The sequence below is a fragment of the Vidua chalybeata genome, chromosome 6 (assembly GCF_026979565.1).
Source record: "Vidua chalybeata isolate OUT-0048 chromosome 6, bVidCha1 merged haplotype, whole genome shotgun sequence".
NCBI classification, from domain to species: domain Eukaryota; kingdom Metazoa; phylum Chordata; class Aves; order Passeriformes; family Viduidae; genus Vidua; species Vidua chalybeata.
The window spans coordinates 2,666,193-2,773,978 of record NC_071535.1 but is presented as its reverse complement, the minus strand read 5'-3'; the positions used below and the strand labels follow the sequence as shown (position 1 = coordinate 2,773,978).

The window sequence follows — 107,786 nt, the reverse complement described above, 5'->3', positions numbered from 1 at the left end:
AGCCTAAACTTCAGTTAAAATAGCAAAAAAAGCTCGGGCTGTGGTGTTGGTGAATCGTTGTGTTCTCAGTGTAAACAGATGTGGCAACATCAGCCCTGAACAGCGGCTGGAGCTCTGGAAACCCCTGAGTTCCCTGCCTGGGGGGGAGAGGGTGGCTTTTCTCCCAAATCATATTTATTTGGGCTGCTCCTTCTGTGAAAGAATTGGAGTTTGGATTCTCTGGGAATCCAGGGATTTAGGTATAATTCTGAAGGGGGAAAAACAAAGAAAAAGGGAAGGGAGGATGGAGGGGAATGGGAAGACGACACAAACAGCACTGCAGTGAACCAATATCCAACATTCAGATGGTGGAAAGGGCCTTGCTTCGGTGTGGATCTGTGAAAAATTCCATCTGGCCTCAGAGAATTGGAGCTCTCCTGCCTGACCTGTTTACCCTGGTGGATGAGCAATCCCAGGAAAGGAAAATAACCCCCTGAGAGAAGGAAGCCTCTGCTCCAGCAAACAGCCTTGTGTTTACAGGACTGGGCTCTCCAGATAAGTTGTTTAATCAGCTCCTCCTAATGAGGACAACTTAAACACAAAAAGGAGAATCTCCTTTTATATTTAGAACGTGCAAAACGTTTCCAAATGTGCATGGTTGGTGTTTTCAGGGCTTTGAGCTGGGTTGTGGTGCTGCTGCCTTCTCCCTTTCCACCACTGGACCCACCCTGGATCCTTTTTTAAGGGCTGTAAACAAAAGGGGTTAATTCCTGCAATTCTTGTGGTCTGTGGAAACCCTGCTGTAGTCCAGGACATGTTTCAGATTTATGGAATAGCTGTTCCCCTGGCCTCAGAACGTGCTGGTACTTGCAGGCTGCTCTCCATATAAGGGAGGAGATCCGACTTTGAGGTGCGTGCCCCTTGGAAAATCGGGGAGAAGGCAGAGCTGAGGAGTAAATCATACTGCTGGGAGGAGAAGGGATGATGAGAGCCAATACCTGATCATCCCTTTGTGTTTTTCCTGAGTTGATGGGTGTGTTTATTTGTGATTCTGTCCTAATTAGCAACTTCCTGGACCACCAGCTAATCTCCCGAGCTAAATTCCGAATATGAAACACACCTTGAAAGAATCAATGGAGATTCATTCTAAATGGTATGCAGAGATGGTAAACAGCCTTTCATCTTTTTAATCCTCAAAAAACACCCCTCATCCTGCTGCAGAGGTGAAATCCTCTTTGCAAAGCAGATGCTGAAGGTGGTGGAAGGGTTGCCCCATTTCTGTTGCGTGGTGCAGCCCACAATTCAAGTAGGGTCATGTCTGCTGCTTCAAACTTTCTGGTCAGATGCTCTGTGTCATAATATGGAGCTGGAATGTCCTGGCTCCCAATTACTGACTTGTTTTCTTCTGCAAGGACAATGTTGAGCTTTCCAAGCTGTGTTGACTGGTGGTTTTTCTTGAGAAACCAAGATAAGGGGAATGTTCCTCACTCTGTCAGTCTTCTGCCTGATACCGACCTGTTTTCCAAACTTGGCCTTGAGGTCTTTGTCCAGCTTTGTTGCTCACAATGGTTTTGCTACAAGGTCATTTTTGCAGATAATGAGCATGAATTTTATTATTTTTCTTAATTCTGTCCCTTTGCTCCTAATTATTCTGTCCTGGTTCTGCTGCAGCTTCCTCTCCATTTGCATTCACTCCCTCCCTGCTTCAGTGCCAGAGTTTCTGGAGTCAGACACCCTTTGCTTTATTTCACCGTGGACAGTCTGGCTGGCCAACTTCAATCATTTTATCTCCTTTCCTAATTAGTATTATCAGGCTGAGCTGAAACATATTTCACGTTCCCATACTTATATTTTGCCTGCTTGCCACCTGTTTTTCCCTGGTTTTCTGCTGTCCTGGTGCTCCTTTCCCACGTGCTTGGCTCTTGAGCTGACTCTGCTGTACCTGAATCGTTGGGAATTGATTTTTTTTTTCCAAGCTGAGTTCATCAATCACTGTGTCAACTGTTTGCACTGAGTTAGTTAATGTATATTTGTGTGCCCTCTGCCAGGCGAGTTCATTTGGGATTCCTTGTTCCCCATTTTTCTGTTATTAGCTTGGAGATGAGAGTTCTGCTTCCACACATCTTTTTTCTGCTGAATTGGGACTGCAGGTGATTGACCTGTACAGGGTCACCTCCCCAGGCTCTGCCAAACCTCTTCAGTCACCATCAGAAAGCTTTTACACACCAAGGCCCAGTTTGAGCTGTGTTTAATAGTAATGTTCCTCCAAAAAAAAAAAAAAATCCCCACCATTTCTCTTGGTTTGGCTTCTCCCTCCCTCTTCCACAGGTGGTTTTCGTGCTTTTGTCTCTTCCCCAGTGCACTCCAACATGTTCTCAAGTGCTGGGATTTCATTCCTGCTGGATTCCTGCCTGCTGGAATCACCATTTGTTTCGTGCTTGTCTGAGCATCCTCAAGACTTTTAGGGGGAATCTTGGAACCCGCTTGAACCCCAAGAGACATGTCCTGCTGTTGTGATCCCCAAGAGTTCTGCTGAAAGCTCAGCAGCAGCAGATCCCATCTGGATGTGTTCAGCTCCCAGGATGGCTTTGCAATGCTCTCTCTCGCTGCGTTTGTGCCGCTCTGGCTGCTGCTGTCGGCTCAACCCCGGCACTGACAAAGCACTTCTGTCCTTGTCAATGAATTTTGGCACTTCAGCCAGCACTGGGGCTGGGCTGGGCTCTCCCAAGGCTGATTCCTTGCTCCTCGTGTTTCTCCTGCATCCCTGGGGACCCATTTGACCCCCACTTTGCTATAGAAATCCAAAGTTTTGTGTTTCCCTGCGTGCCTTTGCAGAAGCTCCAAAACTGCCAGCACAGCTCAGAGCGTGTCAACACTTCTCCTCTTCCAAGAGAAGTCCCGAACCAGGGAGAGAAATACCTGGAAAAGTTTCAGGTCACCCTGGGGGTCACTGGGAAGCAAATTCCAGCATCAGCCTTTTCCCCTCTCTCCCTCTGCAGCTCTCCAGCAAACCTTGGCCACTCTTTCCCCTTTGGGAGTGAGAAGCTCCCTGCAAAAACGAGCTGTCCCAGGAGCCACCTCTGGTGGTTTTGAAATCCTCGATGATTTATCCAGAAAGAGAGGGGTTTCATTTGATGATTCTGCGAGCATCTGCCACGGATTAACTCCTCTCTTTGTTTCCTAAATAAAATACCAGTTTTTGCAGCTTCGCTGCCCATTCCCTGGGGCCTCACTGATTGTGGGCATGGACAGAGAATCCCAGAATGGTTTGGGAAGGGACCTTAAAGATGATCTGATTGCAACCCCCAGTGAGGCTGAGATGGGAGAGGGGAAGTCCAAACTTCTCCAGCTCATTCGAGCTCCAAGGACCCCACATCCATTTGTTGTTCTTGCTCATTTTATGGCTCTTCCAGTATCTCCAGAAAGTCAGGATCTCATCTCAGACCGGTCCCAGACTGTGCTCTCAGAGGGCAGCTCTGTCTCACCATTTCACTGCTCCATTCTGGTTTTCTGTTCCTATTCCTCTGCCTGCAAAGCTCAGACTGGTTGGAAACCAAAGCTATGGGAAGAGGGAAAGGAAAGCAACTCTGCTGACCTTGGATTTGGGGTCTCTTTCACCTGCTGGTGTCTCTCAGACCTTCCCAAAGCTAAAAATGAGGTTGTGCTGCCACCAGAGAATCCCAGAATGGATTGGGTTGGAAAGAACCTTAAAGCTCATCTCATTCCACCTCTGCCATGAGCAGGGACACTTTCCACTGTCCCAGGCTGCTCCAAGCTCTGTCCAACCTGGCCTTGGGCACTTCCAGAGATCCAGGGGCAGCCACAGCTGCTCTGGGCACCCTGTGCCAGTGCCTCACCACCCTCACAGCTGAGAATTCCTCCCCAATATCTAAACTAAACCTTCTCTTGTGGTTTAGAGCGGGGCTGCCCCAATCCCTGCCCTCTGTCACTGTGAGTCCAGCTGGGCAGGAACAGCCCCCCCTGCTCCCGGGACAGGGGTTTCCTGTTGGAAATGCAAAATGGCAAAAAACCTCTGAAAGATGAGAAGAGGCAAAACATGCACAGATGTTTTATCTTCCCACCTTTCCATCCCACTCCTGCTGTGCTGTGCTGAAAGTCCACATGAGGAACCTCCATACTTCGAGTCTTACATTGCCAATGTCCTGCTCTGATGACTTTCCAGGATGTTTATGACTGGATTGTCATAAATTTAGATTTGGATTTGTCAGAAATTCTCACATTTGTAATGACTTTTAAGTGACCAGTACTGAAGTTGAAAAATAACTTTGATGTACTTTCAGCTTTGCTAGAAGCACTTTCAGTATGGAAATTTAAGTTAGAGTAATTTGCAAAGAGGGACAGACCACTTCCAAAACAAACTCCACTTTCTAGGACAAAGGGGAAGGGTTTTACATTAAAAGAGGAGAGATTTATATTGTATATTTGGAAGGAATTCCTGGCTGGGAGGGTGGGGAGGCCCTGGCACAGGGTGCCCAGAGAAGCTGTGGCTGCCTCTGGATCCCTGGAAGTGTCCAAGGCCAGGTTGGAGCCACCTGGGACAGTGGAAGGTGTCCCTGCCATGGCTGGAGTGGGACTGGATGGTTTTTAGGTTCCCTTCCAACTCAGACCATTCTGCAATTCTATGATTCCATCTTCCAGTTGCTTCTTTACAGCCGTTTGTTCCAGCAGTCCCACCACCAGTATTTTCCCAAATGGTTTCACAGCTTCTGGGCTCTGTGCTTTGGACAAGGTGAGATCCTGTTGGAAAAGCAATCCTTAAGGAGCTGGACGTGGCCCTGGTGTGTAGCCCTCTGTGCTCTGCAGGGAGGGCTCACACTGAGACAGCAGCTGAATATTTTGTGTTTCCAAAGCCTGTACAGATGGGCTGGTTCTGTCTCTTGGCAAACTCCTTGGGAATTCTCCTTTATGCCTTCCAGGCTGCCCCTCCTCGCATGCAACTGAGTGTGGGGAGTTTATTTTTGTATAAAACTGAGGTATTAAAAACCAGCAGGAGCTAGGGAGGGAGGTGAGGCTGCTTTGTGGTGGCTGCAGGAAAGGGAAGAGGGCAGAAATGTTCCTCCCAGCGCTGCGTGCTGCGCTGTCACGGATCCACCTTCGCCTTGGAGACACCACATCTGCCCGGGGAGGGGAGGAGGGGGAGAGGGGGAGGCAGCCCAGGCTGGAGAGGAGCTGATTAAATCAAGGAGAAGTTTGGCAGCACTGGGGAACAGCCTGATGTGGATCAGCCAGCACGTGTGCAGCACATGTCGGAGCTTGATGTTCCCCAGCCGGAGCCGTGGGCACGCGCGGAGGGCTGGGAGCAGGATGGGAGCTCAGTTCTGCCCCCAGCACCCTCTTACTCACAGAATTCCTGAGTGGTTTGCTTGGAAGGGAGCTCAAAGCCCATCTTGTACCACCCCCTGCCATGGCAGGAACACCTTCCACTATCCCAGGTTGCTCCAAGCCCTGTCCAGCCTGGCCTTGGACACTGCCAGGGATGCAGGGGCAGCCACAGCTGCTCTGGGCACCCTGTGCCAGGGCCTCACTGCCCTCACAGGGAAGAATCTCTTCTCAATATCCCATCTAAACCACTCTCTTTTTGTTCAAAACCATCAACCTTTATCCCACCAATTATTCTTCTATTATTCTACTCACTCTGAGCACACCTCCTATTATTCTACTCACTCACCCAAATCGTGGCGATCCCAAGGCTTGTCCTGGTGGGATTTAACTCCTCCAGTGACCACACTCGGCCCAGGCACAGTTCTGCAAGGCAGCTCCTGTGCTGTGTGCTCAGATGGGATCTCCCAGAGCACAATCTGTGTCCAGGGAACTGCTGGGCTCTGCTCCCAGGGAACAGGGACAGGACAGGAGGAAACAGCCTCAGGTTGCACCAGGGAAGGTTTAAATTGGATATTAGGGAAAATTTCTCCATGGAAAGGTTTGTCCAGCCCTGGTACAACTGCCCAGGGCAGTGGTGGGGTCACCATCCCTGGAGGGATTTAAAAGCTGGGTGGATGTGGCACTTGGGGACATGGGACAGTGGTGGCCTTGGCAGTGCTGGGGGAATGGTTGCACTTGACCTTAGAGGGGTTTTCCAACCTAAACAATTCCATGATTCTGAGCCTGTCCCAGCCCTGCTGCACCATCTCTAGTGCATTTTCAGTGGACAGCCTCTAAGGAGCAGCTGATTCCTGTCCCAGAGCCACCAAAACCCAGGCACTGATGGATGGCTGAGGTCAGGAGGGGCTGATGTGGCAGCTCCCACCCAGCATCCCCAGGCTGCTTTCTAGGGATTATTCACTTCCCTTCCCAAGTCCTGGGGCTCCCTGGGAGTTACAGCTTTGACATCTGCAGCCACAGGGGAAAAAATAAATAAAATTTTAAAAATCGAGGTTTCAGTGCTTCTTCCTGCAGTGAATTTCAATTCTGAGTGACCTCAGCCTGGGAATGCCTGGGAAATCTGCAGCCCCTGTCAGCCCCGAGCCCTGCAATGCGTCCCCAAAGGAAAGCAGAGTCACACGGATTTTGCAGCAAACGTTTTGCCAGTTTCTAGCTCTCCTTCATAATCCTGATGGCATTCTTGGCCTCCTTGGGTTCAGGATTTATGGGGACATGTTCCCAGCCTCGTGGGGGAAGCGGGGGCTCTGGCTGCAAGCTGTTCCTGGGTCTGGATCAGGCTGCTCCTGGGTTTATCCTGTGCACTCAGGAGGAGCTGTGTGTGGAATCTGAGCAGGGATGGATTTATTTCGTGCATCAGTTACATCTGCAGCACTCACTTGTTACTCCACAGCCAAAGCTGTGTTTAAATCGGGCCTTATAAAGCCTAAAGCCTGCTGCAAAATGCCCCCCCTCCAAACAATCCAGTTAATTAACCAGCTAACTCAGCTCTGGCTGGCTCTCCCTGCAAATACCCCATCCTCAACGAGATTTTTCCTTAGATTTGGATGAAATGCAATAATTGAGTCATGATTTTTTTCCCTGGCTCAGTTGCTGGAGCAGGGAATGTTGTTCACAATACTGGCTGTTGCCATATGCTTTTTTCATCAAGTTAAAGGGTGCAACTTTCTTTTTTGCTTCCCCCTCCACTGACTCACTCCCCAAATATGTTTCTGGTTAGGATGCCTTGTGACTTCTTCCTGACATAAGGTTTTCTAGTTTGCAGGCAGCTTTGGGAATCGCCTCTGTGAGTTCTAAAACATCCCAGCTCCCGGGAGAAGTGTCCTGGAGAGAAGGAGCAGCAGGATGCTTACCTGGAGTTTGGGTGCCTGCAGTCTTTGGGAGCTCTCCTGCCACAGAAATGGTTTTCCAGAAGCCTGGAAGTCCCACTCGGATGCATTTTCTGTGAGGATTGCTGTGCCTGGGAAATGCCTGAGGGAATTTTGAAGAGATCTCTCTTCTGGATGCTGTGCAGAGCCAGGAGTTGGACTGGATGATCCTTGTGAGTCCCTTCCAGCTCAGGATATTCTGTGATTCTGTGATTAGGTGAACTTGGCCTTTTATCTGTTTGCTTTCAGGAATGCTGGGAGTGAAGGACAGGAGATGCTGCCTGTGAAGGATCTTGGAGGGACAGACACACAGACTTGTCCCTCCTGGACTTCCTTTAAGGCCACCTTGTGCTGACCCCCAGACCTTCCCCACTGAAGCCAAATTCCCTTGGAAAAGGTGAGTGAGGAGCCCATCCCAGTGGGCAGCTCCCAGCAAGGAGCTGGGAAGGGAAGGAAGCAGCTCCCCAAAACCAGCAGATCATTCCAGTGGCACTTCCTGCACCTGTGAGCACGGGAGTGACTGCCTGAACACCAGAGTCCCCCCACGCTCGTGGATGTGCATCCCAAAGTCCTCACAGCCCAGGAGAGGCTGGGAAGGAATCCCTGCTTCTCTTCCAGCTGCAGGAACTGAGATGCTGAGAGTTAAGTGACTGGCCTGAAGCCAGGGTGCCTGGAAACGAGCCCAAATCTTCCCTGTATTAGCTGGGATCTGACCCTGCAGTGTTCCTTGCCCTGCTGGAAATGTCACCCATGATCTCTGCAGCAGCTATCCTGCAAAGAACATCTCCTGCCTTTTTTTTTTTTCCCCCTCATGAAATTGCTTTTCCTCACAGGACACCCCCATCTGTTTGATCTTGTGGGATGCAGGATGGCAGGAACACGCCAGCCTCTCTCTTGTAGCACTTCCCATTTCCTACAGCCTTGCCTGGAAAGTTGACTCCAGGCTTCTCCACACTGGGAATGTTCCAGAGAAAGTGGTTCCAGCTGAGTGACTCTCCAGCAGCACATCCCTGGGTGGTGGGTTGGTGGCAGAAGACATGTGAGGACACAGCAGGGTGGCCCTGCCTCATCCTGGCACCTCTCCCAGGGAAAAGAAATTGGGATTCTCATTCTCCCTGCACCTCCCCAAAACATGGAATCTGCTCTTCCCTGTGCCACCTGGGATGTCACCTGCCATGACCACAAGCAGGTTGGGTATGGAAGGTGGCAGCTGTGGTGTCACCTGCCAAAGCCACCTGAGATGTCAGTGCTGCTCCCAGGATTTGGGTTCTCCTAAGGAGGGGCCTGTTCTGCTGGACAGCAGGTGCCACCTTTCCCCTGGGGTCTCTTCCAGGAAAGACAGGTCATTTATGACCAGCCCTCCACATGGGGACCTCTCCTTGGAGATCCAGGAGTGACTCCTGCAAGATTCACTGCCTAATTTCCATTGTGATTTGATGGAACTTTGGGGGTTTTTACTGTGCGTTTTTTCCCTTATTCTTTCCAGTGCTGCTGTCACTGTTTTTTCTTGTCCTGGCTCTGTCACCATCCGGTGTCATCGCTTGGGAGATGGAGGAGGAGGAGGCAGAGGTGTTTCCTTGCAAGGAGCAAATGTTGGAATAACCCATCCTTGTTCAGCTGGCAGCATCTCCAGTGTCCCAAACACTGGAAGCAAAGCCTGGCCACTCCACAGCCCTGCAAGGAAGGACAGGGGACCAGAGGCTTGGAAAAAAACACCCTGGCAGCACAACCTCGTGGATTTTCCTTTAAGGAAAAAAAAAAAAAAAATCTGGATGTGTCAGGATTTTGGTTGTTGGATGGGGATGGGGTGTCCCTAAAGCAGCCAGTGCTTGGTGCAGAGAGCTTTGGGAGCCAAGCAAGGTGATAAACCCCTGACTGTTCCTCACTTGACATCCCAAGGTGGGAGAGCAGCAGGGGCCTGGGCTGGGATGCCAAATCTGCCCAGTGCCCCTGTCCGTCCCTGAGAAGGTGGCACTGAACTTCCCACCCACTGTTCCTTCAGTCCCTGGTCCCCAGGGCTCTCACTTGCAGATCCCAGCTGAAGGCAGGACATCCATCATGGGGAATAACCACCCTCCATTCTGATGGGTCTGCACTGCCACAGGACAGGGATGGATGGGATTTTGGGAAGGAATTTTTCCCTGTGAGGGTGGGCAGGCCCTGGCACAGGGTGCCCAGAGAAACTGTGGCTGCCCCTGGATCCCTGGAAGTGTTCCACACCATGGTGGTCATGGCTTGGAGCAACCAGGGACAGTGGGAGATGTCACCCATGACAGGCGTGGAACAAGATGGGATTTAAGGACCCTTCCAACCCAAACCATTCCAGGATCCTACAATTCCATCTCTGCCACCAGAGAATTGCAGAATGGATTGGGTTGGAAAGAACCTTGAAGCCCATCTCATTCCACCCCCTGCCATGGCAGGGACACCTTCCACTGTCCCAGGCTGCTCCAAGCCCCATCCAGCCTGGCCTTGGGCACTTCCAGGGATCCAGGGGCAGCCACAGCTGCTCTGGGAACCCTGTGCCAGGGCCTCCCCACCCTCCCAGCTGAGAATTTCTCATCAGTATCTAAATTAAACCTCCCCTTGTGAAACCTCGCCGTGGTTTGGAGTGGGGCTGCCCCAGTCCCTCGGTGGGGTCCCCAGTCCCTCGGTGACCTCTTCTCACCTGAACCAATTCCCCTCTCTGTGCCATTCCCCTTCCCAAGAGCTTCCTGATGGCCTTTTAAGCCACTTCAGAGCATTGACCTGATTTTCTCCTTGTCTCCAGGATGTTTCCTATCCTGCTGCCATGGGCCTTGGCTTCTCCTCCCACCCTCCCACGGCTGCACGGCCGCGTCTCGCAGCGCATTCCTCCGCGTCGGAATCTCCGCCTTGCTATCTAAGGAGCTGAAGGATATTTCCAACCCAGCCCTGCCAGAAAATCCTGGCATCCACCTCCATCTCCCATCCTCCTGCACACACATCCAGCTCCTCGAGCACTCTGATTCTCTGCCATGTTTAAACAACCATCACTGACAGGCAGCTCTCGATCCAGCAGGTTATTTTCTTTCCTGGCTGGAGGGGTTTTTTCCCCCTTTTCCAAGCCCCAGCTGGTTCCTGCAGTTTCCTCTCCTAGTGACTGGATGGGACTCTTCCTGCTGAGTGTCCATGCTGAGATTTACCTGCAAGTGGGACTGGAGCAAGGCTGTGCCTGGCATTAACTTCAACCCAGCTTTGGAGAGAATCGCAGAATCACAGAATGGTTTAGAAGGGACCTTAAAGATCACCTGGTTCCAACCCTGCTGCCATGGACAGAAGCTGGAATGAACCTGTTGCAGCTCCTGCATCCTCCAGTTCAAACAATGAGCTGTCAAAATGTTTTTCTGGCCAGAGAAGGTGGGAGAGCCCTGCTGGCACAGAGTGGGCACAGTGACCACCCAGGACTCCTTTTTCTGGCTTTTAAAACCCTCTGATGGTGGGGTGACTCCTTCATTCCCTCACATCTGAACAGCCTCCCCAAAGAGCCAGTCTGAGTCTTTCTCCAGGTGATCTGTCCATTGTTTTTTGCCCATCCCTTGTGGAAAGGCAGAACAGGACATTTCTTCCCTTTTCCATCCCTCCCTCCCTCCCTAGACAAACCCTCTTTTATCTACCTGAAGATGTTATCATCATTCTTTCTTTCTCTAGGGTAAACAGCCTGAATTCTTTGAACCTTTCCTCACTGGTCACTCTCCTGCCCCACCAGGATCTGCTGAGGAACTGGGACAGGTGGTGCTCAGTGGGGCCCTCCATCAGCCCACCTGACCCTTATTTTGCAGGGAACGTGGGGGCTGCACCAGGAGCACCACAGGACCCTTGGCTGCAGATACCGTGTGTCTTCCAGGAACTCACAAATCCCCCCCCATTTCATGGGATCTGGGGGATTCCCAACACCATTGCCCATCCCCAGCCAGCTGAGAGCCCACCTCCCTTTCCTAGGGGAGCTGCTGATCGCTTCAGAGCGCTCTGCTCGGAGACGAAGTTCATCCCACCCAGCTGATTCAATAACATCGACCTGATTAAACCACTCTGCCCTGCTCTGTCTCTATTTTTCCAGCACTAACTGCATTACCATCCCGCTCTTTCCGGTGAAGGCTGGAGCTGGAAAAGCACAAAGCCATGCAGCTGTCTGGGCATCATCCATCTCCCCCTTTGCCCAGAACAACTGGTTCCTGAACGTGCTGCAGCTTCTCGGGGCATCTCAGGTGTCTGAGGGGCAAATAAAAGGTGTCAACCCCTTCAATAGATGGATTTTTCTGATTATGTTCCCCAAATCCCCTTTTTTCAGCTCAGAACAACTCTCTGAGAGCTGCAGCGATCCATGGTGGAGAGATGTGGATGTGTCCAGGAAATCTGAGCTCCGTGTCCAACCCCCCTGCAGCCCCCCAGTGTTAATTTCCCTTCAAAAGGAAGCAATTTGAGGTTATTTTTTAACCAATGCTGCTTTTCCACCCCTGGATCTGCATCCTCAGGGGTTGTAAGTCACTGCTATGTGTCCAGCCTGGACTTCTCCATCTGGAAAATGGGGAGAAAATTGCTGTGATTCCCTTGGATGCAGCTGTTCATCGCAGGATATGATCAGGGAATTTGGGTGACCTGTGCTCACACACCCCCAACAGCAAGAAGAGCCAAGATATAGAATCCCAAAATCCCAGAATGGTTTGGGCTGGAATGGAACCTTGAAGATCATCTCAGTCCAACCCCCCTGCTATGGGCAGATATCATTGATTTCGGTTAAAAACAAGACAGCAAAGATTTGGGGGGGCTGGAGAGCCCCATGGACACCCCAGTGAAGAGATTGTAGGGGACGATGCTGAGTCACTCCCCTGGACCTGTGACTCGGGGTCTGGAGCAAATTTGGGTGCCTCACACAGGGTGAAAGTGTCCTTCTCCATCAGGGCAGTGCCCCCAAATACCCCACAGAGCCCTGTGGTGTCGGTGCTTTGCTCAGGGACCTGTTATCAGCCAGCTCTCACAGAGCTCTGATGTGGGAATCGATAAAAACTCTCCTTGGGTGCTTTTCCATCTCTGGCAGTGCACGAGCAAAGGCAGCAAAGCCCAGCGGCTCCAGCCTTCCTCCTCCTCTTTCTCTCCTCCTCCTCTTTCTCTCCTCCTCCTCTTTCTCTCCTCCTCCTCTTTCTCTCCTCCTCCTCTTTCTCTCCTCTCCTCTCCTCTCCTCTCCTCTCCTCTCCTCTCCTCTCCTCTCCTCTCCTCTCCTCTCCTCTCCTCTCCTCTCCTCTCCTCTCCTCTCCTCTCCTCTCCTCTCCTCTCCTCTCCTCTCCTCTCCTCTCCTCTCCTCTCCTCTCCTCTCCTCTCCTCTCCTCTCCTCTCCTCTCCTCTCCTCTCCTCTCCTCTCCTCTCCTCTCCTCTCCTCTCCTCTCCTCTCCTCTCCTCTCCTCTCCTCTCCTCTCCTCTCCTCTCCTCTCCTCCTCCAGCTTTGCAGTTTCCCGCAGCAGGGGTGGGATTTATCCCAAGGGTGTGATTTATAGGACAGGTGTGATTTATGGGGCAGCTGCTATACTCGGGGTAGGCTTTGCAGCCCTGGAGAGCTCCCTGCACTTTGCTTCAAGGTCCCTTATGCCCGAGGTTTTGGATGCTTTTGGGATCAGGCAATGGGAACAAGAGGTGGTGTTTCTGCTGCCAGCCTCTCCTTCCCTCTGGCTGGGCTTGGGGGCAGTGAACCCCATCCTTAGGGAGCTCAAGGCCACGTGGGTGCTTCTCAGGACGCCACATGAAAGGGAGGTGTGGGATTTTGGGGGATAATTGGTCCACGAGTGTGTCCCAACTGCTCTCCCCATCTGGGTGTTCCCATTCCCCTCCCTGAGCTGCTGCTGTCAATACCCCTGGTCATGGGGATGAAGAATAAACCCAACTCAGAGCATTTTGGGGGGGGGCTGTGGGGTGGGGATAAGACTCTGGAACCAAGTGGGTTGGTGGTGGAGCCAGCATGGAGCATCCCAGTGCCATCCAGAGGGGATGGGTGGCCCAGGCTGGGGATTCTGGGGGTTGCACAGTAGGAAAATCCATCCCCATCCTCACGCCCCTTCTCCATTCCACAATTTGGGGATTTTTGCCAAGCTCCAGAGCAACACCAGAGCTCATCCATAGAGTGGGAGTTGTCCAGCGCGTCTCAGGGATGCCCCAGGCCCCTGTTCCTTAAAAAAGCCTGTCAGACCAGCTTCACCTCCCCCTCAGAGAGGGAAAACTGATGGGCTGGGAGCCAATTTCCCGAGCCGTTGGGGAGGGAAGAGCTGGGGCAGGGGAGATAACGGGATGTGCCAGGGCTGGGCTGATGCTGCAGCCCTCGTGGGTGTGGGGCTGCCCCTCTGGAACCACACAGGGTGCTGGGGGCAGTTTTCCTCCCCTCCTTCACCACCTGGGAGGGTGCCAGCACAGGGTGAGTTCCCACAGCTCCACTTCCCGTCAAGTGGCTTCCCCCAAAAGGGCCTGAAGAGCAGCTGTGAATAATGGATGGTGGAATTTGGAGATTTTTTTTTTTTTCCCTCCCCAGTTTATTCCCAAATAGATGTTTCCCACTCTCTGGCCAGAGAAATGTCAGATCCATCAGATGAATTATTTGGGATTTTTGGTGTTTCTTCTTGCTGACTAACAGTGGATAAATGGTTCAGGGTGTTACTTCTGACACCCCAGAGTCACCAGCCCCAGGGATGGGGATTGAGTGTTGCCTGACATTTGGAATTCTTTGAGCCCCAGCTCCATGGGATAAATCCAGCCTGGACTTGGTATTTGTAAAGGCAGAAGAATAGGAGGCCTTCTGGAGGTGGAGAAAAGCCAGAATGGGAGTGGCAAAGGCTCAAAAAATCTGATGGACAATAGAAAGTGGTTTAATATGTTGCATATTGTGGGAGAAGAGGGGGTGAGGGAGATGTTTGAGCCTTTGGGCTGGATGGAGGCGATGATCCAACATTCCTGAGGGCTCTGGAGATGTCTGAAAGATGGATGTGGACAGCAGCACCTGAAAGGGACAAATTCCTGCATCCCTGTGCAGCATTTACCACGGGAAGTCACAAGCTGAGGATGATGAGTAGTCCCAAAACCATCAGTCAGGCACAGGTGATGCAGAGGAAGATCAGCAATGGGAGGGATTCCTGGGCATGGCTCTTGGGAGACACTCAGGCACCAGGCTGGAAGGTGCTGGGATATTTTGCAGCCCTGGAGATGAATCAGCTTTTAGGAGAATTTACCTGGGATTTATCCAAATTCTCCATCACATGGATTCAAGTGTTCAGCTAACAACCCCCTTTGGCTCAAAGTGGTGCTTTAGGATGCTCTAGAACCTGCCAGCCCTTCCAAAAGAACACAAAATTCAAGGACACTCCTGACACTGGGGACAACCGACCAGAAATTGATTTGGGGCACATTGTGTGGGCCAAAGCAAGAGTCACACTCAGTGGAGCTCATTCCTGGCAGCTGGAAACATCAAAAGGACACAGAAAAAAGCTAAAAGATAAATGACAGCACGGGAATTAATGTCAGTAGGACATCACTGGCTGCCACAGGCCCAGCCAGAGAACCAGCGGAGTGCTGTGTTATGAAGAGCTGACTGCAGAGGAGAAAACTTCCCAGCCTGAGGCTTCAAGAGCTTAATTGACCCAAATGCCTGGAAAGAAGGTGAAGAGGGGACAGAGAAGAGCCCTGCAGGGAGGTTTTTCCCGCAGCACAAGCCTGGCAGGCTCCAGTGCACCGTGGCTGATTTCAGGAACTAGAGGCAGGAAAATGAGAGGGGAATTTGTAGCTGTAGGGCCTCGAAACCTCAGCTTGACTTGCCAAGGAGGAGGCACATCAATTCAGCTTCGTGCCTCTTATCTCAGCATAGCTGTCTCTTGCAGCCTAGGATTTATTCCAGATGCTGCCAGGAGAAGCTGTGGATGTCCTGAAAGTGCTCCAGGCCAGGCTGGATGGGACTTGGAGTGACCTGGTCTATGGAAGGTGTCCCTGCCCATGGCAGGGGATGATAGAGATTATTTTTAATCTCAACTATTCCAGGATTCTATTCTATGATTTTATAACCTTTGGGCATGAAGGGCCAGGCTGGATGGTTGTGACAGTGTTGAATCTTGGTCTCTGGCTTCATGCCATGTGGCCTTGGCTATCAGAAAAGGGACATGGACAAGGGATGGAGGGACAGGACACAGGGAATGGCTTCCCACTGCCAGAGGGCAGCATTAGATGGGATATTGGGAAGAAATTCTTCCCTGGGAGAGTGCCCAGAGGGTGCCCAGAGAAGCTGTGGCTGTTCCTGGATCCCTGGAAGTGTCCCTGGCCAGGCTGGACAGGGCTTGGAGTGACCAAATCAGAATCACAACCTAGAAAGACTAAACCTCCCCATCTCCTGTGCCTCTTCAAGATCCTCATCACAAATATCCTTCATCCTTTCATGATGGGAATACTGGATCAACTCCATGCACCACCCAGGTGGTGGCACATTTCTAGGACACGTAGCCACGACAGCATCGTTGCTCTGCTTTTACATCCAGAAAAACAGAAGAGCTACGTCACCTGGATGTTTCTGAAATGACAAAATCAGGGAAGAACGAATGTGGCCAGGAATAAACAAGGAAGCAGAGTTACCCAGCATGTTTCCTTTGCCAGGAGTGTGACCTTGTCCCTGCTGGGAAATGGTCACTTGTGAAAAGGGAGCCTTGGCTGCATCCAAAAGACGCTTGGAGGCGGAAGAGGATGAAGAAGTGGGGGATTGGAATGAGACGGTCTTTAAGGTCTCTTCCAACCCAAACTCTTCTGTGATTCCATGAAGTAAAGAGCTTGCAAACCCCACATGAACAGTGGTACCAGTGGCAGCGGTTTGTAAGGGAGAATATGGGCTGGGAAGTGTTGGGGACACAAAAAGTGGAGGGAATAACAAGCATCTGTATTTCTCCTTTTTGGATTTTTTTTTTTTCCTGAAACTTCATCCTTTTTAAGAAAAAAGCTGCAGAAAGGGAATATGAAGACCCAGGTGAAGCAGAGAGGTGACAGATGCCTGCTCACCACCAGGTCAGAGCATGTTGTGCTCAGAGCATTTAAGGGAACAGAGCCTTTTATTACACAGAGATTTGGGGGATTTCTCTGTCTCTGTGTATGGAGACAGGCAGGGCACTCAGTCCTCTTGCTTTCCCAGCTCCAGCCACCCAGCAAAGGCACTGAGCAGCAGAGTTCCATGGCTGGTGACCCTGGGAAGAGCCAGTCTGACCGGCTTGCCCGGAGCAGCCAAGCAGGAACACAGGCAGGAACGCCAGCTGCCTCCAACAACTGCCCCTAACACTTTAAAAACAAAAACAGAGGTCACAGGCTAAACAAAAAAAAAAAAAGTGACAAAACAAAGTGGGGACAGGGAAATTGTCACTCAGCTTCACCGCTGGCTCCCCGAGGATGCCCATGGAGCCATTTCACTGGAAAAGTATCCTGGTTTCCACGAAGAAGGAGCAGATGGGTTGGGAGCCGCGGCACGGGCAGGTCTGGTAGGTATCATCCCAATCCCAATGAGAGCAGCCATGCATTTCGGCACCTTATTTGGCATTGCTGCTCGCAGGGAGTGAGGACTTGTTGCAAACAGTGGGAAGAGCCCTGGGGATGCTTGGCTGGCTCTGACGCAAGAGCTGCGCCGGTGCATTTTTGACCTTGCTTTGCCTCTCCGCCGAGCACTGCAGCTCAGGGAGCCTCTCCCTCCACATAGGAAAGGAGCCCCTGGGATGGAGAGGGCAGGGAGAGGGGCTTCCTCAGGGAAGGAAACTCTTCCTCAGGGAAAGGGAAACTCTGCCAGTGGGTTTAGGAGCAGAAGGAGCCGGCAGCCTTTCCTCAGCGTGCAGCCAGCTGTACTAAAAGGTTACCAGCTCCGCGGGGCCGTATCCAATTGCATCAGCTGGGAACCTCGTCCAACACGCCCGGGCCAAGAGTAACCCTTTCTATTTATTGCCCTATTGTTTGAGGCTGGAGGAACATGGAGATACCATCTGGGAAAGCTTTGTTGTTACAGAGCGGCTTTCGCCTGCGCTCCAGAGTCACCCTCTAAATCACGCTCCGGCTTCCACATTTCGGGGGATGGAATGGGGGCTCCTCTGAGCAGGGATTGAGGCCCCAGGAGGGTTTGAGGGGGGAGGTCACCTGCTGCAGCATCACCCAATTTCCCTCTGGCAGCATCAGCCACGTTAGCAAAAACCCTTGGATAAAACCTGGCTAAGCCTGCCCAGAGCGACCTCAGGAAAGGTTGTGTTAGTATTAAAGGTATTAAAGGTATATTAGGTATTAAAGGTATATTAGGTATTAAAGCAGAGGAACAGCCTTTATAAATATCTGCATTATAACGGCAAAGTGAAAATGAGAAAAAATTTACCATCCTGTTAAGAGGTTTTGCTGCCTGTGTGGTGCCAAAGCAACCTGGTCTAGTGGAAGTTGTCCCTGCCCATGGCAGGGGGCTGGAACCGGATGGTCTTTAAGGTCCCTTCCAACCCAAACCATGCCATGATTCCACAGTCCTAAAGCTCCCACTGCCATTCACCAGGAATGTGGGAATGGTGTTCGTGGAGACAGAGCTGGGCTGGCAGAGCCATCCCCGAGGTTGCCAGGGCGGGCACAGCTTTGCTGGGATGTGACTTCCCATCACCTGGCATGGGGCAGGATACATCCACAGCGCTGCTCCTCAAACCACAGCCCCTTCCGCGTGTTGGATTTTCAGGAAGCGCGGTCGCTTGGCGGGATGTGTGCATCACTGGGTGGAGGAGCTACAGGAAGCGGATAATATTTTTTTTTCCTCCATTTGTGCCGGTTCAGACCCTTTTATTTAAAGACAGTTCCCATTTCCCATATTCACACAGATTATGAGGATGGAGGGAACCAGCCCATCTCCCAGCCTCAACGGGGGCACGGGCTACTATGCCAAGGTAGGGTTTTGCAGAACGGGAAGGATTTTTCCTATGAATTTGGGGGCAGTGCTAAAAAACACCCCAAAGGGTGCAGAGTGGGCATGGCTGCCATGGAACCCACGCGTGTTTGGGGTGCCAAGGTTCCACCAGCCCTAATGGATGCTCTCCGGGCTGGCTCCCGAATTTCCCCCTCTGGATGCCCTGGGACCAGCAGCCACGAGCCGAGGCGGGCAGGGCTGAGCAAAGCCGGGCACAGCCAGGCCGGGATGAGATAAACTGGGACGAGCTGAGGCGGGCTGGGCTGGGCAGAGCCAAGCCGGGATAAGCCGAGCTGGGATAAACTGGGCCGAGCCGGGGTGGACAGAGCCAAGCCAGGATAAGCCGAGCTGGGATAAACTGGGCCGAGCCGGGGTGGACAGAGCCCAGCCGGGATGAGCCGAGCTGGGCTGAGCCAGGCAGAGCTGAGCTGGGATGAGCAGAACCCAGCCGGGATGAGCCGAGCTGGGCTGAGCCAGGCAGAGCTGAGCCGGGATGAGCAGAACCCAGCCGGGATGAGCCGAGCTGGGCTGAGCCAGGCAGAGCTGAGCCGGGATGAGCCGAGCTGGGCTGAGCCGAGCTGTGTTGAGCCGAGCTGGGCTGAGCCGAGCTGCGTTGAGCCGGACCGAGCCAGGACGGGCACAGCCGAGCTGGGCTGGGCCGGGCCGAACCGGGACGATCCCAAGCCGGGCCGGACCGATCCCGGCCGGGCCGCCCCCCGGCGATCCCCGGATGTTGGAGCGTCCCCCACTCGCTCCGTCCTTCGCTTCCATAAAAGGCCAAGGGGCCCGGCAGCCACAGGCGCGTTTTTCCTTTAATTATTATCCCCCTCCTCCTCCCTCCCTCCCACCCTGCCTCTCTTCCCTCCCTCCTCCGCGGCTCTGCCCGCCCGTGTTGCTCCTCCCGCGGCGGCCCCTCAGGAGCGGCGGCGGGGCAGCGCTGCGGCCTCGATCCCGCCCCACCGCGCCCCCAGCCCTGCTCCGGGGCGCGGAGCGGGCTCAGCCGGGCCCATACCGCTGCTGATCCCGCTCCCGCTCCGTGCCGCGGTGCAGGAGGCCGGGGTCATGGCGCTGGACGGGATCCGCATGCCGGACGGCTGCTACGCCGACGGGACGTGGGAGCTGAGCGTCCATGTCACCGACCTGGGCCGCGACGTCACCCTGCGGGTCACCGGCGAGATCCACATCGGCGGCGTCATGCTGCGCCTCGTCGAGAAGCTCGGTGAGTGCCCCGGGACCTCCCGGCCAGCCCGGCATCCTCGCAGTGCTCAGCGCCCTGCTCCAGTGCTGTGCTTTAACTCCCAGCACCGTGCCCAGTGCAGTGCCCAGCTCCCAGCACCCTGCCCAGTGCAGTGCCAGAGTACCCCAGTTTAGCCCCCAGGATTGTGCTCCAGTTCCCAGCACCGTGCCCAGTGCAGTGCCCAGCTCCCAGTACCCTGCTCCATTTCCCAGCACCCTGCCCAGTGCAGTGCCCATTTCCCAGCGCCCTGCTCCAGTGCTGTGCTTTAACTCCCAGCACTGTGCCCAGTGCAGTGCCCAGCTCCCAGCACTCTGCTCCAGGACTGTGCTCCAGTTCCCAGCGCCCTGCCCAGTGCAGTGCCAGAGTACCCTAGTTTAGCCCCCAGGACTGTGCTCCAGTTCCCAGCCCCCTGCCCAGTGCAGTGCCCAGCTCCCAGCACCCTGCCCAGTGCAGTGCCCAGCTCCCAGCACTCTGCTCCGGTGCTGTGCTTTAACTCCCAGCCCCCTGCCCAGTGCAGTGCCGGAGTACCCCACTTTAACCCCCAGCACTCTGCTCCTGTGCCTCCTTCAGCTCGCAGCACCCTGACCCAGTACCCTGCTTTATCTCCCAGCACCCCTGCTCCAGTACAGTGCTCCAGCACCCTGCTCCAGGACTGTACTTTTGTCTCCCAGCACCCTGCTCCATCTCCCAGCACTCTCTCCCAGTACTGGGCTTTAGCTCCCAGCATCTTGCCCCAGCGCAGTGCCTGAGCACCCAGTGCTGTGCTCCAGCACCCAGCACCCTGCTCCTGTATTGCAGTTTAGCTCCTAGCACTGTGTTCCAGAGAGGCTCCCAGCACCCTGCCCCAAGTCCCAGCATCCTGCCCCAGTACTGTGTTTCAGCTCCAGCACCCTCTCCCAGTACTCTGCCTTAGCTCCCTGCACCAGGGAGCACCCCAGGTCCCCACACCCTGCCCTAGCCCCCCCCCCATACCTTTCCAGGCTCCCCCTCTCATCTCCTCCACCAGCCAGACTTCACCACCCCGGGGCCTCGGGCCCATCCACCGGCTGCTGCACTCCCGGGATCTTACACAGAGTGAGGAAACTGCTCCGTTTCTCGGCTTGGGGGTGGGGGTTTGTGGGCGCTCCACGGTTCACACCAAAACTCCATCCTGAAGTTCCGTGCGAGCAAAGCGCTCCCGAGAGCCCGTGGGGCGATCGGGGGGGTGATGTGGGCGAGGGGACCGCGGGGACACGGCGGTGTGCGGTGGCTTTGGGAGCACACCTGGACAAAAGAGCCCGCTTGTCCGGGACGCGTGGGAACGCGGGTCCCCGCCGAAAGCGGGGAGCCCGGCCCCGCCAAACCTGCTCCCCCTTGTCTTTTTATCGGCTCTTTATGGCTCGGCTGTGTTTACTCAGCGGTGCAGCCCGGGCTGATGGCTGTAATTGCTCAAATAAAATATTAATTGCGAGGTCCCGCGCGTGCCTGCGGCTGTGGGAGTAGCGGAGCTGTCAGCTGCAGGTCCCGCTCCGCTGCGGAGCCCGCGTGTGGCTTTCAAAAGCCCATCTCTTCCCCCGTGCTTAGGTTTTGATTTATTAATTATCTTGGAGTCGCAGGAAGGAAGAGATGGATATAAATACGCTGGCTTTCCAAAGGAAGCGAGCGCTCACATCAAAGGGTCTGGAGGTAGCCTGAACTCCCCGAAAACTTTATTTTATTCTGGTGTTGTTTTTTTGTTTTTTTTTTTTTTTACTTCAACGCTGGAAGTGCAGAAAGTTTTGCTGAAAGCACAGCAGCTTTCTAGAGGTGATAAAAAAAAAATCCACCCGTGAGTGAAGGAGAGATGCTCCCCAGGGCCGAAGCGTGTGTGGAAAGCCAGGCATGTGCGCGGGGCCGGAGCCCAGCGAGGACCTAAATTAGCTCCTGACGTAATCCATCCCCCCCGAAATGTTTGCCCGGATCCTGTCCACTTGTTAAATTAGGGATTGTATGAGAGGGAAGGAATGCGGCGGCCGCAGCGGCGTGGGGAGAGGGGATGGAGCTCCCCGGGGGGCTCAGCCCCAGTGCCTGCCTTCCCGGGATGGTCACATCCATGGATATCTCCAGCTGCTGCCTTCCCTTTCCCCTTGGCTTTCGTCGGCCAGCCAAGCTATACGTATTTAGTTCCTTTTAATCTTCCTGCGTGTCAGCTCTTCCAGCCCTCTCATTATTTTTATGGCTCTTCTTTGAGCTGCTGCCAGTTGAGCGGGGTCGGGTGGGACAGGGCTCATTCCTCATCCTCCCGTGCTCCTCAATGCCTCCCTTCATCCAGCCTCTGCATCAATTCATTTTGCAATTTTTCCACATCGAAACCCTTTCCCTGCATTTTTAACCTTTTCCTGCCTGTCATTCCTCTGTTTAATTCCTTAATTCAGCAACTTTCAATGTTAAAAAAAAAATTATTCTTCTCCTGCCAAGCATATTTTCTGCTGTGAGCTTTAAGGAAATTTCCTAAAAATAAAGTTTCCTTGCAGTTCTGTGTTTCCCTGTGGGATCCCCCATGGGCTGTTCTACTTGCACACTGTGGGGGGAGGAAGGAAGGTGGGTCAGTGCCTTTGGCTGGGGTTTGCCTGCTCCATCCTTTGGGTCAAATCCTGCAGGCTTTGGAAAGGAGATTTCTGTACTGAAGTTTAGGACATCAGTGAGAATCTGCAGCAGATCAGCCACACTGTGGTTGTAGGGTGCTGGAAGGAGCTCTTCACCATCAGTGAACAGGGGAGAAAAATGCCTTCCCCCCTCCCAGCAGCAGGGAGAGCTTGGAAAAGGGAAAAAAAATCTTGATTTACATCAGCATTTATCGATGTTTCTAGGAGGAAGAGTGCAGTAAATACCCTGTTGGGATGAAGCAGGAGCCCAGCAAAGTTTTTCCTCCTTAACTTCAGTGCTGCAGATATCCATAAATCCCATGGCCTCGGTCCCTGCCTGCACAGAGCTGCAGTTGGGCTCTTTGGGAGCAGGCAGTTAAAATCTGTGGCTGATGCAGGCAGGGATTGGAGGAAGCCCAAGCAGCAGATAGGGATTCTGGTAACTCAAGTGAATTGCAATGACCTGTTGGCTCCCCTGTTATTCATCACCCGCTGGATTAAGCCACTCCATTAATTGAGCCGTGCCAAGTTCTTGGCAAAGTCATCCCTGAAAAATAAGCAAAAAAACTGCTGAGGTTTTAAGAGCAGCAGCATTTAGTTGCTCTGTGAGGGCTGGGGTCTGTACTGGAAACTCCTGGTGCTCTCTCAAGGTTTTTTAGGAATTTTGCCACTATTGACTTACAAACAAAAAAAAATAAAGCGAGGTTTAAAATCACTGGGAGCAGAGGAAGGAAGGAAGTGAGCACAGGTTATTGTTGTTGTCAACTTGAGGCTGTTTTAAACACATGGAATTAAAAAAAATCCTGCTTTTTTTGAAACACGCTTGGGAGGAGCTCTGTGGAGTGTATGGAATTCTGTGGGATATATGGGGGATGCTCTGTCTGGCCATGGGAATAAAGGAATAGCTGACAGAAACAGGGCAGGGGGGACAAATGGTGTCTGGCAGAGGCACAGCCTAAGACAGATGACCTAAATGTGCACTGAGCAGATTCAGAACGTCCGTGGATAGAAGTTTTGTGATGGAAATGTGGATTTCTCTCGGGGATTCTTTCACAGGCAGGATATGGGTGGCAGGCCACTCCAGCTCCCAGGGTTTGCTGGGAGCACTGAGCACCTTTTTGGGCTTGTACCTGAGGAAAATAGATAAGTGGCTGGAAAAAAAAAAAAAAAAACAGCGAGATTTGGAATTATAGATGTCCTTCTGGATCAAAAGGGGTTAAGGATGTGGTGGTGGCATCTCTATTTTGGTGACCTGGGATGGGCAGGAGAGCTGACAGGGATAAATGTCAGAGCAAACCCTCTGCCCTCAGACAGGCTGATAATGGCAGGCACTGATGACATCTCCTGAAGCCTTGGGGTTTTTTTTTGTGAATTGAAGCTGGGATAAGGGTTTGTGCAACTGATTTAACCTTCATTGTTCCCTTTGGCAGCTCTTCCACTATCTCCTTTGTGTCACCTGGGAGAGGGTGGGATGTCACCTGAGGACTGGCACAGGAGTTGTCCCATGCAGTTTTGGTTGTAGCACTTCAAGCCCTTTTTAAAAGTGGTTTCAGTCTGCAGATGTGTCTGGGATTCACCCCAGGGGCTCTTTTCACCATCAAATAGACTTTGCTGTGGTATCTTCCAAGGATTTCAGCTCCACTCCTTGCAAGATCAATTCTAAATATTAGTGTTATTCTGCCTGTGAAGTCTCCTCTCCTTAATGGACCCCTGAAAGGTTTATGAATAAAACACCAGCAGAGTGCAGTGTCATTGATTTGCCCAGGTTTGTGTTTGAGGTTTTGCAGTGCTTATAAACACTCCAGGCCCTTGTGAGACTGGCTGGGGAAATTTTTTGCCTTGCAACTGGAATGAACTCTTAGAAACAGCTTAAGGCTATGGGAGAGAAATGCAGAGTCCTTGTCCCAGCCCATTCCTGTTGTAAACACAAGGCAGGAGGAGGCTGCAGGGCTTCTCTTGTAGGTGGCTTGCTCCTTGTGCTTTGGATTTTGCTGGAATGCTGCATCCAGATCTGGGAACCTCATAGGAAGGACATGGAGCTGCTGGAGCAAATCCAGAGGAGGCCACGGAGATGCTCCAAGTGCTGGAGCCAGGCTGGGAGAGCTGGGGGTGCTCACCTGGAGAGGAGAAGCTCCAGGGAGAGCTCAGAGCCCCTTGCAGGGCCTGAAGGGGCTCCAGGAGAGCTGGAGAGGGACTGGGGACAAGGGATGGAGGGACAGGAGCCAGGGAATGGCTCCCACTGCCAGAGGGCAGGGATGGAGGGGAGATTGGGAAGGAATTCTTTTCCATGTGGGGCTGGCACAGGTTTCCCAGAGAAGCTGTGGCTGCCCCTGGATCCCTGGAAGTGTCCCAGGCCCAGTTGGACAGGGCTTGGAGCAGCCTGGGATAGTGGAAGGTGTTCCTGCCCATGGCAGGGGGTGGAATGAGATGGATTTTAAGTTCCATTCCAGTCCAAACCATTCTGGGATTCTCTGATTGTAGGCACACTTCCCAGAATTAGGTGTCTGAGCATCACTGCTTGGTGCCAGGCCTGAGCTCGGGGTGTGCCTCCAATCTGTGCCCACAGTGTCACCTGGGCACCTTCACCTGGGACATCCACAGCTGCTCATCTGTCCCTCAGTTGCCTCCTGAGATGGGAAGGATTTTTCCCTTCAAAATCAGTGCTGGTCACTCCTCAGTGTTGCTTTCCAAGTGCGTGGCAGCCATGAGAGGACTCCAAGTGCCATTAAATCCTTGGGGATCTGTTTGTGTCCCCTCTGGGGCTGGTGCTGAGAGCTTGTCCCAAATGTTACAAATGGGGGTGGTGTTTGGGGCAGGCACTGACCCCGCTCCAGATTTCCCTGGAAAATTTCTTCCCAAGCTTTTAAACAGCAAAACCTGCCCAGCTGGCAGTGGGATGGTGAGCACAGAGGGGATCTGGCACCTGCTGAGCACCAAAGTTGCCCTGCTCCAGATCCAGGCAGGACTTTGGGATTTTCTGGGTTGGAATTGGTACCTCTCTGGATGCTTCCACTTCAAGGGCATCCTCAAGGAGCCCAGCAGAGCTGCTCCCATTCCAATTTCAAATTTCCATACTGCCACTTGATGAATCCCCTCACGTGTGGCCTGTGCTGATCCTCACCCTCCAAACAGCACATTTTTGGTGACAGTAAATGACAACATGCCAGTGCTGTGATCACACCCCCCCCAGCCATGCACACTGACCTCTGAGGGGCTGGCTCATTCCTTTACATCCAGCTTTGGACTCCAGGAAGCTCCTACATGGGCTCAGCTTGATGGTGGCTCAAATAAAGTCCCCTTTGTGAGCCTGAGTGGAATATTCAGCTGAGCTGCCAATGACCAGAGGAATTCAGGGTGGGGGGAGGTAAAAGCCACATAGAGGCAGCTCTGAGCTGCAGTCACAGCAATTAATGTCTGTACTCAGAGTGGTGATGATTCTTTAGGGGCAAAAACAATTAGGATTTTATTTTAATTTATTTGTTTATTTTAATTCTGTCGCTGTGAGCCATCTGATTTGGCTGGAAAGAGCCTGGCCGAGCTCACAGCTCCCAGTGGGAGGGGAAGGAGCTTGGGGTGGGAGGTGGTGTTGGTGCTCCTGCCGATCCCAGAGCCTGGGTTTGTCACACCACAGACAGGAAATTGTTGGGGTTGCTGCTCCCACCCAGCCCAAATCAGTAGTTTCCTCTTCCAGCTCCCTCAGGTTTCGATTTGACATAAGGCACGTGGGGAAGCTGGTGTGGGGAGCTGAAAAATCATAGAAATCATCACATTCACACACTTCCCCTTTTTTTTAATCCTTTTTTATTTTCCTTTCCCTTTTTCTTCCATCTTCCTCTCCATCAGGGCTTGTGTTTCACCCAGGCATCTGTTGAGTCTGTCTAAACCATACAAAAATTCAAAGAAATTGTACTCAGGATAGAATCCCTGGAAATGTTCAAGGCCATGTTGGACTTGGAGCACTCTGGTCCACTGGAAGGTGTCTCTTGGGGTGGAATTAAATGGTTTTTAAGGTCCCTTCCAACCACTCTGTGATTCCATGATTCAGCAAACCAAGCACCTGGATTTTAACCCTTGGTCTTTGATGTGATTAAAAAAAAAAAAAAAAAAAAAAAGGATTGTGGATAACTGCCTGAAATTGTGGATGTGGGGAGTGTTTACTGGGTTGGGAAAGATGAGGGATTATTTGCTCTGCAAACTTCAGTTGTTTCAACATCACCAGCAGCACCAACACCGCCGGCTCTTGGTTTGGGTGTTGGGGGAGTTTTTTTAGTGGTGGTTTTTCTGACAGATGAGGGGAAGGAAGGAGATTTACAGCCCTTGTGGAGCTCACTGACTTCAGCCCAGCATCCAGCCCTGGGTGTGCTTGAGGGGGAAAAGTCTCGTGGTGTGAAAACATCTTGGGGAAGCTGCATTTCTTCTTTCTCGTTGTGAAATGTGAATTATCTGGTTGCTTAGAAAGGGGCAAAGAAACAAAACTGAGCAAAATTCAGCTGGCAGGATTCAGTTCTGAATGTTCCAGTGGCTTTCAGAGGCTTATGGTGTGTAATTTGGAAAAATGCTGAGACCCCCAAATTCCTGTTGGATGGAATTTTAGCAGAGTTGCTGTAATTTAGTTTTCTTGCCCAGGTTTGCTTTTGACACATTGCTCTCATCCAGGCTGAAGCCTTCTACCAGGTAGAACTGTTAGGACAGACCATGAGAAGTGCTCAGAAAACCAGAGGAAAGCTTTATTTATTTATTATTTCTGGAGAAGTGATCTTGGTTTTTCTTCCATTCACCCATTTTCCAGCGAGGATGCAGCTCTCACTCTGTGGCCATCCAGATGTGAACCTCAGCTGGGAGCTGTGTGCATGGCATGGCCCTGTGCCAGCATTGATCCCACTCTTCCAGACCAGCTGGGATCTTGGGACACCTCCACTTTTTGATAAAATGTGGCTGAATTTGGCCAGCAGGTTGAGAACAGCTCTGGGAGGGGATGCACATAAAAAATCAGCCACACCAGCAGCTGCAGAAACCTTCCCCTTTACAACCTCAGCTGATTTTTAGCTTGCACAACATCCTGACAGCACCCAAAAAATCCATCTTCCAATGGATTTTAAATCTCTTCCCAGCCCATTACACCTGCTTGGCTGGTGGTTGTTTTCTTTCTTTTCCCCTGCTCCCTGCAGGCACATGTACTTTGGGAAGGGTTAATTGCTGAAACTGCAGTTCAGTTAGAAAGTCAAATTTTATGAAATTGCCTGGAAGAAGCTCTGTCCCTGTCTTGCTCAGCTTCCCATCCTGGCTGATGCTCCACAGAGCTTTGTCCAGCTCCAGAGCTTCTGCAGCAGGAATTGTCCCCATCCCTCATGTCCTGCCCCAGGCTGTAGTGCCAGGACTTGGGCTTGTGATGGGTGAGGCAGATGCAGGCTCAAGGCTGGGGGTGTTAAAGTCATTTAAAAGTGTTTGGTGTTCATTAATGAGCTTTGGGGAGCAGGCAGGACCAAAAAGAAATCATGGAATGGTTTGGGTGGGAAGGGACCATCTCATTCCACCCCTGCCATGGGCATGGACACTTTCCACTATCCCAGGTTGCTCCAAACCTTGTCCAGCCTGGCCTTGGACACTTCCAGGGATCCAGAGGCAGCCACAGCTTCTCTGGGCACCCTGTGCCAGTGCCCTGTTCTTCCAGCCATGATCCCACATGGATCTGTAAGAGAAGGACCAACACTTAGAGTTATGGAATGGGGTGAGGCTGCCTGAGGTATCCTCAGGGCTCCAGAGGTCACTTTCCAGGGATCTAAGCTTTAACCATCACTAAAGCACTTGGGGAATTGCCTGGTGAGAGGTTGGGAATTCAAGGTTGGGAATTCAGGTTGCCCATCATTCTCTTTTCCCTGCCTGATGCATTATCCCTCCCAGTACACATCCTCTGGCTCCCTTGCTGGGTGTGATGCCTTTTTGGCAGCAGCAGCTCCTCTGGCTTGCACATTTCTTGGGGATGAGTCAGGACTGCAGGCTGCTGTCACCCTGGGACACTTGTCCTTTTTGGAGAGGGAAGGGAGCATGATCCCCAGCTGGAAGGTGAGGGAGGCTGGGCTGCTCCTCAGGACAGCTCCAGGCTGGAGAAGTGTCCTTCCTTTCCTTCCTTTCCTTCCCTTCCTTCCTATGATTCCATGGAGGCAGGAGCAGCCAGTGAAAGCCTCCTCTGGAGGGCAGTTGGCAAAATCAGGTTGTGAAGATCCTGTTTAAAAAAAAAAAAAATCCAATTAAAAAAAAATACTAATCCACCCTTGCTTTCCTTTGTTCCGTGCCATAGAAAAATGAGCAATCCACATTTCTCTGGGTTGCTGGTGCAAGGATTTAAAGGAATTCTGCGCAGGACAGGCAAAGACCATCCTGAGCCCATCAGTGCTGGGGATGTTGGGGAGCTGAGGTGACCTCTGGAGAGTTCCCAATATTCCAGCTGGGTTCAGCATCATTGGAAAATTTCTCTCCCTGCTCAGGGGTTTAGACAGGATTGGGTATGGCTGTGCAAGCATTTAATTGGAGCATAAAGCTTCCAAAAAGCTAAAAATTACAGGGAAAATTTTGCAGGAGAATGTGATGCCACATCCATGGAAGTGTTCAAGGCCAGGCTGGATGGGCCTTGGAGCAACCAGGGATAATGGGAGGTGTCCCTGCCCATGGCAGGGGAGTGGAGCGAGATACAATCCAAGTTAATAAACTTTCAAGTAAGCTAATTGAGCAATCCTGTTAACACTGGAAAGAGCTTCCTTCCTTGAGTTTACTTTAGAAAAAGAGTGGCTTTCAGGCTTGTTAGGATTTGCTCTTCTCCCTGCATCCCATGGGCCGAGCATCTTGAGCCCTGCACTGCCAGGAGCAGCGTTTTGGGACACTTGGGGTTGATGTATCAGCTCTTCAGGCCTCCAGTTACCACCCCTGCCTCGTCAAGACACGGACTTTCCATTGCAAAGCTCACTTAGAATCCCAATAAAAGCCAAGAAAAGAATCCCACTCCTTTTTCCAGCAGCGCCGTAGCGCGTTCCCTCGTTAGCAGCAGACGCTCCGTAATTTCCCTGAGCAAGGACAGACACATGGAACATCCACATGCAGCATTGCATCCCAATGTGCTCAGTCTCCTCCACTGGGCTTTTTTTTTTTTTTTTCCCCCTCCCTCCTCCTTTTTTCCTCGCTCTTGAATCACTCTGTGCCCCTACACGGGGGCTTTGACGTCAGGACTTTGCCGTGAGCGTGTGGCCTGGCACGCCGGGATAAGAGGGAGGTCTCCTGAGCTGGGTCCTGCTCAAGGAATCACAGAGTTGGGAACAAGGCTCCTTTTGTCCGTGTTTGTTTGGTGGTTGGTTTTTACTTTATTAAGTCAAACTGTTTTTCATGCAAGAAATATTCTTGTCAGACTGAAATTCCAGCACAGGTCCACCCTTTTTTGGGCACCTCCGTGAGTGGGTGTGGATCTTCTCCTGAACATTTGTTTTCCTGAAAATGAAATAGCATGAAATTTTTGCAGGGGCAGACAGTGACAGGACAAGGGAGAATGGTTTTGAAGAGAGGAGATTTTTAGTCCCAGCTCATTCCTGTTGTAATCACAAGGCAGGAGGAGGCTGCAGTTGTCTTGTTGCTTGTATTTGGGACTTTGCTGCATCCAGATTTGAGATCCTTGTAGGAAGGACATGGAGCAAATCCAGAGGAGATGTTCCAAGGGCTGCAGCCAGCCTGAGAGAGCTGGGGGTGCTCACCTGGAGGGGAGAAGGCTCCAGGGAGAGCTCAGAGCCCCTTGCAGGGCCTGAAGGGGCTCCAGGAGAGCTGGAGAGGAACTGGGGACAAGGGATGGAGGGACAGGACCCAGGGAATGGCTCCCAGTGCCAGAGGGCAGGGATGGATGGGAGATTGGGAAGAAATTAAGGAATTCTTCCCTGTGAGGGTGGGCAGGCCCTGGCACAGGGTGCCCAGAGAAGCTGTGGATCCCTGGCAGTGCCCAAGGCCAGGTTGGACAGGGCTTGGAGCACCTGGGACAGTGGGAGGTGTCCCTGCCCATGTGGGGCTGGATGAGCTTCAATGTCCCTTCCCACCCAAACCATTGTGGGATTCCATGAAAACAGTGGTGAGAGTTGCCCATGGTGGCAGATCCAGGGGAATTTCAGGTACCATTCCGTGTTATCCCTGGATGAAATCCCTCCCACAGGTGGTGGCTGCTGTACAGGCTGTTTTCCACTGCATGTGTCAAATACATGTGGGAGATGTGATTAAAACCCCTCTCAAGTCCCATTAGCTCTGGGAGCATCAGCTTGTCCTGGCTGCAGCTTTATCACATCAATCTGATGATAATTTCATGGGCTGTTTATCTCCCCGTTTCAAAGTATAATTTTTCAAGTGTTGTGACCAGAAGCTGGAGGGATTTTTGTTCCATTTTGAACTTTGCTCTGCAATTAAATCCCCGTTGGGGGATGGAGGGGACTCTACTCCAGTGCACTCCAGAAAGACTCGTGTTTTCCTGAAATTACAGCTTTTGCCCCAGGACAGTGACTGTGTCACCCAGCAAACACACCAGCATTTCTGCTGGACTCGTGATAAATGAAAATAGCTCTGTTTTTAAATTTTTTTTTGCTCCATAATTATCCTGGAAGGAGTGGCTTTGGCATGTTTAAAGGAATCTGGGTTTCCAGAGGTCAGTGGGAGCAGTGAGGAGGTTGGAGGGAGGGAGCACTGGGTTCAGCTACACAGATGTATGAGTGTTACACTTTATATATATATATATATATATATATATATATAAAATAACCAATATGAATATATATATATGTATATTTAAGAAAAATCTTCAGCATCTGTGGACCTTCAGTAACTCTCTTGGCTATTGGGGTGTCAGGACCAGGATTTTCCTTTCCTTTCCTTTCCTTTCCTTTCCTTTCCTTTCCTTTCCTTTCCTTTCCTTTCCTTCCTTTCCTTTCCTTTCCTTTCCTTTCCTTTCCTTTCCTTTCCTTTCCTTTCCTTTCCTTTCCTTTCCTTTCCTTTCCTTTCCTTTCCTTTCCTTTCCTTTCCTTTCCTTTCCTTTCCTTTCCTTTCCTTTCCTTTCCTTTCCTTTCCTTTCCTTTCCTTTCCTTCCTTTCCTTTCCTTTCCTTTCCTTTCCTTTCCTTTCCTTTCCTTTCCTTTCCTTTCCTTTCCTTTCCTTTCCTTTCCTTTCCTTTCCTTTCCTTTCCTTTCCTTTCCTTTCCTTTCCTTTCCTTTCCTTTCCTTTCCTTTCCTTTCCTTTCCTTTCCTTTCCTTTCCTTTCCTTTCCTTTCCTTTCCTTTCCTTTCCTTTCCTTTCCTTTCCTTTCCTCATGCCAAAAGGCACCAAATTATTCTTTTTTTTTTTAGTATTTCTGGATGTTTTAGGAATATTTGCCCTCTTCCCTGGTTTTGCTTGTCCTCTGAGGCTGTGCCTTCCCCTCTCCTGGACACACAGAAAACAAAAACCCACCAGAGCAACCACACAAGGTTCTGTGCAATTAATTTTGATGGTTGGTTGTGATGGTTTTTTTTTTTCTTTTTTTCACTTTCAGCCTTAAATTTCTCTCCTTTCCAAGTTTTTTAATACTTCCACCTTGTTTTCCATGCTCAGTGAGCATGGATTGCATCCCGAGGGAGCAGGAGAAGGGTATCCCCCATCCCTGAGCTCACCCAGGGCATTCCCAGCTATTTATTGCTGGAAGTCTTTTTTCCTCTCAAGGACTTTTTCTCCTCCTCCAGCTTCCCAAGAGGGGTGTGGATACAGCCAACACCCAGCCCGGGGTTTGGAGAGCCCCTTGGAGCTGTGAGGGCTGGATTAAGGTGTTATCAGCAGGAATTTGTGTTTAAAAGTGCTTTAATCAGCTGCCTGCACTCAGTGTTTTTTTGTCCACATCTGTATTTTTTCAATTCAGTGTGAAGTGTGTATTAATTTTTAAATCCAGAAATCAACAAACAAAAAAAAAAAGAAAGTGACCACTTTCATTTTAATTTTCTTATAAAAATCCTTGAGGAGTTTCAGCCCATCTGCACCAAACTCAGTGAAAAGGTGGAAGACTTGGGGGTTGGTTTTGTGTAGATTATCAAATACAAAAATGACATTTTGCAAGAGGAAATACTTGGCTTGTGAGTTGGTTTCAGTCCTTGCACTGTATCTTGGAGATATATATATGTGTGTGTGTGTATCTGTGTGTGTGTGTGGCATTTATATATGTATATATGTGGATATATTTTATATGCATTTATTTAGTGTGCTTATCTATAATTATATATGTATTTAATTCAGTTTTGTCTCTATTTTATATATGCATATATATATATATGGGGTAGAAGTTTATGTGTATGTTTATATGCATAATATATCTTATATCTTTTATATATAAATATATGTTTAAGCATATCTATTTGGTTTTTTAATTATTTTTATATAGATAAATTAGAGATAATGGAAAGGCATTTTGCCACCTCAGCTTCCCAAGTGTGCCTAGACCAGAGCAGGGATAATCTGATTAAACCCACCCCTGGGAAAGAGCCAGGGAAAGCTGTGGAGCTCATTCTGCTCCTGTGGAAAACCCCCTCAGTGGGATGGATGGGCTTTGGCTCTGGCATTTTTTGCTCCAGAGGGGGATGGTCCTCTTGGAGTGTTCCTGTGGGAATGCTGAAGGCTTGAATCCATTGCTCTAAAAGCCATCATTTTTAATTAAGGAATGAGCTGCAGCCTCTGCCCTGGCTGCTTCTGCTGCTTCTCTGAAGGTGGAGAGAATTCCAGGGAAACCAAAAATCTGTGATCCAACCCAAGCAGCTTGCAGAATTCCTCATGAGGCTTATGCAGGAGCTTTTTAAATTTTTTTATTAACCTCCAATGTTAAGGTGATGGAGGCATTTGCAGGGTCTTGGCTGCCCTATGGATTTAATCCTTGATGTGGGTGTGAAAGGGAATCTGTTGATTCCCAGGAAAGCCTCTCCCAGAGGTGGGAGCTACCCCTGCCTTCCAAATACCCATCCAGTGGGATTTAACCATGCACTGGGAAGGGGGGGGAAAAAGAGATTTATTAGGTCATATCAGGGCTCTGTTGTCCTGAGCAGTGCATGGAAGGAGAGCCCATCTGCAACAGGGGATATCCCAAAATAACAAGGAAAATACAGTGTTTACACAGTGCTGGAGACTTGTATCCTACTGCCTGAGAGTCCTAAGCTGGCCCAGAGGAGCTGCCAAGTGACGGCAGAGCTTCTGCAGGAAGGAGCTTCAGTGGCTGCTGCAGCAGGAAAGGGACTGAAAAAAACCATGGATTGGCAGAGGGAGAGTGTTTGGGAGCAGCCAAGTCCTGGGATAAATGGGATTGTTGGGTTATGCCCTTTTCTGACCCAGACGTGGGGCAGCTGAGAGGTGTTTTAAAACTTTTATTCCGTTTTCAGTCTCATGTGAAGGGTGAGACAATACAGCTGTTCTAATTCACACCATCACAATCAAAAGACAACTATTTCCTAATTACAATGCACTATAAGCCTTTCTTGGCCTATCAGCCTTTGCCACACCATGCTGCAAGTGCCTTTAAAGCCAATAATCTAAAATTACCCCTCATGAGTCTTACTACAATACATCTTTCATAATTCTAGTTCTCCAAAATACCTAATCTTATTTACAAAACCATTCCTTCTAGTTCCATTTCTCAGCCGTGTCTATCCTATTCCACAACATTTCTAAATCAACATTTCTTATCTCAAAGTTTACATACTATGTGAGCCTTCTACCAAACTTTAAAAATTTTCTATAAATTAATTTCCCACATGGGATAAATGGGCCACCAGGCAGGGCTGCCTCGATTTCCTTTGCCCTTCACCCAGATTTGGCCTTGCTGCTGGAATTCTGATTGTGTTTGTGGGCGACAGCGAGCCCAGAATTAAAGCACACCCTGTGTGCATCTCAATTCAGACTTATTGCTGCTGGGATTCTAGGTTTTAGGGAATTTAGTGGCTGTGGGAATTAAAATCTGCAGTTGTAATTCACACTGGACAAGCTGGCGCGATGTGACTGCGGCCAGCGCCGGCGTGGATTGAAAGCTGAGGATGTTTCAGGTTTAAAAGACTTTATAGAGCAGCCCTTCACTCCTTTTCTCGCTGTTCAGCCCTCACAGAGGTCTCTGCAGCCATTTGTGTGATTTAAGATGCCTCTCACATTCCCAGGACTGTCTGAATGGCTTTCCGAGGGGAACAGCTCCGTGGGTTTTGCTGTGCAAAACATCCTGAACGTCCCTCCTCGCTGCCTCTTGGCACAGTTCTGGGAGGCAAAGGCAACACCAGGCTCTGCCTGGGGGGAAAAAAAAAAATCACAGCTGGGTTTGAGGTTCAAAAAAAAATCACAGGCTCCAGAGGTTTGGGTTCAGGCTGCAGGGGAAGGTGGGGGAAGCAGGGAGCAGGGTTTATTTTGGAGGCCGGGAAGGAAGTGCCGTGCTTCCCTTTCCCGAGGGTGTTGCTGCTGGGCTTGGGCTCCTGGAGCTCCCTGAGCTCCAGCTGATGCTGACAGCTCCAGCTTCCACATCCCTGCTGCCTTCACCTGGGGGGTTCCTTGTCTGGAAGGGTGGCGGTGATTTCTTGTCACCCTTACACGTGTGCAGCTCGTTTAATGGAATCCTGGAAGGGTTTGGCTTGGAAGGGAGCTCAAAGCCCATCCAGTTCCACCCCTCAAGGGCAGGGACTCCTTCCACTATCCCAGGTGACTCCCAGCCCTGTCCAACCTGGCCTTGGACACTGCCAGGGATCCAGGGGCAGCCACAGCTTCTCTGGGCACCCTGTGCCAGGGCCTGCCCACCCTCACAGGGAAGAATTCCTTCCTAATCTCCCATCCATCCCTGCCCTCTGGCAGTGGGAAGCCATTCCCTGTGTCCTGTCACTCCATCCCCTGTAAATAGTCTCTCTCCATCTTTCTTGTAGCTTCCTCAGGCACTGGAAGGCCACAGTTAGATCAACTCAAAGCTGCTTTTCCTCAGGCTGAGCAATCCCAGCTGTCCCAGCTTTTCCTCACAGCAGAGCTGCTCCATCCCTCTGATCATCTTGGTGACCTTCCTCTGGTGACCTTCCTCCAGCAGCTCCAGCTCCATCACATTCAGCAGCTCAGAGGAGCTGCTGGATCTACCAACATCTCTGAGATCTGCAACCAGTAGTAAACTTCTAAATTCCAGGTCTGGGATCTCTAAGGGGAATTTGCAGTACTGAGAGACTTACCTGAGCTCTGATGAATGAATGGCCAGCTGATAAATTGATAATAGTTGATAAATATGAATAAGTTGATGGATATGATAGGTAGATAAATATGAAGAGGCCAGTGACTGATGGTAGTAGATGGGAAGAGCCTGAGCTGAAATATTCAGCCTTGCTGTGAAGCTGTAACCCCAACAAATCAGTAACTGGTGAATTGGGACTCTGGTGAAGGTTTGTGAACCTTTGATCAGATTTAACCAGGCTGCTGGCATTCCCTGGCCTGCAGGGATTGCTCCAAGCAGTCCTGGATCCCTTGCAAAGCACCCAAGGCTCTTGTCAGTGTGTAAAACTCAACTCCACAAAGCAGCTGCTAAACATTTGCCAGCCTCTTTTATATATAACTACCCCGTGGGACAGGCACAGACCTTCCCCTTCCTGCTAGAACCAACATCTCACTGTTAATTGAAAGTGTTAATTACTCTCAGGCCCAGAGAGTTGTTTTTGTGCCGTGGCCTGAATGGTTAATCAGCAGTGTAAACCCAAATCCCCTTCTGTTAGGCATAAATGTTACTGATTCCAAATGCCTTTGGTTTTTTCCTCCCCCTGATTTTTGGTGCCAACTCGTTCAGCTTTCAGTAGGGCAGAAGTTGGACTTCATTACCAGAGTCCATTGTAATGATTTCTTGGATTTTTTTCTGTGTAGACAAGGCTTGTGCAAGTTTGCATGCTTTTCTATATTTGGTTTTGTTTAATTTGATTGTACAAAGCTGTTGAAAAGTCCAGCTGAATGTTTCCACTTTCTGCAGAGCTGATTGTGCCATTAAACCAGGAGTTCAGAGGAAAAATCCAGCTCCTGCTGGGTTTTCTCAGTAACCCCGAGCTCCAGATCCTGGTTTGAGATAGGGACAGACAAAAGTTCATTTGTCACATTGTTCTCATCTCAGCTTAATTCAGATGTGGCTCGTGGGGATAATCTTCACTATCTCAGGATCACGGAATATCCTGAGCTGGGAGGAACCACGAGGTCATCCAGGCCAACTCCTGTACAGGACATCAAGAATCCCAGCGTGATGTTGGTGCTGGATTGTGTTCCTTCAGTCCCTTTGGCATTGTGTCTGCTGGGACTTTTCCTAATCCTGGAAATTCTCCAATCCTCTGGAATTGCTCCTGCCTTTCTGGCTGGTGCCCTGTGGTGCTGAAGGATGGAGACAGGAGCTGTTGGAATAAATGTCAGCTGGTGGTTTTAATTGGGGTTAAGCTGGTGTTTCATGATGGAAATCCAGCATCACAGGGGGATCTGGAGCTGAAAACTGAATTATTCTATTACTAAATCAATTATTACATTGCATATCATTCCATTCTCTTTTCCCTGTGTGGTGGAAGGACATGGCACTGTTACTGGTTGTCAGAGTGGAAAGTGCTCTGCAGGAATGGCAGGGCCAGGTGTTAGTGAAAAATATTCCAGGTGTTAGGGAAAATATTGCACAGGGTTTGTCTTTTGGAGTTATCACCATACTTTGGTTCCCCAAATGCTTCCCAATCTGAAGGTGACCTCCAAAAACCCTGTGGTTACATCCCTGCTGGAAGGAGATGTGGCTGTTGAGTTTTCTTGGTCATTTGGGAGGCAACTTTTTGTTTCAGTTGGGAATTTTCAGGGTTTTTTTTTGTGGAAACTGAAAGTTCTGTTGAATTCCCCTTGCAAAACTCCTCCTGGTTCTGTTTTCCATGTGTGCCGAGGTGGTTGGGCTCACCTTTGGATAGCACAGGATGGTGGGGAAAACCCCAAGAATTGATAGTTAACCCCAAAAACTGTGCAAAATCCCTGCTGGGGGAGGTGTTGGGTCACTCATGACCCCTTGGCTCCGTGTTCCAGGCGGGATCACTGCCGGGCTGGTGATCCACGGGACACGTTGAGTCTCATCTTTATTCCCTTGAATTCTTCCCTGTTTTTACATCCCATCAAAACAGTGTTGAATACAAGCAGTTACTTGTATCCAGAAAGGGCTGCTGGAGTTTTTTGGATGGATAGCTCCTTCCCAGCTAAGCACATTTTAAACCTTCTTTTGTCCTCCGAAGGCTCGTTCTGGTGCCGCTTTTAACCGGGGGGAAAATGGGTTCTTTGTTGCAGACGTCAAGAAGGACTGGTCGGATCACGCGCTGTGGTGGGAAAAGAAGAAAACTTGGCTCCTTAAAACTCACTGGACGTTGGATAAATACGGGATCCAGGCGGATGCCAAGCTCCAGTTCACCCCTCAGCACAAGCTGCTGCGCCTGCAGCTGCCCAACATGAAGTACGTCAAGGTCAAAGTCAACTTCTCCGACAGGGTCTTCAAGGCTGTTTCTGACATCTGCAAAACCTTCAGTAAGTGCTGAAAAACCTCCCCCTGGGGAGCTCCCTGGTCGGTTTGGCTCCTGCCTCTCCTCTGCTGCACGTGCTTGTCCTGTAAATTTGATAAATCCTTGGTGTCTTCTGGCTTTGAACACCCAGGAGTCACTTGGACATCAGACACCCCAGATGTCCTTTCTTTTTCCCCTTCCAGATCTACTCTTTTGTGTGTAAATACATCAATAACAGGACCAATTGGGGTGAAAATCAGAGAATTCAGCATTTTTTGTGCTGAATTCTCATCCATAGCAGAGCTGTCCTCAGGTCTGTCACAGGCGAGGCGGTACCAGCCCTGCTTGATATTTAGACTGGTTGTGATTTTCTTTTTCCCCCTGCAAATTTATGTGCTGGATGAAAAGCAAACCCTGAAATGGGAAATCTGCCAGCCCTGTGGGTTGTCTTCTAGTGGAAAATCATATTAGAGATTAAGTGGTGATGCTCCACTGTAAAACTGTCTGGTGGAGGGAAGGAACCGAGTCTTGCTGTCTCCTCTTCACCCTCATTTCCTGGTGGAGGAGAAGCCCATGAGAAAGGAGGAATCATTCCCTAGCAGGTATAATTTTTTACCCATCTTCACGAATTCCTCACCCCAAAACTCAATGTTTCTCCCTGCCCACCAAAAAAAACCCCAATGAGGAGATGGCAACTCCACCCCGAGGAACTCCAGGAAGCACTCCATGTTGGAATTCTCCCCTCCCAAAAGAGCCTGCAACCCATCCTCAGCTGTAGCAAAGCTATTCCTGCTCTCAGAAGGCAGCTGAGGTTACTCTTGGCTGACCCAGTTGTTTGGGGAGGCAGGAAGAGCTCATCCCTACGTGCCGTGTCCGGCGCATCCGTGGTTTGGTTGGTATTTTTAGCTGGTTGCAGATCATTGCTGCTGCTTTCCTGTTTTGTTGGGGTTTTTTAAAAACGTAAATATTGGGCAATTTCTCCTTAAAATAGAAAAGGCTTAGCCAGCGTTATTTCTGAGTGGATTTTGCTCCCCCACCCCTGTGTCCTGCTGGCATTTGGGATGTCGTGCTAGACAGGGAGGTCCCAGCCTTGGACGCTGATGAGTGTCTCCAGCAGTGACTCACGTCAGGAAGTTCTGATATGGTTCATCACGGGACAGGAGATCTGCCACTGATGCTGTCAGAATCTTACGTGGGCCTGAAGCAGCCTTTTCTTCCAACTTCAGAGCTTTTGGTGTATTTATGACCAAGCCAGCAGAATAATCCTGATATTTAAGGGTTTGGCAGAGGGGGAAAGCCTGTGGGACAGCAGAGGTTGGAGCTGTGTGCAGGCAGCAGGGACACATCCATCAAGGGTGGTGCTGACTTCCCTTCTGCAGCATCTGAAGTACTGAAATGAAGTTCCTGGTTTTGGGGGAAGCAGGGCTTTTACTGGAGATTTCACTTTCCTTTGAGTGCCTCTCAGCAGTCTGAGCTGTTTGAGGACAGACACAAACTGCAGTGATTAAGTTGTTTAGCCCTCCCAGTTGTGTTTACTGGGAGCCAGATGTTCAGCAGAGCTACTGGGAAGATGATACATGAGCTTGGCATCAGCTTGAGGGAAGAGGGATTGGGATGTGGGGGTGCAAAAGGGCTGGAGTTGGAGGGGCTGGGATGCTCTTCCCAGAACCACAGAGGTGTAAATACAAATGATGTACAAATGCATTTTATCAAGTGTTTAAATGCCCCTATAGATGTTGAAATACCACTGTTTATAGATGTCATATCTAATGTATTTTAATATTTATATACTTTATATATATATATAATACAAAAGTATGTATTATACATTAATGTAAAAACCCATTTTATTTATTTATTTATTTATTACATATTAGGATTAAAATCTTGGCTCTGAGGGTGGCCCAGAGAAGATGTGGCTGTCCCATCCTTGGAAGTGTCCAAGGCCAGGCTGAACAGACCTTGGAGCACCCTGGAATAGTGGAAAGTGTTGGATCTTTAAGGTTCCTTCCTTCCCCAACTATTCTGTGATTTTGTGATTCTATGATTCTCCTTTTTCCCTCCCCATTTTTGTTTTCCTGCCCCATTTTTCTCCATTGCCTTTCCCTGCCCTCCTCAGCATCCCTGCACAGGGTGGCTGCAGAGAGCTCTCATATCCCATCTTAATCAAGCTAATTGTCTCTGCAAGGAAAACTGAGCAGATAATTCAAGGTGGAAGGGAAAGTGATCCCAGCATAGTCCTTGTCTCTGAAATCCCTTGATTTCTGAGCTCCACGGAACTTAGGACAGAGCTGTGCCTGGGAGTTGCTCGTATTTTGGCTGTACCTGTTTGCTGTTGTTGCCCCTGGATCATTTAATTGCACACCTCAGTAATTGAAGTAATTCCTGATGTTCTCAGGACTCTGGCTGGTTGCATTTATAAAATCCTCGCTACACAAGCAGGAACACCCGTGGATGAATTAATTAGGGCCATCCTTTGCTTCTGTTCCCTTTAAATGGTTACCCAGAGGTGTGACCCTTGCAGAGTGTGGTTGATTATTTTAAAGAGAAGTCTCTGTACTTGTGCAGAGAGAAGTTATTCCAAAGGGCAGTTCCCCAGGGCTCCCAGGAGGTGCCTGTGGGAAGATGCTGGAGCCACTCACACATCCCTCACTTTCCTGGAGGTCATGTGAAGCCGGAAAAAACCCCAATCTCATTCCCAGTGGCTGGACTGCAGCCCCTTGATTCCCACAGCAGCCACTCAGGAGGGTTAAAGGCAGGGATTGACCCCGGCAGGCACGGGGAGAGGAGCAGGCAGTGCATGGGATGGGCAGCCCTCATCCAAAGGGTGGCCTGGAATCCTGCCCGGGAGCAGCTGCTGGCAGGCAGCTCCAGCCTGAAGGGCCAGCTTTGATCTGCAATTAAAGACCAGAGAAAGAGAAAGTAAAACTTCACTTTTTTTTTTTTTTTTTTTTTTTTTTTTTTTTTTTTCTTTTTTTTTTTTTCCCTGAGCAGCAGGGATTTGTGCTTCCCTGCCTGGCTGGCAGTGGGACACGGGGCTGGGGATGGAATGCTCTCATCAACCCACTGGGAGATAATTCCACCCAGAAAACTGCCCATCAAATATCCAACTGCAAATTTGATGGGCTGTGATGCCTTGTGAAAGCTGCCCTAGAGCAGAGGCTGGATGGAGTCACAGAATAAAGCAGGGATTTATTCAAAGGATCTCCTCCATGGATCCACCTTGGGCAGCACCAGAGCCCAGCCAGGGCTGCAGCCAAGAGGAACCAAAATGGTCCCAAAATGCACGAGCGCTCCCGGGGGCTCTCACTGGGATCAGCTCTGCTCCATTTGCACCTTGCAGTTCATTGTCCCATTCCAACTTTAGCCCAGGCACTCCCATCCTGCTTGTTTTTCTCTCTCCAGCCCACGCTGTTTGTGCTCCTGGGCCTGAGCTTTGGATCATTTGTCCTTGGTGCCCAACTGGAGAAGGAATTGTTTTGTCTCCCTGCTCTGTGCAGAGAGCTCACCATCCCATAATATGGAGCCCAGACCCACACGCTAAAACAGCACAGAATGGGAAAAATAGAAAAGCTCAAACCTGAGGTGTCAGCTGCACTCAACATTTTATTGGTGTGAGTGGGAATATCCTCATTGAAAGTGGGATTTGGGGAGGTAGGAGATGCTCACCCATCATCCAGCATAACAAATGGAAAAATCCTCTTTTCCTACGTGAACAGGAAGGAATTCTCAACTGTGAGGGCAGTGAGGCACAGGGTACTCAGAGCAGCTGGGGCTGCCCCTGGATCCCTGGAAGTGTCCAAGGCCAGGCTGGACAGGGCTTGGAGCTCCCTGGGATAGTGGAAGTTATCCCTGCCATGGCAGGGAACTGGATCATCTTTAAGGTCTCTTCCTACCCAAACTGTTCTGGGATTCTGGGATGGCTTCACTTGACTCCAGCCCAGTGGATGCCTTGCAGCTGTTTCCTTCCAGCATTCTGCCTGTATTTTTTTTCCATGCATCCCAGGAGCTCCAAGGGACTCCAGGCAGGCTCTGCTGCTGCTCTGTGGGCACGTGGGACAGGAAAAGCAAACAGCAAGATGAAACAGTGAGAGTTTTTTCCCAGGCCTCGGCGTTTCCTGCCCCAGCAATGCTCCTTCTCCTGGGGACACGACTTATGTTGGAGCTGCAGGGTGAGGGGAGATGCTGTGACAGCAGAAAAGCTCCCATCCTTCTCCTCTTCTCCTGGCTGTGAAGATCTGCTGCCCTCCAGCCTGAAAAGAGGAGCAGGGAAAATTCTGGTTGATGTTCATGGGAGCACAGAGAAAACAACTCAGTGCCAGAGCTGGGAGGAGGAAGCTCTGGGAGGAAACACTCCAAAATTCATGAGCAATCCCTTCCTACCCACCCTGAGGCTGTGTAAGACAGAGAAATTCCCTTCAGGCTCTTTCATTTCCCCAGAGTCTGGTGGAGCCTCACACCCAGCTCCTGCCTCGTAATCCATGTGAATTAATCACCTGTTTTGGAAAACAGTCTGGGGAGCATCCTGTGCCCAGCTGTGGCACTTCCATGCCCACATTCCATCTTGCTCTGGTCTCCAGCTCCCTTTCTTGCACAGGGTGAGGGTGGTCTGATCCTGAGGAGCTTGTGGAGCTGGGGGTGCAGAGAGTCCCAGGAGGGTGATGAGCTGCTTCCCATCGTCCCAAAAATAAGGAGGTTCCCAAGACTGAGCAAATGGTGGGAAGGTGCCAGCCAGCCTTCCCTGCCTCAGCCTCCAGCCACCAAATGCAACCTGAGCCGAGGTGGCAGTGGCATTTGGGAGTGGCAGGATGCCAGCCCAGGGAAGGTGACACCATCCCAGTGCCAAATGTGACCTTACGTTTTTTTTTTTCCCTTTCCAAACGCTCCCCGCTCCAGGACAGAACGTCCTCTGACTCCTGAAGTATTTGCAATATTTCCACGCCCTCTGTTGCCAAAAAGACTTCTATAAAAAGCCACTGTTTGTTGTTCTTTGGGGTTTTTTTTGTTGTTTTTGGGTTTTTTTGCAAAACTGAAACCCTTTGGTGGACGACATGCAGCGTTCCAAGGGCTCTGTGACAGCTACGTGGAGCTGCATCCTGGCCCAGTTGCTTTCCAGGAGGCACAGCTGCCTGGAGTTTGTGGAATCACAGAATATCCTGATTGGAAGGGACCCACAAGGATCATCAAGTCCAACTCCTGGCCCTGCAGAGGACAAGAACCCCACCATCCCTGGCCACTGCCAACCTCCTAAACTTTCTTTTCTTCCTTCACACCCTGCTGGTAAATAAAGGAGTGTTTTCCCTAAAATCATGGACTCCTGGTAGATGCACATGAGCATCTCAGGGGGAATTTGGGGAGCAACACCAGCATTCAGGAGGAATTTCTTCATGGAAAGGTTGGTCAGGCCTTGGAAGGGGCTGCCCAGGGACGTGGTGGTGGATTCCCCATCCCTGGAGGTGTCCAGGGAAGAACTGGACATGGCACTCAGTGCTCTGGGCTGGGTGACAAGGTGGGGATGATTCACAGGTTGGACTCGATGATCCTGGCTGTCTTTTCCAGCCTCAGTGACTCTGGGATCTGGGGATGCAGGCTGTGGATGCTCAGGAGCAGCAGGAGGATGCTCGGGGATGACGTTCATGGGGAGACGGAGGCGGTGAAACCCCAAGGATGGATCTGCCTTTCCCTGCCACGAGCAGAGAGCTTTTGGCAGTGGCACAGCTATTTCTAAATATGTCCAGGGAATGGGTGTGGAAGGAAATCTTCCCATTTCGAGAGCTGGCCAAATTGCAACGTCCTCAGCTTTTTCAACTGCAGGGCCCAAGTGTTCGCTGCCAACGGCGGCGTTTTCCCCTTTTATTGCCTGCCTGTGCTCAGCTGTCAGACCAACCCCAGGAACTGGGGTCAGGGAAGTAACCAGATTTAATTACAGAGTGTCTGAGATGGGAAAAAAAAAAAAAAAAATCCTTTCCACTCTTCCCCCCCTGTCCCCACCCCAGTGGTGTTCTGCGTGTGTAGGAGCATCAGGTTTTATGTCACCGTGTGAGTCAGTGAATTTTTTCATCCTTACTCTGCTGTTGACAGAGACCCTTTAAATAGAATTCCACCCTGAAGACATTAGGACATGCTGGCCAAGCCTTCCTTGGAATTAGTTGGATTGCTCTTTATGGGCCAATGCAGAGGGAAAGGTGTAAGTGGATTGTTTTTCTCTTGTTTGTGGGATTAAATTAATGGAGTTTAATTGGCCTCGAGCTGCAGTTCAGCCACTTCAGGGGCAAGGCTTGTAGTGCTGCCTGTGCTCCAGGAAGCATCCAGATAACAGGAGCCTGGGGATTTCGTCCCACTTATGGAAAAAAACATCCAAGTGTTTGTTGACTCTGCCTCTCCAATAGCTCTTTTTTATGGTCTTGCAGTAATGCTTGGCTCCATCACCACTGCCTGCATCCTCCTCCTCCTCCTTTTCCTTCTCCTTCTGGGTCTCTCTGGGCTGATGGTGCCCAGTTTCAGCTCTGGGAACCACTGGCACAAACATTCACACCCCTCCAAACCCCAGTGACCCCATTTTTTGGGTGGTTTTGCAAATCATTGCTCCCTTGGCAAATCCATAAGTCAACAGGCACTTGGATTTTCCACCCACAGGCACTTGGATTTTCCACCCACAATTTGGGAAGGCTCCAGCAAAACCTCTGCCAGGGTCAGCCCCAGCTGATTCCACACACATAGCACTCCTTGGGCATCTCCAGAGGCTTTGTGGGATGTCCTGAGAGACCTGCAGGGCCCCAGGCAGTGAGTGGAGAGCTTGGCTTTTGCCCAGACAAATATTTAAGTTCCTGGGCATCTGAAGAACCCATAATAAAATGTACTGAATGTACAAACCCAGTAAACTGTGCTGGGAGGGTGAGGACCTGCTCCATCAGATACTGCCCAGTGTCCAACACAGCCACAGCCTTATCTCCAGACACTCCTCAAGTTATGTAAGTTCCTTTTTTAGTTTCTTTTTGGTTGGTTTTTTTTTCCCCCTCTGGTCTGTTTTGCAGAACTTTATCTCGAGAGGATTTATGTTGCAGATAAGTCGGATGCTTCATTCTGTAAACTTACACTGTGAAAAACCATCCACACAATTCACTCATTCCAAGGGAAAAAAAAAAACCACCTTTATTTTTGGTTTTAAGTTTGAAATGGAAGAAAAATGAGGTTTGAGGTCTCATTTTTCTAAGACTCGTCAGAGTGATGCACAAAGGCTGTAATTTTTATGAGTCACTGGTTGGAGGGAGCAGTGATGGAGTGCAGAGAAATCCCACTTCCCAGAGATATCCCACTTCAAAACACATTTCCTGAAGGAGGGTGGCTGGATCAGCATTAAAGAGAGGATTTCCCCTCAGTGCTGCCTGTGCTACAAGGAAATTTATGGAGTTTTTATGTTCAGGAATTAAGGAGGTGAACCAGCCCTCTGGCCTTTAGGGGAGCCAGAAACGGGGAAGGAAATTGGATGCCGGAAGCTTCTTTGCAACATTAATTTTCTTTCTGCATCAAAAATTTCTTTGTGTCTCAGATTATTGTCTGTATTTATAAGAACTCAATACTGAAAGTAGTGTGATTTCCAATCATTTCAGTTTTGGGGGAAGTTGGTCCATACTTGGCCCTCCCAGTCAATGATGTCATGTTCTATATGTGGGTGATGTAAGAAAACCATAAATCTGATTTCTTGTGGGAATGGGAGCCCCTGGAAGTGTCCAAGGCCAGGCTGGACAGGGCTTGGAGCCACCTGGGATGGTGGAAGGTGTCCCTGCCCATGGGACACCTTCATGGGACACATTGGAATGAGATGGGCTTTAAGGTCCCTTCCAACCCAAATCCTTCTGGGATCCCCATCACAACACACTTGGGTGGATAAAGATGCAGCAGCTGCAGGATTTACTCGGTGGATTCAGTGCAAAAGAGCATAAATTTTACACCATGTAAAGAAGATTTTTTTTTTTAAGTCAGTTTGCAGGATGCAGATGGTGCTTTGTGAAGGAAGAGGGTTTAATCCCACTTCTGGAGTTTGTCTTAAATGGGAGATAAATGGGCACAGCTGGGCTGGATGAGAAATGAGGGATTACACTGGAAAAAAAAGGCCAAGGACTTCCCTTCAGCCACAGACAGCAGGCACAGGCAGGGTCTTGCAGGCAAAATGGAAGAGAAGATGCTGCAGGCAGCTTCATCCAAGAGTTGGGAAAATTTCTCTTGGAGATTCAAAACCACCTTTCTGATCATATTTTGATCTCCACAATTCTTCATTCCAGCTCAGACCTTTCTGTCTCCTTCCCATAGAATCCCAGAATGGTTTGAGCTGGAAAGGACCTTAAATCTCAGCCAGTTCCACCCCTGGGCTTCCACCATCCCAGGTTGCTCCAAGCCCTGTCCATCCTGGCTTTGGACACTTCCAGGGATCCAGGGGCAGCCACAGCTTCTCTGGGCACCCTGTGCCAGGGCCTGCCCACCCTCACAGCCAAGAATTCCTTCCCAAGATCCCATCTAAGCCTGCAGTTTGAATCCATTCCCTCGGCTGCCTTGGTGGGTTTGTAAAGTCCTGGAGCCTGTGGATGGAAGCAGTTGGGAGGAATTTGCCGCTGATCCGTGGGATCCCTGCTGGCATCCCGAGGATGTGCTGCCTGCTCCGTGCCCTGCAGCCATGTGCTGCTTCCAAGCAGCTGCCCAAACTTGCCCTGGATCCTTTCTATCCGGCCAGGAGCATCAGGAACAACTGAGGGGCTATAAAAAGTCTCTTTGCTATCAGATGGTCAAGCCCTGGGCTGATTCCAGGATTGCTTCCAGAATCCAAACCTGGCGTGGAGCCTCCTCCCGGCCTCCCTGAGTGCTTCCAGCTGAGAGCTGCTAATGCACCATAAATAAACCTCAGAGCCTCAACCTTGCTCCAAAATACCAGGGGAACTCCTCGATTTAGGCTCTGCTGCCTCTTGTCCCCTGCATGTGGCCCTGGTTGTCCCAGCAGATTCCTGCTCCATGAGCTCAGCTGGCTGGGATAAGTGGGAATGCTCGGAGCTGGCTGCACTCGGGCTCTGGGCAGTTATTGCTAGAAATGGTCAAAAAGTTGGCCAGGGAAAATGGAAGGGTGGGTGGTGGGGGCAGGGATGGGGTTTAGTGGGATGATGCGTGTGGATTGGTAATAAATGAGGGGTAAATTAAAGCTGAAATTAGAGAAAGCTTATATATAAAAAAAGGAATAAAATGGGTAAATAATGTAGGAGTAAATATCTCTACATACAGAAATAAAACTATAAGTTCAAAAAGTTTGCATCTAAAATATAAATACATTACAATTCTATATATATTTTTAGATATTTAAAATCCATATAGACATGTAAATCTATATATTTTTAGCCTGGAAGTGTTCAAGGCCAGATTGGACAAGACTTGGAGCAACCTGGGATGGTGGAAGGTGTCCTTGCCTAATGGCAGGGGGTGGAACAAGGTGGGCTTTAAGGTTCCATCCAACCCAAACCATTCTGGGATTCAATTATATGATTGAAATAAATATATATAAATAAAAGTAAAGCTTAAAATAAATGATGCTTTCTAAAAATACATATATATCAATATATATACACAATATTTTTATATGTATATATATTGTATGTAAGTAACTACAAGAACATAAATAAAACTTAAATTAAAGCTAGATAATGGGATGGGACACCTACAATATAAAAGAGAGTTAAATCCAGAAGTGTGCAGCCTCTGGATTCAGGAATGCCAGGGCTAGTGGGATGCACCCCTAGGAATCACCTGGCTGGGCCATGTTCCCAGTGTGGGATTTCCCAGCTCATTTGCTGATGTGGGTGGGAGTGTGGGGCTGTGTCCTGCTCAGGTCACCTGCTGGGGACCAAATTCCAGTGTTAATTATAATCCTGGGAGTGCTCAGGGAACTCCCACTGCTGCCAGCACGTGGTGAGATCCCAGGCCTGGGACTTCTCCTGGCTGGGAGAATGGCTGACTGCATCCTTCAGTGTTCCTTGGGTGGGAACTTCAGCTCCTGGCTCCTCATCTCTCCTGCAGCAGGGGCTGCTTTCCGTAGGGCATTCCAAAGGAAAGCTCTGCAGCTGAGCATCTTGGGGTGACAGGCACAAAAAACAGAGCAAGAAACAGCACTGGAGCTTCAGCATGGGCAGCCAGCTGCAGAGGAGACTCCAGAACTCCTTCCAGGCTCAGGCAGGTCCAGAATCCCCACAGAATCATCAGAGAATCCCAGGATGGTTTGGGTTGGAAAGGACCTTAAATCCTATCCCATTCCACCCCTGCCATGGCAGGGACACCTTCCACTGTCCCAGGCTGCTCCAAGCCCTGTCCAGCCTGGGCACTTCCAGGGATCCAGGGGTAGCCACAGCTGCTCTGGGAATTCCAGTCCAGCCAGGAATTCCCAATTCCCAATCTTCCATCCATCCCTGCCCTCTGGCAGTGGGAGCCATTCCCTGGGTCCTGTCCCTCCATCCCTTATCCCCAGTCCCTCTCCAGCTCTCCTGGAGCCCCTTCAGGCCCTGCCAGGGGCTCTGAGCTCTCCCTGGAGCTTCTCCTCTCCAGGTGAGCACCCCCAGCTCTCCCATCCCTTATTTTCCCAATCCAAGCTGTATTTCAGAGCTCTCCAAGGCTTTCACCACTGCAGTTGGATGGCTCCATGCCCAGGTGAATCCTTTTCCAGGTCTGCTCCCACACACTGACCAAGCACAGGGACTCCTGGTCCTGCTCCAGGCCCTCGGTGGTTTCCGTGGTACGAAGGACAGCGGGCTCTGCTCTCCCAGGAAACTCCTTCCCACTTGGAATTGAGTGCAGCAGACCCAAAGTACTGCCTTGGTGGGAAATGAAAAGTCCCTTTTTCCTCGCTCCCCATATTCCCATGGCTCAAATCACAAACACAAGGGGATGCTCCTCGTTTTAAATGGGTTTTACATTGTTCAGGTTGGTCCCAGGCAGGAAAATGGGAAGAGGTTTGCTGTGAAAAGGAAACACTTTGGCCAAAATCTCTTTAAAAAGTGGGTAAATTACAGGCTTTAAACTTTCCAGTCTGATGTGTAAATAAATGGCTTAACTCTTGGATTGCTCCTATGGAAGTGAGAGGGTCTGGCCTGTTACCTACATGGCTTAGTAGGGGTTTGTGTGCTGATTTATATTTCTATTTATATATTTATATTTTTCTATATTTATATTTATATTTTTTCTATGATTTCTATTTCTTTATATTATTTCTATATTATTTTGTGTTATTATATTATTATATATTATTTATCATTTTCTATTATTCATGTGGGGGTTATTATTTTTATCATTTATGTTTAATGTATGACTAGGCTTTGTCACAGGCTTTACAGTGCTCACATTTACATCTGAGTGGCTGTGCCTGGGAAATTCCACATTTTATCCAAATGTTACCTTTCCAGCCAGGGACACTTGTTTCCAACAGGCTTGCAGGGAAAATGTCCTCAACTTGATTTTTAACCATTACAGAGCAGGAAATTCATCCAAGGGAGATACTGGGCGTTGCTGGATGTTGTTCCTAATGGAAGGATAGTCTTCTTTTCCCCCTTTTTTCTCCTTTTTTTTCCCATCCTGCCATTATAAAAGTGGTCCATTTTCCCCTCCAGACATCAGGCATCCAGAAGAGCTCTCTCTTTTGAGGAAACCCAGAGATCCATCAAAGAAAAAAAAGAAGAAGTTGGACGATCAGTGTGAAGACGACACCTTCGAGCTGGAGGGGCCGCTGATCACGCCGGGGTCGGGTGAGCTGGGAAAAAGAATGGGAGCAGGGGAAAAACTGGCACAGCAACGTGGGGCTGATGGAATTTCTTAGGGTCTGTGCAAGAAACAGGCCCCAAATCCATGGCACAAGTCCTGGCGGGCTGCAGCACTCGGTCACACGGATGCATGTCTGGAGCTGGAGCTGTCACGCATTTTTGGGAGCAGAGCAACCCCAGGCTTCACAGAACAAACCAGAGCCCAAGCGTGGCCACTTGAGCACTCAGATGGTGTTGCTGAGAGCTTTTCTTACCCTGTTAAGAAAGGAGTTATATGGAAAATCATTCCTAATGTCACATTCCTGGCGTGGTTTAGGCTGTGCCACCGTTCTGCTCTGTATTTACAGCCCAGCGAGGGCAGTGTTTTATTAATTGTTTTAGTGCTGCCTTACATGAATGGTGTAGCTGTGGATTGTGGTGCTAAATAAATCCTTTTATTGCTGGGGGCTGGTTGGCCAGTGTGGATTCCAGATCCAGAGCAGGATTGGGAAGGGAATTTCTGGTGGAGTAACATCCCTGATGAAGTAACATCCCTGATGGAGTTGCCACAGGCAGCAAATTGATGCAGGTGTTTGCAAGCAGAGGGGTTTTTCAGGTTTTTTCCATGGCTGCTGGAAGTCTGGTGTCTGAAGGCAAATGGCAGGAGTTTAAACCATAATTTTGGCCAAGTGGGAGCACTTTATCCCAAATGGATTTGTGGGGAAAGCCACGGTGGTGAGCAGGAGACGTGTCTGGCTGCCAAAGCTCTCGGGTTTAAATCCAGCAATCCAAGGGCAGCAGGGCAGCTTTAATTAAAAAAAACTACCTTGGAATTGTAAAGCTGTATTAATTGATGTTAAATCAGCTGCAGGGAAGGTCATGGAGTGTGGTTAATGCCAGTGGTAGCACAGGGTTTGCAGAAAGGAAGGTTTTGGCTGCACAATGTGATGTGCACCATGGGTCTGGAACAAGGAAAAATAATCCTCCTTCTGCTCTGATCCCACTCTTTCTCCCCTCTTAAAATTAAAAATACTTCTGTGCTTGTCCTCTTCCACTCCTGGCTCAGAGAATTTGGGCAAGGCTCCAGTCAATTTTCATTTCCATTTGGCATTTTCATCTTGAAAGTCCATTCTAAGCCTTTCCAACAGCCAGTGTTCACAGAGAGCATCTCTGTTAGATTAATAGGAAAGACTTGGCCTTCTTTGGGGGAAATGTATGCAAAAGCTGGGGTTTATTTTAATTATTTATGGCTCTTCCAGTGAGTCACTTGGCTGGTTTTGCTCTCCTTGTGAATGAAATCCCTCACAGCAGGTTGAATTCCTGCCTGTTCAGGTGCCATCCGATAAAAGTCGTGGGTTTCATCTGAATAAATCATTTCTAGTGTTGTTCCAACATCACTTTGTGTGCTGAAAGCTTCTGGAAAACTAATTAATAATTCAGGAGGTGCTGATTTCAATGTCTTGGGAGTGTTTTGTCACTGAGTACCCCAAACCTGGCAGTGAAACCATTTAAATCCCAGTGGGCAGAGTTGTCAATACACCCACAGGATGTGTTGCCCAACACTTTCCATTAGAAGACCTGTAGTCACTTGTTTATATAAATTAGCCAAATTTGTAGCTATTTCTGCTGGAACTTTCCATGACACTGCCTGCCTGGGGCAAATTTTTTAAGGGAAGCTTCTGTTGAGATGTTTCAGGTGTTTGGAGAAAGAGATGAGGAGAACAGTGCAGGGGAAGCTTTGCTCTGATGGAGCAGACACTCAGCCAAGGAATGTGGGGGATATTCATGGGGAAAAATTGCCCAAAATTTGGGGCAAAAAGTGGGATTTTCTTTTGTTGTTCCAGTTGGTGCTCAGCCTTGTGTGCTCGAGCCATGTGAAGGCTGAAGCTGCAGTGAGGGTGGATGGGGAGGAGGGAAGAGCTCCTTTGGGAAATGGTTTATGGATGGTCATGGGGGTTTGTGGCTGGTTTTTGCTGGAGTTCTCTGCTCCAGTGCTGTAACAATCCATGGGGAGAGCACCCTCCTGCTGCCACAGAATCACGGGATAGCTCAAGTTGGAAGGGACCCCAAGGATCATGGATTCCCAGCTCCCAAAGTCCCAGTACCTGGTCTAAAAACCTGGAAATCATCCTGGCCTTTTCCTTGCAAACGAAGGTGGATTTTTCCATCCCTTGAGACCATCCCTGCTGCTTTTTTTGCTCATGCCTGGTTTGCTGGATCTGTCTTGGTGACAGGTACCCATGCTGCTTACAGGTCCTCAAATGGTTCATCCAGACTGGGATGCCAGCAAAACCAGCAGGAGCATTAAAAGCATCCTTGTTTGGTGGTTTTCACTTTTATTTCCCACCCTGCCAGGCAGCTTAGAATCAGCTTTGTAATTATTTGGAGTTTCCTAGCCATGATGTTGGCTGTCACTGACATTGATGCTGCTGATTCATACTGTTCTTCCTGCTCCTTGAGTTGCCCATCGTGAAAATGGAGGGTTCAGAAAGATTTTTCCATTGGTTTGGTCTTGGACTTTTCCAGTCTAACTCAGTTTTCTGTCATTCCTTGGCCATGAGGGTGTGGGGATGCTTTGGAGCAAGGAGCTGGAGCGTGGCCCAAGGTGGTGGCTTTGGACAGCAGCAGGAGGTGGCACAGAAGTTTAGTTTGTGGCATCTCAACTCTGTCACTGTCTTCAACACCCTCAGTAGAGCTCTGAGAGGGAGAGCTTGGGTGCCTTGAACTGCAGGCTCGTGATTTAGGAAGGACACAGCCCTTTCCCAAAAATCCAGTGTGGTGTTGGACCTTCTGGTTCTGGTGGGCAGATTTGTGCCCAGGTGATGCCGGGTGAGCTATTTGCCCGATGTGTGCACGCAGGGGAATTCCTGGCATTCGGAGATGGTGCTTGATCCTCCCTGATTCTGAAAATACGGATTTGATATAAAAATTCAGTGTCCCTGTGTGGTGAAGAGGGGCTGTTTCATTGGATGGTTTGAGATGGAGGGGACTTAAAAGGGACTTAAAGCACTTCTCATTTGCACCCTGTGCCATGGGCAGGGACACCTTCCAGAGACCAGGTTGTCCAGGCCCCATCCAAGCTCTCCTGGAACACTTCCAGGGATGAGGCAGCCACAACCTCTCTGTTAAGCTTTCAGCTATTTTTTATGAGATACCGAGCTGGATTTGGTTTTTTTTTTCTCTTAATAATTTTTAAATGTTCGGGTGTTTTTATGTCTGCTTTGAGTCGGTACGAGCTGGGAAGCTTCAAAAGGCCTGGGGGTAACATTTGCTTTGGGATCAGTCTGGCACCACGTCGCACCACTCAGCACATTAATCCTGAATTTGTGTGGCCACCTCAGCAAGCTTTTCCATCCGGGAATGCCACATTTCCATGCCCAGCTGTCCTCGTAACGTGAATAAAATAACGGGAAGTCACTTCAGTTGCTTTGCTGCCACCAGCGCTGCTGCAAACGCTCCATTAGGCTGGTGCAACCTCACCTGTGCTGTTCTGCCCTCTTCCAAAAATGCTCATTTTTGGCTTCTGTCCTTCTCCTGCTCTCCAGGTGACTTTCTCTCGCCTTCTCACTTCCCTCCTTTCTTTCCCTCTCTATAGGCACCGATATTCTTTACATCGGCCCCGTCAAAGGTGAGCTCCACCTCAATAGGACTTTTGCCCTCTGCCTCTGGTCTCTTTGGCTGCACCCTTAGTTTATTTTCCTGCTCCTCTAAAACTTTTGACTTCCAAAATCTTTAAGCAACAGGTAATACCGGTAAGTCGGGGGCCACTCATGTCCCAGATGCCACAGAAACTCAGGGGGCAGGAGCTTCCCGGAGTGGGAGACCTGAGTCTTTTCCCATCATTTGGGCTGGAATGAGTTTTCCATCAGTTTTGCTCTTGGAGAAGAGCCCAGAGAGAGGAGAGGGACAGGTTTTCATGGGAGAACAAGCAGCGCAGCGTTTTCCCACTGCGAAAAGATGAGAAGGGAAGGTTTTCCATCCGCCAGCTCCAGGCTTGCGCGGAGCCGGCGTGGCCGGGAGCAGGCAGGGCTTGGCCCGAGGCTAATTCCCGGCTTTTATTCCCCTCGCTGGTAGGAAATATCTATTCAAGCCCAGGACTCTATAGCAAAACGATGACGCCGACCTACGACGCCCACGACGGCAGCCCCCTGTCCCCCACGTCCGCCTGGTTCGGCGACAGCGCCCTGTCCGAGGGCAACCCGGGAATCCTGGCCGTGAGCCAGCCCGTCACCTCCCCGGAGTCCTTAGCCAAAATGTACAAGCCCCAGACGCTGCTCGATAAGGCCAAAATCAACCAAGGGTGAGTTCAGGAGCCGAGGATTTGGGGGTTTTCTGCTGATTTTTTAATTGTGTTCGCGAGAGTTTCGTGGCAGCTCCGCCGGAGCGTTCCGTGTGTGTTATCCCGTGTTGGCAATCCACAGGTGGCTGGACTCGTCCCGATCCCTGATGGAGCAGGAGGTGAAGGAAAACGAGGCTTTGCTACTCCGGTTCAAGTACTACAGCTTTTTTGACCTGAATCCAAAGGTACAGAGCTCCTTGTTCCACTTGCATTTTGAAATTTCCGTCCTTTGGAGCGAAGGGTGCCTGGATCTCTAACGTGCTGTTGTGTTGGTAAATCTCCCAGAGATTGTGGAAGTTTGAAAATTGGTTGTGCAGGCATCAAGCCCAGGATTTGTGCTCCTATATACCAGGGTTTTTAGGTGCTGCTAGAGGTGCTTCAAGGGTTCTTAAAGCCACCTTGTATCAGTGGCAGAGGATTTTCAGTCTCAGATCAGAGTGTTGCGTTGAGATGAGAGATCACAGAATCCCAGAACAGTTTGGGTTGCAATGGGCCTTAAAGACCATCTCATTCCAACCCCCTGCTGTGGGCAGAGACAGCTTCCAGTAGAGGGGGTGGTTTGTGTTGAGCTGGGCTCCTGGTTTTCCAAGCATTCCGCGTTTCTGTGCCGCAGTACGATGCGATCAGGATCAACCAGCTGTACGAGCAGTCCAAGTGGGCAATCCTGCTGGAGGAGATCGAGTGCACGGAGGAGGAGATGATGATGTTTGCAGCACTGCAGGTGAGAGACAGCCCCAGACACCCCTGGGTTGGGTTAGACTTGATTTTGTTCTCAGACTTCTCATTAATCTGATAAACGAAATTATGGAATCCCAGAATGGTTTGGGTTGGAGGGAACCACAAAGCCCATCCAGTTCCAACCCCCTTCCACTATCCCAGCCTGGTCTTGGACACTTCCAATGATGGGGCAGCCACAGCTTCTCTGGGCAACCTGTGCCAGGGTCTCACCATCCTCACAGCCAAGAATTCTTCCCAACCTCCCATCTAAACCATCCCTTCATCAGTTTAAAATCATGTTTTAAGCCTCACCTTGTCTCTGGTGGGAGCTTGGCCTTCTCTTGCTGGTAGAAGTTGGGTCATTTCCCACCTCCAGATGCTCACTTGAGTTTATGAGATAATTTAAATACTTGCCACTGATTATCCCTCATGAAAAAGAACTTGACCTGCTTTTACCAAACATGTTTATGTCTATCTTAACTTCTACTTTTGTCCTTCTTAACCCATCCCGTACGAACACGGGGTTACTGAACTGTGCCTTTCTGGCTCTCTGCCCCCAAACCAGCTGGGGATAATCTGTGGCTTTCCCAGAACTATTTATTTATCTGGTTTATGAAATACTCAGTGTGATTTGGCAAAAATGCTCCACCTGCTATTGACTTCCATGAGAGGGATGGCAGGCATTTGTTCCGTGTGGTCTGGCACACCTTGGAGCTGTAGGATGCAGAAATATCCCCCTCAGGAGCAGGGCTGCCTGCTCCAAGGGCCCCTCCCAGGAAAAAAAGAGAGGAAAGCAGAAATATAATGGCTCAGTTTACATCCAAGTGCTCCAGAGTGGGCTGGGCACGGTTCTTCCTGTGAGATTTTATGGATGTTTTGGTTTTCTGGGGTGAAAACAGATGCGAAGGCATAGAATCCTACAATGGTTTGGGTTGGAATGGGCTTTAAAGGTCATCTTGCACCACCCTCCCAGGTTGTTCCTGCCCCATCCAACCTGGCCTTGGATACTTCCAGGGATGGAGGATCTTAAAAATATCCATACACACCTGGTGGGAGGCAGGAAAGGGGGTGGACAGAGGTGCCCTGTGGCAGGAGCAGAGGCCACAGACACAGCCTGGAACATGGGAGGGTCCCTCTGCACATCAGGAAGCATCTTCATACCAGGAGGGTGACTGAGCACTCCTCTGAGTGCCAGAGGGGCTGTGGAGTGTCCCTGCCCAGAGCTGCTCCAAAGCCAGGTGGATGTGGTCCTGGACAACAGCTCCAGGTGGCCCTGCTGGAGCAGGGAGTGGGAGCAGGTGAGGTCCTTCCCAAGCTCAGCCCGGTGGAAAGAGCAGCTCTGCCCTGCGGGGTTCAGAGATCTCCTGCAGGGATCAGTGCCTGGAGACTCCTTGGAGTGCAAACATCCAGGATGGTCACTCCTGACCCAGCAAACCCTCCCAGTATCTGCTGCCTCTGCTCCTGGTTTCCCACTCCTGTTTTCCCAAGCATGGTGGCTGTGTCACCATGATCCCCGGGGATCCTGGGGTCACAGGAGCACCCAGGTGTGACCCTGGCCTTGCCTTCCAGTACCACATCAACAAGCTGTCCATCATGTCCTCGGAAAACCACCTGAACCACAGTGACAAGGACGTGGACGAGGTGGACGCCGCGCTCTCGGACCTGGAAATCACCTTGGAAGGTGGCAAGACGTCAACAATCCTGGTGAGGGCTGCAGGGAGTTTTTCCAGGCATCCAACCTCATTTATTTCCTATTTTTCTTCTGATTCTGGTGACAAAGTTGCCCACACCCCAGTAATATTTTCTTTAAAATACAGGGATTTTAGATACCAAGGGATAGTTCTGGAAAGAGGGAACCCTGGGCAGCATCTGGAAAAGTTTGGAGGAGCCAGGATCTTACTGATCCCCCCCCTGCACCAAGCCACCCTCCTGATGAAATAATGGAAAACAAAATGGAAATTAAGTTTTTTTTTTTTATCCTCACTACTGACTTTCCCAAATAACTGAGTTTTCCACGTTGAGGTTCCTCTCCCACTGTTTCTAATTCACATTTTACAGCAGCTAAAGCAGCTGCTGGATTTTCAGAACTAATTTAGGCTTATGAAACCTTATTTTTATTAGACTGGATTTTAGCCTAGGTCTGTATTTCAGAGCACTTGGGGTTTTTTTTTCTTGATATGTCGTTTTAACACTGGTTTTCCACCTTTAAAAATATAAAGCCTGAAAATTAAAGTGCATTAAAAGGACTCAGTCCTGTCAGCCTTGGCCCAGCACTGCTTTTCCAGGCATTTTGCACATTTAAACCATCTCTTTCCAACCCTAAAATCCAAAATTTTCCACTTTTACACTTCATATAATTTTTTAAGTGTTTATGACGGATCTTTTTGAAGCTACATCCATCCTTAGATGCTTTATTGGCATTAACAACAGCAGAGCTTTGCAGTATGAACCAGAAATAACAACAAATTTTTATCACCAAGACATATTTTCTAATTCCTTTTGCAAAACCAGATTTGAAACACATCACTGAGGAGCTGTCCCTGCCAGACAGGAGTGAAGAGGACAATGATTCATCCAAAAAAACCCATCCCTTTCCGTAGGGCTTTGTAGCAGGAGCCATTTCCAGATGCATTCGAGTAATTGAATATGGATAATGGGCAATTACTGGATTGTTTGTTTAGATTCTGCATTTTTTTCCCTGTGGTATCTGTAAACAGTTTCTCATTGCAGACTGAAAGTAAACTGTCCTGCTACTGGAAGCTCCTGGAGCAATCCTCCCTTTCCCTGCCCCTGGAAATTTTTTATGCTTCCAGCTCCTGGGAATTGCAAGTGCCACCCTGATGCAAAAAAAAAGGGAATTTAAACTCAATATTTTAAAAATTTTGAAGGAGGAAAAAAAAAATCTTTCTAGGCTTAGAAATCCCAGTTAATTCTCCGCAGAGGTGCCTCTTCCCTTTTGTTTGGAGCATCAGGAATAACTGAAGGGAGGAGAAAATTCCCTGTGCAGACGCTGCTGCCGTGACCGCCGGTGACCCCGCGGCTGGGAATTGGCTCCGGCAGCAGCAGGAATTCCTCAAAGGAAGATCAAGCCTTGTCCTCTGCTTTCAAAACAGCAGAGCTGGGCCCTGCACTTTTCACTGCTGCCTTCTCCTGGGAAGTGGCTGGGGCTTTCTCAGGAGCTGCTTCCCAGCCCCTAAGCCCTGATGGTGCTCCTGGTTCCCTCGCCTGCGGCACATCCCTTCCCTCCTGATCCCGCTGCTCCGAATGATTGGGATAATCTTTGATTTCCAGGGTGACATCACTTCCATCCCGGAGCTCGCTGACTACATTAAAGTCTTCAAGTAAGTGCTGATGGGAAGAGCTGCTTGTGGAACTGGTAATGGCTGTGAATAATTAATGGTCCTGCCTCTTAATTTCCTTTTTTTTTTTTTTTTTTATCTCCCGGCCTTACGATATTCAAAATATTCAATACTTAAGTTGATTGGTTCTTAAATACAAAATTCAAGGTGTTTTCCTGCTCTGGTGCATCCCACAGCCAGCAGTGTGTGCTTGGATGTTTCTTTAACACCTTTAATGCCCAAACCATCCTAAAATGAGGAGTGAAACCTAAAAACCTCCCTCAAAGACTTCTCCTGGTCTGCAGGAGGCTGGAGGAATTCTATCCAGCTGGGATCCCGGTCTCTCCATGCCAAAAGGAGCAGGTTAAGTTGACTCTGCCCCTCTCCCAGCTTGCTCAGGATTTAGGGTTTTTTTTTTAGCTTGCTTTGACTTGGTTGGTGGTTCATGGAAACCGGGAACGGCGGCGTCTGGACTTGGAGGAACATTTTTGGCAGCCACCACCATCTTTTGCAATTTATTGCCTGCTGCAGTGAAAGTTCTGGAAGCTGGAAACACTGATGGGATTTCACAGCAGAGCTGCAGGATAGTGGGGGGAGGAAAAAAGCTGCAGACAGTGAAGTAGCTCTGGAACAAGCCTTTATTTTATGAATTGTTTGGTTCTGGAGTCAGAACCTGGCACTCTCTGCTCTGAAAACCCCTTCTCCCTCTCCAGAGGTGAATTCATGAGGTCTCTGCCTCTGTCTGGGCTTGTGGTCTGGCTTATTTGAGATGAAGTGTCAAAGCTGTGCCCAGCCCCTCAGTGGTTGTTTTTTCCCTCCCTTGAACAAACAAACAAACAAAAAACTTGTTCTTCCCCTTGATCTGCTGATTTGCCAATCAAATTAGGCACCACTCCGGCAGCTAATTGCTTGCAAATTGGAGCACCAGGGGATGGAGCAGCCAGAAGCTGCTGCTTCCTCACTCAGTGCAAGCCCTGAGCCCTGGGGTTGGGGTTTGAGGCTGTCAGATTGAGCACAGCATTCTGTTTGCTCCTAAAAATGGGGCTCAGGTGGTATTTCAGTGCCAGAAATCCAGTGTGAATGGTGCAATGTTTGGAGCTGTCCCAGCTTTGGATGTGCCTCTTGTCACACTTTGGCTGGGGAGGAGAACTGGGGGAGCAGTGCCTGTCCCTTGTATTCCACAGATTGAACTCCTGTAAATGTGTCCCAGCATGTGCCTGGTGTGGCTGTAGAGATTTGGAGTGGTTCTCTCTCCCCTGCCAGCCAGGTTACTGCCTTCACCAGCTAAAACCACAGAATTCCAGAGTGTTTGGGGTTGGGATGGACTTTAAAGACCATCCTGTTCCAACCCTTGCCATGGGTAGGGACATTTTCCACTATCCCAGGTTGCTCCAAGCCCCGTCCAACCCGGCCTGGAACACTGCCAGGGATCCAGGGGCAGCCACAGCTTCTCTGGGCACCCTGTGCCAGGGCCTCACCACCCTCACAGGGAAGAATTTCTTCTTAATATCCCACCTAAAATACTCTCAGCAGCTGTTTCTGAGATAACAACACAAGAAATGCATGAGAGCCTGCAGATCCAGCCTTAGAATAAGGTTTAGAAATCAGGGAAGGTTTAAATATTCTGATACTTGGGGCTCTGTAAATGCTCTGGGCTTGTGCAGGGATGAGTTCAGGGTGCTTCACTTTGCAGGGCCACCAGTTCTCCTGCAGAATCGAGCAAAATCCATGCTTTCTGTAGAAAAGAAGGGAACCTTTTGTGCTGTGGAGTGTTTAAAAAGAAAACAAGGAGTGCACTCAGGCGTGTGCGTGGCTGACACGTCCTTGGAAGTGCTGCTTCCACTCAGAGCCTGAGCAGAGTGGTTCCAGTTTCATGTGGTGGCTGGACAGGCAGATTTTGTAGTGGTTCATGGACTCCTCTGTTTTTACAGCACAGTCCTCCAGCTCCCCCCACCTTGCCCCAAATTATCTCCCTGGAATTGAAGACTCCAAACTTGGAATTGGAGCTCAACTCCTTGAGCCAGCAGTGAAGGAATGGCTGAGCCTCCAGGCAGGGGTGGGAATAACCCAGGCTGCTGACAGCAGCTTGCCAGGGCTGAAATTCTGAGGAAATACTGAGGTTTCCTGGGGAGCAGCTTGTTTCAGGAGCTCAGACCAAGTGAGATGTCCCTCCACGTGTCCTGCAGGCCCAAGAAGCTGACGTTGAAAGGCTACAAGCCCTACTGGTGCACCTTCAAAGATACCTCCATCTCCTGCTACAAAAGCAAAGAGGAATCCAACGGGACTCCTGCTCACCAGATGAACCTGAGAGGTAAGAGAAGCACAGGGTTGGGGTAAGAGAAGCTGCTTTTTATTCCAGGAATAGGCTGCTCCTCCTGCATCTCGTTTTCCCTCTGCTTTATCGCCTGAGAATTCCATCCCGGGGTTGGGTAAAGGTGTGTAAAGGAATGAGCTGGCTGGGTTTGATATCGTGGCACAGACTTGGAGTTCTGAGTGGGATTATGTGTGATCCCACGGGGGAGCACCCCAAAAAGCTTGGGAAGAGAGCTTGGAGAACCACGGTTTGGGTTGGAGGGAACCTTCCAAACCTTGTTCCAACCTTCCGCCTGCCCTTCTCCTTTTTGTCAGTTCTCCAGAGGGTTGCACTGACTCCCACAGCAGAAACTGGAAAGAACAGACCATTTTCTTCCTCTGCTGCCTTTATTTTTCCTCCTCTTCCCACTGCTGGTTGGGAGCTGAAATTCCTACGGTAGCTGCCTGTCCTTACGTCAAGTGAAACATTCCTGCAGTGAGCTCGTGTGTTCTCCCTGTGGATGCAGGAGCAGGGGGAATGCCAGGCGACCTCAGGCTGCTATGGGAGCAAGGCCTGGCCCCCAGGACCTTTCTGGGAGCTTTTGACAAATCTGCTGGGACGGCACTTCCCAGAAATCTGGGAGGCGGCGTTGGCAGGGTGGGTTCATCACCCCTGTGTTTACACAACCACTTGGAATTCTCTCCAGACACCAGGAGTGGGATGCTCACACCTCGCTGCGGCTGCAGCAGCCAAACCTTGGAACCCCTGAATGGTTTGGGTTGGAAGGGACTTTAAAGCCCATCCAGTTCCACCTTGCTCCCACAGGAAGGGACATTCCAGTAAATCGGGCTTCCAAGCCCACCCAGCCTGGCCTGAAACACTTCATGGCATCCCATCATTCATCAATAACACAGAAAGGTTTCAGGGTGAGACTCAACACCCATCCAGTCACCTTTTCCTATCCTTTCATGAAGATTTTGGAGTGTTTGCCAGCCACTGGATCCATTTCTGATTCCAGGCAGGATCCAGGAGTTCTGTGGGTTCGCTTTGGCTTCAAAGCTTTCAGATCAGGTTTTGCTTTTCCCCCCCATTTTCCTCACACTTGGAAAAAGGGACAGGTTTTTTCTGTGCTGTGTGGAGTGTCCATCCCATCAGAGAAAAAAAGGTGGGACAAACCTTTGGCAGCACTGAGATGCCACCAGCAACCCTTGAGTCAGGGAGCTTTGCTCTTTCTTTTCCTATTTTCTCTTTCTTTGCCACTTTTTAAATCATAGTTCCTCACACCCCTGCTAAACACCATCTCCCTCATTGCAGGATGTGAAGTTACCCCTGATGTGAACATCTCTGGCCAGAAGTTCAACATCAAACTCCTGATTCCGGTGGCGGAGGGGATGAACGAGATTTGGCTGCGCTGCGACAACGTAAGTTCATCTCTTGGACTGGACACCTCTTCAACCTTTTCTCACCATCCTGCTCAGGGGCTGTTCTTTAAAAAACAAATAGAAAATGCTTTCACCTGTCTGATCTCAGCATTCCAAATGTGCTCCAAGTCACCTGTGAGTTTGGAGCAGAAAATCAGCTTTGGCTTTGTGTGGTTTTTGGCCACATGTTGGTCGGGTTTCTGCCTGTCTTTGGGCATGCTGGAGTCTCCTGAAGCTGGGAGGGGAATGAGGTCTCCATGGGGTGTTTTTTGAGGGGTCTGGTGGTCCCCCCATGTCTGTGACAGACACATGTCCCTGTTTTGGGGCGCAGGAGACGCAGTACGCCAGCTGGATGGCCGCCTGCCGCCTGGCCTCCAAGGGCAAGACCATGGCCGACAGCTCCTACGGCATGGAAGTGCAGAACATCCTGTCCTTCCTGAAAATGCAGCATTTGAACCCAGACCCGCAGCTGATCCCGGAGCAGATCAACACCGACATCAACCCCGAGTGCCTGGTCTCCCCTCGCTACCTGAAGAAGTACAAGAACAAGCAGGTAGGTGCTGCCGTCGGCGTCGGTTGGGCTGGACACGCGTCCCGGCGGTGGCTGGTGTTTAACACGGCGTGGTTTGGATGTTTTGGATGTCCTCGCTCACTGGGATGCACGTGGTTACTAAAATGAGGTGGGACTGAAGGGTGTGGTTTGGATCCAGCACCTGGGGATGGCACCCAGCACCGGGATTCTGCCACGTGCTGTGTGAAGTGCACGGACACGGCGGGGAACCTTCAATTGGAAATACGTTTGAAATTGGTTGATGTTTATTTTAAACACATTCTGGGAATGGTTTGGCCCCTGCTGATACTGGTTTGGCTCCAGCTGCCCCATCTCTGCCCGGTGCTGGGGTTAAAACCCCTTGCCCTGCACAGAATCCATGGAGAAATCCCCGGGATCAGCGGAGTTGCAGTTGCTTGCAGTGCTTTATCCACACTTGGCTGTAACACGGTTTGCATATTTCTCTCTTTGCTTCTCCACTGCTTCCAAATGCCAGTCCTTGGAACATTGCTTTGGTTTTGAGTTGCTGTGACTCGTGCTTGAACTCCATCCACGCTCCATCCGATCCCTGCCTGACAGGGCTGAACTGTTCCGCACTGGGAATAAGTGCAGGATTCTCTCAAAGAGAATTATATGTCAGAACAGCAGCAAAAAATAAGGCAAGCATTGCTCCGTGGCCTTTTGGTGACTTAAATCCTTCAGGCTGCTGGCTGGGGCTGGATATGATTTCTCCAAGCCCAGAAGAAGGCTGCAAGTCAGAGAAGCCGGAAAAATATAACTTTTTATTGGCACAGCACGATGATTTCCTGGCAGTGGAGTTATATTTTATATAGCCCTTATTATTCTCCTGAATAAGCCTTTATATCCCCTTGGATGGAGGAGAGGCTGCATAAATATACTATTTTAACATATATATATATAGATATATTTATTTATATATATATAATACTTTCTAGGTTTCTGGTAAAACAGAGACACCTGGAAAAATATTAGCTTGGAAAACTTGCTTACTGTGCAGGTATCCTGGTTATAAAAATAAAATCCATGGAATCGTGGGGATGGGCACGATGGGGATGATCCCAGTCAGGATGTGGCCATGGTGTGGACACCAGGGCCCTCATAGGCATCAGCTAAGCAGTGGATTTAGGATTTTCTTTTCCTTGGTGGCCAGAGGCAAAGCTTGGAGCAGCAGAGGGTGTTTGCTGAGAGGAATGAGGGATGGAGGCTGCAGGAATGTCAGGAATTTGACCACAAGGGTCCTTCCGAGGCACAGGGAAGGAGGGGGAGGAGGAGGAGGAGGCTGTGCAGCCCATGGGAGGTGCTGGAATGGGAATTGGCTGTGGATTTATGGAGGCTCTGGGTCCTCACCAGCCCCAAACCCACTGGGGTGATGTTTGTCTCCACGTGCAGCAGCATAGGGCTGGCAGGTTGGGATTGGAAGCACCAAATCCTAAACAAAAATAAGCAAAAACCGACCCAAAATAGGGATTTTCAGAGTTTCCAGGTGCCCTGCCAGAGTTTGGTGTCAGAGCCAGCAAGGGCAGACACATCTCTGAGAAGCACAGCTGATGTTCCCTTGTTATCCCAAGCAGCATCCCAATCATTTCTCCACATATCCCAAATAGAAGGATCTGCTGAGCTCAGAGTGAGCTCCTGAGCTTCCTCTCGAGCTTCCCCAGCCAGAGAGTGGCCTTGAGTTTGTGCAGAGACATGGGGAGGAAAATGAAGCCATGAACCCACCTCCGAACTGGCAGCTTCACCCTCCCCTTCACCCCCCAGCAGGACCACGGAATCACAGAATAGCCTGAGTGGGAAGGGATCCACAAGGATCAGAGTCCAGCTCCTGGCCCTGCACAGACCCCCCAGCAATCCCACCCTGGGCATCCCTGGCAGCACTGTCCAAATGCTCCTGGAGCTCTGGCAGCCTCGGGGCCATGCCCAGCACCCTCTGGGGAAGAGCCTTTTCCTGAAATCCATCTCAAACTATCTCAGGACCAAAACCATCTCTCCACAATGCCAGGGCCCAGCTGGGATCACTCCAGTGCTCCAGCAGGGCCGGCATGAGCGGCAAATCTCTGCTCGTTTGTCCCTGCTCACACTCCCTTCGGCTGCTTTTCCACCTAAGGAATTGTGCATGTGGTTTGTTTTGTTTTTTTTTTTTTTTTTTTTGCTTGAACTTTGGTTTGCAGTTAATTTACACTTTTTCTTTGCTTTGTTGCCATATTTCTGATTGCTTTTTTTTCTTTCTGCCTCCTTTTCTTTTTTTTATTTTTTCATTTCGCCTTGCCATCTTCAGCCAGGCTATGTAAGAGACTTGGTAAGTGACGGCAACAATAAAATTAAGATAAACTTAAAATAAACTTAATCTAGAACCCCTTTGGTTTAGACAGCAGCGGTGAAAGCACTAACAAAACCTGCACCCTCCCCGTGACATTTGGGCCCTGGTAGGTTTTTATAATGGTCCCCAGTGATTTATGGGGTGAAACTGGAAACCCTACACCACAAAATTGCCTTGTTGTTCGCTCACCTCCTTAAAGTTCCCGAGAGCATGAGTGGCTCTTTGCCTCCAGACAGCTCTGATCTGTATTTGCTTTCCTGTATCTGGAGATGGGAAGCTCCACGTGGGCTCCGAGCAGTCGGAGCTGAAATAAAGCCTCAGGGGAGGAATTATTGATTGTCCGCGCTCGGATCCGCGGCGGCTCCCAAGCCGCTCCCGCGCGCGCGGCAGCGGAGGTGGCACCGAGGTCCCCTGTCCCCTGACCCCGCTGTGTCTCGCCGCCCGCAGATCACGGCGCGCATCCTGGAGGCTCACCAGAACGTGGCCCAGATGAGCCTCATCGAGGCCAAGATGCGCTTTATCCAAGCCTGGCAGTCGCTGCCGGAGTTCGGCATCACGCACTTCAACGCGAGGTGGGTGGGGCTGCGGGGCTGGGCTGGAGGAGTTTCCTTCATGGATGCAGGGAGTGGGTTAAATACCCTCGAATCATCGTGGAATGGGTTGGGTTGGGTTGGGTTGCGTTTGGTTGGGTTGGGTTGCATGGGGTTGGCTTGGATTGGATTGCATTGGGTTGGGTTGCCTTGTGTTGGATTGGGTTGCACTGGGTTGCGTTGCGTTGGGTTGGATTGGGCTGCTTTGGGTTGAGTTGCGTTGGGTTGGGTTGGGTTGCCTTGGGCTGCTTTGGGTTGGGTTGCGTTGGGTTGGGTTGGGTTGCATTGGATTGGGTTGGGTTGGGTTGTGTTGGGTTGGGTTGGATTGGGTTGGGTTGCATTGGATTGGGTTGAGTTGGAAGGTTCCTCAAAGATCATCTCATCCCAACCCCCTGCCATGGGCAAGGACATCCCTGTGCACATCCTTGGCTGGGGAAGTCGCGCTGCAGCTGAAATGAAAACCATGAGCTGCTCTGATTTATAAAAACGATTTCACAAGTAAACTCAGCTGCTGGGTTCGTGTGCCTCACAGGCGTGCTTTTCTCAATCCCTCTGCCAGGTTCCAGGGTGGGAAGAAGGATGAGCTGATCGGCATCGCCTACAACCGCCTGATCCGCATGGACGCCAGCACGGGCGACGCCGTCAAGACCTGGCGCTTCAGCAACATGAAACAGTGGAACGTCAACTGGGAGATCAAAATGGTGAGATGGTGTCTGATGCCCCGTGCTCTGCCCCGCTCCTGTCAGTGAGACAGGAACCACTCCTGGAGTCCTGGAATCCCAAATGGCTTGGGTTGGAAGGGACCTGAAAGCTCATCTTGTTCCAGCCCCCTGCCATGGGCCTTCCACTGTCACAGGCTGCTCCAAGCCCCATCCAGCCTGGCCTTGGACACTTCCAGGGATCCAGGGCCAGCCACAGCTTCTCTGGGCACCCTGTGCCAGGGCCTCACTTCCCTCCCAGCCAGGAATTCCCAGTTCCCAATCTCCCATCCATCCCTGCCCTCTGGCAGTGGGAGCCATTCCCTGGGTCCTGTCCCTCCATCCCTTGTCCCCAGTCCCTCCAGCTCTCCTGGAGCCCCTTTAGGCACTGGTGGAGTTGTGTGTGACCCTTAAGAAAAAGCCCTGAGTCTTTCTCTCCTGTACCAGGAATTGTTTTCTCTGTTCTCTGAACCCCACACAATTACGTGAAGTGAAACCTCAGCACTGATGCTCGGGCTCCATCCTAACCCATAACAAATAGACAGGGCCTTATCCATACTAAAATCCCGTTTATTTGCTGTGCAACTCAGACTTTCATGTAAATAGCAAACAAAACTGAGCAGTTTCTTCCCCAGGCTCTGAGATGGGCTTTCCCCCTGCTGTTACATTTGGATGCACAAATTTTGGGGCTCCTTTTTGGCAGAACACACAATTAAAACTGTCAGGGATACGTGAGGGCTGTTCTCCTGCAGTTTGCAGCTCATTAAGAGTTGCTGGAAAAATTACTGGGCTTCCCCCTCTGCCTCAGAGTCATTGTTTTGACTCAGTTGCAAGCCCAGATATCCCAATTATCCAGCTTGGATACTCTGCTGGGAATCCCCATCCCTCCTGCAGAGCTGTCAGTGATGGGGGGACAAAAAGAGAATGAGCATCAATAAATGAATGGTTTGTTCAGTCACTCCAGAATGAGCTCCCCCAGCCCCCCTAAGGTATTTCAGTGGCCAAAATTCAACTTAGAGAACCAGGGAAAAGTGGAAAGAAAGCCCAGACTTCAACAGGTCTGTGCCCAATCCCTGTTTTCTCTGGAAGCAGGGAAAGTGTGGCCACATTCTCACCATGGAGAGGTGGAAACACTGGGGGATTGTTTCTGAGTCATGGGGGGAATACAAGGGGTAATGGTAATTTAAATAAATAAATGAATGGATAAATAAATAGAAAACAATAAAAAGGCAATATTTCAGTACCTAGATATTTGAATAAGAGTCATAGGACATTTAAAGGGGGAAGGAACTCATTAGGATCCTCAAGGCCAAATTACCATTCACAGGATCCCGGAATGGTTTGGGATGGGAGGGACCCTAAAGATCAACTCCTTCCACCCCCTGCCATGGCAGGGACACCTTCCACTGTCCCAGGCTGCTCCAAGCCCTGTCCAACCTGGCCTTGGGCACTGCCAGGGATCCAGGGCCAGCCACAGCTGCTCTGGGAATTCCATCCCAGCCAGGAATTCCCAATTCCCAGTCTCCCATCTATCCCTGCCCTCTGGCACTGGGAGCCATTCCCTGGCTCCTGTCCCTCCATCCCTTCTCCCCAGTCCCTCTCCAGTTCTCCTGGAGCCCCTTCAGGCCCTGCAAGGGGCTCTGAGCTCTCCCTGGAGCTTCTCCTCTCCAGGTGAACATTCCCAGCTCTCCCAGCCAAGCTCCAGAGCAGAGGAGCTCCAGCCCTTGGCTTCCTCTGGCCTCGCTCCTACATTGGCACCACAAAATTCCGCTTAGGCACTAGAAAAGCATCTGAGCTCCCAGAAGAACCAGGGGGAAGGGAAGAAGCAGTGCCCTGGGGACGGCCAGGGCGGGGCTGAGCTCTGTGTGCCCGTGCAGGTGACGGTGGAGTTCGCGGACGAGGTGCGGGTGTCGTTCATCTGCACCGAGGTGGATTGCAAGGTGGTGCACGAGTTCATCGGGGGCTACATCTTCCTGTCCACGCGGGCCAAGGACCAGAACGAGAGCCTGGACGAGGAGATGTTCTACAAACTGACCAGTGGCTGGGTGTGAGCCCCGCCAGCCTCGCCCCGCAGGAGCCCCCATGGCCATATTCATGTTTAACTTTCCAAAGCTGTCCTTTGAGATAATGCTGCTTAATAAAGTAAGCTTGAAATGTATCTTTTTTTTTTTTTTTTTTTAACAATTGGACTTTTGGTTGGTTTTTTTTGTTTGGTTTTTTTTTGTTGTTGTTGTTTGTTTTTTGGTTTTTTTTTTAATTTTTTTTTGTGGTTTTTTTTTTGTTTGTTTGTTTTTTGGGTTTGTTTTTTTTTTTGCATTACCAGACCAGTTAATCTGTGTGCACTAATGAGCACTTCTGTTAATTTGCTATAACCAGACCATGTCTGGGCAGGGTGACGGTGACCCACAGATCCAGACTCCGATGGGCAGATCGGGATAAAGATTTAACTGACTTAAAAAAAGCCAACTTTTGAAGAGAACTCTAAGCCATCTTCTTGTAAAGCCATCCAGGGCTAACCTATATGAAGTCTATTTATCATGTTTAATGCATGAGTGTTTTATTTCCTTTTTTTTTGTGTGTGTTTTTTATTCTGTACATTTGACCTGTTTGCAGTCGTCCTGCTCCCAAGCAGAGCTGCCATCTCTCCTCTCACACTACACCAGGACTCTGAAGGTGCCTGACATGACTTTGAGGATAGTTTTTGTGGCCTCGAAGATGATCTTCTGTTAGTCTGTTATAGCTTGGTTTTATTTGTTTAACTTGCCTTTTGATAATCATTTATATTGTCTTTTTTTTTTTTAATTTTATTTGTACACCGTATTGTATTATGACACTTTTAGTATTCACCAGCATAGTCACTGTTCTGCCTCTGATATGCAAATTTTTTCATTACGATATGAAGTAAAAGGTTTATGAAGTAAAGGTTTTTGTGTAACTAATGTAAAAAACCACAAATTTTATAAAGTTGTACAGTTTTTGTAACTAGTCTCACAAGCCAGCTAGGATATTGCATAGATCAGCAGTAACTGTAGGATGTCTGGAAGGGGTACGGGGACAAACCAAGGAATAAAAAACCCACAAAAAATACAATTTCAGTCCAGTAAATTTTGATCTAAGTTAAAGGGGATTCCAGAGCTGTGCCACAACACCCTCAGTAGCTGATCCCTGGGGCCAGGACTGCCAGGTTCATTAAGCCATTCCCACATTAACGCTAACGAGGAGGGGTCCTGTGCCCACCTAATGCCAAGGAATATCCAGCGTTGCGTTCCCATAGTCCGTGGTATCAAGACTATGTTCAAATACATTTTATTTTAAATAAAAGTCAAATCTTCTATTTAACATTCAGCTGCCACTCCTGGTTTTTGGGGTCTACTTGTGCTATGGAAAGGCCATAAACAACTCCATAGGATGAAGCCATCCCATGCCAGCCTTGGGCTCCCTCCTGCTGCCTTATCCCAAGTTTGCTGAAACAAATGCCACCAAAAAGCAACAAAAAGTTTAAAAATTCGGGAATGGTTTGGGTTGGAAGGGACCTTAAAGCTCAGCTCGTTCCACCTCCTGCCATGGCAGGGACCCCTTCCACTATCCCAGGTTGTTCCAAGCCCTGTCCAACCTGGCCTGGAACATTTCCAGGGATCCAGGAGCAGCCACAGCTGCTCTGGGCACCCTGTGCCAGGTCCTCACTGCCCTCACAGGGAAGAATTCCTTCCCAATATCCCATCTATCCCTGCCCTTGGTCAGTGGGAAGCCATTCCCTGTGTCCTGTCACTCCAGGCCCTTGTCCAAGTCCCTCTCCTGCTCTCCTGGAGTCCCCATTAGGTCCCCTGTAGATCCCACTCCCTGGCCAGGCAGTGGGAAGCAGCCCAGGGATTCAGGGAATCACAGGATCTCCGCTGAACCCACCACTAAACCATGTCCCCAGCTGCCACATCCACAAAGCTTTTACATCCCTCCAGAGGCTCCACTACTACCCTGGGCAGCCTGTTCCCAGTGCCTGACCATCCATTCCATCAAGGAAACTCCCCTAATATCCCCTAATGTTTTCCCTAATATCCAATCTAAGCCTCCCCTGGCACAAATTCATCTCCCCATTTCCGCACTGCTCCTTTCACACCACGTACCCTGGGACTGGCTGCACCCTTGCTCCATAAAATCCAGGATAAGGCAATTCCTCCCACTCCAGCAGCAGCACCCAGGACATGCCAGGGATGCTCCCAATCCTGCCCCACACCCCCGGGCTCCTTCTTTGGGATGCAGCAAGTCCGGGCAGCTCCGAGGCACGCGAGCGGAGGGCGGCGAGCGCGCTCCTGGCAGGCAGCACCAGGATGCAGCAGCAGCGCTGGAGCAGCTCCAAAGCTGGGTGTGTGATGGGCATGGCTCCCTGAAAACATTCACCTCCCACTGCCCAGCCTGAGCTTAGGCAGGATGGGGAGGTGAAAGGATGGACCGAGTGCCCTCGGTCTGTCTGTCTGTCCGTCCCCAGGCACCGCTGCAGGGCTTGGATGGAGCTGGGGGAGGTGATGAGGCAGGAAATGCTGAGCAGAAAAGCAGAGGAGGTCGGGGAATGGCCATGGCAAGGCAGAGGCTGCTGTCAACCACTACTGTAAATGCAGGTGAACCCGGTGGGAAGAAATGCTGATATCTGACTCCAGCTCAGAAGGCTGAATGATTTCTTTATTATAACTATGCTATAATACATTAATATACTATTTAAAGGAGATACTAAACACTACAAACCTACTTTTCTAATTACCATATCAAACTCCCAGCTCGTGACCCTCTCTGAGAGTGCAGCCACAGGTGGGTTGGATTGGCCACCAGGCCCAAACAATCCTCACCAGAATCCAACCTAGCAATCACCCCAGGTAAACAATTCTCCAAGCACATTCCACATGGGAAAAACAAGGAGCAGGAATAGAAATTGTTTTCTCTTTCTTTCCTCTGTGCTCCTCTGTGAAAAATCCTGAAAGAGAGAAGAATGTGCTTGTGACAAACCACAGCCCTTCCCCACATGGCCCCCCGAGGGCAGGAGCTGGGAGAAGCGGTGCTGGAGCTGCACAGGGGTCACAGGGGGTTCGAGGTGATCCAAAGGAGTTTTCCAGGAGTTTTCTGCTGGGTTTTCCAGGATCTTTCCTAGATGAAAACTTCCTTTCTCCTTGGATGAAAAGATGCAAGTGGTAATGAGATGTTGGAGCGGAGCGGGGTAAAAAATGATGTGGTTCTCCTAAAATCTGGAGAAACACCAGATAAAATAGGGCACAGATGGGAGTGGCCAAACGCTGAGGATGGACAGGGGTGAGGGGAAAGCATGAGGAGCACTTTGGAAAAGGGATCAAGGAGGGAAATGATGAGAGCTGGAGCCCACGAGAAGGGAAGGATGATCCTCCTCAGGGACAGGCAGCAGAGAGGACAAGGAGGTTTGTGGTTGTTTGCTCCATGATCCTGAACCAAAGGAAAACCAGGCTGTGGTGGGCACAGAGGGTTTCCAGTGATGTGGGAATCACAGGCCAGGTGGCTTTGGGGTGTCTGGGCATCAAACCCAGCAGCAGAGGATGAGGAGGGTCTTGGCACAGCCAGCCCCAGTTCCTGCAGCTCCAGCACTGGAAAAAGACATGGAGATTTCTTTTGCTGACACAGGGAAATCTGGCTGTGGTTGTTTCTTTTGGGTAATCATAGGAGTAATCCAATTTAAAACCCAAACCAAAACCCAGGAGAAGCCAGCCCGTGGGTGTCCCCATCCCCCGGGGTGACTCAGCCTCAGGGAGGAAAAGCTCTGACTGCCTGGCATCCACAAACCTGCGGCTGTGCTTGGGAAAGAGGAATTATTTCCAACTTCCAGTGGTAAGCACATGATGGGGAGGGAGATTCAAAGCCAACAGGGCTGCTCCAATCTCCATTTAACAAAAAAAGTGGCAGAGATGCCTGAAAATGGGACAACTCCAGCTCTCCAACAGCAGCACGGCCAGGGGGATGATGTTCCTCCCTTGCTGACCCCGCTCCAGGACCTTGAGGAGGGGAAAAGGAAAAAATAAATCACTTTTTTGGCAAGGTACTGATGCAAACCGGCTGCCAGGCTGAACATGCACCTCTCTGAATGCAGCAGGGGTTGGGATGCCTGTATGTGAGCCAGGCATGGCCTGGGGGGTCGGCTGGGATTCCTACAGCTTTTTAAGCCCCAAGTAATTTAATACCGTGCAGATGGGCGAGTCCCGGGGCGGGTTTGGAGCGGGATCAGCTGAGTTTTGGATGCGGGAGTGGTTTGCATACGCACAAATATTTTTAAAAACAGCAATAAAAAAAAGTCTCCCCAGCAGGGCTGTCCCCCTGTAGCAGGGAGGGGGTGAGAGGTGGGTACGGAGACATCCTGCTGGATGAGGAATTGATGGAAAAGGGACATTTGGGGAAGCTGCTGGTTTGTGGGGAGGGGGAGGGCAATCACTGCCCATCCTTGGAAATTTTCAAGGTTAAGCGGATGGGGCTTGGAACAACCTGGGATAGTGGAAGGTGTCCCTGCCCTTGGCAGGGGGTTGGAAGGAGATGATATTTAAGGTCCTTTCCAACCCAAAACATTTCACGGCTGCGATTCTCTGACACAAACTGGTCCCCAAGCACGCCAAAAGGAGCCGGATTATTCCCTCCACCCAGGACACGTGGGTTTCCAAAAGCCCTCCCGTTCCTCCCGCCCTGGGATGGCCGCCCCAGGGGCTTTCCTGTGGTGGGCAGGGGCTGAAAAAAGCTCCTTAAATTATTCCGTAGTAAACCCGAGGCGGATGAGTCACTGCAGTGTCTCGGGAAGCACACTGGAGACTTTCCAGCCGTCGGGCCGGGAAGGGGCTCCTGGGTGGCCAGCAGCACTGCCCTGGCTGTGAGCAAAGACATCTCCCAAATTCCCGGCGCTCACACCAAGGGGGAATGCGGGAGCTTTACCCGACCTTGCCCTGCCTTGTCCGACCTCTCCAAGCCCCTCGTGGGGTTGAGCATCCCAGGGCTGGGATCAGCAGCACCTTTCACCCTGACCTGCCCCACAGAGGGACCCTCTGAGGGCACTCAGGACCAGCAGGGATTTTCCTGGAATTGATTAGGGATGCAGGAAAGCCAGACCTGGTGTCGCCAGAGCCAGGATCCAGCGCAGAGCTGGAACCACACACGGATGTGGATGTGCCTGGCTCTGTCTGGCCTCATTTCCCAGGTGTATTATCCCTCATCTCCGATGCAGGAAGGGATGGTGAGGATCCAAAACTCTCCAGAGTGACAGCATCAGGAGTGCTTTAATGGGTCTAATTAAATCCGGGCGGATCAGTGACCGCACTCCAAACCTTTCTGGAGACCAGTGGGGGTTTTATTTGTTTGCTTTCAGTCTCACAAGAGCCCCGCGTGCTTTGATTTGCAGCCCCGAGGCACTAAACAGATAAAAGATCCATAAATATCTGCTGGATGTTATAGATCTGAAACAAATAAAGTGCCCCCCCCGCTCACAGCTCTTCCCGTAAGCACCAAGTGCGGTGCTTACCCTGCTCCCGTTTCCATCGGCATCCCAGCCTTCCCTTTGAAATCCCCTGCATCCCTCCAGCTGTTCCACATATTTCAGGCTTCAGTCTCCCCCCAGAAACTGCTCCTTTGGTGTCCCTTAAGCTCTCCCGTCTGGTTTTCATAACTCCAGGATGCAAACGGGGACTTTTCCCAGGCCGAAGGTCTGCGATCCCTCGGGATGCAAACCTGGATCCTCCCCTGCTGATGGGCTGTGGGGGGAGAGGATGGGGAAACTCCAGTTTAAGAAGGACTTGAAATCCCAACATGCCAAACTCATCCCAGAAAAGCTGCCAGGGAGATCACATCAGTGTGACCAGCACTTGATCTGATCTGAGGAAGAGGCTGTGGAGCTGCATTTCAGGAGTTTTTCTTTTTTTAGCTTGACACAGGAGTAGCAAAATATTTTCCAAATTCCCAAGTGACTCAGAAAGGCCAATCCCATATTTCACAGTGGCTCAAATAGGCAGGAACCTGTCAGATACTGAAATCATTCAGAAAATTTTCCCTTTGATCCCCAGCTAGGACAAAGAACTGGTAACTGAGCTCCCCTGTGCTGTCAGCTCCTGGTGAAGCTGCAGATTCCCAGCTGGTGGGAAGCCTCTGCTTGGAAAACTCCCACTCCTCCTCCCCTGAGAATGCAGCACTTTGAGCAAATAAAGCATTTGCTCTGGGTTTTATTTTTGGCTTTTGGTCAACAGCTGGTCCATCCCTAATGAGTGATCTGGGCTTTGATTTCCTGCCTGGAGAAGGGGGTGAGAAATGGGAGAGGATCTGGGTTAGAAATTTGACTCACACCAGCAATCCCAGCTGGGATTTACTCCCATTAGTCCTTTGCCTGGGGACATGTCCCGAAGAGAGGCACTGGAACAGCTCAGGAACAAGCCTTAGGGGCCACAGGGGAACTGCAGGGGTGCCCAGAGAAAGTGAAGCTCCCTGATGCCAGGCTGTCCAAGGAAAGGCACCGCACTGCCCTCCACACTGGGCTCAGGGATGGGATGGCAGTGGCTCTGTTGTTCCCCTTGTGCAATTCCTTAATCATCATCACAGAACCCCAGAATGGTTTGAGTTCAACGTGGCCTTAAATCCCATCTCATTCCATGGGCAGGGACACCTTCCACTATCCCAGGTTGCTCAGAGCTCCATCTGACCTGGCACCAAAAACTTCCAGGGATCCAGGGGCAGCCACAGTTTCTCTGGGAAACCCGTGCCAGGGCCTCACCACCCTCACAGGCAGGAATTTATTCCCAATATCCCATCTAAACTTGCCCTCTTTTCCACGTCTTCTTTTGTTTCAGAGCATTTGAGCCCACTGAGCTCAGGTTTGGGCTCTCCCCCACCAGTGGGATATGGGATGCTGGTCCCAGTGGAATGAGCCCATCTAATTCCTGCTCACCCAGGGGCAGGGATGGCCAGACCTCACATGGAAAAAACGAGGTTCCTGGTATCCCTAATGGCTCTCAGCAGATTTAGGCAGAGCTGCTGTGACCCTGAGGAAAGAGTTTTGTGAGTTTTGCTTTTCCCCTGACGAGGCAGCGAGGCCGAGGAGAGCTCTTGGGAATGGCAAACCTGGGGAGAAGCCTGCCCATCCCTCCAGAGGGACAGGGCTACCCCGAGGCCACCTCCAGCCCCATCCACGCTGTGTCCCACTCTGGGTGGCCCTCTGGAGGGACCACATCTGATTCACATCATCTCCCAGCTGAAAACCCTGTGCCAGGCCCTTCCAAGGATGCAGCCTTACAGCTTGGGGCTCCCTGGAACTCGGGAGGAGCTGCAGGGTCTGGCTGATCTCTGTGGGCAGCTGCTTTATCTCCTGAATGTTTTTCCCCTTCCCATAAACTGGAGGAGAGGGTGGGAATGTGTCTGAGACAGGGAAATGATGGTAAGGAGGGGGAGGGATGTAAATCTTGCAAAGCACTGAAGTGACAGATCCTGGAAGAGAACTGGAGAGCAGGGAATGTTGCTGGTGGGGGAATGTGGAGATGAAGAGCCAGGATGCCACAGCAAGGGTGGGTGTGCCCCTGGCACAGCGTGGAGCACAGGGAAGAGCTTGGCCCCAGCTGCTCCCCCAGCACCCACATTGTCCCAGATGTCCACAGGGCCTGGAAATGAGAGCACCTGGAACCTTCAAGTCTCAAATTATCCTTCAAGCCCTCTGTGACCAAGTCAATCCAAACGATGCCATTTTTATTAGGCAGAGTTCAAAATCAGCCCTGCAGGATTTCCTGCCTCCTCTTCCTCCCCTACAACTGTGCCAAGAGAAAGGGGGAAAAGCTCATGAAACAGAATTAAGGCAAGATGCTCCATAGAGCATCCCTGATTAATCATTTTCCTTTCATTTTGAGGGACCCCCCCATCCTGCCCTGGTCCACACACCCCAAAGCACAGCTCACCTTTCCCATCCCAAGCATGCAACACGTGTAAGCTCTCCGAGGTACGCTGGGCTTCATTAAATTCAGGCCACTAAATTCCAGGGAAGCACCCAGGCAGAGGCAGGGATCTCTCACTGTCTGCACGGCTGCAGGAGGAAGCTGAAATCTGATGTGTAATAACTCCACCTAGAGGGAAAAGGGACTGGGAGAGAAGGGCCACGGGTGAGCACAGCAGGGCTGAGCAGGTTCCTGATGCTGGCACAGAGGAGGGATCACTGCCTGGCCACTGGGATAACAGTGGCATGATCACAGAATTGTGGCTTCACAGAATGGTTTGGGTTGGAAGGACTCCCAAGCCCATCCAGTGCCACCCCCTGCCATGGCAGGGACACCTTCCACTACCCCAGGTGCTCCAAGCCCTGTCACACCTGGCCTGGGACACTTCCAGGGATCCAGGGGCAGCCACAGCTTCTCTGGGCACCCCGTGCCAGGGCCTCCCCACCCTCCCAGGGAAAAGTTTCCTCCTAATCTCTAATCTAAACCTCCCCTCGTTCAGTTTAAATGCTCTATCCCTCGGATGTTCCCAGTGATCCCATGGCTGGCTCAGATCCCAAAGCCACCTGTCCCTTTCCACCCCCAGGAACAGCTGCCCCTCACTGGACTCACAGAGAGACCCACACTGGTCTCACAGAAGATTCTTCAAGTCCTTCACTTGGGACACTTAAATATATCTTAATATATTTAAATATATCTCTTAAACATATCCCCCAATATCCATGGAAGAGGAGGGCAAGGGCTGTATTTCCTTTGGAGAAGCTTCAGTCCTGAATTTAATGGAGCTTTGGGGAACACAGCACTCCTTGAGTGTCCCACTGATGGGACATCAGGTGACAGAGTGTCTGCAGAGACAGTCACGGGGCAAATGCCATCTTGGTGCCACCTTGGTGGAAAGGGAAAAGGCAAAAGCTGCTCTTTAGTCACCAATCCAGGAGAGCAGCCTACAGAACCCACAGTGTGCTCATTTTGTACAGGAAGATCTGTCGTCCCGAGTGCTCTGCCTGTGCCTGATGAGGAAATGTCCTTTTTTTACCCCAAATCTCCAGAGTCACCTGCAATGGACACACCTCTGCACCTGCAGCACCTTGGGATCAGAAGCACCATTTGGGCTTCATCACCCATTTCTCACCTCGAGGCCAAATTCGTGCTGGATCTGATCCCAACTCCATTTTTTTGGGGGTGAGCTGATACTATTTTACTTCCCATAAAACAGCCACATCCAAAGGAGGGTGAGACCCATAATTAAGTTTCTTGTTGGAGCTTTTCTTTTTGTATTTTTAAAGCCTTGACTTGGACTCTGATCCAGGATATTGGAGCATTAATAAGGGGAGACGTTGTCAGTTTTAGGTAGGGATTTTCTCCATGAAAAAGAAGTGGGTTTGGGACATGGGCAGGAAAGATGGGAAAACCTGAAGACACCAAACACTGCCAGCCTCTATGGATGGCAGGCTGGGGCTGCAACATCCCTGTGGCTCCGAAGACCTTCTTGGCAGTTAAATTACATTTGGCTGCTTGGTTAAAGATGGGATAATTATTTCCAGTGAGGCAGACACGGTCCAGACGCACTTCTTCCATAACTGCACTGACACCATCCCAAACCCCAAGGAAATGCCATTTCCTAGGCCCAGGAGGCCATCTGGATGGCAGCAGAGCTTTGCCAGGTTTCCTCTTGGCTTTATTAAGCTGGAGCAGATATTTAGTATCTCATTATCTGTCTGCAGGAAACACTTGGGGAGACACAGCAGCATCTTTCTGCCCAGGAGACAAACAGGCACTGCAAAATCCAGGTGCCTGGAGCTGGTTCGTGCAGCTCTTCAGACATTTCCACCCCTCAGGATTTGTTTGTGGCTGGATACAGCCCTGTCTATGAAAGGTTAAAAGAGCCAAAGAGGCTGATCCCTGGGTATTCCAAGCCCTGAGCATGTTTCCAAAACAGAATGTAAACACTTTTATTGTGGCAAGGATTCCTCCGTTCTTCCTGCCTTGTGTCATGCAGCCGAAGGAAAAGGAGAGCACTTTTTCCCTCCTCATAAAGCAGGGTGTGTTTAGGCTCTGACACTGACATCAAACAAGTGCATGGCTCCCTTCCCATCTTTCTGGCTGTCCCGCAGCCATGGATTTGCAATTTCCCTGCTGACAAATCCAGAGCGGCCAAAGGAGATCATTTTGCCGGAGTTTTGGGTTGTTTTTTTTTTTGGTTTTTTTTCCTACTGCAACAGAAAATGCCACAGTGGAACTGGCAGAGAGGAGATGTGGAAATGAGGAAACAGTGGAAAGGAGTTGTTTCAACTTTCCCCTTGGTCTTCAGCAGCCAAATCCTGGCCTTGGAGATACCAGGGAGCTTTGGACCCTTGTTGGCCTTTGAAAGAGTTACAGAATGTCCTGAGCTGGACGGGACCTCAGGGACCAACTCCCTGAAAGATGGCTGTGCTCAGCTGGGGCTGGGCTCTCTCTCCAGGCAGCACTGACAGAAGCAGAGCACACAGCCTCAAGCTGTGTCAAGGGAAATTCAGGTTGGATATCAGGAAAAAGTTTTTTACAGAAAGAGTGCTAAAGCTCTGGAATGTTCTGCCCGGGGAGGTGGTGCAGTCACCATCCCTGGGTGTGTTTAACAAAGCCTGGATGTGGCACTGGCTGCCAGGGTTGAGTTGAGGGGCTGGGGCTGGGTTGGACTCGATGATCTTGAAGGTCTCTTCCCGCCTGGTGGTTCTGTGGCTTCTGTGGCTTCTCTGGATTCTGTGAATTCTGTGGATCAGAGTCCAACTGCTGGCCCTGCACAGACACCCCAACAATCCCACCCTGTGCCTGGGAGTGTTGTTCAAGCACTCCTGGAGCTCTGGCAGCTGTGCCCATTCCCTGGGGAGCCTGGGCAGTGCCAGCACCTCTGGATGAAGAACTCTTCCCTAATATCCAACCTAAACCTCCCCTGGCACAGCTCCAGCCCTTCCCTGGGTCCTGTCCCTGCTCAGCAGAGGAGCAAAGCCCATTTCAGGTGTGGACTCAGCAAAAGTGGCTGATCCCTGATCCAGGTTTTTCCCATCCTGGGAACACCAATCAATGTAATTGAGCTGTTGGAAAGAGTCCAAGATGATCAGAGGGATGGAGCAGCTCTCCTACAAGGCAAGGCCAAGAAAATTGGGATTGTTCAGCCTGGAAGAGACTTCAGGGTGACCTAATTGCAGCATCCAGTGCCTGAAGGGAGCCTACAAAAAGCATGGAGAAAGACTATTTACAAGGATCTGGAATGACAAGGAAGGTTTTCCCATCCAGATCATTCCCCTGCTCTGGTTTAAGACTCTTGCTGCTACAAAATCCACGTGCAAAAAGATTTGTCAGCAGCTGCGGTGGGGAACAGGGCAGCACTGGTCTCCAGGACTGACAAACTCAGCCTTGCTGGGGCAGAGCAAGAGTTTTATCCAAAATAAAGCATTTCCCCCTCATTTTTCAACATTCCACTGCCACACAGGTCGCGGGCTGAGATGCACACACAGAGTACACTGCTCAGCTGCTAAATCCCACAGGCCAGATGCACCTTCTGGATCAGGATGTCCCTCCAGAGCCGTTGTTGGAAACTGGGAGGAAGCACCTGGAGCAGAATTGTCCAAAAGTGGCTGCATTCCCGCTGCAGGTCCAGGACCTCTGCTCTGAGCCTCAGTGGGGAAAGCTGGGCTGACCCCATGTGGTCACAGCCTTGTTATGGCATGGTTTTGGTTTTAGAAAGCATCGACTCTCCACTCTTACTTACACAAAGTGTAAAATCTACCTCAAATCCACACAATCTTCCCATCCAGGAAAAGGCACTGTGGTGGGAGTTAAGCTGAACCTCTGTCTGTCATTTATCACACCATGGAAATGTGTCCACACTCCTGTTCAACCAGGCAAAGCAGCAGAATAAAATATTCATTTTTAGCATGGATGGGACATTCCCACTCCTCTGAACCCCTCAAAACAAACAATAACGGCTAGGAGGGGAAACTCACACCCAGTTTGTGCCTTTCCCTCGCAGTAAAAGGTTAAATATTGCAGTGGTTCATCTGGCTGCAATGTGGGAGCTTCGCCCCCAGATTTTGGGTGTGCCTGGACCGAGGAAGGTCGGTGTGTGTCATCTGGTCACTCTGGGCCTGAAGAAGTCAAAAAATAAGGAATGTTGATTGTTTCTATGGTTACAGAATGATTCATTCTGATGGTAAAACAACAGGGGAGACACATGGAAAATGAGAATCATGTCTTAGAAGTGTTTTGTGTAATTATTGCGTTCACTAGTTCTCCTGCTGCAGGCTACGTGCGTGCCCTGACCTCAGCTATTCGTAAAACTGTCTCTTGGGATGATCCCAAAGTCGGGGTTTTTTTTTGGTTTAAAAGGAATTGAAACCCTTACTCATGAAGTCTGTCAGCCTTGGAGGCTTGGACAAGGCCCATCCCAGCACAGGTCTCGTCCAAGCAGAGCAATGGAGCCTCCAAAAAAAAAAAAAAAAAAAAAAAAAAATCCCAGAGATAAAAATTATCAAAGTGATGGCCTGGAGGGACAGGACAAGAGGCAATGGCTTTAAATTGGAAGAGGGTGGGTTTATATTGGATATTAAGGAGGAATTCTTCCCTGTGAGGGTGGTGAGGCACAGGGTGCCCAGAGAAGCTGTGGTTGCCCCTGGATCCCTGAAGTGTCCAAGGCCAGGTTGGACAGGGCTTGGAGCAACCTGGGATAGTGGAAGATATCCCTGCCCAAGGCAGGAGCTGGAACATGATCATCTTTAAGGGTCCTTTCCCACTCAACCCAGTCTGGAATTCCATGATTCTAAAATTCCAAACCCATCAAACGCCTCACCCCTGGCATCCCTGAGGGGGTGCAAGGGGTGTGTGTACGTGTCGTGCCTCGCTGCCCTCACCCTTCCCCTCGCAGAGCCCACTGGGCCTTCTGTGAGGGCGAAAGGACCCTTCAGGCGGCGGGAAGAGCGGCGGCAGCGCCGAGCCACCCCCACACGCCACCGCCCGCCATCTTGGCGGGGCCGTGAGGGGGGCGGGAGGGGCGTGGCCTCTCTGAGGGGAAGGGGGCGTGTCCGCGGCGCTCCCGCCCAATCCGCGCGAGGGAGCGGGCCGGGCCCTAAAGGTCGCGAGTCCGGCGAGGGGGGGGCTGCAGGGAGGGAGGGGGGGCGTGGCCAGCGGGCGGAGATCGGCGGCGATTGGCCGCGGTCGGCCGCGGCCGGCGGCGATTGGCTGTGGGCGGGCGCTCGCGCGCGCGCGCCGGGCCCGGCGCGGCCCCGCCCACCCTGCCACGTCCGTGCGGCGCGTGCGGCGGGGCCGGCGCGCGCGGGTGAGTGCGGCCGGGGGAGGGGGGGGGGGGTCCTGAGGGGGCTGAGGGAGCGGGGACCCCTCTGAGGGGTCGGCCTAAGGGACGGGCCCCAGCCCCGGGGGGAGCTGCTGCAGCTCAGGGGACAGCCGTGGGGACACCGCCGAGGGGCTGCTCGTGTGTGTGTGTGTGTGGGGGGGGTTGATGTGACCGCCTCGAAGGTCTGTGTGTGAGGCAGCGGGGGTGCACCTCCAGCGAGGGGCTGCGGGTGGAGTGGTGGGGGGGGGGGTGCCCTCAGAAGGGCGCGTGTGAGTTGAGGGGTCCCCTCTGAGGGGTTGGTTCGGGGAAGGGTCCTACCCCCCGAGGGGCAGCTTCAGCTGGGGGGAGCTGTAGGGAGCCCTCGAGAGACCGTGGGTGGGGTGAGGGCGTGTGGGACCCCCCGAGGTTCCGTGTGGGACCCCCCTGAAGGGCTGCGTGTTGAGGGGATCGCCTCAAGGGATGTGTGAGGTGCGGGGAGCCCCTCACACATCGAGAGGTTGGTCTGTCCCCAAGGGGCTGCTTCAGCTGAGGAAAGCCGTGGGGACCCTCCAGGGGCAGAGCTGGGCTCTGTCACGCTGTCCCCCAAAATTGGGGGGCTGGTAAAGGTCTGGCCAGGCACCCACTGACCCTCCCAGGGGGTTTGGGGGTGTCCCCCGGGATGGCAGCTCAGCTCAGCGGGTCCCTGGTCATACCCTGCTCCCAACACACGTGGGGACCAGGCTGACCCACAGGCCTGAGTTCTCCTTCCCTGCACCTTAATCCTTTTTTTCTTATTTTTAATTGACATTATTCTAAATCATATTCCTGTCTCCAGAAAATGAGCATAGCTTACAACTCCATCCTGCTCCAGCTGTGCCGGAAGTAGTTGGGAAAGTGACTCCTAGCTGGTCACTAATTGCTCATAGAGCATCAAAAATTTTATTTTCTCTTTGTGCTTTTCCCTTGGTGTGCTGTAACCCTGAGCTGGAGTTTGAGGTCTGCTTTATTCTGTACAGACACTGAATGTTGATATGGACACTTGGGATTTCTGGGGGACAGAGGAAAGGTGACAGTGGACTAGTTGAGCTGTAGGAATAGAGAAATCTGTAGGAATGTTTCTCTTTGCAATTCATCTTTCCCGCGCTTTCATTTTGAAAATTCACACGGGATGAGAGTTTGTGTTGCTGTTTAATTGCTGCAACAGCAAATATTTTTACTTTTATATGCAAAATTAGGGTGAGAGCTGGGATTCAAAGGCCAGTGTGTACCAGCAGGTGGCATAAAAAAAGATTTTGTGTTGGTTTTTTTTAGTTAAGAAATTTCAGTTTGGTTTTCTGGAGCCACTTTCACTTTTGAGGCTTATTACACTGTGATGCTTCACAGCAAGCATTCTGTTCTTCCTCTGGGCTTTGAGGTGTCTTATTTTAAAAAGTGTCATCCCAAACACTTTTTTCTTTCTCCTGTTTATTTGGCCTGACCACTAGCGTGTGACTGCTGTATCGTTCATGGTGCAGCTAAGGCAATCTGAAGATTTATAAAGAAATGAGATGTTTGCATCTGCTCATACCAGAACCCTGACCAGGTATTCTACAGGGGACAGAGTAAGAATTATTTTCCTTTATCATAGAATTCCAGGTTGGAAGGACTTTAAAGCCCATCTGATGGGCAGGACACCTTCCACTATCCCAGGTGGCTCCCATCCAGCCTGGCCTTGAATGCAATAAGGAAAATGCCTCCCTTTGTCACCCAGAATAACCCAATCTCTTCAATCATTAACAGGTGTCTCACTGTCACCTTGGCCCTGTTTCACGGACGCTGTGGGGCTGCGCTTGGCAGCTGGGCTCTGCAAACACACAGAGCAAACAGGACAGCCCAGGAGGGGCAGGCTGGGCTCTGGCTGTGCCATCACCTGCTGTGGGATGTGGCACCTTGTGCCCGAGAGATTAAATATTTGTGAGGTGGGGCTGCTTGGAAAAAAGGGCATTATTCCCACGGCAGGTTTGAAATTGAACAGGAGTGCAGATGATGGCTGGACACGTTGTTGGGAGGTTTCTTGAGAGTGATGCTCCCCCAGAGGGCTGTGGAGGTTAAATGCCCTCCTCAGAGCCTTATCAGGCTGGACTTTTCCAGGATAAACACACGAGCTCCGTGTGTTGGCTGACGTGCGCCGTGCCCGGAGCACGCGCTCTGTTAACCCAGCGGGTGAAGGCTGAGCAGATAAAGTGAACAGCAGTGTATTCACCTTCCTGGAAATCCCTGAGGAAAATCCCATGGCATGCTACAGGGGGAACAACTTCTTTAGAGACTAAACCACGCCTTACCTGTTCATTCCGTTCCAGGTCTCCGTTTGCAGCCATGATGCCCGTGGCCACCGTGATGCCCGATGACACGCCCATGTTTGACCCCAGGATCCTGCAGGAACTCGATTGGAGCGAGAACACCACGACCTTTTCTCCTGCTATTTCTCCACTGGACCCAGGGGATGGGCTGGTCCTGAGACCACTTTGCACAGCTGATTTAAATCGAGGTAGAATCCTGCTTTATTATTGCCAGAAATGACAGTGGGGCGCTGAGTTGGTAACTTGTGTTTCTGTAGGAGCTCTCAGATTGGGGTTGCTCATTTTCCCTGATTTGGGTTATTTTTATCAATTTTAGAACATCCTGAGTTGCCAGGGACCCACAGAGATCATTGAACCTGCACAGGACACCCCAGCAATGCCACCCTGTGCCTTGTCCTAACATCCCTTGGGCTCTGGTAGCCTTGGGGCTGTGACCACATCCCTAAATTTGAGCTTCTGGCATCATGGATTGGTGCTGTATTGGGTGACCCTGAAAATTTGATTTACTGTTTTAATCCTAAAATTCAAGTCAAATCTTCCAAATAATCCACAAGTTCCCATTCACCATGGTTTTGGAGAGGGAGCACAGTTGTTCATACTGTACTCTTTAATACCAAAACAACATGAACAAGCATCTTGGTGCACGAATTCTCCTTCAGTTCTGGAATTTGGATAAAAAGGTTGCTTTGGACTCATTATTCCAGGCTCACTTGAGCTTTAGCCAGTCCTTCAACACTGTTCCATCCTGTTGTGATGGGATGGTCCCTCTCCAAACAGCGGTGTTGGAATGTTCCTTGCTGTTTGGAGCTGGTTGTGTGTCTGTCCCTCACTGAGAGTTGTTTTCCCCCCCTCCTTTCCTGCCAGGCTTTTTTAAGGTTCTGGGTCAGCTGACAGAAGCAGGAGTTGTGAGCCCCGAGCAATTCATCAGTGAGTACCTCATCATTCCTTGGCTTTTCCACAGGGCTTGCAGGGAATCAAAGGATCCTGATGCTGACAGCAAAGCTGCTCAGGTGTGAGGCTCCTGGGTGCCTGATGCCAGAGGGAGGGATGAGTTCAGTTCCCCTTGGCACTCAGCCTTGCATCCAGCTGCAGCTATCCCCAAGGGCTGCTTAAATTGCTGCCTAAATTGTGAAACTGGTTTTTAGACTGAGCTTTAGATAGCTGGTAGCATGGATTACTTGGGCTGCTCCAAGTTTCTCCAACCTGGACTGGAACGCTCTCCAGGATGGGGCAGCCACAGCTTCCCTGGACCTGCCAGCCCCTCATCACCCTCTCAGGGAAGAATTTCTGCCCAATATCCCATCCATCCCTGCCCTCTGGCACTGGGAAGCCATTCCCCTGGTGCTGTCCCTCCAGGTCCTTGACCAAAATCCCTCTCCAGCTCTCTTTGAACCTACTTTAGATCACCTTTAAATCCTACTCCTGGGCCTGACAGGCAGTGGGGAGGCAGTTCAGGGATTCAGGGAATCACAGGATCTATGCCAAACCCACCACTAATCCATGTCCCCAGGTGTCACATCCACACAGGTTTTTAATCCCTCCAGGGATGGGGACTCCACCACTGCCCTGGGCATCCTGTGCCAGGGCTGGACAACCCTTTCCATAAAATTGTTCCCTGTGAGGGCAGTGAGGCCCTGGCACAGGGTGCCCAGAGCAGCTGTGGCTGCCCCTGGATCCCTGGAATGTCCAAGGCCAGGTTGGACAGGGCTTGGAGCAGCCTGGGACAGTGGAAGGTGTCCCTGCCCAAGGGGGTGGAATGAGATGAGCTTTTAAGGTCCTTCCAGCCCAGAGCATTCCATGATTTGATATTGTGGCACCCATCTGCTCAGCAAGGAGGGTTCTCTGGGAAAATAAGGAAAAGGAATTTGTGTAATTCCTGCTTTTTCATGGGTTAATCTGACTCTGGGGCATTCGTTTGCTGGAGTCTTGGGTGCATCGTCCCTATGATCCCACAGTGATTTGCAGTCAGAATCTGCTGTAAATACAGATTTAACTGCAGTTTACTGTGAGCCTGAATTGCCTGCTCCCACAGAAACCTTTGAGCACATGAAGAGGTCTGGAGATTACTACGTCACCGTGGTGGAGGACACGAACCTGGGGCAGATCGTTGCTACGGCAACGCTGGTTATAGAACATAAATTCACTCACTCCTGTGCCAAGGTAAATCCTGCAGCTGGGAAGGGAGGAAAAGATCCTGCCTCTGACTCTGGGCATGTTGGTTTTATGGTGTTATTGTGTGGTGACAACCTCAAGTTGTAGCAGGGGAGGTTTAGGATGGATGTTGGGAAAAATTTCCTTGTGGAAAAGGTGGTCCAGCCCTTTACAGGCTGCCCAGGACAGGGCAGAGTCCCTATTCCTGGAGGGATTTAAAAGCCATGTGGATGTGGCACTTGGGGACACGGGGCAGTGGTGGCCTTGGCAGTGCTGGCGAACAGTTGGGCTCAATGGTCTTGAAGGGCTTTTCCAACCTTCAAAATGTAAATGATTTAAAAATATACTTTTAAAAAGATAAAGTATTTTGTGTATTTAAAAAATATATCACATCCTTGAGTGCTGAGCTGATAGTAAAAGGAAGCTTTGGCTTTTCCTAAGGAAAAGGAGCACTTGGAGGTCTGTCCCATTGTGGCAGTGAGCTTTGGAAGGAGTCAGACGTGGTTCTGACAGAGCAGATGGCTGAAGATCTCCGTGCTGGGAGTCCCAGCCAGGCTGTGAACACAGGCAGCTGGAAGGGCAATTCCAAGGCTAACAAACACTTGCCTGTGTTTTCAGAGAGGCAGGATAGAAGATGTGGTGGTCAGCGGGGAGTGCAGAGGGAAGCAGCTTGGAAAACTGTGAGTATTCCCCACCTTTGCCATTCAGCAAGCCCTTTGCACCTCACACCTTCCTGCCAAGCACCTGGGAAGAATTCAGCCAGCAGGGATCAGCAGCTGGGCATAAAATGATCTGCAGGAAAACACAGAGAGTGCTGTCAGCCCTCAGTGTTGTAGCTGTGATAATATAACTCATGAAATATTCACTGACCCAGCATTTAACTGCTGATTTTTTTTTTTTTTTGTCTTTTCCAGATTAACGTCCACCCTCACCTTGCTAAGTAAGAGACTGAACTGTTACAAAATCACACTGGAGTGTCTGCCCAAAAATGTGGATTTCTACAAGAAGTTTGGCTATTTGGTATCTGATGAAAACTACATGTTTCAACGGTTCTTTAATTAACAACTTCTAGGTGTTCTGAGTTCTTTTTTTTTCTTGGAAAGACTGTTGGTGGAGGAGCTTGTGCTACAAACATTCTCTCCGTGGGAAATTTCTATAGTTTATTGCTGCAGATGTAACAATCCCTATAAATAATGAACATCAAATGTGTAAAACCTGGGGAAAAAAAATTACTGAGGTTTTAGAAAGAGTCCTCTGGGTTAGAAAGTAAGTTTAGAACTAATTTTTACTACTGTTGACTCGAGGTGAAGCTTTTCTGTTCTAGCTGAGTTACAAAGGACTCGTTAAAGGGATGGTTTTTAACCAAAGGTATATATTTTTATCTCAAATTTTTTCTTGCATTGTATTTTTCTAAAGGTTTGTGCTTCTTTTCTCGGTAGCCAAAGGCCAGCCCCTGGGACTGTCCTGGCTGTGCTGATGGAAGGATGATGTAGCTGGGGAAGGGATGAGGCTTCTCTTATGCAGAATTAGTGACACAGAACAGGCCTTAGCTGTGGGTTTTTTTCCATGACACCTCATGGAAGCGCTGGTGGTGCATCAGAAGTTTTCTAGGCGCTGTTTTCCAAGACTGGGTTTGTTACTGTTAGTGCAGGCTGGGGAGAATCCTTCCAGGCTGTGCTGAATTCCCAGTCTGAAAATGGATGTGTGCTTCTCACTGCAGGGCTCCTGCACTTTAGCTGATAACTTGGTTTTCAGGATAATTACTTTTTTTTTTTCTGACATAAAAACCCCAAACGTGGTGTCCAACAGGGCAGAGGGTAACTGGGAAACTGGAATGTCTGAAGGAATGTATCCCATAGGGAGTGGGATGGCAGATTCAGCTTCACCTGAGGGAGCTGGGGCTGTTCAGCCCAGAAAAGCTTTAGAGCCACTTCCAGGGCCTAAAAAGGAGCGAGAGGGACTTTTGTATGGGCAGGACACAGGGAGTGTTTCCCACTGCCAGAGGGCAGGGATGGATGGGATATTGGGACAAAATTCCTGGCTGTGAGAGTGGGCAGGCCCTGGCACAGGGTGCCCAGAGCAGCTGTGGCTGCCCCTGGATCCATGGAAATGCCCAGGGCCAGGTTGGACAGGGCTTGGAGCAGCCTGGGATAGTGGAAGGTGTCCCTGTTGGAATGAGATGAGTTTAAGGTCCCTTCCAACCCAAACCATTCTGGGATTTACTGAACACCCCTGGCCCAGCCACTGGATCTCCAGAGGGCCAGGAGGGATTTCCACCTGTGGAACAGCAAACCAGGAGAAAAATTCCCCCCTTCTGCTCCCGAGGGATTGCTGCTGCTGCTGTGGAGCTTCTCTGGTGCTGCACCACTTCTGCCAGGGGTGAAAAGCAAAGAATGTCCAAAGGCCTGTTGCCAACAGTGGTGTTTTGTGTGGGGAGTGACAAAGCCCAGAGCCATGAATAGGGCATTGTACCCAGCCAGGGTTGTTTGTGGGCAGCCAGGCCATCCACACTGTCCTGCTTTGTGCTCTGGAGAGCGACTCTACAGTGCTGGGGGCTCTGCTTGATCTTCCTGAGGGTTCTCCACTCCATCCAGTGTTCTCCTTGGTGATGTCTGCTTTATTTATTGATTATTTTTTTAAAGAATATCTTTGTTTAAGCTGAATAAATGATTGCCACCTGTATCTGGACTGTTTTTCATGGAGTGAAGATGTGCTTATTGAGCAGCAGCACCTGCTGCAGTTACCTGTTCCCCCTCCCTAGGCTGAAAAGAACACTTTCAGCAGTTCCATGTGGATTTCTTTCCCAGGAGAAAGATGTGCTCCTCTGACAGCATCTGCATGGCTCAAGCCCTGACTCTCATTCTGTAAAGCAGCTCCTGCTTTCTGCTGGCCCAAGCGACTGAGGTGGATTTTCTTGCCTTTCACAGTTCAAATTAATTCAGAATTTCCACGATTTGAAGTGGATTATTTGAATTCCATGGTATCTACACCATCCAAAGAGCCCCAGGCCCTCATTAAGAGTTAATGCAAAGATCAGAGTGAGGAGCAGGTGCTGTGGCCCTGCTCAGATCATTGTCAAACAGATGAATGGGGTTGAAAGCTGGGGTTTGTGGCTGCAGCACAATGGCCCTGCCGGGCACAGCCCCCTCAGGGCAGCTGAAGAGCTCTTTGTTCATCCCAGAGGTGACATTCCCACCCCTCTGGACAAACGGCAGCTGGAGAGCTGGAAATGCACAGCCTGGGGACTGGGAGGTGCCACTGTGGGGTCAGGTGTGCCCCAGGCCCCTGGGACACCACAGTCACAGGGGCAGGGACAATGCCACAAGTGCCAGCTCTGCATGGCTCAGGGGCCATGCAGCAGCCCTGAAATTTATCCACAGTGCAAAGGGCTGAAGAGGGAAGAGCAAGGGCCCCAGTGTATTTATTATGTATATATAAAAATAGATCTAAAATACAGACAAATATGTATAGTATATATGTGTATATGAAATCTATATATGGATATGTCTTATGTATATATAAAATCTATATGTGACATATTTATAATGTATACATATTTTTTAATATATATACATACACATATATAGAGAGACTATGTATGTATAAAATCAACCATGACCTCCTTGAGGCAAACACCAAACCTTTCATAAATGTCTTTTCCCTGCACCACAAAGGCATCTGGGTACCTCTGTTTCAGATTCAAATAATTATATATAGCTATATAGATCTCCTTATATGTATTTATATAAATATATATAATCATACAAATAATATATATCTAAAATAACAGTATTTGGACATATAGTTGATTAATACTGGAGAATCCCAGACTGGTTTGGGTTGGAAGGGACCTCAAAGCTCATCTCATTCCACCCCTTGCCATGGGCAGGGCCACTTCCACTATCCCAGTTTGCTCCAAGCCTTGTCCAGCCTTGCCTGGAACACTTTTTTTTTTGGTCAGAACCAGCCCTAACAGCACTACCAGCTTCTCCAGAGGCTGAATGTTACCTCCTCCCTGTGATTTCATTTTTTGGCTGAGACCTTTCCCACCCTGAGGAGGAGATCTCCAGCTCCTTCACTCTGCTTCCCCATAGCTGGTAAAGGCAATTTCAGCACCTCAACGAAGAGCTGAGCTGTGGATTCCCAAAGATTTGGGTGTTGCAGATTTGTCTTTAAACCTGGGAAATAAAAATAACAATTCACTTCACTTCTCTTTCCAGTCCACAGTGAGGGACCCTGCTTCTAATTCCTGCCTTTAGTTCAACCCCCAAAGCCAAATATTGAAACAAACCCCTCCTGGCAGTGAAACTGCAGCAGACAGAAATGGGAAGCTTTAAACAGACGGCTTAGTAATAGATCTGAGGAAAATTAAATCTCAGATTCCCCTAGGATCTGACAGGCAGACAGACCAGAATGACTGTAAAAGGCACCAGGAGGGGGTAATGCCAGGAAAAAAAAAACTGGATTGATGAAAAATCCTTAGTCATGGAGCTTGTCAGCGGGAAGGGAGTGTTCCCAGGACCCCAGAGAGAACAAACACAGACATGGACGAGGCTGGAGATGAATCAGTGCCTTCCATCTGTGCTCCATCCCTCCCCTTCCCCAGGGACCTGAAATGGAGAGGGATTTGATGCCTCCCAGCCCAGCCCAGCCCCAGCTCGTGGCTGGCAGTGTCTGAGGGCTGTGCAGGGCCAGGCACAGCCCCACTGCTGCCATGTGGGAGCCTCGTGCTCCAAAGGCCAGGAATGCATTTCCCAAGAGCCCCAGAGCATTCCTTTATGGAGGGTCAAGTTCAGAGCAGGAACAAACCCTCTGCAACTGCAAACCAGCACTGGACACTGACACAGCGCATCTCTCCAGGAGATAAATCACTTCCTTCTTTCTGGCTGAATAGTTCCCAACTAAAGCATCACACTATTTTTTGCAGATTTTTTCCCCCCTGAAGGACTTATGCTGCTCCATCCCTGCTGGAGATAGCAGAGGGTGTCAGCAGGAACAGGAATGTGCTGCTGGATGCTCTGATCCCCAAATCCTGAGTCCATTTTTTCCCTGTTACAACACAGTCTGCTTACCAAGCTGAGACTTCCCAAACACACACATTTTTCTAATAGCCTTGCTCAGTCACCACAGTGCTCCCAAATCATTCCAGCCCTGGCTTCTAGGCAACAAACATTGGGAAATAAAGCAGATGCAGAACCAGGACTGTGCTTGCACAACCTCTGTGCTGCTGAGGCAGGAGAGTTACAGCTGCACAATCCCCAATGTGAAAACCTTAAGGCACCAAGAAGTGTTTTCTTAGCTGAGTCTGAGGTTTTACCAGAGCTGAAGTGAATCCTTTAAGTCTTGATCCCATTGTGGGCATTGCCCTGGGCCTCAGTTTTCAAAGACAAATCCCATTTTTACTTCAAATGATGCCACTACTGCCTTGCAACAGCAACTACTCCTTGAAAACCAGTTTGAGGATGTTCTAGATAGTTCAATTCGAATTAACCTCTATGTTTATGTTCCTAAAGCACATTTCTGCCATAATACATACTGAGAACAAGGTGAATTTTAGCAAACTTTTTCTTTACTAAAGTCTCTTGTTATAAATTACACAAATAACTTTATAAACAAATCCCCCCCCGCTTGCATTTTGTTTAAAGTAATAACTTTATATCATACAAATAAAGAAATTTCAAGTATGAAAAGTGCATTATTGCAATAATACCTCTTTGCAAGTCCAAAAATCTTGGTTTAGAATAAAACTGTAAAGTGTAAAAAAGGAGTAAAACAATCAGTGCCATCTATTCATTCAAGAAGTCCAACATCTTAAAAATGATGCTTAGTGTGTTGCAGAGGCAGATTTACATCTGAAAGCAACATGTAATTGAAAAGAAGCTATGTGTGTTCATTGTTTTGCATTAATTCTTGTTTTGTTTTTTGTGTGATTCTTTTTTCCCCCCTAGTTTTCTTCACCTTTCTTGGCAGGAATTCTCACTACAACCAGTGTTTGTCCTCAGCCATCAGCCATTCTGTGCTGCTGCCACCTGCATGGTGCCAAGATCTTCATCCTCCTCGTGCATCCTCTTCAAACTTCCTGCAGGAGGCAAGAGGGAACTTCAGCCCTGGCAAACCAGGACATTTAAACACTTCACACCGAGGTTTAAACTCAGCTTGCACACCAAAAGCCCTTCCTAAGAGTTTGGGATTCTGCTGCTAAAGGGTTGCTTAAAAATCCCCTCACACCCCCACCCAGCAGGAGAAGCTTCTCACCTGTGCTGCCAGGTGGGACTGAGAGGGATCTCTCCAGCTGCAGAGGTGCCATCATCTGGATGGTTAATTTTGCTAGATAGATGGCTTCATATTCCTGGAAAGGTCCAAAAATGTTGACTGGAATTACTTTGGCATAAAGTAAAGCTTTGTAAGGATGAGCAGGGCCAGTTCAGGGAGCATCTCGTATTCAGGCAGAGATTTGGGAGAAGGAGAATTCTTTGTTGCTTTGACATGAATGACAAAAACCATCAGGAAGTCAGAGGAAAAGAAAAGTTCAAGGATGACTAAAGAAATGGCTTTAATGATCAAACAACATTTCCTTTGCAGCTCCTTCAGCACCAACCAAGACATTTCAGAGCCTCTTAATCACTGCACAAACCAGGATTTTTGTTTTTCCTCCATTCCTGGATTTGCTTTGTCCAAAGCTTAACTCTAAGGAACTGAGGTGCCCACTCATCTTCCTCCCAAGCTTTCCTCCAGCTCCTGACATTTCCTTGAAGCATGTTTGTGTAAATATCTGTTTGGCAGGGAGATGATTCATTAAATGGCTTTTCAGTTATGATCAAGAATTAAAAAAAAAAAAAAATCACCTGAAGTTGATGGACAAATCCAGCATTAGGATTAATACAGAATCTTCTTTCTTGGACATAAGTAAATGCATCCCTTAAAAAGAGAAGAAAACACTTCAGTGAAAAATATATAAAAGTCTCTGTGGTTTGAGTCTTCATTCAGACTTTCAGTTTTTCAGCACTACAGAACCTCTAAACTCTCCCCAGAACTGGTTTTTACAACTGAAATTGCTTGGCCAAAGCAGGAAGCAGCAGCTGCACAATTCTGTTTGCCCACCCCAGTGCTCAGCTCATTTCCCTGTTCAACACAGGCTCAGAGCAGCCCCTGGGGCTCTCCCAAGGTTTTATCCATGGATGGAGGCTGGTGCCCTCATTCCCTGAGCAGCAGGTGCCTGATTCTTATAAAAAAAGGGTGTAAACACAACTGCAGTGAAGGAAAATGGAATAATCAGCTCCTGGTAGAGTCTTAGGTAAGGCACTGAGACTGAGTGAAAACACAACAAATTTTGTTCCCTCCAAAATCATTATTCACTCACACCACCTGATTTAAAACCTGAATAGCTCTTCTTACCTGTACTTCACCCCAAATGTTTCCATTATGTATGCAATAACTAAGGCAGCACTGGGAAAAAAAAAACAAATAAAAATTAGTAAAATATCTTTCAATTGTTTAAATATTAATATCAGGATGGTTCACTTCCTACCTTCTAGAAATCCCTGCATTCCCATGGACAAGAACTTTTCCTGAGAAGGGAAAAAAAAACCAAAATTAACCATATGTGCATAAACTGAATAAAATGCTTTAAAATGTGATTTTTCTCCTGTTATAGAGAACCAGGCAGCAGCAAGGCACACCCCAAAAAAACAGATGTTGTCTTTCTTCACCCTGAATTTCTAACTGCACTCTGTCCTTTGGGACAGAGAACTGGAATTCCTGCTCCTGTGAGGATTCTGAGTGACAGAATGGCCACAATGCAGACTTCAGGTCCTACATTTGAGAGGGGACAAGAAAACTTCATGCACAGAACTCAGCTGAGTTCCAAGTGAAAAAACCCCAAACCCCAGAGGTTGATTTTCCAATTAGAGGCAAAAGGAAAGAACACTTTGCCCTGGATTTGTCTAACAGAGTTCAAATCAAGCATAATAAACCCCCCAAATTTAAGAAAAGCTCTTATTTAAGAGCCTCTAATCCATACCCCTAAGTTAGTTTTAAAGCTTTAACAACACCTTAATAAATGAGGGGAAAGTTAATATAATTTTACCTCCACTTTGTAAACTTCCATCAATAAATTCTTTAGTCTGAAAAGAAAAAAAAAAAACACAAGACTCAAACTTTCAGATTATTTTAAGTGCAAGTAGTATTAACAGCTAAATTTGGTATAATTTTTATATCAGTGACAACAGTGCACCTTCATGCAGACTTAAACCCCACTTCAACTGGACATTTGTATTTCTTTTGTATTTTAAACTATTCCTAAAATTGCCACTGCAAAACCAGTGAAGGCACTTCGGGGTTTTTTGGTGCAAGAAGGAACAAAATCCTTTTGTTCAGCTGCAAACTGAACTAAAATAAAGATACAAACCCACAGCTCCAAACCAGGGTATATGTTCCAATAATGGGCACTGTTTAATTTACAAGTTACTTTTTAATTCCTCTATAGCAAACATGTTTTAAGACACTGTAAAACTTAGTTATTATTTTGAATTTGATATAAGAAATGTAAACATTCTTGGGCTCAAATAAAAGTTTTCCCCAGGTCAAGGGCCTCAGAATTTAATTTTTTTTTTTTTTTTATACCAGCACAAGAAGCAGCTCTTACAACTCCACCTGTTCCCATACTTGTAAAAAGGAGTTAATTACACTTATTAAAGTGTCAATAATAAAGTCAGGAGCTGGCAGCACTTCCAGGTGCCTCAGGCTGAGCATCCCAAATGTGAAACTGGTATTTGTTAGCTCAGAAAACTCCTGGGGATTTGCCTTGCCAATCCATCTACTCACCATAGGGAAAAATCGGATTATATTCTCCACTGGATTATCTGCAATATCCAAGACTAAATACCTGCAAGGAAAAGTTACTGTGAGTACACAGCACCGTGGAGTTGCTGCTCCTGGGAGCTGCTACAACCCCTCCAGTGCACGAGGAACCCAGCACTGCCTTTAATTCCTGCTCTGAATTCCATAAATTCAACCAAGAACTTTGTGGGGAAAGGAGTGGGGAATCTCCTCCAACACCCCCTGCCAGATTTCCCCTCTCAGAAACCACTGAAAACACTTGCAAACTATGGATAATTCTAATTTGTAGACTCGTTCAAGATGAATAAAATTCATGGTTTGGATTTAAAGTCTTTCTGCACCTCAGCACATTTCTCAAATAATTCTGACAATGTGAAAATATTTGGAAAGGAAACACACACACACACAAAGGAATCTTGATCATTTCTCACCTAAATAACTGCTGGAAGTTTGGTTTAATAAAATTTGCTTCAATGTTTTGCCGTATGCATATTACATGGGTTATTCCATGTTTCTGGAGTATAGGTAGCTGTGGAGAAAGAAAAAAATATCCTTTTTTAATTACAGATTCATCTATTAGACAGTAATAAAGAAATAATATTAATTATTAATAATAATATAAAGAAAATGTGTAATAAACAGACTAATTATATATATATTACTATATTTTATATATTATTATACTATATTATATATAGAAATAGTAATTTTTAAAAAGTTGTACTTAGATACAAAATAGGGCCACATCAAGGAAAATCTGAGCTGATTTTCCAGAATTCAGAGTGTAAAAGTGTTGTTTTCCCAAAAGAAAAAGTGACAAAAAAGGAAGGCATTCAGTGAACTTGTTTGTCTCTCCCCACCTTTCACTTTGCCTGAAATTTCAAGTCTCTACATGAGGGAGGAATTTGCAGCCAGCATTGGATTCTTGCTGGAATCAGACCATGAAAATAAGATCATTTAAACCATGAGGCAAATTTGCAGAGCCAAGCTGTGCCTGAGCTGTGCTTGACTTTATTGTGATTTAATTTTCCTTGTTTTAATGTCTGTGTGTGACTTACCAGTTCTGACTGGTCTTGCAACACTTCAGCAAAGGAAATAAGAATTGGTAAAGTGTCTCAAATAGTTTGAATTGTCTAAAAAAAAATTCTATTTAAGACTCAATTTTAATACAAATAGCTCAGACCATCCCACAAATGCACCACATATTCCTTCCACTTTGGCATTTTTCATTTTCCACTTCAGAACTGCAACCAAATTTACACCTCTATAGATACACTTGAGCAGATCTCCACAGTAACAAATCAAATCACCACAGCAAAGCTTCCCTGTGAGAGAATATTCTGAAAATCATACCTTGCTTTTCATAGCTGAAGAATATGGGCCTAAAAATAACCCAGGTAAGATTTCCTAGGAGGCAGGAGAAGAACAGACACTTAATACCAACTCCAGATGATTTGAAATAACACATTTCACTCACCTCAGGACATGGACACAAATAATTTACATATTCCTGAAATGTGTAATCAATGTCATTTATAGCAGCACAAGGAAAAAAAAAATTGGTTTGGCAGGATAAAAGAAACATGATCTTGGTGTTGGAGATCTTGTTTTGGACCAGGAACAAAGTCCTTGATTTGGATTAAGCTCCAGGGTGATTCCTGCATCTCACTCAGCCCCAAAACAAGGGAAGGGAACTCTTAATTTGGTTTATTATCCTGTCTTGTAATTAATTCCAAAATGCTCTCATGGAAATTCCTCAAGCTTTGGCCTAGCAGTGGGAAAAGTATCAGTTTTTAACCATTTATCTCCCCACCAATGAAGATATGCAGGTGTGTAGATCTTATCTTGTGCAAAGGTTTGACTGACACCATGGTAGGAAAATTTTAATTGTCCATCCCACTGGAGAAAACTTCTAAATCTAAGGTAGAAGGCAAACCTCTGATACATTTTTTTGTAATCATCTAAAAACACTCAGAAAGACAAAAATGTAATATATGGGGGATTTCTGTTTTAGTACCTGCACAACAGAGATGCAAACACACCTTTATTCCAAGCTAGCAAATCCTCACCTTAATTAACTAATTAATTCTGTCTCCCATGGTGCTGCCTGACACTTTACAGGTAAAGATTGATTTTGATACCAGCTCTTTTTTCTCCTCATTAGATGCTCCATGGGTTTTGCCTCCAACAGTAAATAAAAGTGTCCTACCTGCATCTCTCTCCTCATGGGATAGGTCCAATCCTTAAAAAAAAAAATTAAAAATAATTATATATACAACAGAGAAAAACATTCAGGCAGAGATGTGGACATGCATTTTATAGAAAATAATCAAAAGTTCTGTACAAGCTCCTGCTACATTTCCACATGGATGCCAGCACCACCCAAGTGCAAGGAACACTGTTTGGAAAGTTAATGTGAAGAAACCTCAAGTATTCTACAAAAAATCCTTAAGGCTGGAAAAGGTCCTTATCAGCTGTACATCCACACCTCAGCTTTCTGCTGAGAAACTTCCCTCTGAAGGGAGGAAGGGAAAAAAGAGAAAGGAAAAAAGCTTTAGAACATTCTGTACTGCTCAGAGAAGCAAAGGAATTCCTCTGGCTGATGCATTCCTGCAGCCACTGAAATAACAGAAGATAACAAGCAGAGCAGGTAACTCCCTTAAAATCCACACTGCCTCACCTAATCCACTCTGACTGACTGCTCAGGATTCAGCTCAAACAATTCCAGAAATTTGTGCTCTCCATGACCACAGCAAGGCATTAGTGAGTCTCCACCCCACAGTAAAGTGGGAAGGCTCCTCACACAGTAAATAAAGCACTCCTGATCCTGATCCTGCTGGTCCTTTACAGCCCAACACCCCCTTCTCCAGGCCCCCAGGCCTGGGAGGGCTCAGCTCCCATTCCCAGCTGACCAGAGCTAACACCAGGATCATCATTTCCATCCTCTGCTCCACTCTGCAGCTCTGCCAAAGCTGAACAGAAAATGCTCAGGCAGAGACTATTCCTGTCTTTCCTTCCCTGCAACTCCCACTGGCCTCTATTAACAGGCTCTTACTCATTCCTTGACCCTCACACATGAAGGAGTTGGAGCTGAGATCCCAGTTACCATCTGGAGGTTATAAAAAAAAAAAAAAAAAAAAAAAGGGAATAGTCAAATATATCCAATAGACTGCATACATTTATTTACATAACTCTGTTGTTTGATTCACACACACACCAGCAGCTAAGAAAAAAACTTCCCCTATGTTCTGATGTCCTCAGAAGTATGGGGAAGCTAAAAACCAAATATTCCAGCTGGGAAGAGAGGTCTGGATTACAGCAGGGAGAGTCCTTTAAACTGCAGCACTGTTCACCTGAGCACCTACACTTGTCCCAGTGGCATTAATTTCACATGAAACCTCTTTTTACCAACACAATATAAATCCTGTGCTTCCCTCAGACACCCCCACAGTGCACAGGGAGGAATTTCCAGCTCTTGGTAGTGGAATTAAGAAGGATTTTAGTATCAGTAAACTTATTCTGGAAAAGAAAGCAAGTGAACATTAAGCCACTCCAGACAATCCTTTGGACAGCACCTAAAGTGGCAGCACAAACAGGGAAATAAAATGCACTGAAATGGGCTTTGCTGAAGACACATAAATAGCTAAATTACTTCTGCATGTTCCAGCTGGAATAATAAACTCCTGGAAGTAGAAAGGAGAAATGTTGTGACAAAAGGATGATATTTACAGAACTGTATCCTTTGAAGGGTGACCTGAGAGGGTTCAGCACAACCCTGCTGGCTTGCTCTGTACACAGAAGCATCATTCACCCCTCAAAAGGCCAGAAAAACCCAGGTTTGTCCAAGTTTAAAACCAAGCCTAAGAGCAATAAACTCTGAAAAGCTTAAGCTGCACTCCAGGAATATACAAGCATTTCAGTAGGTTTATTACTCTGTAGAATTTCGAAATCTTAATCTGGAGTACAATGAAAACATAAATTCATCACTACTTTGGCTTAACAACACATTGCAAATATTCCTTTCAAAAGCAGGAAATTTTTAGCCCCAACAGCTGTAAACTGTGCAAAATAAATAGGTAAGAACTGAGCAATGCAAGTCCAAAGGGAACCAAATCCCAAGAGACAGCACAGATGTTCTGAACAAGAAAAAAAAATTAAAAAATCACTGCAGGCCCCAGACATTGGTCTCCAGTGCCCTCCAAGAAGCAAAAAGGATACAGTTTCCAACGGGATTTAGTCTGCAAAACAACTCTCTGAAAGACAGTGTTTAATGAAAACATTTAATCTGAGACAAGTACACAAACTACTGAAAGAATGATTTTGGTGACTGCTGACAGCCCTTCAAGGCTTTCAAAACCAACAATGCCAGATTATTCAAATGTTATGCAAAGTTATGTAAAAAAACCCAATCTATTAATGGAGACTGAAGCCAAGCACAGGTTCCATTTTAAGGAATTCATTCATCAGCCAGGTTTTCCACACTGCCTGCAGCACCAAGCAGACAAAAAACAACTGAAAGCTTCTCTTTTGATCAGATCAAATGCAAGAATTTTGCTAAGAAAACAAAGGGTGATGCCAGAGGTGGAGGGAAGAACAGCATTCCTTGCTGCCAAGGATTTGGGAGGTTCTCCAGAACAAGTGACAACTCACTGGAAGTCTCACTCATCAATACTTGCAAGACACCAAAGAGATGGAAAAAAAGAGATGGAAAAAAATAATCCCCAGAACTCCAAAGTTTTAAAGATGAGCCACTCCCCTCTGACAGATCTCAAACATGCAGGAGAAGGGGGAATAAAGCACATTCCAAAGCCCTCCCTTCCCCATCCACAGCCAATCTCCAGCTGAAATAAATGGAAGCTATGGATTACTAGGTAAGACTTGTCCACACTACAAAGAGCTTCTTGGTATCCAATATCCAAACTACATCACGAGCAGCTCTGCCAAAAGTTTGGGTTATTTTGTCCATATTTTGCCACAGCTACACCTGCTCTTCCTTAGAACAGTTTAATGGCAAATATTGATGTGGAGTTTTGATTTTTTGGGGTTTTTTTGTGGGTTTTTTTTTTTTTTTTTTTTTTTTTTTTGTAAGAGTGACCTTGGCTAGGATTTAATCTAAAAAATTTATATTATGATTTTTTTTTTTTTAATGAGTTTACCAGCCCTGACGTGGAGACTCTGCACCAAAGCAAAGAGTGTGGGTTTTGAACACAACAGCCAGGCTGCATCTGCCTCTCCAGAAGGAATGCAGTGAAATGGATGCACGTGACACGGCTCAACTGGTCCCTCACTGGCAGCTGAAGTCTGCAGACCCATCTGATTTTCACACATAAAAGGTACAGCCCCAGTCTTTGTCAAAGCTCAGCTCTGGCTGAAAAGCAAGCCCAGTTAGGATGGTTCAACTCCTGCTGCCCTGTAATTAGTAGAGCCTGCAAACCACAGGCTGGCCCAGGTGAAGGGAGGAGCTCTCAGAGATGCTGCAAAACCCACCAGGAAGAGAAGTCCCATCAGTAGTTGGACCTCAGGAAGTCTCTTCTCGATTTTCACTGCTGCTTTTCACCTGCTCAGCACCACCCACCCCCTGCAATTCTCCTCCTGCTTCCCAGACTTCAAATCCTTAGGAAAAGCTGCACAGCTCCCAGTAAAACCTCCCTGACCACTCCGGGCATCCAACTCTTTCCCAACTCCCAGAAACATTTTTTGTTGTTGATTTATAGCACCACTTCCCTCTCCACACAGATTTCTCTTCCCATCACAATCCATCCCAGCAGGACTCCTGCATGATGGATTGTGCACCTCAAAAATCCAGGGCTGTGAGAATCCTCCTGCCTGAAGCTGTTTCCCTGTAACACTCCAAGCCTCTCCTCCTGCTACAAGGTTCTCCCCGGAGTTGTGAGGCTGGAGCAGCAGAAACTGTTACAGCAGCACAGCCAGGGGCTCTGACCTGCTGCAGCTCCTGCATGTGCTCTGGCCAAACGAGCTCCTGGCTCTGCCTTTAACACTGCTCAGGAAATTCAAATTACAGCCTGTGTTATATCAGAGGGCAGGATTGCATCAACTGCCAGCAGCAGCAGCAGCATCCCCCTGCCCAGGCTGCAGCTTGGACTGGGGCTGGGTCCTGATCCCACAACAATGACCTCGACACAAAGGCTTTAATTCCCAGGCAGCTTTAAGTGTCATTCACACGATGAAATGAGATCACACCTTGGCTTTGAAAGCATTTTACACGTTATTTTACCTAGCCCAGCAAAGTGGAGGAGAGGGATGCTGTCATCAAAGAACAAAAAATCTAAATCCGTATTTGTAAAATGGAACAACTGCAGAAGAAATCTTGAAATAATAAAGCAGTAGCAGAGTACAATCACTTGCCATTTTTTAATCAGAAAGGAGACAAACTAAATGAGGTACTGAAAGAATATTCAAGGAAAATATTTGAGTATCACTGAAACCTGTCACATCTATCACTGTGAAACATGGTACTTAAGAGCCTCAAAATTAGCTACAAACAGGAATGAAGTGAAAGGTTGTTCAGTTCAGTCATGCTTCGTGCTCTTGGACAGTTCTATTAAAGATATTTGGGTCATTATACAAATAGAATTATTTCATTTGGAAAGAACCTACAACAATCATTTAGTGCAACCTCAGTGCAGGCTCAATTATATTTTTTTTTCCCAGGTAGAAACCCCAGTGCAAGTCTATAAAATACACAAAATTAAACCAAATCCTTTAATTCCCTGAAGGTGTGAGTGTGGCAGTGCCATGAGCAGAACTCGGGGAATATTTGGACAGTGCTGCTGTCCCAAAAGTGGCTGAGGGCTGGAGAAAGGGGCAGGAGAAAGGGTGAGGTGACACTGCCACCCTTGCACAGCTGTCCCATCCCACGACCACCACAGACAGGAAATAATGCAGGGATGGAAGCAGATTTACAGGGAATTGTGTTTGTTTGTCAAGAGCACTCAGACAATGGGAAGGCCCCACCAGAGACATTTTTGCTATTGAAAATACAAAGGAATACAAAAGCAGGAAGGTGGAGAAGAGGAATAATAGCAGGTGGGAATGACAGAGCACGTGGAAGAAGGAAGGAAGGAAGGAAGGAAGGAAGGAAGGAAGGAAGGAAGGAAGGAAGGAAGGAAGGAAGGAAGGAAGGAAGGAAGGAAGGAAGGAAGGAAGGAAGGAAGGAAGGAAGGAAGGAAGGAAGGAAGGAAGGAAGGAAGGAAGGAAGGAAGGAAGGAAGGAAGGAAGGAAGGAAGGAAGGAAGGAAGGAAGGAAGGAAGGAAGGAAGGAAGGAAGGAAGGAAGGAAGGAAGGAAGGAAGGAAGGAAGGAAGGAAGGAAGGAAGGACAACAGGGAAATAACAAACATGTTATTTTAGCAGAGAGAAACAAGCCACAGAAAAGGATAAAATGTAAAACTAAAGGGAAAGTAGAAATGGAAAGGAGAAACAAAAAATTCATTTTTGTCCCATTCTCCAACATTGGTCCTAAAGGCACCTCATTGAATACCAGCAGCACTGATAAAAACTTTCATCACATATTTTTTTTTTTCCAATAAAACTGGAAATAAAGCAGTGGAGACAGAATCCTTCAGGATTCTCCTTACAGGAAGCACAAAGCCTGGAGTGCCACACTCACACAGATTATCAGAATTGTTTCTAATGCTGCAGGGATGGCCTTTGTCATGGCCCTCCTTTTTTGAATTCATGAGTTGGGCTATGCTGAGACAATCCTCATTTAGCTAAAACAACCCAAACATGCCTTAATTCCCAAATTCTACAAACTGCTCTGCTGTGCCTGTGTGGATCCCACCAGGCCTCCCCTGGATGGGAGGCACAAATTAATCAGGACTGAGAGACTGCTCAACGTCAGCTGCCACAGAGCACTTTTCTGATTTATGCAAAGCAGTCTGATAGTATCCCACAGAGTTGTGATCAAAATCTGTCACCTGATTTACATCTCCCAGCACAACACAGCATTTGTTCTCCATTTTTTGGGCTCTATTATGTGGGCAGGTAAAATAATTCTAATGATACAGGCTTCCTACTTATTTTAAAGAGTCTGCAGAGGAGGGGAAAAGCTGTGTTTTAAGGGGTTTATTCGTGTTGCCTATCAAAAGTGAGAGTAAAAAAAGTTTAATAGATTTGTTCCACCTTTAGATGGGCCGCATCACTTCATAGTTAAAAAAAGCAGTCAGAAATACATTAGCATTTCAGACTAAATATAGCTGTCAAAAATGTAAATTTCTTTTTTAGAAAAACTCCATGTGCTAAAAGGAACTCAGCTTTTATGCATAATAAAAAGGCAAATATGTCTGCTTAGTCAATAGGCTGCTAATTTAATTACAAAACCCATGGAGAGGCCTACAAAAATTCTAAGTACACCACAAATACTTGGTTTGCTCAGCCTGACTGCAAGCAAATATGTTTTAACCAAGAAATAAAATGGTAATTGTTGCTGTGTTCTCATTATATGTATCTTAGTCCTTTTTTTTTGGTTTTGTTTAAAATTTAATGGGAAAATAATTTCTGTTAAATTCCTTCAATTATTGCAGTCTTTACTGACCTTCTTTCCAGAAGTACTAAGATGTGTCAGTACTAATAAGCCAACATGCACTAATTGTTATTAACCTGACACTTTTTAATGGGGTTTTAGCCATATTTTTTCCTCCCAGTATAAACATGTAATACAGAACTTCTCAAATTAAAGAAAGTTTGAGACCTGACCTTGGAAAATGTGCTGATTTTAGAAAAAAAAAAAAATCTAAGCTTAGAAATGGTTCCACATCACATATAATCCCTATTACTCATAAAACTGAGATATTCACCATCACCAGACTGCAAAAGAACACTCAGTTCACAGACATTCTCAGAAAAGCTTTGCCAGAATGATGAGTTCCAGGTTTTCTGGCACTTCCCAAGCTCCCACAAGTATCAACAGCCAAGAGGTTTAAAAATCCAGCAATCCCAAACACCACACTATGGATTAGGGACAGGGCAAACAACATCCAGGCTGGAAAAGTGACCTATTTATCCAGAGCACATCCCTGCAGCCTGCCCCAGTCAATCCAGGCTGCTCTATCCCCTCAACACTCCTCCGTGTGCCAGGAAGGAATGGATGCTGTGCAGCCAGCCAGTGATTTATTTTTAATTATTATTATTATTAGGATTATTAAAGCTGTGACTTGGTCACGAGTGTCAGCTCGGAGAAGGGAGCTGGGGGTGGCACTTGGATTAAAGAAGTGACAAAGCTGCACTTTTGAGCAGCAGGAAGCCAGCCAGGGATTCCCCAAGTTCTCCCTCCTCCCCTTCCCAGTATTTTGAAATCAAATCTGCCCAGCCAGCATTAAACCACCCATCACCAACTTCCCAAAATATTAGGGATTACTGCTCATTAAAGAACCTCCTCGCTGCAACGCACAAGAGAGCGTCTTCTGCTTTCCAGGAAAATCTACGTTTTGTGGGCAGAATGATTTTAGTTTCCTCAGTTTGCTTTTCCAAAGCACTGTCTCAAGTCTCCTACACCTTGCTTTTAACAAGTTACCTCCACAAGAACTTTTGACACTCACCACTGGCTTTCACTTCCCTGTTTCCCCCATGTACTCCAACTGTTTATTATCTTGTATTCAGAGCTTGGAATTTATTGACATGATCTTGTATTTAGATCAAGTCAGAAATGCAGCATATTGAAAAGAAATTCCTACAGTTTTTAGAATCAGTTCTTGAAAATCCCCACTATGTGAAGTTCTAACACACTACAGATTTATTATTTACAGACAGCCCACGAAAAAAGACAAAAGTAAAAGCTACTCTGAAAGACACTGTATTACAATCTCAGTTTTCATCAGTTAAGAGTTGTTAGACTGGCACTCAGCTCTGGTTTCGTTTTTATTTTAACCCCATGTTCCTCTTTAGCCATTTTAGATGAAAAGCCATCCAGGCTAATTTAGTTAGCAAAACTGTGCATAACAGGATTGGTTTCTCCAGAAAAAAAAGATATTTAAAAACAAACAAATTATAAACCTCACAGGATGGAAGATGATTTGTGTTGAGATACAAAGTGATTACAACTTTGTGAGAACAACTCAATGGCTTGTAACACCTCCAGAGCTCTGAAGTGATGGGGAGTATGAAATCCTGACAACAAAAACAGAACAAAAAGAGTCACTCCCATATTTCAGGTAATTTACCACCATAACAACATTGAGCAATGCTGCTCAAACAGAAATAAATGCTGATGTTTAGAAATACATTACAATCTACAGACTGTCTGAAGAGCTCAGACACTCTCAGCTTCCCTCATGAAGGCTGTGACATTTCGCATTAAATATCTGAGGCCACCAAAGGGGACAGGGAGCGGGGGGGGGGTGTGGGGGACACTCGGGGACGTTTGTGACACACAAAAACAAATCACCAGCGTCCAGGGTCAGCGCCGGGGAGTTCAGCCAAGTTCAGAAATCAGACACCGCGCTGCCCCGGCTCCTGCGACACCGCACAGCTCAGTCTGAGCGCACATTGCCACCTGTCCCGGCCCGCAGAGAAGTCCTGGCTCTGGAACACCGTGAAAACACCTCCCCTGGCTCTGGAACACCGTGAAAACACCTCCCCTGGCTCTGGAACACCGTGAAAACACCTCCCCGATGGCCTCACCGAGAGCCCGATCGCTCCGGGACCAGCGGAGAGGAGGGAGGCGCCGAGAGCTCGGAGGGGACGCGCAGGTACTCCCTCACACGGGGACACGGCCGGCGCCTTACAAAGGCAGGGGGACACGCAGGGAGAGCGAAAGGGCGGCGAACAGACAGGCTGGGACACACCGAACGCAGAAAGGGGGTATATTAAAAAAAAAAAAAAAAAAAAAAAAAGAGTGGGGGCCGCTGTGGGTGGGCAAAAGCCAAAGGAGATGAAGTGGAAAGGGCTCAGTTCCCTGAATGTGAGGGTGGAGAGATTGCCCAGAGAAGCTGTGGCTGCCCCGTTCCTGGAAGCGCTCAAGGCCATGTTGGACAGGGCTTGGAGCAACCCGGGGTAGTGGGAGGCTTCCAGGCCGGAGGCACCGGGGAGGGGAGATGCCGAAGGGCCGGGGGTCTGCGAGGACGCTGGAGGGAGCAGAGCCCGGCAGCGACCAGGGAAGGGAAGATGCGGTCGGTGGTCGCAGGGGGTGTCACCAGCACAGGGCGGGACACGGACCCGCGGCCTGCGATGGATCCCAGCGGGAATGCCGCGGGAAGGGGCGCGGGAGGCACCGCAGGGCGGGCAGGGCTGTGAGGGGAAGCCCCGGCGGGGCCGCGGGCCGGGCGTGTGCGGGGGGCCGGGACCGGAGCTCCCGCTCACCTCAGAGTCCTCTTTGGCCTGCGGCAGCGCGGGGAAGGCCGGTTTGGCGAGCTCCATGGCCGGGCGCTGTCCGGGCGGGGCAGGACCCGGGGCAGGGCGGCTATTTGGGCAGCGGGGCCGCGGGCTCCAGCTCGGGAGCGGCAGGAGATGGAGGCGGCGGAGGAGGAGGCGGCGGCGGCGCGCTCAGCCGCTCGCGCCCGGCCGCCATGCTGCTGCTGCTGCTGCCGCCTCTTCTTCCCTCCTCCTCCTCCTCCTCCTCCTCTCCCCACCTCTTCCTCCGCCCCCTCCTCTTCCTCCTCCTCCTCACCCTCCTCCTCCCAGCCTCCCGCCCGCCCCCGGGCCCCGCTCCCCCGGCCCCCGCCCCGCTCCGCCCTCAGCGCTTTGCCCTCCCCTCAGCGGCGGCTGCTGCCGCGGTTCGTTTAGTGAACGCGCTCGCCAGCCCCAAATTCGGAGTAATTCACCCCAAAGTTTCAGTGACGGGCGCTTCGCCTGTTAGCGGTGACCAGGGCCCGGCTCGGAGCGCCTCACGCCATGGCGCGGCCATGAACGCTCCTTGTGGCCGTCCCCTGACATTCCCGAGGGCTCCTTCTCCTCACACGCCCGCTTCCATCTTGGCTCCGTCGCCCGTGGGAATGACGCCGCTGCCTCGCATTTTAGCTGGCAACGCCAAGCGGGTCATCTCTGGGAGGTTTGGAGTCGCCATCCCTGGAGGTGTCCGAGGAACGCCTCAGTGGCCTCGGTGCTCTGGGCTGGGGATCAGTCACAGATTGGACTCCATGATCCCAGATGTATTTTCCTACCTAAATGACTCTGGGATCTCCAGTCGGCTCCTCTTTGTGTAAATGATGTCCTCAGACACCTCAGTCTTGGGGCAAGAAACTGTTTGTCTGCTTTTTGAGGTCACACACTCTGAGAATTCCAGGAGAGCTGGACTGGGGACAAGAGATGGAGGGACAGGACACAGGGAATGGCTTCCACTGACAAAAGGCAGGGATGGATGGGAGATTGGGAAGGAATTCTGCCCTGTGAGAGGGGTGAGGCCCTGGCACAGGGTGCCCCTGGATCCCTGGAAATGTCCAAGGCCAGGTTGGACAGGGCTTGGAGCCGCCTGGGATGGTGGAAGGTGTCCCTGCCCATGGCAGGGGGTGGAATGGGATGGTCCTTAAGCTCCCTTCCAACCCAAACCATTTTATGATTCTATGAGATTTCACTTTAAGCTGCAGTTATTCATTCCTTCGCTTTTTGGTGAACCAAAATTCTGCACTGGTGTCACTGGAACTTCTGAGGGAAGCTTAGTCAAAGTAGGCAAAGTCAGTGGGTTGGTTGCTTAAATAAAATTGGAAGTGTCTTTTTGGAAATGCTAGCCCTGGAATTGTAGGGTCTCAATTTTTATTTCTAGTGCACCTTTCTGCTGTTTCTACTAAATAACACTTTGAGAAACCTTCAACAATCACGTTTCAGCAACCATTCCCTCAGCCAGAGGCCCAGCTCGCTGTTTCCATCACTGTTCTGCTCAGAAATGGACTTTGATTTCATGTTCTCATTGTTCCAGGCATATGGACTCAAAAGGGTGTTAAAACTAAACCCAAGATTTGCATCTTTACACTCCTGACACAGCCACAACAGGGAGAAAGGTCATAGCCATATAAACAAGGAAATATTGTTGCCTGTCCTGTTTTAACTGTTCTACATCTGTTTGATCTGTGATGGGAAAGGAAATAAAACTACAGCTGTTAAAATTGCCAGGGAGATGCTGTGTGTTTCCTGGGAAGTCAAGAGCTAATCTAATCTAATGTACTTGCCTGTCAGCTGAGCAGGCCCAGAGTAATCCAATTAGGATAATTAGAAGTAGCCAGAAGTGCAATTTAGTGCATTGCTGCTCCAGTGCAACATTCAGGTGAGCTGCACAGTGCAGTGGGTTTGTGTGCACACCTCAAGGTGGAACTGCTTGGAAAATAAAAATAAAAGTAAAGCAGATGCCCTTAAAACCACCACCACCACCTTGTTTACTTCCTGCAATAAATAAACACCAGCTCAGGTAAATCTTATTTCCAGAATTCAGCAGCAAATGAGTGTGCCCAGGTGGGCAAAGAGGCCAAAGGCACCTGGCTTGTACCAGGCACGGTGTGGCCACAGGAGCAGGGCAGTGACTGTCCCCTGTGCTGGCACTGGCACCTCCAGCCCTGGGGACAGCTCTGGGCCCCTCATGGAAAGGACACCGAGGGGCTGGAGCGTGTCCAGGGAAGGGAATGGAGCTGGAAATGGGTCTGGAGCTCCAGGAGAGGCT

General features: G+C 49.2%; 3 protein-coding genes and 1 long non-coding RNA gene across 11 annotated transcripts; 2 read left to right on the top strand and 2 right to left on the bottom strand.

Moving 5' to 3' along the window:
* Window positions 1-19,079: 19,079 nt before the first annotated feature.
* Window positions 19,080-68,519, top strand: FERMT2 (FERM domain containing kindlin 2). 4 transcript variants are annotated; one of them, XM_053945610.1, is made up of 16 exons: window positions 19,080-19,405; window positions 37,340-37,573; window positions 49,185-49,319; window positions 52,909-52,941; window positions 53,388-53,613; window positions 53,735-53,837; window positions 54,266-54,373; window positions 55,939-56,073; window positions 57,661-57,710; window positions 59,894-60,018; window positions 61,315-61,421; window positions 61,753-61,974; window positions 64,268-64,288; window positions 64,757-64,881; window positions 65,459-65,600; window positions 67,475-68,519. In XM_053945610.1, exons 1-16 carry the CDS (start codon window positions 19,249-19,251, stop codon window positions 67,646-67,648), a joined length of 2,097 nt encoding a protein of 698 aa, XP_053801585.1. In that variant the 5' UTR covers window positions 19,080-19,248; the 3' UTR covers window positions 67,649-68,519. The 4 variants fall into 4 exon arrangements, with proteins under 4 accessions (XP_053801585.1, XP_053801587.1, XP_053801586.1 ...); XM_053945612.1 differs by lacking the exon at window positions 52,909-52,941; XM_053945611.1 differs by lacking the exon at window positions 64,268-64,288.
* Window positions 68,520-72,962: 4,443 nt separating this feature from the next.
* On the bottom strand, window positions 72,963-80,557 carry LOC128789861 (uncharacterized). Its single transcript, XR_008431556.1, has 3 exons — window positions 80,437-80,557; window positions 75,518-75,698; window positions 72,963-73,336 (listed from the first exon to the last, which is right to left on the bottom strand). It is a non-coding gene; the product is annotated as an uncharacterized LOC128789861 (long non-coding RNA).
* Window positions 80,558-80,800: 243 nt separating this feature from the next.
* GNPNAT1 (glucosamine-phosphate N-acetyltransferase 1) lies at window positions 80,801-88,038 on the top strand. Of its 3 annotated transcripts, XM_053944651.1 has the most exons (7): window positions 80,801-80,861; window positions 82,340-82,437; window positions 83,195-83,382; window positions 84,059-84,121; window positions 85,227-85,354; window positions 85,964-86,025; window positions 86,260-88,038. In XM_053944651.1, exons 2-7 carry the CDS (start codon window positions 82,403-82,405, stop codon window positions 86,405-86,407), a joined length of 624 nt encoding a protein of 207 aa, XP_053800626.1. In that variant the 5' UTR covers window positions 80,801-80,861; window positions 82,340-82,402; the 3' UTR covers window positions 86,408-88,038. The 3 variants fall into 3 exon arrangements, with proteins under 3 accessions (XP_053800626.1, XP_053800627.1, XP_053800625.1); XM_053944652.1 differs by lacking the exon at window positions 82,340-82,437 and having other exon boundaries at window positions 80,805-80,861; XM_053944650.1 differs by lacking the exon at window positions 80,801-80,861 and having other exon boundaries at window positions 81,247-82,437.
* STYX (serine/threonine/tyrosine interacting protein) lies at window positions 86,023-105,733 on the bottom strand. Of its 3 annotated transcripts, XM_053944648.1 has the most exons (12): window positions 105,500-105,722; window positions 96,393-96,425; window positions 95,537-95,590; window positions 94,615-94,712; window positions 94,169-94,229; window positions 93,432-93,468; window positions 92,874-92,913; window positions 92,741-92,791; window positions 92,191-92,263; window positions 91,601-91,694; window positions 91,304-91,424; window positions 86,023-86,137 (listed from the first exon to the last, which is right to left on the bottom strand). In XM_053944648.1, exons 1-11 carry the CDS (start codon window positions 105,554-105,556, stop codon window positions 91,351-91,353), a joined length of 672 nt encoding a protein of 223 aa, XP_053800623.1. In that variant the 5' UTR covers window positions 105,557-105,722; the 3' UTR covers window positions 86,023-86,137; window positions 91,304-91,350. The 3 variants fall into 3 exon arrangements, with proteins under 3 accessions (XP_053800623.1, XP_053800621.1, XP_053800624.1); XM_053944646.1 differs by lacking the exon at window positions 86,023-86,137 and having other exon boundaries at window positions 90,893-91,424; window positions 105,500-105,721; XM_053944649.1 differs by lacking the exons at window positions 86,023-86,137; window positions 91,304-91,424; window positions 91,601-91,694 and adding an exon at window positions 91,701-92,117 and having other exon boundaries at window positions 105,500-105,733.
* Window positions 105,734-107,786: the final 2,053 nt, after the last annotated feature.

Bases quoted from the DNA above. Each gene is read 5' to 3' on its own strand.
- FERMT2 (XM_053945610.1), top strand. From the start codon at position 19,249: ATGGCGCTGGACGGGATCCGCATGCCGGACGGCTGCTACGCCGACGGG. The intron at 60,019-61,314 runs GTAAGAGAAGCA...CCCTCATTGCAG, and splicing joins TCACCAGATGAACCTGAGAG to GATGTGAAGTTACCCCTGAT. The intron at 61,422-61,752 runs GTAAGTTCATCT...TTTGGGGCGCAG, and splicing joins TTTGGCTGCGCTGCGACAAC to GAGACGCAGTACGCCAGCTG.
- GNPNAT1 (XM_053944651.1), top strand. From the start codon at position 82,403: ATGTTTGCATCTGCTCATACCAGAACCCTGACCAG. The intron at 84,122-85,226 runs GTGAGTACCTCA...CTGCTCCCACAG, and splicing joins GAGCCCCGAGCAATTCATCA to AAACCTTTGAGCACATGAAG. The intron at 85,355-85,963 runs GTAAATCCTGCA...CTGTGTTTTCAG, and splicing joins TCACTCACTCCTGTGCCAAG to AGAGGCAGGATAGAAGATGT.
- STYX (XM_053944648.1), bottom strand. From the start codon at position 105,556: ATGGAGCTCGCCAAACCGGCCTTCCCCGCGCTGCCGCAGGCCAAAGAG. The intron at 94,713-95,536 runs GTATGATTTTCA...CTTTCTCCACAG, and splicing joins CTTCAGCTATGAAAAGCAAG to CTACCTATACTCCAGAAACA. The intron at 92,914-93,431 runs GTAAAATTATAT...TTCCCTTCTCAG, and splicing joins TGGAAGTTTACAAAGTGGAG to GAAAAGTTCTTGTCCATGGG.